This window comes from Phoenix dactylifera, unplaced genomic scaffold, assembly GCF_009389715.1.
Source record: "Phoenix dactylifera cultivar Barhee BC4 unplaced genomic scaffold, palm_55x_up_171113_PBpolish2nd_filt_p 000696F, whole genome shotgun sequence".
Taxonomy (NCBI): Eukaryota; Viridiplantae; Streptophyta; class Magnoliopsida; order Arecales; family Arecaceae; genus Phoenix; species Phoenix dactylifera.
The window spans coordinates 637-144,815 of record NW_024068079.1 but is presented as its reverse complement, the minus strand read 5'-3'; the positions used below and the strand labels follow the sequence as shown (position 1 = coordinate 144,815).

At 40.3% G+C, this 144,179-nt stretch overlaps 1 protein-coding gene, 1 non-coding gene and 1 pseudogene across 8 annotated transcripts; all 3 read left to right on the top strand.

Annotated features, from left to right (window-relative positions):
- Positions 1-24,032: 24,032 nt before the first annotated feature.
- LOC120106938 lies at positions 24,033-24,138 on the top strand. Its single transcript, XR_005508910.1, has one exon. It is a non-coding gene; the product is annotated as a small nucleolar RNA R71 (small nucleolar RNA).
- Positions 24,139-64,230: 40,092 nt separating this feature from the next.
- On the top strand, positions 64,231-131,668 carry LOC113461511. Of its 7 annotated transcripts, none has more exons than XM_039120051.1 (9): positions 64,233-64,408; positions 64,682-64,776; positions 75,455-75,560; positions 76,227-76,341; positions 76,438-76,517; positions 79,357-79,473; positions 85,092-85,166; positions 109,938-110,040; positions 126,516-129,156. In XM_039120051.1, exons 1-9 carry the CDS (start codon positions 64,346-64,348, stop codon positions 126,599-126,601), a joined length of 840 nt encoding a protein of 279 aa, XP_038975979.1. In that variant the 5' UTR covers positions 64,233-64,345; the 3' UTR covers positions 126,602-129,156. The 7 variants fall into 7 exon arrangements, with proteins under 7 accessions (XP_038975981.1, XP_038975982.1, XP_038975984.1 ...); XM_039120052.1 differs by having other exon boundaries at positions 64,235-64,408; positions 76,227-76,325; positions 76,452-76,517; XM_039120053.1 differs by lacking the exon at positions 85,092-85,166 and having other exon boundaries at positions 64,231-64,408; positions 126,516-131,668.
- Positions 131,669-141,677: 10,009 nt separating this feature from the next.
- LOC120106937 lies at positions 141,678-141,775 on the top strand (annotated as a pseudogene).
- The last annotated feature ends 2,404 nt before the right edge of the window (positions 141,776-144,179 follow it).

Below are 144,179 nucleotides of genomic sequence, written 5' to 3'. Positions count from 1 at the left end.
ATCCACTAAGAACAAATCACATTTTGCTTAAATGTTTTCTTGTTTGGTGATTTCCTTTACATACAATATATCATATTTTCTCTCCCTTTTTGTCATCGTAACAAAAAGTGAAGTATCAGAGAGTCAAAACATACAAGAAGGATAGTAAGTGAGATAAAAGGATATGCTTTTTCATTCACTGTAAATTTGAATACATAAGAGATGTTCAGAAAGTACATCTACAGTAAAGAGATACATAGCACTAAAAACACAAAAAGCATACAAACAACAAAAGATACACAATGTAGTAAATACAAAATCATCCTCTAGAGGAGGGTGGACGAGGGCGAGCACTCCTCTGCGCAGAACATCGTGCCTGAGTAGAAGACGATGGTCGAGATGATGATGGTCATGCCTGAGTGGCAAATGAAGGCAGTGAAGAAGTCGAGCTCGGCCTCGATGATGAAGGCTGTGACGGATCATGTGCGGAGGCTTTGGCCGGAGGAGCAGAAGGCCTGGGAGGAGAAGGCTGAGGCGCTGTCGCGCCAGCACCAAAACGGACCTCAAAACCAAGTAAGAGCCTGTCCATTGCATCGGTCAAAGTACTGAATTTTGACCGCTGCAGTTCATAAAAGGTTGCCAGCTGAGAGCAAATCTCAGCTGTGGAAGCTTCCACCCTCCCCTTCAGGATTGCGGCCTCCTTTGCAAACTCGGAGATGTCGAGTTGCTCAGGCTGCGTCAGTCCTGACACACGGGCAAGGATGCTTTCGAACCACTCAGTGATGCTCTCCTGATGACTGCGCTGGCTCCTCTCAACTGACTTGACTCTCTCCTCAAGAGCGTCAATCCGGTGGTGCAGCCTCTCAAAAGCAGACTCACACTGGGCAGTCACCTCACTAGCAATCCTCCCTACCAAAGAATCAACCAACTCTGTACTCAGCTGTAGTACGGAAGGACCAGAGGTGAAGGAGGGATGATCAGAGGGAGCAGACGGTGGCACAGTGGATGAAGGGCCAGTAGTGGGTGGGAAGGTGGCAGGACCAGCGGAGGTATCCAGATCACGGTCAGAAGTGGGAGAGTGAGGAGCAACGGGGTCAGATGGTATGTCAGAAGAATTCTTTCTAATCCATGTACCCTCAACTTTGTGGAATCCCATTCGGTGGAGAGTCCCCTCGTCCATATAGTCAGTGTAACGAAGTGAACGGAAGGGTTCACCCTCAGGGATAGGGGCCTCAAACTCCAAGATCAGAGTGAAGAGCATACCATATGGAAGACTCAATCTTGGTTTTTCTAAGGGATCACAAATATGACTGTACATGAGTTTAGAAAAATTGAGAGGGACGTCATGTAGGATGTGGAACATAATAGCAAAGTCTCTCTCAGAAATAAAATCAAACCTTCTCGTTTTTGGGAAGAGGGTGCGAGAAATAATGCTAAGTAGAAGGCGTATCTCAACGGAGAGCTGATTTGCGAAGACCTCTTCAATAGGGGACTGGGGTACTCTCTCTAGAATGGCCGTAAGGGCCTCGGATCTATCAGAGGGGTGAGTGGGAGCGATACCCTCACGATAGAGGTGGAGGACTCGGGCAATGAGGTCCTCCGAGATGCAAATGGAGACATTGGCTACCCTCACTTGAAGACCGCCGCCACCCCGTGTGACGGTGCCATAAAATTTCTGAACTAACCCAGGGTATGTAGGAAGATCAAGAGAACAAAAGAAATCTAGACCTTGACCCCTAAGATGATGCCCTACGGTACTTCTCGGGAGAGGAAGTCAAATCGACTTTCCTCCTGTTGCCCAGTAGATACAACCCAAGAGGGGGGGGGGGGTGAATTGGGTCTTTTAAAACTTTTAACCTACTTCTGAAAGTTTTTGATTAATTATGCTAAGTTGTATGGATGCACAGTGAAAGTCAACAGTTTGATGTATAGAATGTGACTTGATTGAATATGTTTGCAACTAAAGGATGCGCGGATAACAGTAAAGCAAGCAATTTATCTAAGTAAGTAAGTGTGTTAGTTAGACAATGACAAGAGGCATTACAAACACAACAAACATATAGTGGTTCGGTGCACCCCAGCACCTACATCCACTCCCCAAGACCTCTTGGGAATTTCACTATAATCCTACAGATTACAGCCGGTTGTTTTACAAGCTCACAACCCAACTTGTTGTTTTACGAGCGCACAACGAACTCGGTCGGTTTTCCCAGGCTCACCGACTAGAACCACCCCGATTGTTTTCCCGGGATCACAATCAAACCCTTTCACCGTTGGTTTCGACCTAGGCTCACCAACAAACCTCTCACCGTTGGTTTTCCTTTTGGCTCACCAACAAACCTTAACCCCTTGATTCAATCCCTTGATTGAATCAAGTTACAAGATATTAAAAACAAAGTTTAAAACAAATCAAAGCTTCTTAAACAAGCAAATATAACAATATAAACAAATAGAGTAAAAAGAAGCCCTCAAACGAGTTTTGAAGATGAAGGAGCTCGGCTTCTTCTTTACTTGACCCTCTTCTGATTTGGCACGAAGTAGAGGATCACCGAGGCAGCACACAGATGGAGAGGAAGCTTTGGGATGCACTTGGATGCTCTTCTTCTCTCTATTTCACTTTGAGTGGCCCTTTTGTGCTTATGGGAGATTTCCCTTGTAATCTCTTTGAAATCTCTTTCCTAAATGTTCTCTCCCACTTCCCTCTATTCTTCCCTAGCTCTCTTCTTGTTTTTATAGCTTTAGATGGCGTGGAAACAAGAATATAGCCGTTAGAGACAAAAATAGAGCCGTTGGACACAGTCTGCACTTCCTGACAATATTACCGTTGGGATCGGAGTCGACTCGCGTGATCAGGAGTCGACTCGCCTGTTGCAGGAGTCGACTCGTGTTTTACTGGAGACGACTCGGCCACTGTTCCAAATTTGAATTAATGTGCTTGCTTTGTCCTAGAGTCGACTCGGACCAAACTGGAGTCGACTCGGCTCTCAGAGCCCGAAAACTGATCCTCTGTATTTTTAGCTTGTCTGGTCTTGGAGTCGACTCAAATTATTCCGGAGTCGACTCGGCTCTCAGTTTTCGAAACACAGCCTTCTGCCATCTTGGTGTAGCGCTGCCTTGGAGTCGACTCGAGATGTCTGGGAGTCGACTCGAATCTCAGAGTCCGAAAACTACCCTCTGACTTTTTCTTTGTGTTCCACTGAGAGTTGACTCTCGCTTTTTTGGAGTCGACCTGCCAACCATTGGAGTCAACTCGCGTTCCACAGGAGTCGACTCGAATCTCAGGGTCGAAAATCGCTCTCTGACTTTTGCCTTGTTTTCCTTAGGAGTTGACTTGCCAGCTATTGGAGTCGACTCGAGTTCTTTAGGAGTCGACTCGCCTCTCAGGATCCAAAATATCTTTTCTGTCTTTCTGTCTGTTACTCCCTGGAGTCGACTCGGAATTGTAGGAGTCGACTCGAGTGCCTTTCCTTTGAATTTTTCTTAAAACTTGCTCTTCTAAATTGAATCCTTTGAACTTGAGACTTGGGCCAATAAATTGTAGCTTTCTTCCAACTTTTCTTGAGAGCTTTGGAGGCCTTCTTGTGTTCTTCCAACTTGTTATGTTTCTAGCAAAATAAATATCTTTCTTCTTGCAACACAAACATTAGTAATTATACTTCAAGGTTTTGTGATCATCAAAATCAATCTTTAAATCAATCCTTGGGTCATCAGTCTCCCCCTTTTTGATGATGACAAAACTTGGAGTATATGCAATATAAGATATATTGTGTTCTAGAAGTAATGCATAGTTAAGTTGCTATTTCTCCTCCTTTTTGACAACATCAAAAAGGTAGTAAAACATTAAGCACAAAGATAAGAATACTCAAATATTTCTTTTCCTTATTGTACTCTGATTTGCATGTCAAATTATTGCAAGGGTATGAATCATAAAACTCAAGGCAATAATATTAGAATCAGATTAATGAGCATAGATCAGAGCCAATTAAGATAATTTCAGAGCAGAACACATCGAATGTGATTTCAAGAAGTTTTCTAATTTGATACCACAGATAGTTTTCTAATCAAGTATAGGTGGAATCTTCCTTAGGTTAATACAAGAAGTACCACAAATTATATTCAAGGAAACACATGAGTGGAAATCTAACCTCTCTTTAATAAGTATGAAAGCTTGTTCATTTAAGATCTTTTGCCCAATCTATTAAGTATTTTATCAACATGAGAGCAATTTAATTGATTTTCAGAGTAAAAGATCAAAACTTATATATTTGAAAGACATATCATCATGTTGGATCATTAATTCTTAATGACTTCAAGGTTCTTTTATGATAATAAGAGTATTGGGGAACAAATGCCAAAATATGAATTCATGCAATTTATGATATATCTTAGAGCATACATAAAATGCAAAGCTTTGAAAGATCATTTAGAGTTCTTTTAAAGATTTTCTTTTATTCTCCAAAAAAAATAAGCACAATTTGATACATAAAAATATGAATTGGCATAAAATTTGAAGTTCTAAAGAGCAAGCCAATTAGATCTCATTAGTGAATTCCAAAATAGATTTTCTGAGAGATACTCAAGAAAATTCAACACGTTATTCTCCCCCTTTTTCATTAAATTAGAGGCTCTTAAGATCAACTATTTGAATTGCAATTTGGTTCATGATTGATGCATAAGATATACTAACCAAATAACAAGCCTCAAGGTGTATCGTAAAAATTTTCAGATTTAAATTTCAGATGATAAATATTGGAGAGCATTAGGATCACTTTTCATTTAGTATTCTTTCTCTCTCCTTTAGTTATGGATTTATGCGATTTAGCTTCATATGATCTTTCCTTCTGAAATTTTCTTTCTCCCCCTTAATTGATCATTCCATTTAAGAGTTTAGAATTTGAAGATAATGTTCAATAAAATTATCAATCTCAAAACAAATATATTTTCTATAAGTATCAGCTTATTTTCATAAGACTCAATGTTTGAGATAAGACAACCTTTATAGACAACTTTTAAAGCAAGTCTTGCAATATAAGGAGGTTCATCAAAATCAATCCATAAAAATCAAGGTATGAGATACTGAATATCTAAAGCTCCCCCTCAAAAGATGCATTCCTCTTTAATCATTCTTTTCTTTTGTTGAATTTCAGATTTTAATGACAAGCGTGAATAAAACTGAAATTCTATGATATCGAGAATGTAGAGTGATCAAGAATTATTCAAAATTTATAGCAATCACCCTTTTTAATCTTTCAAGAACAAGTTATGCTTTCTCTTAATCTTAGAGAAAATGTATAGAAATATTAATCAGAAAATGATTCATTTGAAGCTCAGTTTCTTTCAAAAGCATTTACATTTTCTTTCTTTTAGAGTCATTTGAGTGAGCTAAAATATTTCTAGCTTTAAGATGATTCACTCTATATATATTCTGATGGAAATCTTTAAGAATGTAGGAGAGAAAAACATATAGATGATCATTGAGGTATATATATTTATAGAACTCAATTTCTTAATCATAGTTTTTCACCAATGTATTCATAAAACACAATAAATCTTTTTAATATCAAAATAAGATCATATATTTAAAAATATTTGTTTGCAATTAAGATCATTGAATGATACATCATTTAGACCAATATTAGTATACTTTAAGGATAAGAAAAGATATGTTTCGGATGCATATCGAGACAATCAACCAAGGCGTCAAAATTAATTCTGTTTTTCTTATATTAAAATTTTCATTTAGAAATCATATTGAGTTATTCTCCTGAATGACATGATCATAGAAGCATATAACTAAGGTTACAAAGATGTAATGATATAAGCATTTTTAAGTTAAGTTTAAGCTTTTATAAAAAATCAGATTCTGAATTTTCATAAGAATTTCCAAGAAGGCTTTCACAATTATAATTTGAGATATGTATCTTCTACATTGTAGCTCATCTTAAATCACTAAGATTGAAAACACATATTTCAATAACATTCGAGCACTTTCAGAATCTTTGTATTTAATATTGAGTTTCGATACAAAATAAAGGATATTTTAACAAGTATTAGGACATTATGTATCAAAGTTAGGCAAGTAGAAAGATAGATCAAGATCAATTCATTTTGCCTAAATAGAAATATCCTTCTCTTCTTCTTTTTGTAAATCTATTTAACTTTCAAAGATAATCGTGAATGATAAAACTAAAATTTTTTTTAATATTACTTAAAAAAAACTTTATGTAGTATTTTAAACATTCAAGCATTGGAACACAAGTTAGTTTGAGGCAAGGGTGAAGCAAAGACTTGTGAGCAAAGTTAAGACATATTCCAAGTTAAAACCATAATTCAATCAACTTATCCAAGCATGGAGCATTACAAAATATTGAGAACCCATAATTCAAAACATCATGCCACATGCAAAATATATTATGTGTTAAGTCATGCATTAAAATATTAAGAACAAGCATGTCAAGGATCAAAATCAATTCTTTTCAAATAAACTCCCCCTATTTAAACATTATCTTGCAATGATTTCATCCTTAAAGTGTGTTTTCAAGTGATTAAAAATTTGACTTGATTCTTCTTATATACTTTCATTAACTTTGTCTTTCATTTTTACTTTCTTATGCTCTATACTCTATTTGCTCCCTATCCAGTGGAGTTGGGAAGGGGCACGAGGTACTACCACTAGCCTCCCTCTTGTGCCGTCCCTAATATGCCCTTACACCGAATAGTTGGGTCAAATAGTGCCGGGTACTACCACTAGCCTCCCCATTGGCACCATCCCTTATGATGAGCAATATAGAAATGTTAAAAAGTTTTTACTTCAAACTCTCCCTATTTAAGTGTAATTAATTGCGGATTTTATCCCTTTCGCGAGTCTCATAAATGTCCCAAATATATTATGCTTGTTTTGCTTTTCCTTAAGATTGAAGTATTTGCCTTTACTTAGATTTTACTTTCTCTTGAATAATATCCATTTTCTTTTCTTTATCTCTCTCTCTTTTTGTTATTCTCAAGTAATTTACATGAAAGAGCAGAATAAAGAAGTAATCTTATGTATCATATATATGTATATCATGCAAATAACATTTCATTGTGCTCAAGGATTCATGCATTATTAACAAAACTCCTTTTCTTTCTTGAAAGAAAGTCTTTAGTTTCTTTAAGATACAAAACCATTCATCCAACATATTCTTAACTAGATGACTCAATATAAGATATAACAATAGGTTGAATATTGAGTCACTTTACTTCAAGAGATTGCCTTAATATAAGCAAGCACATATCACTTGAACTAAAGAGATAGTTTCATTAACCAAGATAGTTCAAGGACAAGCATATGAGGCAATAGGAAGATTTATCAAGATCAAATCAATTTCTTATTTCAAAATCAATTTTAGCTTAGATTCTTTTTGCTTAAGATAATTATCAATAAAGGCATGCTAGCTAAGTTTTGATCAAATTGCCTTAAACAATTATTTCTATCAAAATTCAGATTATGATTCATTTGTTACTCAATAAAATATGATTCATTAGAGTTAGATAGAAGTCTTGTACAAGGGCACATAATGAGCATACAATCTGGTCTACTAGCTGTATGATAATACAGTTATTCTATTCATGCTTCAATACAGCTTTAAAACAATAGATCTACATTGCTCATCCTTTTCAAGTTCTACAAGATGGGTCATAGACATACCTTCTTCATGCCAATCTTCTATAAGAGTTTTCTTGTGGACTAACTTTGGTCAATGAAGATCCCTTCCTTGTTTATCTTAATTTGGAGTTCGAGAAAAAATGTTAATTCATTCATTACACATATTTCAAACTCACTTTGCATGAGCTTAGTAAAATCTCCATATAATCTTCACTAGTAGAACCAAAGATGATGCATCAATGTATGCTTTGAGCAAGCAAGAATCTCAAATTCTTCCTTTTAATGTATAGATTTATCATTATTACTTTTTATCAAAAGGTTACTCAAGCTTTTATATCTTGCTTTTGATGCTTGTTCAAATCACATATTGCTTTATCATATTTGTAATGAGTGTTTTCAAATATGGTGGTTATTTAACATATATCTTCTTTAATAAAATAAGCACCTAGGAGTGCATTCTACACATTCATTTGATAGAATATAAGCTCATAAAGCAAGCATGATAAGGTGATCTTTACTTCTATCATGCAGATCAAGATCTATTCATCTTTCTTGATTTAGTCTTTTGTAGTCATCAATTTTCTTCATTAAGTGCATTTCTGAAACACTCAATTTTGTTATAATTATTAACAAGTTTTCAGATTGTTATGTAAAAGATAACCATATATATTAATTTTTAGTATTCATAATAATCATTAGTCTCATAAGGAATAAATGAATGATATTTCACACCTCGAAACTTTTCATTGAATGTTTATATGCATTGCTTGATGAATGATATCAAGGATAGAAATATCTTTATCAGATTTGGCATTATTTTCATAAGAACATATCAGCATGTATGTACGACGAAAAATATGAGAGATAGCAATAGTTCATTTCTATTTTTCAGAAGATCAAAAGAAGTTTTTATCAAAATAGATCTAATAGAAGTCATATGTATGACAAGCATGATGATAGCCCTTTCTTTAAAAAAAAATCATTTAAGTAGATGACTATCATACACATTGTTTTTTCATTTCTAAGAATTCTCTATTAACCCTATTTTACTTAAGTGTCCTGGTGCTGAATAATTAATTTTGATAATTATTCAGGATTTGGTTTCAACACTGTGCCATGATACTCTTTATCTTCACAGTTTGGAAACCTTTTTATTTGAAAACTTTTACAAGATTTAGCAAATACAGAAAATACTTCAATTTTATTGTCAAGAACAAATCCAATGTAGCTTTTGAAACTAGTGATGGAAACAACTTCCTTAGATTTAGAAATTGATTCTTGTTGTTTCTTAGTTACATGCATAACAAACTTTACCTACAGAAGATAATCTAAGTAAACCGATGACAAGGTCTTTTGAAATTTAGGTCCACACTGCATAAGGTAAGTTTACATGCAAAAAGGATTCTTTGATTTAGTATTTAAATACATATATTCAAAGTATTCCAGTACACATTCTCATGTTTATGAAATAAATAATGCCATGGATAGAAATTCTAATCAAGCATATGAGAATTCATAGAGTTATTTTAATAAATTAATTAATCATTTAGCAACTATCTAAGTGAGTGGAGCATACTATAAAATGAAGTGACTTGAATATATTTTCTTTTCATACCAAAAAAATCACTTAATACAAAAATGATTAATACTTGCAAGTTATTTTAATCAACTAATAAGTAATTTCAATACGAAGATGCAAGAATTACTTATTTCTTGTTTCTTTCATTTAATCATTCTTCTTAATTACATTTTAAAATCAATTCTTTAACACATGTCTAGAGCACCCATTGTTTAGATAACTTTTCATTAGAAATTGATAGCTAGACATGCTTGCTGAAAAATAATCATATTTTCAACTTAGGAACCAAGCTCTTTTGGGTCCTTGAGGTAGTATACTTGTTCCTTTGGAACCATATTTCTTAATAGTAATATTTACCATTTGATTTAATTGTGTTAGAACGATAGGTAAAGTTTAGCCCATTCTTTTCATTTTGAGATAATTATTTATTTAATGATTTGCTTGGTGAATTGATAACCTTTTTCCCTAGAGTTTATGACTAAGTGAAGGAGTCAAGCTAAATTTTGATTTATCAAAATCAGCATGTTGGCTTTCAACATCATTTTTAATCTTTCTGAACTTACAGTAAATTTGTTAAAAAGACTTCAATTGGTTAATTTCTTTACTTAAGTTTTGATTTCTTTAATTAAATTCTGATTTTTCTGAATTAATTGTTCTGAATTTAACCTTAAAATTTCATTTTCAGAATTTAGTTTACTTGTATTTCATCATTAAAATTTCTTTTTTGAAATTTTCAGATTAGTTTTAAATTTTATTCTCACAGCTAATTTCTACATTCACCATACAATCATGAAAAGATTTAATAATATATAAGAGAATTCTTCTTGAAAATCATTTGAGGTAGAGTAGATTCAGATTTACTTGTCTTCTTGTGATAAAGCAAGTTAGTTACCTCTTGTAGTTCTTGAGCTAATATCATCATTGTTGCTCCTAACTTTATTTCTTGCTTGACTCTTCTTGGTCAAGGCTTTCTTCCTTTTATCTCTTTCTTCTTTCTTCTGCTTCCTCTCTTCTTTGTCTTTAGGAAGCTGATTTGCTCGGAGTCGACTCGGACCTTATGGAGGACTCGTTGACTTGAGGTCGACTCTGAATACTTGGAGTCGATCGACGAGGTGGGAGTTCAACACCTTCTGCAGTCATAGTTAGTAGGTAATTGAGCACATGTGAGCTAATCTGAGATTTATCATAAATTTTCTAAGTATCCCAGATCTCCTTAGCCAGATAAGCATGCAAAATTTCATTAAACTTCGTTTCTTGAATAAGCACAATATATATGTCATAGCATTAGCATTCAATTGTGCTAAGTCCTTTTCATTAATAGTTTGAGAGAGTGTGTGAAGGTCATTATTATAATTTTCCATAAATAATGTTTGATTGAAAAAAAATGCGCATGCGTATTTTCCAATGAGTATAGTTTATGCCATTAAATTAGGGAGGTATCAATGATTGTCCTTCTCCTAGAAAACTATCTATTTGAGTTGTCATATCTTTGGCTCTGATCGTCGCAAATCAATATTAAACTTAGAGCACCTGCTCTGATACACTTGTTGCCAGTAGATAACCAAGGGGGGGTGAATTGGGTCTTTTAAAACTTTTAACTACTTTGAAAGTTTTGATTAATTAGCTAAATTGTAATGCACAGTGAAAGTCAACAGTTGATGTAAGAATGTGACTTGATTGAATAGCTTGCAACTAAAGATGCGCGATAACAATAAGCAAGCAATTTTATCTAAGTAAGTAAGTTGTAGTTAGACAATGACAGAGGCATTACAAAACAACAAATATAGTGGTCGGTGCACCCACACCTACATCCACTCCCAAGACCTCTTGGAATTTCACTATAATCCTAAGATTACAGCGGTGTTTTACAAGCTCACAACCCAACTTGTTGTTTTACGACGCACAACGAACTCGGTCGGTTTTTCCAGTCACCGACTAGAACCACCCCGATTGTTTTTCCGGATCACAATCAAACCCTTTCACCGTTGGTTTCGACTAGGCTCACCAACAAACCTCTCACCGTTGTTTTCCTTTTGCTCACCAACAAACCTAACCCCTTGATTCAATCCCTTGATTGAATCAAGTTACAAAGATATTAAAAACAAAGTTTAAAACAAACAAAGCTCTTAAACAGCAAAATATAAATAAAACAATAGAGTAAGAGAAGCCTCAAACGAGTTTGAAGATGAAGGAGCTCGGCTTCTTCTTTACTTCCCTCTTCTGATTTGGCACGAAGTAGAGGATCACCGAGGCAGCACACGGATGGAGAGGAAGCTTGGATGCACTTGGATGCTCTTCTTCTCTTATTTCACTTGAGTGGCTTTGTGCTTATGGAGATTTCCTTGTAATCTTTGAAATCTCTTTCAAAGTCTCCCACTTCCCTCTATTCTTCCCTAGCTCTCTTCTTTTTATACTTTAGATGGTGGAAACAAGAATATAGCCGTTAGAGCAAAAATAGAGCCGTTGGACCAGTCTGCACTTCCTGACAAGTTGGGATCGAGTCGACTCGCGCGATCAGGAGCGACTCGCCTGTTGCAGGTCGACTCGTGTTTTACTGGAGACGCTCGCCACTGTTCCAAATTTGAATAATGTGCTTGCTTTGTCCTAGATCGACTCGACCAAACTGGAGTCGACTCGGCTCTCAGAGCCCGAAAACTGATCCTCTGTATTTTGGCTTGTCTGGTCTTGGAGTCGACTCAAATTGTTCCGGAGTCGACTCGGCTTCAGTTTTCGAAACACAGCCTGCCATCTGTGTAGCGGCCTTGGAGTCGACTCGAGATGTCTGGAGTCGACTCGAATATCAGAGTTCGAAAATGCCCTCTGATTTTTTCTTTGTGTTCCACTGAGAGTCGACTCTCGCTTTTTTAGAGTCGACCTGCCAACCATTGGAGTCGACTCGCGTTCCACAGGAGTCGACTCGAATTCAGGTCGAAAAATCGGTCCTGACTTTCCTTATATTCCTAGGGTTGACTTGCCACTATTGGAGTCGACTCGAGTCTTAGAGTCGACTCGCCTCTCAGGTCCAAAATATCTTTTCTGTCTTTCTGCTGTTACTCCCTGGAGACTCGGAATGTAGGATCGACTCGAGTGCCTTTCCTTTGAATTTTTCTTAAAACTGCTCTTCTAAATTGAATCCTTTGAACTTGAACTTGGGCAATAAATGTAGCTTTCTCCACTTCTTTGAGAGCTTGAGGCCTTCTTGTTCTTCCAACTGTTATGTTCTAGCAAAAAAAATAATATTTTCTTTGCAACACAAACATTAGTATATACTTCAAGGTTTTGTGATCAAAATCAATCTTAAATCACCTTGGGTCATCACCTCCGTTGGACGACTCTCCCGGCAACGAGCGCGAGGAACCGACCGAGACGGAGAGAAACCGGAGAGATGATCTTACCGTTCGTCCTCACCTGGTGTCTCTCGGCCGCTCGCAATGAGGTCTCTTCCGCAGAACGGTGGCTTTCCTAGGACACATTCCGAGCTACCCAAGGAGGGAAGACGTGAAACGGAAGAAAATAGAAAGAACGAAGAAGAGCCGAGACGACAGTGGGGGAGCTCGAGGAGTTTTGGACAGTGACGGCCAAAGAGAGCATTTGAGGAAATGTCGATTGGTTAGGGTTAAAAGATTGATTTCGACCTCGAGTCGACTCTTGAAAATCGCGAGTCGACTCACGAACGAGTCGACTCTAGAAATCCGAGTCGACTCGAACACTGTAAAACCAAAGTCAGTCAGAATCATCCCAAAAGAAAGAGAGAAGGTAATCTTTAGAGCTTAAGGAATGATTTGATGATCATTGTGTGGGATACTAATAAATATAAATTAATGATCAAAATCAATGAATGAGAGAAAAGAATCAAAGAAATAGATCAATCACTCCTAAGCCTCTTCTTAGAAACAAAATCGATCTTCACTCAAGGATTTTGTGAAGATATCAGCAAGTTGATCATAAGTACAAACAAACTTAAGCATCACATCACCATTTAACACATGATCTCTTATGAAGTGATGTCTTATCTCAATGTGTTTGGTTCTTGAGTGCTGAATTGGATTTTTAGTTAGATTTAGGGCACTTGTATTATCACAGTTTATGGGAATATTAGTTTGCTTAATACCATAATCTTCCAATTATTGTTTGATACATAGAATTTGTGCACAACACAGTCCTGGCAGCAGCATATTCGGCTTCCGCCGTAGATAATGCAACCGAGTTTTTGTTTCTTGCTAAACCATGAAATTATGTTTTCTCCTAAGAATTGACATGACCCGCTGGTGCTTTTTCTATTAAGTTTACAACCAGCGAAGTCAGAATCAGTGTACCCTATTAAGTCTTTGCTTGATTCTTTAGAGTACCATAATTCTATATCTTTTGTTCCTTTAGATACTTAAAAATTCTTTTAACTGCAATTAGGTGTGATTCCTTAGGATTAGATTGATACCTAGCACACATGCATACACTAAACATGATATCAAGTCTACTTGCTGTAAGATATATAATGAACCGATCATACCTCTATACAGCTTTTGATCTACTGACTTACCTGATTCATCTTTGTCTAGTTTGCATGATGAGCTCATCAGGGTGCCGATTGACTTGTTTCCATCCATATCAAATTTCTTTAGCATCTCGTTGATGTACTTAGCTTGATTGATGAAAATTCCTTCCTTAGATTGTTTGATTTGAAGTCCGAGGAAGTAGTTCAGCTCTCCCATCATGCTCATCTCAAATTTACTTTGCATTAAATCAGCAAACTTTTTGTAAAGGCGATTGTTAGCAGCACCGAAAATAATATCATCTACATAAATCTGCACTATTAACATATCTTTGCTTTTCTTTTTCAAAAACAAGGTTGTATCAACATTCCCTCTAGAGAATTCATGATCTAATAGAAATTTGCTAAGTCTTTCATACCATGCTCTAGGGGCTTATTTTAGACCATAAAATGCTTTATTTAATTTGTAAACATGGTTGGGGTATTGATGATTTTCAAAACCAGGAGGTTGTTCTACATAAACCTCCTCATTAATATACCCATTTAAGAAAGCACTTTTTACATCCATTTGAAATAATTTGAAATCTTTATAACATGCAAAAGCTAGTAGTAATCTGATTGCCTCAAGTCTAGCCACAGGAACAAAGGTCTCATCAAAGTATATACCTTCTTCTTGATTATATCCCTTTGCTACTAATCTAGCCTTATTCCTAATCATAACTCCATCTTCATCAAGCTTATTTTTGTACACCCACTTAGTTCCAATTATTGAGTATTCAGAGGGTCTTTCAACTAAGTTTCCTACATTGTTTCTTGTAAATTGGTTAAGTTCCTCTTGCATAGCATTTATCCAATTTACATCATCTTCAGCTTCTTCGATGTTTTTGGGTTCTAAATGTGACATAAATACAAGATGATTATTTAAGTTTCTAAGAGAAGCTTTAGTTTTAACAGGTTGAGATGTATCATCTAAGATTAACTCTTTAGGATGACCGTAATCATACCTCCAAGCTCTTGTAAGCTCATGATTAGCAATTATCTCTTTGCTTGTTGAAGTCTCTTCAATTTGCTTCGGTTCTTCTCTTGTAAGGTCTGTCATCCAGCTATTCTTCAAGTATCCCTGCATCATCATCAAAGCTACTCTCTTGCTAGAAGAAGCATCATTAGTCTCATCAAAATAACATGAATAGATTCTTCAACACAAGCGTTCTTTTGTTGAAGACTCTATATGCCCTACTTGATGTAGAGTATCCCAAAAAGATACCTTCATCAGATTTGGAATCAAATTTGCCAAGTTATCTTTACCATTATTATGATGAAACACCTACAACCAAAAACATGAAAGTAGTTTACTTTGGATTTTCTATCTCTCCAAAGTTCATAAGGTGTTTTCTTTATAATTGGTCTCAACAAAACTCTATTTAGAATATAACATGATGTGTTAATAGCTTCAGCCAAAGTACTTTGGGAGATCACTTTCACACAACATGGTCCTAGCCATTTCTTCTAGGGTTCTATTCTTTCTTTCTACCACTCCATTTTGTTGTGGAGTCCTAGGTGCAGAAAATTATGAGTTATCCCTTTTTTACTGATCGGTTCTTTCAATTTTGAAAATAAAACACGCAATAGCACGTATCCTGTAGGATAGTGATTACGGGTGTCGGTCCACAGGGATTGGAGACTAGTTATTTTTCTTTAATAATGAATCAAAAAGAAGGATTTGCTAACTTGATTCAACTAAATTAATCTATGAGTACGAATTGAAATTTTATCAAAGTAAATAGATCTAGGGTTTGGAATCCACCACATAGCATTGCATCAATGATTGTGTTCTTAATTTTATCTTTTGGAGAGGCATGCAATTTTGGCTACAAGCCTTTTAAAATAAAAGCATAAAAGATGTTAGGAAGATCCATCTTCGGTGTAGCATGAAGTGTTACCTAAGTATACTAATCTAGGATGCAGCACACTTCATCTTCCTAGGCATGGATCATCTTAGACTACTTTAGCAAACATGATTAGTAACTAGCATGCTCAAATTTAAATATCATGAAGAAATATTTCATTGAAAATAAGAATTTAAATAGCTCCAAAATAATAATAAAAAAAGAACTACAATTGCCCTGATACATTGCTAGGGCTTCATCCAGCCCTAGACTAGATGTTTAGCCGAGCATGGCTTCCGGATGAACTCCCATCTTCAAATGAATTGATCACCTCCCATAATTCCCAAAATATCCAAAACTCTTCTCTTCCCCCCCCCCTCCTTTCTCTCTTTTTTATTTTTTATCTCTCCCGCTCGGTTTCTTCTTCTTCTTTCTTCACCGAAACAGGGGATCTCCCCTGTTTTTTTTCTTTTTCTCCCCGCCGAGCTCCTCCACCGCGCTCCCGAGCTCCCCCCCTTTTGCCACCGGACGATGGCCTCCTTTTATAGGTCCCCAGCAAGCGTGGAGAGGGCGGAAGGCGTCAATCCATGGCTGGATTTCGGGCGGAAGATTGGCATGCGGACGCGGTTGCTGAAAGATCGCTGGGACGACGGGAGAGGGGCTGAAGATCATGGTGCGGATGCTGTGATTCCGGGACGAGATTCGCAGATGCTGGTGGCTGGTGTGGTCGTTGGATGCTGCTGGAACGGGCTGATGTGGAAAATGGCTGGCTGCGGGATCGACGGAGGAATGGTCACAGGCGGAACACCCGGGGACGACGACGATGCCACAGGTGCTTGAATGCGGAAAATGCCTGGCTGGATGCATCGCGGGAGAAAGGGGAACGTGCGGAGAATCTGGCTATGGCTGCTGGGATTGGATCCGGATGAAAACGGAGGCGCTGGATGAGGTTGGGACGTGGGATCACGCTTGCAGTCGGACGGAAAGGACTGGATCACGGGCGGAAGGGGAGGGCGGACGCCTGGATGGGTGAATCACGAAGGCTGAGATCATGGAAGATGTTGAAAACGTGGATCCGTCGCGTGGAACTCGTGGCTGGAACGGGAGGGAGGAGCAAATTTCGGCCGTGATGCTCAATTTGGGGCACCTGAATTTCTGAAGTAACCTGTGTGACTTGTGTTCGAACCCAACCAAGCAGCAGCCAAGGATTGGATCCTATTCAGCAGGCGAAGACTGACTAATCCAAATCAGAACCAAGTAGAGGAGGATTAGGCGCCTGAAGTTCAGCCTCTTAGTGCTGAACCTTGGGTCAACCCAGCAGGCTAATTCAGCCACACTTAAGCTCGCCCACTTCAAGTCAATTGCAGGTAAGGTTGGACCACATTCAGCCAAAGGTCGAGCCACTTATCAGCACCTGAGCCAAAGGAGATTGAGCCCAAGTGCAGCGGCGTGTCCCTTCAGCAAGCTCATCTTCCTGCCGCAGCAAGAACGAGAACCTTTCCATCAGCAGGAGGTGGAGAAGGAGTTGAGGCCGGGTCGGATCATCCATTGGGTGACGACCACAGTGAAAACACTGTTCATATGAACAGTGAATCGTGGATATTTAATTTTTATTATATATATATATATATTTTTTTTTTTTAAATTAAAAATTTTATATGAAGGCAGATAAGGAATTGGTTGGGAATTGGCTTTGGATTTGAGGTGGGTCATGATCGTTGATTTGCTTAAACTTGTTCTCGAGCCCAAATGTCATTTAAATTTAATTCTTGCTGAACCGCTTCAGATTGAACTCAACCAGATCAGACCGTGACTTAATAAAAGGGTTAATCAAATATTATAACTTTCAATCTAACCAGGACCAAAGCCCATTTAATTATACCCTTAGCTTGATTACAACTCCATCAGGTTAATAAATCGGGTCAACACAATCTCCTCCTTATATATTTTTATGAAGATCTCAACCGAAGAGAGACAATTCAGAGTCTGTTTAAGAAAAGTATTATTTACTTCTTACCATAATTTAAATTTATTTCAATGTTTATTCAATTTCATGGTAAAACAAGTAGTTATCCGTTTAAGAACATTGATAAGTGCTGGAAAAAGAATATTAAATATATAGATTAATCAGCACTTATCACACCCCCAAACCTATGTTTTGCTAGTCCTCGAGCAAAATAAAATTAGAAAAGAAAAACTCTAACTCACTTTCGCAGGCATCGCGATTGCATTTACCATATGCAACAAGGCTTTAAACCCCTAGGTTACCCTAGTGGACGAGTTATAGTCTCGTGAGAGGTTTTCAGTGAAGATACCCACAAACTTCAATAAATCATTTTTTTATATTATTTATTATTATTATATTTTTTTATTTTTTATTTTTTTTTATTTTTTTTTAGATCGATTGATCTATGAAGTGAAAATCGAATTCCAAATGCATACTAGTAAAGAATTTCAAAAACTCTCTTTTTTTTTTATTATTATTATTAAGATACATAAATGATAAGAATTTCAAAGCACACACGGTTTTATTTACTAAGTCAGCCCAAATCTAAGTTCAAAAGTCATTAAGTTTCCGTTAGGGAGTTGTAAGACTTATTTATACTGGAGTGCTCGGTGAAATCTGGACCGTACCCAAGCTAAGAGTTCGGATCTCCAAAATATTGCTAATACCAGTAGTTTCCAAGGATTGGTCGAAGGAACCTACTCACTGATTCAAAATCATCTTATCTGCAGGATTTCGAGAGTTGTGGATGTTTACTTTAGTACCTCACGGGCTTTATCTGTAATATTCCAGTTTACTCGAATTTTTACAACGACGGCTTTCACACTATTGTCTTTTCGGTCAATACAGCATTTTTTTTTTTTTTTTCTTTTTTTTTTTAAGAAAGATATATAAATTGTGCACTTTTACTCTTGTGGTGATTTCTCCGTGTAACGAGCAATCAGTCGACAACTCTCACACCAGTTGGCATAAGGTGTCGGGCATCAAGACTCCCCTACGGACTTATGCTCGGAGTCCTCATCACAAGCCCACTTGACCTTTGACAATAGGTAGCCCTTTTCGATGTTCCTGACTAAATCCATTTTTATTGATTTTTTTTTTTTTGGATTAGATAAGTATGATTCATCAGGGTCCAAGGTTGCTACTATACTATCAACATAATGTCGAGCCTAGACCTTAGAAGGGTCGGCCAGTGTGTAGTGAAATTCCAAAGTATTAATTAGCTTACAACTCCCTAAGAGAGACTTAATAAAAAGAACTTAAATTTGTATTACTTCCCACTAGTCATTGGGCTTTTAGATTTTATATACCTTGTGTGTTTATCATTCTCGCATAAATGTATATAAATTAGGTTTTTTTTTTTAACAAAACTTTTTTTTAATTATTTTTTATATATAAATAAACACATTTTTTTTAAAAAAAATATTTTTTTAATTTTTTTTTTAAAGATGATTTTTTTTATTATTATTTATTTTTTTTTATTTTTTTTTTTGATGAAAATCAAGATGAATACCCCCAAACCTAAACCTAACATTGTCCTCAATGTTAAGAAATAATCTAAGAGAATTGGGTTGCCTCCCAACAAGCGCTAAGTTTATTGTCTTCAGCCAGACACAGTGGGTCCTTAATTATTTTGATAAACAGGGTTCGTTAAATTAAGGGATTCGATCAATTGCCCGTCGGCAACACAGTCTACATAAGGTTTTAACCTTTGACCATTGACTTTTAAAACATGTCCACCATTGAGGTGTTGGATCTCTACTGCACCATAAGGAGAAACCTTTTTCACTACGAATGGTCCATCCCACCTAGAGCGAAGTTTACCCGGGAAGAGTCGCAACTTGGAATTGAACAGCCAAACCTTTTGACCAGGTTCGAAGGACTTACGGTTAATATTTTTATCATGAAAAGCCTTAGTCCTTGCTTTATAAATTTTAGCATTTTCATAAGCCTCATTGCGCAATTCTTCAAGTTCACTTAGTTGGAGTTTTCGGTGAGGACCAGCTACTGCCATGTCTAAGTTAAATTTTTTTATAGCCCAGAAAGCTCTATGTTCAAGTTCTACCGGTAAGTGACAAGCTTTACCAAAAACTAATCGGTAGGGGACATGCCAATAGGAGTTTTGTAGGCGGTACGGTAAGCCCAGAGTGCATCATTTATCCTTTGAGACCAATCTTTCTATCGACGTACGTTTTCCTAAGATGTGTTTTAACTCTCTATTGGACACCTCGACTTGTCCACTCGTTTGGGATGGTATGGGTAGCAACTTGTGGGTGATGTTATATTTGCGAACCAAAGCTCGAAAGATCGGTTGCAAAATGAGATCCCCATCACTGATAATGGCTCGGGGTGACCAAAACGACAAAAGATGTTTTCATGTAAAAATTAATCACAACCTTGTGGTCATTAGTTTTAGTGGCGACAGCTTCTACCCATTTTGAACATAATCACCCCTACCAGAATATATTTGAAACCAAAGATGGTGGGAAAGGCCATGAAGTCAATACCAGACATCAAAGATTTCTACAATTAAAATAGGATTGAGAGGCATCATATCTCTACGAGAGATGTACCCATCGTTGGCACCGTTCACAAGTTTGGCAAAAGTTATGGGCATCTTTGAAAAGTGTGGGCCAATAAAATCCCACTTGTAAAACTTTTGCTGCAGTTTTTCTACCCCAAAATGTCCCCCCACAAGCTTGTGAATGGCAGAATGAAAGAATACTTTGAAATTCACATTCAGGGACACATCGACGGATGACTTGATCGGGACAATACTTGAATAAATCAGGATCATCCCAATAATAGAACTTTACTTGTGAAAAGAATCGGTTCTTATTTTGAGTTGACCAATCATCAGGAATTCGTCCTATGGCAAGGTAATTCACTATGTTTGGCAAACCATGGCATTTTATTCTTTGTACCTCAAATAATTGTTCATCTAGAAAAGAATCGTGTAAGGATGAGGTATGTTTACAAGAGGGCTCAAGAAGAATCCTAGATAATTGGTCCGCTACGACATTTGCAGTTCCTTTTCTTGTCACGAATTTCTAGGTCAAATTCTTGTAGTAAAGAATCCATCGAATCAGACGGGGTTTGGTATCCTTCTTTGCAAGAAGGTGTCGAAGGGCAGCATGATCAGTGAATACGGTAACCTTGGATCCCTAATAGATAAGATCGAAACTTGTCTAGCGCGAAACTACAGCTAGCAATTCTTTCTCAGTGGTGGTGTAGTTCAAATTGTGCATCTGAGAGTGCTTTACTAGCGTAGTAGATGGACATGAGGTACCTTATCTAGCCGTTGCCCTAAAACTGCCCCAATGGCATAGTCGGATGCGTCACACATTAGTTCAAATGGAAGGGTCCAATTAGGGGGCCGTATGATAGGTGCAGTAGTCAATTTCGAGCGAAGATTTTCAAATACCTCCTCGCATGTTTTATCAAAGACAAAGGGAGTGGTCCTTGGCAAGAAGATTGCACAAGGATTTGGAAATCTTACTGAAATCCTGAAATGAAGCGACGATAGAAACCAGCATGCCAAGGAATGATCGGATTTGTTTCACAGTTTTTGGTGGAGGAAGATTGGAAATATGATCGACTTTGGCTTTATCTACTTCAATGCCCCTCTTGGACACGACGTGTCCTAAAAACTATGCCTTCTTGAACCATAAAATGGCTCTTTTCCCAGCTTAGTACTAGGTTGGTCTCCTTACATCTTTTCAAAACTAAGGTCAAATTGTCTAGACAATCATCAAAAGATAGGCCAAAAACTAAGAAATCATCAATGAACACTTCTAGAAAGTTTTCCACCATATCTGAAAAAATGGCCATCATGCATCGTTGAAAAGTTGCGGGTGCATTGCATAGTCCAAAAGGCATTCTCCTATATGCAAATGTCCCAAATGGGCAAGTAAAGGTGGTTTTCTCTTGATCATCCGGGTAGACAGGTACTTGGTTATATCCAGAATAACCATCTAAGAAGCAGTAAAAACCTTGACCAGCCAACCGTTCCAAAATTTGATCTATGAAAGGTAGAGAAAAATGGTCCTTCCTAGTCATTGAGTTAAGTTTTCTATAGTCAATGCACACGCGCCAACCCGTGGTTGTGCGTGTTTGTATTAATTCTCCTTCCGTATTCTCAACCACAGTGATACCTGATTTCTTGGGTACCACTTGTGTCGGACTCACCCACTTACTATCAGAAATTGGATAATGATTCCGGCATCTAATAACTTCACCACTTCTTTCTTGACTACCTCCTTCATGTTAGGATTGAGTCTTCTTTGCATTTCTCGGGTGGGCTTTGCATCATCTTCGAGATGAATTCGATGCATGCAAACAGAGGGGTCAACCCCTTTCAATTGGCTACAGACCATCCTATGGCATGTTTATTCTCTTCTAGCACCCTCAAAAGTTTACCCTCCTGTTCAATAGATAAGTTGGCTGCGATGATTACAGGGAGGCTATCTTCTGGTCCTAGAAAGGCATACTTAAGATTTGTTGGAAGTGGCTTTAACTCAAGTTTAGGTGGTGAATCAATGGAAGGACAAAGTGGCACGCTAGCAATGGAGGAAGAGGTTCAGGTCGGCTCTTCCAAGGAAGGGAACTCACAGGAGATTGATTGTCAAGTAAGATGTTAACTTCTTCTATGGCCTTATCTATATCAAAGTTGTCAATGTCAAAATGGGCCAGACATGCCTCTAAGGGTCATCTGCTAAGATATAGGGAAGGGCTTCCTCTACAAGATCATCCATTTCATCAATTAGGCAACACTCGTCTTTCCTCACATGTTGGTCAGCGGCATGAAACACATTCAACTTAATTTTCATGTTCCCAAATGATATATCCATTGCCCCGGTTCTACAGTTGATACATGCATTGGCTGTCGCTAAAAAGGAACGACCAAGAATCACAGGGATTTGTTTTTTTAGGTTGGGCACATGTTCTATGTCAAGGACGATAAAATCTACTGAAAAATAGAATTTGTCTACCTTGACAAGAACATCTTCAATCATCCCCCGTGGTATCTTCACAGATTGATCAGCCAATTGTAAGGACACCGAGGTAGGTTTTAATTCACCTAACCCAAATTTCTCATAGACTGAATAGGATAGAAGATTCACACTTGCCCCTAGATCTAAGAGCGCTCGGTCAATGGAGTTATCTCCTATGACACAGGAAATAGTGGGAGCGCCAGGATCTTTGAATTTTGGAGGAGTGTTGTATTGGAGAATGGAACTTACCTGTTCAGTAAGTAAGACCTTTTTAGGCACATGTGTCCTAGATTTTCGCTTTTGGGTGCAAAGGTCTTTGAGAAATTTGGCATAGGAGGGAACTTGTTTGATGGCATCAAGAAGTGGAAGGTTGATTTTAACTTGTTTGAACACCTCCATCATCTCTTCTAGTGAAGTTCCCTTCTTGCCAAAGGGAGTGGGTGCATTAAGTGCTTCAGGAAATGGAGCCTTTGGAGTATGGGTTGTGACAGATGGTGGACTAGCTGAAGAAGGTTTTGGGTTTTCATGTGAAACATTCCTCTCCTCTTCTTCATCTTCCTTATTGTTACTCCCCCAACCTTATTATCTATTATACGATCACTCCTTAGGGTAGTCAAAGCATTGGCTTGCTCATGATTTAGTCGGGTTTCTTGAGCCACGTATTGTCCCCTTGGATTACTCATTGGTTGACTTGGAAGCTTACCTTCCTCTCGTTTATTTAATGCATTGGCTAGTTGACCCATTTGGGATTCTAGCTTAGCAATTGATTGTGTGTGAGAGTGCAATAGTTGTGTATTTGCCTCCAAACCTTGAAGGGCAGTCAACACCTTCTCCTCAAAGGCTGTATTTCTTTGGGTTGGAGGAGGAGGATGCTGAAATTGGGTTGAGGGACGGTAGGGATGAAAATTCTGAGGGTTTTGAAAATTTTGGGAGAAGGGTTGGGAGGTATTAGAAGCTTGCTGCCTCCAAGAAAAATTTGGATGATTCCGCCATCCCGGATTATATGTATTGGAAAATGGATCATTACCCGGTCTGGGCTGTGTTTGGGCAGCATTGATGTGTTCTTGCACGAGTTCGGGATATTGGGGTGCTGAGGAGCACTCATGAATTGGATGCGATGGGCTAGAACAGATAGCACACACTTGTGCTTGGGAAGAGCTAACGACATGTCCTCCTATCATTAGTTGGTCAATCTTATGGGACAATGCATCTACCTTGCTAGACAGGTCCATAGAATGACTTATTTCACAAATGGCCCCTTTTGTTTGAAAATTCGGGGGTGCTTGACGAGAACATGAAGCATGGTGGAGGGAGTTTTCATTAAGATTTTCAAATAATTGCCATGCTTCATGCTCATTTCGAAGCATGAAAGTCCCCCCGCATGCAGCATCGATCATCTGACGGTTTCGTTCCGTCAAACCGTCATAGAAACATTGCACTAGCTGCCACTTAGGTATTTGATGATGAGGGCATTTACGGATTAGGTCCCGAAATCTCTCCCAAGTTTCATGAAATTCTTCTCCCTCGGTTTGGGAGAAGCTTGTAATGGCACGTCTAAACTGGTTCGTTCTTCCTATAGGAAAGTATTTTTTAAGGAATTCTTGTTGCATTTGATCCCAAGAACGAATTGAGTTAGCTTCTAAAGAATTCAGCCATTGTTTGGCTCTATCTTTAAGGGAGAAGGGGAATAACCTAAGTTTTAAAGCATCATCAGTGAAATTTTGAATCTTGACAGTGGTGCAAATCTCAAGGAATTCATCTAGGTGTTTTTTTTGGGTCTTCATTGGTGAGCCCATAAAAAGATGGAAGCATTTGGATCACACTAGACTTTATTTCATATTGTACCGCTGCTACTTCAGGTAATCGAATGCAAGATGGGGAAGTGTAAATGGTGGGAGTAAAGTACTCCCTCAGGAGTTTGGGTTGTTCTTCAGCCATCTCAGGAGGTAGGGATGATTCTAATGTTTTGATCTTAGCTCGAATATTCCTAAGGGTTCGTTCTATTTCAGGGTCAAAAGGTAATAGGTCACGTACTCTAGAACGACTCCCTTGCATACATTAGTACTCGATCAGTCAAGCATGCAATAAAAGAAAAACACATCAGTCCTTGATTTGTCCTAAAATCACTAGACAGCTCCTAACTGGTTTGAAGAGGGCACCTAAGCCTCCAATCCGGTCTAATGAACCGAGTTGACCAGGTAAGCTCCCAGGTAAGTGGAGGGGTCACGATGCGTTCGCAAAGGTCCCACTTAAAACCCACTTGCCTCGAACAGATGAACTGTCTCCCTTATAGGGACAAAGCTTATCTAGACATCAACTAAGCCACAGAGCGAAATTGGTGCAACCTTCGGTGATCTTCGTCCTATTGAGCTCGAATGTCCCTAGGGGCCAACGTCTAATTGATTTAAATTAAAGATGACACTATGTGAGATTGAGTTCACCTAAGTTGGGCAAGAGTCCGGTGATGAAATCCGGCTCTTATCTTGTTGGGGTGATTGCCCTTACTATGTGCAAATTGATTTGTGTATGCGTATCAAGCATGCATTCACAATTTTGCTATAATTAAAATCAATCAATCACCACAAAATTTCAAACCAATAATTAATTTAAATAAGAAAAGTTTAGAGGTTACCAAAGGAAATTTCCCCAGCAATTTTTTTTTTTTAAACCTCTACAGCATTTCTTTTCCAGCAGTTCTCCTTTTGATCATCCCATATTTTTTTCCTCGATTCCTGATCAAATAAAAAAAAAATAGTAAGGGAGAAAAAGAAGATAAGAAAAGTAACAATAATAGAAATTTTTTTTTTTAAAAGAAAGTTTTTTTTTTAATTTTTAAATAATTTTTTTTTTAATAAGAAAAATAACTATGCTAGCAATCCCCGGCAACGGCGCCAAAAATTGATCGGTTCTTTCAATTTTGAAAATAAAACCATGCAATAGCACGTATCCTGTAGGATAGTGATTACGGGTGTCGGTCCACAGAGATTGGAGGCTAGTTATTTTTCTTTAATAATAAATCAAAAAGAAGGATTTGCTAACTTGATTCAACTAAATTAATCTATGAGTACGAATTGAAATTTTATCAAAGTAAATAGATCTAGGGTTTGGAATCCACCACATAGCATTGCATCAATGATTGTATTCTTAATTTTTATCTTTTGGAGAGGCATGCAATTTTGGCTACAAGCCTTTTAAAATAAAAGCATAAAGAGTGTTAGGAAGATCCATCTTCGGTGTAGCATGAAGTGTCTACCTAAGTATACTAATCTAGGATGCAGCACACTTCATCTTCCTAGGCATGGATCATCTTAGACTACTTTAGCAAACATGATTAGTAACTAGCATGCTCAAAATTTAAATATCATGAAGAAATATTTCATTGAAAATAAGAATTTAAACAAGCTCCAAAATAATAATAAAAAAAAAAGAACTACAATTGCCCTGATACATTGCTAGGGCTTCATCCAGCCCTAGACTAGATGTTTAGCCGAGCATGGCTTCCGGACGAACTCCCATCTTCAAATGAAATTGATCACCTCCCATAATTCCCAAAATATCCAAAACTCTTCTCTTCCCCCCCCCCTCCTTTCTCTCTTTTTTTATTTTTTTATCTCTCCCACTCGGTTTCTTCTTCTTCTTTCTTCACCGAAACAGGGGATCTCCCCTATTTTTTTTCTTTTTCTCCCCGCCGAGCTCCTCCACCGCGCTCCCGAGCTCCCCCCCTTTTGCCACCGGACGATGGCCTCCTTTTATAGGTCCCCAGCAAGCGTGGAGAGGGCGGAGGGCGTCAATCCGTGGCTGGATTTCGAGCGGAAGATTGGCACGCGGACGCGGTTGCTGAAAGATCGCTGGGACGATGGGAGAGGGGCTGAAGATCATGGTGCGGATGCTGTGATTCCGGGACGAGATTTGCAGATGCTGGTGGCTGGTGTGGTCATTGGATGCTGCTGGAACGGGCTGATGTGGAAAATGGCTGGCTGCGGGATCGACGGAGGAATGGTCGCAGGCGGAACACCCGAGGACGACGACGATGCCACAGGTGCTTGAATGCGGAAAATGCCTGGCTGGATGCATCGCGGGAGAAAGGGGAACGTGCGGAGAATCTGGCTATGGCTGCTGGGATTGGATCCGGATGAAAACGGAGGCGCTGGATGCGGTTGGGACGTCGGGATCACGCTTGCAGTCGGACGGAAAGGACTGGATCACGGGCGGAAGGGGAGGGCGGACGCCTGGATGGGTGAATCACGAAGGCTGAGATCATGGAAGATGTTGAAAATGTGGATCCGTCGCGTGGAACTCGTGGCTGGAACGGGAGGGAGGAGCAAATTTCGGCCGTGATGCTCAATTTGGGGCGCCTGAATTTCTGAAGTAACCTGTGTGACTTGTGTTCGAACCCAACCAAGCAGCAGCCAAGGATTGGATCCTATTCAGCAGGCGAAGACTGACTAATCCAAATCAGAACCAAGTAGAGGAGGATTAGGCGCCTGAAGTTCAGCCTCTTAGTGCTGAACCTTGGGTCAACCCAGCAGGCTAATTCAGCCACACTTAAGCTCGCCCACTTCAAGTCAATTGCAGGTAAGGTTGGACCACATTCAGCCAAAGGTCGAGCCACTTATCAGCACCTGAGCCAAAGGAGATTGAGCCCAAGTGCAGCGGCGTGTCCCTTCAGCAAGCTCATCTTCCTGCCGCAGCAAGAACGAGAACCTTTCCATCAGCAGGAGGTGGAGAAGGAGTTGAGGCCGGGTCGGATCATCCATTGGGTGACGACCACAGTGAAAACACTGTTCATATGAACAGTGAATCGTGGATATTTAATTTTTATTATATTATATATATATATTTTTATTATTTTTTTTTAAATTAAAAATTTTATATGAAGGCAGATAAGGAATTGGTTGGGAATTGGCTTTGGATTTGAGGTGGGTCATGATCGTTGATTTGCTTAAACTTGTTCTCGAGCCCAAATGTCATTTAAATTTAATTCTTGCTGAACCGCTTCAGATTGAACTCAACCAGATCAGACCGTGACTTAATAAAAGGGTTAATCAAATATTATAACTTTCAATCTAACCAGGACCAAAGCCCATTTAATTATACCCTTAGCTTGATTACAACTCCATCAGGTTAATAAATCGGGTCACACAATCTCTTCCTTATATATTTTTATGGAAGATCTCAACCAGAAGAGAGACAAATTCAGAGTCTGTTTTAAGAAAAGTATTATTTACTTCTTACCGTAATTTGAATTTATTTCAATGATTATTCGATTTCATGGTAAAACAAGTAGTTATCCATTTAAGAACATTGATAAGTGCTGGAAAAAGAATATTAAATTATAGATTAATCAGCACTTATCATTTACTACAAAATTTTTCAAAGAGATGATTTTCAAATTCTGTTCCATGATCACTCCTAATAGCTATAACTGAAGTATTTTTTACATTAATTACTTCCTTATGGAATTTCTTAAATACTGAAAATGCTTCATCTTTATGAGCTAAAAACATGACCCATGTGTATCTAGAAAAATCATCTACTATGACAAGACCATCCTTCTTTTCGCCAAGGCTTGTAGTCCTAGTTGGTCCAAAGAGGTCCATGTGAAGTAGCTCAAGAGGTCTAGTAGTAGAAACACTGTTTATAGACTTAAAAGAACTTCTAGATTGTTTGCCAAATTGACACGCTCTACAAATTTTATTTTTTTCAAATTTCAGCTTTGGCAAACCAATCACAGAATCTCTTTTGATTAATTTAGACAGTGTATTCATGCTTGCGTGACCAAATTTACAATGCCATAACCAACTTGCCTCATTGAGCTTAGTATCATTAGCTACTAAGCAGTTGCTGTTTTTAGCAAGATCATCAAGATCTACTACATAAATATTGCCACGTCTTAGTCCTTTGAAAACTAAGCTATTGTCAATTGAATTGGTTATGATGCATAAAGATGACTTAAACAAAACATCAAAACCTCTATCACATAATTGACTAACGCTAAGTAAATTATGCTTGAGACCATCTACAAACCGAACATTATCAACAAGGGTTGAAGGTGTGATTTGTATTTTACCGATACCAATGATGTGACCTTGGTTATTGTCTCCAAAAGTCACCACACCTCCTTTCTTAGATTCTAGGGTGAAGAATTGCTCCTTGTCATCCGTCATGTATCTTGAGCAGCCACTATCCAAGTACCAACATTGTTTATTGAGCTTGGCCGCAAGATACTCCTATTCACAAGGAAATCAATCAACCTTAGGCACCCAAGTTCTCTTGGGTCCTTCATGATTATTTAATGTGGTTCCTTTTCAAACCCAAACTCTTGTTAATTTCATTTTAGTTTCTATTTTTCTGTAGTTACATACATTAGCTTTATGTCTTACTCTACCACAACAAAAACAAGTTATATTTTTGGGTTTGCTTTCTCCGGCTTTCATAAAGAAGTTTTTGAGTAATTTTTGCTTATTCTTTGGTTTGTACCCTAAACCGGCTTTGTTAAACACAGCTCTTTGATTATTTAGCATCATTTGTAGTTTTTCTGAACTATAGGTAAATTTTTCAACCATAGGTTTGTATTTTTCAACTTCTTTAGTTAATTTTTCTTTATCTTTAATTAAGGTTTCAGTTTTTTGAGTTAGTAGTTGGTTGCTTATTTTAAGTTCTAAATTTTCTTTGATAATAGTGTCCTTATCCTTAATCAATTTATCAGTTTTATGAATGTAAGATTGATTAGATAGTTACAGTTCTTTGTTTTTAAAAGTTATTGTCCTATATTCATCCATCAGCTCATTAAAAGTATCATACAATTCTTCAAACGTGAAATCCAAATGAGTTTCAGACATTACCTCATTTTCATTGGCCATAAAGCAGAAATTGGCCTTCTCCTCTTATTCCTCTTCCGATGATGATGATGACTTATCGGAGTCAGTCTAGGTGGTGAGAAGAGCTTTCTTCTTCTTGTGCTTGTTGACCTTCTTCAGTAAGGGGCAGTCGGCTCTGAAATGACGCCGCTTCTTGCATTCGTAGCATCCGATTCCCTCACTTTCTTTTTTCTTACCTTTATCCTTATTGAAGAAACTCGAAGGAAATCTCTTCTTATGGAAGGGCTTCTTCCTATTGATGAATCTTCTGAATTTTCGCACAAGGAAAGCCTCTTCTTCATCTTCCTCATTGTCTTCTTCTTCACTACTGCTACTGCAAGAAAGATCTTTGTTAGAAGAAGTAGACTTGAGGGCAATTACCTTTTTTTTATGGGAGGATTCTTCTTCGCTATGTTGTTTCATCGCGAGCTCATGCGTCATTAGAGATCCAAGAAGCTCCTCGAGTGGCAGCGTGTTCAAGTCTTTTGCTTCTTGGATTGCCGTGACCTTGGCTTCCCATGACCTTGGTAAAGAGCAAAGAATCTTCCTGACAAGATCACTGTTAGTGTAGCTTTTGCCAAGACTTTTTAAACCGTTGACAATATCAGTAAATCTGGTGAACATGCAAGAGATGGTTTCATTAGATTTCATTTAAATAGTTCATATTTGTGAACTAGCATGTTGATTTTAGATTCTTTGACTTGATTTGTGCCCTCGTGGGTCACTTCAAGTCTATCCCATATCTCTTTTGCAGAAATACAAGTAGAGATTCTATTGAATTCATTTGGCTCTAAGGCACAATATAGTACGTTCATTGCCTTAGCATTAAGTTGTGCTTTTTTTCTATCAAATTCATCCCAATCTTTCTCAAGCTTGGGAATGGACACATTATCTACCGTGTGTGTTGGAATGTGTGGTCCATTTACTATGATGCTCCATACATCATAGTCTTGGGCTTGGATGAAGATTCTCATCCTAGCCTTCCAATAGGTATAATTTGTACCCTTGAATAATGGTGGCCTATTGGTGGATTGTCTTTCACTAAGGGAAGATCCAAATGGGGTTGTCATCTTAATCTTTTACTCTGTTTAAAGATTGGAACACCAATCGATATGAGAGCACCCGCTCTGATACTACTTGTTGCCCAAGGAGACAACCCAAGAGGAGGGGCTGAATTGGGTTTTGATTAAATATTGACCAATTAAAGATTAGGTGAGTGATTAACTAAATCTATTGCAAGTGGATTAGTTAGATCACTAGATGCAATGAGTGAGGGGAGAGAAAGAGACAAAGACCAATACAAACACAGAGAGATTTATAATAGTTCGGAGCCAACACTTGCTCCTACGTCCACTCCCCAAGCCGCACTTGGGAGTTCACTATAATTCCTCGGATTACAGCCGGTTGTTTTGCAAGCTCACAACCGAATTTGTTGTTTTCACGAGATCACAACGAACTCGGTCGGTTTTGACAGGCTCACCGACTAGAACCAAACGATTGTTTTTCCGGAGTGACAAACAAACCCAGTTGGTTTTCTCCGGTTCACCAATCACAACCTTACACCGTTGGTTTTATCTTTGGCTTACCAACAAACCTTACAATCCTTGATTCATTCCCCTGATTGAGTCAAGTACAAAAAGCAAGAGTTTAAAGTTCACAAGTAGAGCTTCTGAAAAGCAAATATGAAACAATATAAACAAGATTGAGTTAGAAGCCCTCAAACAGATTTGGGATGAGGAAGAGGGACTTCTCGATTTTTGAGTCTCCTCTTGAATGAACCGGAGGATGGGGAACAGTCGGTAGAGCTTTTAATGCGAAGGAAGTCTTTTTGGTTTTAGTTGAATGCACTTCTCCCTTCTTTTGCTTGGATTCACTCTTGAGATGCTTTTGGTGGTTGAAAAACTTTAATGCTCAAGTGGAATAACTCTCTTGTTGTCTATAACTGTTCACTCTGGTTATTTAAGTGATTCCCTTTGAAAAATAGCCGTTAGAGACTGATTTGGAGCCGTTCTGACCCATCTGCACAATCTGACAATATATCCGTTGGGATCGGAGTCGACTCGCATGATCTGGAGTCGACTCGGCTATTACTGGAGTCGACTTGCGCTATACTTGAGACGACTCGGCCACTGTTTCAAATTTGAATTAAAGTGCATGCCTTGTCCTGGAGTCGACTCGGACCAAACTAGAGTCGACTCGCCAACAACTAGAGACGACTAGGGCACTTAGGGGTCGGCTCGTTCTCAGGAATCCAGAGAACCCATTTTCTGTTTTTCTTCCTCGAGTCGACTCGGGTTAACTTGGAGTCGACTCGGCTAACTTGAGAGGCGACTCGAGATCTTCAGAAGATGTCTCGCTCTCAGAGACCGAAAAATTGATTCACTGTCTTTTTGAACTAATCTGCCTCAGAGTCGACTCGGGCTTTGTTGGAGTCGACTTGGGCTTTGTTGGAGTCGACTCGGCTAATTTGGGAGTCGACTCTGGATCCATTGGAGACGACTCGATATCAGGTCTTCAAAAATCAATTCTCTGCCGTTTTCACTGTCTTCTTCTGGAAGTCGACTCGGGACCATCTGAAGTCGACTCTCCAAGCACCGGAGTCAACTCGCAACCTTTTGGAGTTGACTCGATCTCTGGGTCGAAAATCCATCGTTCTGTCTTTCTATCTGTTCTCAATCGGAGTCGACTCGGAGAGTTCCAGAGTCGACTCGAGCTTGTGCCAGAAACTTCAAGTGTCCCGGAGTCGACTCGCAGAGTCCAGGGGTCGACTCGTGATGCAGAAATTGGTTCAGACAGATTTCGGTTCAGACAGATTTCAATACTTAACAAAAAGACTCTAAACCAAAGCTCAAGGCACTTAGACAGAAATTAATAAAGATTCACAAAAAGACTCTAAACCAAAGCTAAAGGCACTTAGACAGAAATTAATAAAGATTCACCTAAAACACTAGATTGAATTCATTAGAACAACATAAAACATACTCAAGTGCTTTGAACTCATCAAAATCAACTAGGAGAATATTCAATCACTCCACAATATCCATATCCATATAGGTCATAGGCTGCCTGTAGCTACAGATAATAGGATCTAGTATAAGACTCGGAACCTGATATGTCTATGGATCCTACTCCACGTGAAGATCATCTGCAGCTGCATCATATCCTCCTGAATGATCCTGAGAAGCTCATCTCCTATATGCAATCGTATCCTCGCGGGTTCTACCAAATCGTGCAATGCGGTCTTTATCCTGTGTAACATGCGTAATTTAAGACTCATCGGTGAATCAAAGACCGACCTGCAACATCTTATAAACGATGGTCTTCTATCATCCACTCCCTCTCTGGCTAGCAGATCCATGACTCCCAGAACTACTGCTTCCGTCTCTGAATCTAAGTGAACTGACTCCTCGACACTCTTCATTGGTGCTATAGGTGCCTTTTGTTTTTCTTTTTTGGTATGCTAGGCAGGTGCCTTCTTACCCTTCGTGCCCCTCTCTGTCTGACTATTCCAGAAGGATGTATGTCACCCTCCTGAGCAAGTCGACCGGATAGCATAGTAGCTGCGTCTAAGTATCTCTCGATTATATCTTTGAGAGGATGTCTCAGACAAAAAGTCATGTAGTGACCGATTTTCCTATGAATCATTCGCAAGGTGGCATTTAATTCACTGTTTATGAGACAGCCGCAAGAAGGGAGTGGAGGACAAAAGACCACCGTTTATGAGACAGGCGTAGGATGGTCTTCGATTCACTGGTGAGTTCCAGTTTAGGCATGCTATATAGGACAGAGACCACAGTGCATGATCTGATGGAGCCCATGAGGATCCGATTATATATAGGATACAAGCTCCTTGAGGTCATTCAGAAGGACACGATGCAGCTGCAGATAACCTCGCACATGAAGTAGAATTCATAAACATATTAGATTCCAAATCGTATACCGAAGTCTATTATCCGCAGCCACAGACAACCTATGATCCATACGGATATAGATATGGATATAGTGCGTCTAAGGCATCTTTCAGTGGATACTACCCTACGTAGCCCGGAGCATCTTACGAGTCAGATTTTATTGGTTTATTTGGATGAGCCCCTTCACAGTCATTTTATTAGCCAGTGGATACTTCTCAGAGCCAGAGTTTCGGCGAGAGATTCGAGAGTGCTTGTAACCCGGAACGCATTCCTTATGGGTGAACATACAAGATTACAATGCCGCTTGGTTAAAAAAATGGGTTAATGTACCTCCTGACTACGCTAATGATCTGGATATCTACGAGAGGCATCGTCTCTCAACGAGATTTTAAATATCGATATGTATGTTATACTTTAGATATATGTAATTGATTATATTATTTTATATTTTTTATCTCACTACTTGATTTGAGGATATTTCATGTTGCTTCTTATAGAATGCAACATCTCACTAATCATTTTATATTTTGTATCATTTTAAAATAACAAGATGCATCATTTAGGTTAAACCAGAATCATAGAAACATCAAAAAACATCAAAAAAATATCAAATTATCAATTAGACTTAAAATTATTGGAAAAGTTCAAAAAGATTGATTACCAATTAATTGAACTTGAAAAACTCACAAAAATGATTGGGTGTGCCGGTACTAGAGCTGATCAAAACCGGGCCGGGCCGGGCTCTACAGCAGAAATTAGGCCCGATGGCTATGCCCAGACTCGGCCCGGCCCGACTGTCGGGCTTAAATTTTTGTCCAGGCCCGACCCAACCTTATAAATCTGGTCCCAGGCCCGACCCGAAACCTGACCCGACAGGCCCGACCCGACAGGGCCAATTTTTTTTTTTTTTTGGGAATCTAGAAATGGCCAAAAATGGCCACGGCGGCGATGGTCTCGCGGAGGGGGTCCACGCAGTCGACGAAGTCGCGAAGACGGGGTAAGGAGGAGGTCCTGGATGAGAGGCGGAGGAGGCGGCGCTGGAGGGACTCCACGAGAGCGAAGCTGCGGAGGAGGGAGAGGGCCGGGGGTACGGCGCGGTTGATGCGGGCGTGGAGGGCCTTGGTGGCCATGGCCTGCGACTGTAGCGGTGCCACCGCCTCGGTGACCGCATCCAGGGAGTCGAGGCCGAGGGAGAGGCGGGCGTCCACGGCGGCGAGGCCTTTGTCCATGCGGGCGGAGGCACGGAGAATGGAGACGATGTTGGAGCGGGAGGCGCGGAGCGCGGCGATCACCGCCTCGTCGTTGTCGTCGACCGCCATCGTCGCTCGCTGCTCCTCCTGGTGCGGCAGCTCTCAGCGAGGGAGTGGGGGGGGTGTGCGGCGGCTCTCAGCGAGAGGAGGGGGGGGACTTTAGTCTTTAGTCTTTAGGGTTTCTCAAAAAAATTTTAATATATTATATCAATGTTTTATGGTCGGGCCGGGCCGAACCGGGCCATTTTTAAAAGTTTCCAGGCCCGGCCCGATTTTTTTGGTCGGGCCGCTTTTCCTGCCCAGGCCCGACCAATGGGCGCTTTTTCAATGCCCAAGCCCGAAAATTTTCGGGCCGAGCTGGGCGGGCTGGGCGGGCCAGAAGGCCCGTGATCACCTCTAGCCGGTACCGACCCGTCCGCCGACCGGTACGGGTCTCGGTACTGGTTCGGCGGATCTTGGCTGTTCCGCTATTTTTTATCAAGCACTTAAGCTCAATTGATATATGAACATATATTGATTCGTAAAACTTGGATTAGATCTTGTATTTCCAAAGATAGAACACCATGCAAGTAGATATTCATCCTTGTAGATGTTTAATATTATCTTAAAAAGTATTCCCTAGACGGCCCTGATTCCCATTGAATCCCAAGTACACAACTTCTTTTGCATTTTTTTCTTTTAGGTCATCTTTCAGAGTTTACCCGACATTAGTGAGTTGAAGAAGGTGTTAACTGTAAAGAATGAATTTTGATGATTACAAAATAATTGAGATAAAAGTGTAATCTAATGAGTTTGACTTGAGTGTGAAGGTTTAGATCACAAAGGAAAAAGATCATTTACGACCTCCAAAGAATCAAGAAAAACCAAGTCAAGATCTCTGTAAAAGGCTATCAAATTACTGAACAAATTACTGAAGGAGTCGACCTCAGTAAGAGCCGAGTCGACCCCAAGTGGCTAGAGTTAAAGAAAAGAAGAGCCAAGAACAGCGGGCAAGTCGACCCAAGATTCTCATGAGTCGACCCCAGCAGAGCAGGAGTCGACCTCAGCAAAAGATGAGTCGACCCCGGACAACCCGCAAAGAAGGAGACAGAGGAGATGCTTTCTATCCGACTGAGAGAGCCGACTCGAGGTATTCACGAGCTGTCTTGTAAAGAACTGGAGTCGACCCTAGTGCAAGGCAAGTCGAGCCCCTAAGTGGCACAGAGCAAAGACAGAGAACAGTCGAAATCAGCCAAGTCTAAGTGTCGACCTCACGCAGATTCGAGTCGACCTCTGGACAATTCGATTCGACCCTAACATTGCAGGAGTCGACCCCTTAAGTGGTACAGAGAAATCCAGAGAGCAGCTAAAATCGCAAGCAAGCAAGAGACGACTCTGGGACTTATCGAGTCGACTTGTGAGGAACACGAGTCGACCCCTGAAGTTAGGAGTCGACCCCAGGCGATGGGGTGAAGCTGCAACGGCTATTTTTCCACGGCAACGGCTAGTTCATTTTCCTCTCTAACAGCTATATTTCGTCTCCAACGACTCTAAAATAGTTTCTAAGAGTCTCCAAGCTATAAATACAAGAGAACCAAGTGGATTAAAAGTAAGCTCAACTACCAAACTCCAAATATCATTAGTGAGCCCCAAAAACCAGAGCATTGAAGTGAGCAAACCATTGAAGGTGCTAAAGTTAATCTTTCTCCATCAATCCTCAGCTCTGGAAGTTGGTAAAGCATTCAAGACATCCTTCTACACCAACGACCTCACTATTGCCTCTCACTATTTGTATTTATACTTTTATTGTTGAGCAATAGTCTGTGCTTTAAACTTCAAATATCTTTTGTACAAGTTTTAGTAGGGTCTGAAACTTGGGGAAGGTCTTGTCCAAACCTTAATTGGACGGTGTATAAGTTTTGGTTGGTAAGCTCGTAAAACCAACTGGATTGATTATGAGCTCGGAAAACAAACGGTTAGGTTGTAGTTGGTCAGCCCGTAAAACCAACTGGGTTCGTTGTGATCCAATGAAAACAACAAGTTGGTTGTGAGCTTGAAAAACAACCGGACTGTAATCGGGGTAATTATGGTAAAATTCTCAAGAGGTCTTGGAAAGTGGACGAAGGTGCAAGGTTGGTACCGAACCACTATAAAATTCTTCTTATTTGTGATTGCTTTACTTTTCCTCGCTGCAATTGTTGTTTCTCTGCTTTACCTTATTGTAATTGCTTTAGCGTTTCTCATATGCAATCACATCCCATCTTGCTTAGTGATTTGGGTCTTTGCTTAATCACTTAGAGATAATCCCAACGGAAAGGCTACTGGTAGTACCTGGGATTAGCCTCAAATAAACTCACAGTAGTTATCTAAGGCACCGCACCAAGGGAGGCTATTGGTAGTACCTAGTGCGCTCGCTGCCTACAGAAGATTAGGAAACAAGCATTGTATTCAAAGAACCTAAGCAAGAAACCATTTCGCTGCATCTTAAGTTTGAATTGTAAAGTTCATTTGGTTAAAATTTTTTTTACCCAATTCACCCCCCTCCCTCTTGGGCTGCATCTCTGAGCAACAATTGGTATTAGAGCAGGTGCTCTAATATTTTTTGTTGATCTAACCATCAAAGCTAAAGATCATGGCAGCCCCTGTTGGGACATCTTTGGTAGAAGGCCAATCCACAAGCAGACCCCCACTATTTGCTAGAACAAATTATACTTAATGGAAAGCGTAAATGCACAGTTTCATACAGGCCTTAGATTATGATTCGTGGAGTGTTATATTAAATGGACCTCACACACCCACAAAATTGATTGATGGCATCTCTTTTCCTAAATCTGAAACGGAATGGGATGTGCGTGATAAAAGATTGGCTCAATTAAATGCTAGAGCCATAAATATTTTATATCGCTCCTTAGATGCAAATGAATTTAATGGAATATCTACTTGCATCTCTGCTTAAGAAATTTGGGAGTGCTTAGAAGTGACTCATGAAGGAACAAGCCAAGTTAAAGGGTCAAAAATTAATATTCTTGTGCATAACTATGAACTCTTTAAAAGTTAATGTTCTTCATCCCATTCCGAAAACAAGGAGGAAGAAGGAAAAGAAGGAAGAGAGGGAGGAGCGGACAGGGAAGGTCTAGCGGCTGCTGGGCCTTGGTGGTTGTTGTTGTCCGATTCCTATTTACCTGAAAATACTGTTAGAACCGACAAACAAAGTTTAAATTAATTATACTCTTACCTTTTCTACTCGAAGAATAGTGGTCGTAAGAGGTCGATCCACAGGGAGGCGATTGGAGTTGCATAAAAATCAAAACATTCACTCGGATTCAAAGCCGATTTTTGAATAATAAGAAAAAAATATTACTTCGGGAATATTGAATGACTCTCTAGTCTACCAGAGAATATTTTCTATTTGAAAATAACGAAAAGACATATATTTGGAATCGAAGTCTAATGCAGCGTAGCGGTCAAACAGCAAGAAAAAATATTTAAATAAGATTTCCAGTGCACATAAAATAAATTACAGAAACTGAAACTTAGAATATAGATTGCATAAAAAGAGATTTATGGATTGCATAAAAGGACAAGTACAAAAATAAAGTGAAGATTGGAAGCCTAATGCTTCCTCCTTCTACAAAATAAAACATGAAAACAAAGGAAGAAAGAAAAAAAAAATCAGAAAACTCCTCCTGTGGCACGCTCAGTGGGCTTATTTTTTTATTTCTCTTTCTTTCAAAAATAGAGCATGGCTCTGTTTTCCTTTTTCTTTCCGATCTCCTCCCCTCTTTGGACCAGCCGAGCACTCCCCTCTTCCCCCCTTCAACAGAGCTCTTCCTCCCTTTATATATAGATCACCCCCATCCTTTGAAGCCGGCGATGAATCCATGGGGAACGGACACATGATCGTTGGGGCGGACTACACGCAAATGGCTGGAGCAAGGGAGCTGGTTCGATGGGAGCTGGCCGCGAGATCAACTGGGACAGCTGGTGAATGGCTCGAATCCGGAAGAGAGGGACGGCTAGATGCTTGGGCTCACGCATGATCTCACTGGATGCTGGAGACGTTGATCCGGAAAGGAGGAAGCTGCGGGATCACTAGGAAGCATCACGGGATGCTGAGAGGCTGACTCGGAATGGACGCGAAGGAGGCTGGGAGAAGGACGTGATCCGTGGAGGGGGTGATTCACGGATGGCTGAATCACGGGTGATTGCTGGGACTCCGGGAGCTTCGTGGAATTCCTTCTTTGGACCATGGAAGCGTGGGAGTGCTGGGTCGGAGGCTAATCCGGACAGTAGGGAAGATGCTGGATACTTGCCCGGAATGCTCAAATGGAGAAGGAAACAGACATGGATTTTCTTCTTTGGGCCACGGTTGAGAGGCGGGAGTGCATCATGGGATGGACGTGGGAGGCTGAAGAGCGCTGCGGGATACTTGGATGCGAGATCTGGGAAGCTTGGACGCGGCTGGAACACTGCGGGAGGAAGAAGAAGAACAGTGAACATAGTATATTTTTCATAACACTGTTCATATGAACAGTGTTTTCAGCCATGAACAGGGATAAATATCATTATTAAGAATTAATTTCATAGCTGTTGGGAATAGGCGAAATGAACATGAAAACAATTTGATTGGGTCATCGCAATTGGTTGAGATGAACTTCTGTCCATAACAATAGGGATGAATCGTGATGATGTAGTGGAAAGATAGGGAGTAACCCAGGTTTTAGGTGGGTTTGGCCCGAAAGGACCTTCAATTACAACAAGGAACCAAAATAAGAAAATACATCTTTTTAAGAGTTATATGCAGGAGAACTTCAGAAAATTAGGTACAAAAGAGTGCTAAAAATGTGCACATATGTGCACTTAACACACCCCCAAACCTGAATTTTGCTGGTCCTCAAGCAATATCCTAACTCACTTTCGCAGGCATCATGGTTGCATTTAGCAGATGCAACAAGCCGTTAAACACCTAGGTTACCCTAGTGGACGAGTGTTGTCTCGTGAGGGTTTGCAGTGAAGTTATCCACAAACTTCATCAAATAGGGATTTCCAATGTTTAACTCAAAATTTGAGCAAGTATTATTGTATGAACCTAGAATTGCAAGGACAATAGAGACTTATTGCTATTATATTTAAGCAGACTCTAACTCAAGTTTCATTACACACCATCTATCTGCTAAGAAGTTAAGAATGTAGTGAGGTGCAAGATAGTATCATATAAATGAGTGGCTTTCACTTACTTCCAACATGATCACTCTAATTTCTAAGACTTTCTAGAGTTAAATGGTAATGAACACCCAAAATTTATCTTTTATTCAGACTGAATGCTAAGAAAAATGACTTGTGCAATATCTAGCCTTATTAAGCTTTCTAGCTAACCCATGTAGCGAGTGTTAGGCCAGTAACTCCCGATCCAGATGGCTCAGGGCATTAGGTGTAAAGACACCCTAACAGGCTTAATAACTCAAGTCAACTAGGGTCCAAGGCCGAATTAGTCACTCAGAGTTTAATCTAAGTTATCTTCACCTTTTTACGCGAACACTCGCTGCTTGCCAGGCAAGAGGCCCAGTTACTTAGTGAGAAGACTTAAAATAAACCCTTTTTTTTTAGGGTGTTCATCACACATCTAACTTTAAATTATCCAGAAGATTAAAAATATTCATATTAGTTGCAAGTTTACATACCCCACTATTCATGTGCTTACGTGTAGGTGCTAAATCGTCTTCTATCATGTTAGCAGAAGATAGGTGGGACGAAAACTCAAGCTAGAACTGCTATCATATTCCTTAACTCAAAGCTATTGTCAAAGCAATTCCTAGTTTATACAGCCAAAAAGATTATATTTTGAGTTAAAAATTTGAAATCCCTTTTTTTTTCTTAAAATCTTTTTAGGCAGAAAAATCAAAAACCTAAATCTAACATTGTCCTCAATGTTAAAAAAAATTTAAAGCAGTAACAGGACAGAGGAGAAGTTACCTGATATGGGTAGGTAAATTGACAATTGGGGCAAAAACCTCCAAACCTGCATGTTAGTAATTTATTGAATTTTTTTTTTATTTTTTTATTTTTTTATAATATTTACATATTGGGTTGCCTCCCAAGAGCGCTAAGTTTTATGTCTTCAGCCAGACAAAATGTAGATTCATTTTTTTTTAATCATTATCTAAGAATGGTTTTGGAAGAGTCCGAGGAAGAACAGTCGGCCGATGACGATCTATGCTCATAAGGGGAACAGAATTAGGGAGCGCATGCTCGACCCCTTCCTCGAAATGGGCAAGGTAAGCCTCTAAAGGGTCCTTACTACAAGTTTGTAAGAAAGTCTCCTGAACCAGACTTTCAATCATGTCAACTTCATTGATTTCTTCATCGTCTGGTGGTTGTTTATTTATGTTAAAGGCATTAAGCTCGACTTTCATGTTGCCAAAAGATAACTTCAGCATGCCATTTCGACAATTTATCACAGCATTTGCTGTGGCTAAGAAGGGTCTACCTAAAATTATAGGTGTGTGACTATCTGGATGTATTACAGGTTTGGTCTCAAGGATAACGAAGTCCACAAAATAGTAAAACTCGTTTACCTTCACTATTACATCCTCTACAATCCCCTTGGGGTACTTCTCCGTCCTATCTGCTAAGAAAAGGGTAATATTTGTGGGCTTTAATTCCCCCAAACCTAACTTTTGGTACACATAGTAGGGAAGTAGGTTCATACTGGCTCCTAAATCTAATAGGGCTCTCTGGATGATCGTCTCTCCTATTTTTATTTCAATGGTGGGGCAACCAGGGTCTTTGAATTTTAGGGCAATCTGTTGTTGAATGAGAGATGAGACTTGTGCAGCCATAACAGCTTGCCTAGGAATGCTGGTTTTTCTTTTGACCGTGGTGAGGTCTTTCAAGAATTTTGTATAGGAAAAAATTTGTCGTATGGCATCGAGAAAAGGTATATTTATTTGAACAGTTTTAAAGACTTCCATTATTTCATCAAAGTTAGATTGTTTCTTGGAGTCCTGAAGTCTACTGGAAAAGGGAACCTTAGGTTTGTATGTTTCTATGGGTTCTTCCTTTTTGTCCTATTCTTGACCCCTCTTTTGAATAGGGCCCTTATTGGATTCATTCTTATTTTCTTTTACGTGTTCAGGAAGTTGGACTTTATTGTCCACTTGCTTGCCAGACCTTAAAGTGGTATTGCCTGAACTTCATAGGTCGGATTTCTATTAGAATCGATTTGATACTGACCTCTCTGACCCTGATTTTGTTGTCTACTAGGGTTAGGCACTGGTTGACTAGGTAGTTCACCTTTCTTCCTATCCCCTAGAGAGTTTGCTATTTGGCTAAGACTAACCTCAAGTTTTGCAATTGCTTGCGTATGGAATTGGTTAGTCTGGGCTTGGGCTGTATTGGTCTGTTGTTGTTGCTTGATAAAATCTTGTTGTTGTTTCATCATATTAGCCATCATGGTTTCTAATGGTGAAGGTTGTTGTGGGATAGGGGTATTATAAGGAGGTACAGATGGAACCAAAGGTTGGTTTATTTGTGACGGACCTATCCTGGGGAAGTTGTTCTGAAAATCTAGTAGACCACCTTGATGCTGAATAGGTTCATTTTGCTTGTATGAGAAATTTGGGTGGAACCTATTATCAAGGTGGTAAACTGGGCTGAACGAGTTGAGAGTGTGCTTCTTAAAGGCACTATATGAATTTAGAGCATTTGCTTGCTCGGCCTTTATGGTGGGCAGATTAGGGCAGTGAGGATGATAGTGGTATTTTGATGATTAATACAATGATTAAGGGTATATCTAATTAAATATTATAAGGTAATATGATATATCATTACTAAGTTCATCATTCTCGATACATTAGTAGAATGAGATCAAGATGTATTTCAATGATTAATAATAAGATAAAATTTGCGATAGAAAAGGGATAGTGAATTCTAAATTCTAATTCAGCAAAGTTTCAAGTGAAATGTACTCTTAAGGGGACGATAGTAATTTTTATTGTTTAGAGTATGTAGCACCACCATAACATATATTCAAAATTGCTTGAGGCATATTTCATTGATTGTATAGATGAATCTAACCTTAAGTTGCAGCAAAGTGTGAAATGAGTCAACCCCAAGATAGATGGAGTTCACCTTGCACATCATGGAACCATCCGGCACACTTTTGCAAAAATGGCACGGATGAATAGTACTTGAGTCGACCCAAGTGAAAGTTGAGTCGACCCAATCCTCAAGCCTCAAGAAAACAAGTCTCTGAAATCCCTGAGAGGGCCGACCCAAATGGAACCTGAGTCGATCCAACCTTGAGTCGACCCCAACTGAACATGAGTCGACCCAAAGGTAATATCATTCAGAAATCTGTTCTCTGGAATTCCTGAGAGGGTCGACCCAAATGAAACTTGAGTCGACCCCAAGTGAACATGAGTCGATCCAAAGGCAATGTCATTCAAAAATAGGTTCTCTGAAAACCCTGAGAGGGTCGACCCAAGTGGAATTTGAGTCGACCCAACTGAACCTTGAGTCGACCCAAAAAGAGTTGAGTCGACCCAAGTGAAGAACGGCTGAAATATAAGGTTCTGTGTTTTCCTGAGAGGGTCGACCCCAATATAGCATGAGTCGACCCAAGTGAAAGTTGGGTCGACCCTAGTAAAAGTTGAGTCGACCCAAGCACGGGCAGAAGCATAACGGCTAGTTCTGCAGAAGTACTTTTTGTCCTTCCAACAGCAAACAACGGCTAGTTTTTGAATTCTAACCATTGGGGGTTGTCCAATGGATGAGGAAAACTATTTAAAGTGACACTATTCATCAGAGAAAGCATCCTTTTGCAAAATATCAAAGCTCACACAAGAAAGACAAGTGCCCTAATCTTCTTCATCCAAGTGCTTCATTCAAGAGTCAAAAGGAAGTGGTTGAGCAAATTCCAAGAGATATTAAGAGCTCCATCCACCCTTGAAGAGTGAAGCATTCTTGACAAAGAAGAGAGAAGTCTCATCAAGCGATAACTATTTTCTAAACTCTTCTTTGTAGTTTATAATTGTTATATTTGCTCATCTAGGAGTTTCAACTTTCTTCTTTCTTTTTAATCACCTTATAAAGGTTCGTTGGTGAGCCCGTAAAACCAACGGTGTAGGTTTATTGGTGAACCCGTAAAACCAATTGTGAAGTTTCGTTGGTGAGCCCGTAAAACCAACATAGGTTATTGGTGATCCTGGAAAACTAAAGTGTAAAGGTTTTTGGATTGTAAGCCCGAAAAACAATCCAACTGTAATCCGCGGGATTATAGTGAATTCCCAATGGGTCGCTTGGAGAGTGGACGTAGGTGCTTAGAAGAGCACCGAACCACTATACTTCTTGTGTGTTTGTATTGTGCATTGTTCTAATTTCACTCACTCATCAATTGACTAAAGTAAGATAGTAAAAAAAATTAAGAGAAATCAATTCACCCACCCTCTTGGCTTGTCACCTTGGGCAACAGGCAGCACTCCACTAGATGCTCAGGAATGTTACACAAAATACACAAACTATGTGGCTCGTGTTCCACTTTCATGATGGGATTTGACTCTTTGTATGAACTCGAACTAGTGGAAACAGTGAAAGCATCATACTTTTTACTTAAGTTGTTCACTCCAGTCACCAGATTGGACATGACATTTTTGAGATTTGGGTCTGCTTTTATTTCATAATTACCTGATTTTCTAGACCCGAACTCATCTCTATTTACTTCCTCACCATAGCTACTCCAATTTTGGGCGTTCTCGGCTAAGTCAACAAGAAATTCATAGGCTTGATCCGTGGTTTAGTTCATGAACCTACCCTTGTGCATGGACTCGATCATGTTTCTATGTGCCAGAAGTAGTCCTTTATAAAAGAAGTGGACCAGATCAGCCTTATCAAGCCCATGGTGTGGGCATTTGACTAACAAGTCATGGAATCATTCCCAAGTTTGGAAAAATTCCTCTTCAGATTTTTCTCTGAAAGTTTTTATGGCATCCTTAATTTTTTCTGTGTTAATCATGGGGTAAAATTTTGCCATGAACTTCCTAGATAGTTGTCCCCATGTTGTGATGGAATTTGGGGCCAGAGAATATAGCCATGCCGCAGCTCGATCCTCTAAGGTCATTGGGAACAATCTCAATTTTACACTTTCTTCATCTAAATTTTGATTTTTGAAAGTTTGACAAATTGTCATGAATTTATTTAGATGAATGTAGGATTGTTCACTTTCAAACCCATGGAATTTGGGTAGCATATTTATTGTCGCGGTCTGAATTTCAAATTGGGCTGCGTTATTTATTGGCAACACTATACATGTAGGTGGACTAGCGGATGCAGGAGCGAATAGTTCATTCAGGGTTCTAATATGATCACCCATTGTAGAGATTGGTGGTTGATCAATAATTCGTTGGATGTGACGATAATTTTTTCCAACCTCTGGATTAAATGGTGTTAACTTACCCCTTAATGATCTTCTACCATGCATACATTATCCACAACTAATTAGACTCGACTCCTAAACGAAATCCTAAAAGAGAAGAAGAAGAAGGGCTAGACCAAGATGACAACAATTAACACCACACAACGGATTGGCTCTGTAATCTTGAGATTAAAGAAGGTTTAGTGGCTTTTAATCTAGTTGCACAGAGATTTATCAGGTTAAAAAGTTTCTGAAATTCTTTCTAGATTAGACAGCTCCTAATCTCCCTTTCAGATTAAGCTTGAGCTTACCAGTTAAGCGATCCAGTAACCAGTGACCAGAAAAGTCCCGGGGTGTGTGGTGGTGCCAGAAGGGATACACCAGTACCATAATACTGGTAACAGTTCTCACTGTTATAAAACTTTTCTAGACATTACCAATTACTAAATTCTCACTAGAGTGGCTTTCAGCTGCTTCTTTTCAAGAGCCTAATTGAGCTCGAAAACCCTAAGGCCAACGTCTAATTGATTTTAATTTAATTTGGCTTAGGATATGTATGCAAGGTGGTGATTTTTGGGCTAAGGACAGGTAATGACTTTTTGACCTTATCTTTTTAATAGGTTTTGCCCTTAAATTATTTTATACAAATGCTTAATACTAAATGCAGCAAATATTCAATGATTTTTTTTTTAAAAGTTTATGGAATGTCATTAGGTTGTGCTGATTAAATGAGGAAGAAATTTTTTTAAAAAAATTTCAAATTTCGAATTACAGAATTCAAATTTTGAACTTAAATTTTTAAATTTTAGAATTTTAGAATTTTTATTTTTTTTAATTTTTTAAATTTTTTTTCAAAATTTTAAATTTTGAATTTCAAATTTCAAAATTTAATAACTAAGAAATTATTAATTAAAAATAATTGAAACAAGAAAAATAATAAAAAAAAACTTACTACCAGAGTGCGTTCACTCCGGGCATCCAAAATTCGATTTGATCTTCGTGATCGTACATGCTTCTCGATTTGCCTTTCCGGCAACGGCGCCAAAATTTTGTTGTCCGATTCCTGTTTACCTGAAAATACGCTAAACATATCGTTATTAGAACCGACAAACAAAGTTTAAATTAATTATACTCTTACCTTTTCTACTCGAAGAATAGTGGTCGTAAGAGGTCGATCCACAGGGAGGCGATTGGAGTTGCATAAAAATCAAAATATTCACTCGGATTCAAAGCCGATTTTTGAATAATAAGAAAAAAATATTACTTCGGGGATGTTGAATGACTCTCTAGTCTATCAGAGAATATTTTCTTTTTGAAAATAACGAAAAGACAGATATTTGGAATCGAAGTCTAATGCAGCGTAGCGGTCAAACAGCAAGAAAAAATATTTAAATAAGATTTTCAGTACCCAAAATAAATTGCAGAAACTGAAACTTAGAATATAGATTGCATAAAAAGAGATTTATGGATTACATAAAAGGACAAGTACAAAAATAAAGTAAAGATTGCAAGCCTAATGCTTCCTCCTTCTACAAAATAAAACATGAAAACAAAGGAACAAAGAAAAAAAATCAAAAAACTCCGCCTGTGGCACGCCTAGTGGGCTTATTTTTTTATTTCTCTTTCTTTCAAAAATAGAGCATGGCTCTGTTTTCCTTTTTCTTTCGGATCTCCTCCCCTCTTTGGACCAACCGAGCACTCCCCTCTTCCCCCCTTCAACAGAGCTCTTCCTCCCTTTATATATAGATCACCCCCATCCTTTGAAGCCGGCGATGAATCCATGGGGAACGGACGCATGATCCTTGGGGCGGACTGCACGCAAATGGCTGGATCAAGGGAGCTAGTTCGATGGGAGCTGGCCGCGAGATCAACTGGGACGGCTGGCGAATGGCTCAAATCCGGAAGAGAGGGACAGCTAGATGCTTGGGCTCACGCGTGATCTCACGAGATGCTGGAGACGTTGATCCGGAAAGGAGGAAGCTGCGGGATCACTGGGAAGCATAACGGGATGCTGAGAGGCTGACTCGGAATGGACGCGAAGGAGGCTGGGAGAAGGACGTGATCCATGGAGGGGGTGATTCACGGATGGCTGAATCATGGGTGATTGCTGGGACTTCGGGAGCTTCATGGAATTCCTTCTTTGGACCACGGAAGCGTGGGAGTGCTGGGTCGGAGGCTAATCTGGATGGTAGGGAAGATGTTGGATACTTACCCAGAATGCTCAAATGGAGAAGGAAACAGATGGGGATTTCCTTCTTTGGGCCACGGTTGAGAGGTGGGAGTGCATCACGGGATGGATGTGGGAGGCTGAAGAGCGCTGCGGGATACTTGGATGCGGGATCCGGGAAGCGTGGACGCGGTTGGAACACCGCGGGAGGAAGAAGAAGAACCATGAATATAGTATATTTTTCGTAACACTGTTCATTGAACAGTATTTTCACGTAACACTGTTCATATGAACAGTGTCATCTCAAACACTGTTCATATGAACAGTGTTTTCAGCCATGAACAGGGATAAATATCATTATTAAGAATTAATTTCATAGCTGTTGGGAATAGGCGAAATGAACATAAAAACAATTTGATTGGGTCATCGCAATTGGTTGAGATGAACTTCTGTCAACAATAGGGATGAATCGTGATGATGTAGTGGAAAGATAGGGAGTAACCCAGATTTTAGGTGGGTTTGGCCCAAAAAGACCTTCAATTACAACAAGGAACCAAAATAAGAAAATACATCTTTTTAAGAGTTATATGCAGGAGAACTTCAGAAAATTAGGTACAAAAGAGTGCTAAAAATGTGCACAGATGTGCACTTAACAGTCGTCGGCCAGCAAGCGGCGGCTGCGACGGTTGGCGAGGAGGAAGACCAAGAGCATTCTCGGTTTAGCCCAAAACTGAGGGGGCAAATGACTTGATTCGGCTAAGAATTGAAGAGCGGAGGAAAGGGTGCTTACCGACAGTTGACAGAGCCGACGGATCTCAGCCAAGGGCAACTCAGTCCAACAACTAGCGGCGGCGGAGCTTGAAACTGGGTCAAGGAAAAAAAAGAGGGCCGTCGGTGGTCTTAGAGGGAAAAGGAAGGGACTTTGATGGTGGCGCTTAGCTGAGGCAGCACCCCGGTCACCGAAGAAGGAGAAGAAAGAGGAAGGAGAGGGAAGATCAAAGATGGTGGCTTGGTGGAGGATCAATCGCAGAGGAGGAGGGGTTTTTATACAAGGTTTTTGAATGGCTCAAGGTTCGTTTACTGCCGTGATTCTCACGGCGGTTGAGCGTAATCGACGGCCGTTCAAATGGCCGCAGGGCTTCCGTGGAGCAGCCATGGTGCCTCCACCCCTATCACACCCGAGGAAGCCGGAGCAGAGAATTGTGATTGCGATCCTCTAATTTGGCTCTTCAATGGGCCATGGGTTGAAGTCGGCTTGGACTATTGGCTTCAGCCCATTATTCTCACATTCTTCCCCCTTAAGAAAATTTTGCCCTCAAAATTTAGAAAATTTAGACCTTCCAAATTTAGGGATGTTCGGCTCATTAAGTAATATAAATCTAAGATCTCGTTCTCCTCAATCAAAAATTAGTGTGATAGATAAATTTGGATCAATTATCAAAACATTCATAAAAACTAGCAAGATTAGCACTAGATAAGTGTCTAACTAAAATCTAAGATTGATGTAGGTTCACTCCAGATCAGATTGGGATCATTTCACAACAAGATCGACTAAAATTAATTATATTTGGGATAGAGCTTGAAATACAATAGGTCCAATACAATTATTATGTTAGAGTGTCGATCCATAAAAGATAATGACCAACCTTATTAGAATCAAATCTTTATATGGCCAGGAATGCGACTCACAAAATGAACATGTAATGATGGTCATTAGACAACAATGGTCTATTTCAAAAGTGATTGGCATCAATTCACAAGAGCAAGTCTGAGAAGGCAAAGTATTGATACCATGATTCAATATGTCATAAGGCTTAAAATTTAACTTAAATTTATATATAAAGAGGGAACAAATAACACATGATTCATTTGGATACATAAAAAATTTAGATCATATTTAATCAATAATCAATTCACCCTAGTCATGAAATGTTCAAAATTTTCCTTAGCAAACAAACAGTAGAAGAATCTATTAGAGAGATAACATAGTTATATTATGATTAACCTGAGAATCAACAGTATTCACATTTCCTTATTAACAAAAGCCTTCTTTATTGAAAAACTAGTTTTTCATCATAACATATTACAAAACACAGTCAATATTTTTGATCAGTTTAAAATAACTCTGTCCACCATACTTTCATTGTGCAACTCTAATCAATATTCTCCAAACCAAAATTTCTTAATGATCCTAGATCATCATCATTTTTTTTATGATTACCAAGCAAAAATTTTATCCTTACTTCCCAAGCATACTAGATCAAGATTAACCCTCCAGATAATTGCCATATTTGCACCATTGTATGATCAAGTAATCATATTCTAGATCCAATTTGAGCTAAGCCAACTCTAGATTCCCTTGACAATTTCATTATACAAGTTGATATTAATTCTATGCTCCGATGAATTAAAAGATTTCAGATTAACTTACTCGTGAGCATATTCAACCATCTCGAATTTTTTCTTTTAGGTTAAACTTATTTAGGCCTTTATGAAATTCAACCAGCATTTCACTTATGGTGATACAAAATCTATGATCAACTCATAGCCTTGATTTATAATATTGTTTTTTAAACTTCACACAAATCTAATAATCTGGTACAAAAGATTTACTAAATATTCCACCAAGATATATGCTTTATGATTTTACATTGAGATGAATTTCTCCAACAAAAAAAAAATTATTTGCAATATTGCAAACATTCATAATCTTGTAAATCCACCAGACTATCTGAAATAAAGAGACCGGTCTACCTTAAAATAGAGGATCTACTCAAGACAACATAGATTTATTAACTATTTTATCTTTTTAGTAATAGTCCCTTTTTTTTAGCTATCTTTTTTTTTCCGTTTTTAAGACAACTAAACTGTTCCAATTCCTCCAATTCTGAATCACATCCATAATTTGCAACATGATTTGTTTTTTTATCAGAACATCAACTAATGTTGATCTATCATAAGATCATAAACTACTCCATTTTATCCATAATAGAACATTTTTGAACACAAAATATTCTTCAAGATTGATAATTATTCTTGAATTCTTACAAAAGCATAAACTATAAATCTCAAAGAAAAGAGATCTATACTAAAACATTCCAAATCTAAAATCAGCTAATGCATGAACCAATCATTCTATTAATCTTAGACTTGAGATGCTAGATATATTTTTTTTGCACGGTAGATTGAAGAACCTACTATTAACACAATGATATCCATATCAGTCAAAATTAAAAATACTATTTTTTTCTTTGAAAACGAATTTCTTCTTAACAAAAAAACCATCATAAAATATTTCCAAATTACAGAGTTAATATTGTTGACCAGTTATAAATTAATTCAAATCACCATACTTTCTCATAATTTATGAAATAACTTCCAAACAAAATACCTATCTGCACTGTAATTTGAAAAGATCTAAATTTTCAAATTCTAGGTAATGCCGAAGAAAAATTCTAGAGTCCCATGCCAAATATATTTTTCTTCCACATAAGTGTTTCATGTATGATCCACATACATATTTCAATTCTCAAATAATATTTCAATAAATATCATCAAATATTTTCTAGCCCAAACGTTAAACAACATTTTATAAATGAATATTAGCTTGCCACCAAAATAATTAACTTCAAGCTAGAAGTAACATCACAATACCCTATATTAAGTTGAACTTTCAAAATCACTAAATTTCAATGTATGATAATATTCCATGACTAGTACTGTATTTAATTTTAGTTAAAATCTAATTTAATCATAATCTGAAATACAAATTGCTCCATTAAGAAAACTCTCAAAATAGTTTATTCATACTTTAGCTGTGAGCATAGTTAGCAAGCATTCTAATTTTAATAAGCATCTCAAACAAAATTTGGATAAGATAATACAAATTTATCAATAACATAAGCAAATAAAGATACTTATCTCATTGCCTAATCTCTATCCTTCTCTCAAACTTTCTAACGAACCTAAGAATCTTAACAGTTAAGCTCCATACGACTATTTCAATCACGATCCCTAGTAATCTTAACTTAAACTTTGATACCACCAAATCTATCACGCCACGATCCCGAAGGGCTATAGATGTTGCATACCTATATGGTGGGCCATCCAGGCATGCAAGGCTATAGATCATATCAAAGTAAATTCTAAAAATTTATTTAATCAATAATTTATTCAAATTATTTTGACAATAGTTTCAATATAATATGTGCTAACATAAATCAAATATTCTAACTAGTCTAACTAAAATGCTAATAATTGAAAGAATTTTCAGAAAATCTAGAGCACTCTTCAGTCCTATGCGATCATGTATCTTGATCTAAAAATAGAGAAAATATGATGATGAGCTACACTAGCCTACTAAGCAACATAATACCCCAAAGTGGGGTTATTTTCCTTTTTCGGCCACCGATATTACCGCTTCTGATGCTGGACCCTTGATCTGCTCCTCTAGCTCTCACCTATCCTTCTCAGCAAAGCAATGGCCACCAATGAGCGGCCAACAACCAAAAATAATGAAGAACCTCCAATTTTCTATTTTTGTTGATATTGGCACTACCGACCGCCAGGCACCGCCGACCGCCTGTTGGTTAGCCATGAGTCCCTCAACTCGAGGCACCACCACAACCACCCTTTCTCTCTCCCTTCTTCTTTCCTTGGCTAGGAAAAGACCTTATTCTTTCTTTTCTCTCTCTTCCCCACTCTCTCTCTTCTTTCTCTCTCTATAAAATTTTTCTCTCTTGATTCATGGCCAGACATGATTAATCTAGAATGGACCATGCTACTATGACAGACCAAACCAAGATGCCTGACTGAACCCGAGATTAGTTTCTCTCTCCTCTCTTTACGGGACTTTCTATCTCTAGAGTACTTTCTCTCCCTATGGAAGTTTCTCTCTCTACAGGATTTTCTCTCTCTTCACGACTTTCTCTCTCTTCACGACTTTCTCTTTATATGAGACTTTCTCTCCCTATGGGATTTTTTCTTTCTATGAGACTTTCTGTCTTTACATAGGCTTAGAGATCCTAGTGCAAGTTTTGCTCCCCTTATTGCTCAGATCCAAGTTGACCCAGTGTAGAGATCCTAAACTGCCCCAATACACGGGCGGTAAACCAGCCCATTACTTCAGCCCCAGTTTGATCATTTGAATTTTGGCCACTATTAATCTTTACTTGATTAGTTTGTTTACCTTGTTTAGGCCAACCCAAGTAGTCATGCACTGCCACCTGATCGATCTAATTTGGGCATGAGGCGGTATCCCCAATAGTATTTTAATTTTGACTTTGCTTGGCTTTTAAAATATTGATAAAAAATAATTATATTTTAATGATACCAAAGCAGGAGAACCTGATCCGTCTAACTAGAGTGAAATTTTTTAGTGATAAGAGGTAAGTAACCTTGTTGTGGTTCAAATCTAGCCCAAGGGTGACCACGCCGGAGAAGTCGGGAGAGCTGCCGGAGCGCGGAGGAAGACAAAAGGGAACCACCTCCCGCGGACAACGGAGTACCTGCATAAAGCCTCACCGGTGTTTTCGGTGAGGGCCCTCCGTCGGTCAAGTTAGAGTGGAGCTTAGTAGGTCCAACCAAAAGTCCTCTCAACATTACCTGTCAGAGGTTTTTATAGTCCCGGTAGGGGTACTCAAGTAGCGGAGGTATGGCCCGTTCCCATCAGGAGGAGGAGTGGCAAGCTTGTTTGTGGTGTGCGGTGGAGTCCGTTCTTGGAAACGGTAAGGCGTTGACAGTCGTAGCAGAGTATGGCCGGAGTAGCATGGCGCTGTCCTTGGACTGCCGTAGGCCAGCAAACAAAGCGTGGCATTGCAGCATCGCGATGTACGACAACGTGGGCATGCACATGGGTGTAGTTGTCGGCAAGGCCGAACTCGTTGAGATATCGCATCATGCATTTGGCGAGGTCGGCTTGACGGGTGCTGAGGTGTGCCCAGCGAAGTGCCCCGAGCTCAAGGGGTCGGGGCGTGTAATTGGAGAGGGCGCCTCGAATTTGGCAGGGGCGCATCGACGAATAAGGAGGGCTTCCCGAACTTGGCCGGGGCGCGTCGGCAGATAAGGAGGGCACCCCGAACTTGGCCCAGGCGCGTCGGCGAACAAGAAGGGCGCCCCGAACTTGGCCCGGGCGCGTCGGCGAATAAGAAGGATGCCCTGAACTTGGCCGGGGCGCGTCAGCGAACATCCGAGGTTGGAGGAGCTTTCGGCTAAGTCCGAGGTCGGGCTGATTCTAAGCCGGACCGAGAACACATCTTATCGGCGTTGGTGTCTATTGGGCTGAAATTGGGTGGCCCTTTTGTTATGGGTTGGACGATCCATTTTGCCCACAATCATTTGCCTCCCGACTTCCGAGGTCGAGTAGCTCTTCAGCTCGGGTGAAGGAAGTGGTCGGACCACTAATCGTCCTGCACATCAGCTGGGCACTTACGAAGATACGTGTGCCGAGCTGAGTATACATGCCTTATTGGGGACTGATTGCTTCTGGTCGCTCTTTGTAAGGCGAGCTTGAATGACTTGGGTTGCCGCATCAGTCGAAGGGGAGCCAACTGTGGAGGCTCTTTTAAAGCGTTGCATGTGCGATTCTTTTTGAAGCGTCACTGGGCAGAACACGAGGGGCCTCATCAATGCCGCATTTTTGAAAGCGCTCGCCATAATGATCGGCCTTTAGTGTTGCGATCTGAGGAGATTTGCTGGGATGGCTCCGGGGCTTGCCGCGTGGTGAAATCTGGTTGCCCCACCATTTCGGGAAGTCGATTGGAGTCGCTGAAGCGGGCTATATAAAGTCCTGGGAGAGACCTCCGGGGTCCCTATTTTCCTTCTTCTTTCTGATAGCCTCCATTGTCTTCAAGCTATCTGTGAAGCCTTTGGAGCATTCCGGAGCTTCTCGACAAATCTCTTGGTGATCTTTCTCCCTTTACTCTCTCTGGTGAGGCCATGAGGTAGGTGTTTTCACCCTTTTCGGTTGCACAAAGTGAAAAAATAGATGCCCTACAAGCCAATCGCAATATGTATTGCGAAGGATTTTTTCTTTTGATTTTCCAAATCATGTATGTGACATTTAATTATGAATAAAGGCATTATGTTTCATCATATGCTGTTTCTTATATTTGTGATGAACCCCTTAGATTAGGGCAATGGTTTTAAGGATATGATGAGATCATACTAGTGAGACCTAAAATCCTAAAACTCTAATCTTAAGTATTCCCAGTCGTTAGTACATTGAGTCGGGGATCAATGCTACCGGTAAGACTGGTACATCTTATGTATGCTCGATGCAGAGGGTGATTGATCTCACAATCACTTGTGTGGAGACACTAATACAAAGATGTGGGTGCTCATTAGAAGAATGAGTTCACTGAATTGATCTGCTAAGAGAATATCTTATGAAGTCTTACTTACATGTCAAAAGATGATTCTCTTAGTGGAAGTTGTGCAACTGATCCTTTGACCTGAGATCACCATGGTATCTTGTGCACATAAATCTATATTTTGGTTTACACTCATTCATGACAATAAGTTGTGTACGAGGTTTTCTGGATATGGTAGATTGTGTACGAAGATTATGAGTAGGACAACAAGGAATCAATCACTTCTAGTAAGAGAAGATCGCATCCCATTTATTCTAATCATATGATAATTCAGGGAGCCTTTAATCAAAGCAGAATGAAAATTAGAAAGAGTTTCTAATGTTTCATGATTCGAATTATCATTAGAAGATTAAGAGAAATATGAATATGAAATTGAGTGTAACATCCATTCATACTCATATACATATTCGGGATGCAGTTTTGATTGAAGGATTGAATTGCACGATAACTTGCCACTGAAGGGTATTTTTGGTATTTCTACCAAATTTCATATTTTTTTGGTAGACATGACACGTTGCTAGACGTCAATCTTGTCTTATAGGTTTGATCGAATTAAAGAGTTTAATTCGATCACCAATTAGAAAGGATTCTAATTGTTAAGTTCGGGTTCGCGCAGTTTGGACCTAAATTGATTAGAAGAGTTCTAATCAAGTTGGGTTAACTCGCACTCACACCTATTGCTGGCTAAGTATGGAACCCAATGGGTCACACACAAGAAAACTTATCAAGGGTCTAATTGGATTAGATCATGTTTGCAAGATAAACATCCTAGCAGGTGTTGCAGACCTTAGCTCCTGATTCGAATTGGATTCGAATCTGATTTGAATTCGATTCGAATCTGATTCTAAATTGATCTAATTTGATTAGATCATATCCTAATATGGGATATCCAAGAGTTGGCACCTTATTGGCTTGGTTTGAGTCTAATTGGATTAGATTTGATAAATCATTCATTTTATATCGTTGGATCATCATTGGATGATAGCGCATGCAATTCTAGCCATTAGATCATGATGTCCACCATTGGATGGGGATTTAATTACTTGATCTTATGATGGCACGTGATGGAAGGCTTGAGGCGTAATCAAGGGTGATGGCGTGTGGGCAAATGGCGTGAAGATCATGGAACCATGAATGGATAAGGATGAAATATTCTTTTGATCTTATCCATTCCACCTCTCATCCTCACGCCTAAGGGAAGAGTGGCGCCATCTTTTCTAGCCATTGGATCATTGTTGGACTTTGATCAATGGACAAGGATTGCTCCTACTTTTCATGCGTGAGAAGAAATGAAAGGAAGAAAGAGTACGGCGCAAATAAGGAAGTTAGCGTATATTGAAAGGAGGCGTCTCTTGGATGGATAAGGATGAATCCTTATCTTTTTAATACGCCTCCCTCTCTCTTGCTTGCGCCCCATTCCAGATACGCCTCCCCTCTTGTTGACACCCTCTTATCACACCCTTTGATGCATGAAGGGATGGCTAGGATGCATCCCTTCACATCTATAAATAAGGAGCCATTCCACCGTATTCTTCATTCCATTCCACCGCATTCTCTCTCCCTTATCCCTTCTTTCTTACAAGCCTTTGTCTCTTCTAGTATTGCTTCTAGAGTGTCCTAAGCCAAAACAAGGAGGTCTTCTTTAGGACAAAAAGATTAGAAGTGATTTAGAAAGGTGAAAGAAAAATAAGAAAAGAGAGAAAGCAAGCCAATTTAAATTCTTTGGACGCCTCGTGGAGATTCTACAAACTTGGATTTAGCGTTACAGGTATTCTTCTATTTCAGCATTTATATTTATATTGTTTGATTGCTACCATTAAGGTGATCTAGGCTTATAAGGGTTTTATGCATAGGGACTTTATTAAGAATTTTTAAAATTCCTAGCTTCCGCTGCGCATTATGACATGCTAGAACCCTACAGCGTATACACTTCAAATGTGGCTGAGGTTCCCCGTGCATGGGTTCATGAACGAGCTCCTGGCGACTTATTGCCTAGTTCCAGCGCAGCTCGCCCCGAACTCATGGTGGATGATAGTGGGCTTCCTTGTCCTGTGCCTTGCGCACAATCTACCCTCCTCGGTCAATGTCTTTCGAAGGTGCTTTATGCTGAAAGCCAACTCCGCAGGCAAAGGATGGTGGTACTTCTCCCCTCGGGGAGGTCGCTCGCTCTTCCAAAGCGCGCGTTCCTCCATTCACGGGTGGAAGCGCAAGTTTTTCTTTGTTTTCTCTGAGCGGCCGTAGGGGTTTGACCCAACCTGGGGTTCGCCACGGGTTGCCGTTAATAACAGCCTGCCCAAGTTGTCGCAGCTCGAGCAGGTGACCTTTGACACGTTGCTCATCCAAGAAGAAACTCCAGGGCTCCCCAACTTGCTTACTGAGGAAGTCCTGGTGAATGTTGGCCTGAGCTCGGCTCATCCCGAGGGTAAGGGCGATACGGCTGCTTTATTTTCCTTCTTTTTTGCATTGAATTCTGACTAAGCCTTGCTACCAGAAATTGCAAGAATGCATCTCGACCTCGGGGCTTTAATGGCCCAGTACTGCAAGAGGGCGGCCGCCTTTGATGGAGCTCGGCCCGAGTAGAGAAAGAAAGCCCGCATGACTTCGGGCTCCGACGTTGGGCGGCGCCAGCCTAGAATTGTTATTGCTGAGTCTGCTCGGCCTAAGCCTGAGCAGGTTACTCTGATTGAAGTCCGGCCACCTCCACAGGCAGCAGAGAGGCGCACGGGGAAGCGGGTAGCCACAGCTCCCGCTGAAGCACGTGGCGCCCGGAGGGTCATCCGGTCACCTTCACCGAGTTCTGAGCTAGGGGATAGGCTTGGGGCTTGGTCCTCTTCTATGGTCGCGACCTCGCCCGAAGTTCGGCTTGCTCTTTCAGAGTCAAGGAGGAAGCCATTTCGCCCTAAATGTGAGTTATTCGAGGACGATGAGGCATTGAAGTCGGGCGAGGTCACCTGCGAGCTCGTCTGCTGGGCTTCACTCCCGTGTGACCGAGCTCATCTGGTGGAGCTAGGGCTGCCCGGGGTCATCGACGAAGCATACACCGCCAGCTTTTTGGTAAGTGGTGTCACTTCTGTGCAGATGCTTGGCCTTGGCTAACTTTTGTTTTCTTGTGCCAGCTGCTTCATCTGGTCGACATACTGGGGATCGCCACGACCAACCCGAGAGAAAATTCGAGAGCTGCGGTCGAACGTGGCAACGACGAAGCGGTGCAGAAAGGAGGCCAAGGCCTGAACCACCGATGTCGAGCAGCAGTTGGGGAGAGTGGAGCGAGAGTTAGGGGCTGCCGAACAGGAGCGGCAGCAGGTCGGAGCTCTTGTTGAGGTTGGGCTCGTTCGGATCCGGGAGGTGGAAGCCGAGCTCCTCCAGGTCCATTCGACCACTGAGGGTCGTATCTCGGAGCTCAATACTGCGCTGGACGATCAGAGGCGCAGGGCTGAAGCTTTAGAGCTAAAGGCCATGGAGCTCGACCGGCTTGCGAAAGAGCAAGTCTCTCTGGCCATCCAAAACTTTTGTGAGTCGGTGCAGTATCAAGACGACCTGGCAGAGGGGGCGATTGATGCCATGATCCAGGGCTTCGAGAACTACCGGGATCAAGCCCAGAGGCTTTGCCTTGGAGTCAACTTCAGCGGCCTGCGCCCATGTCTGGATGAGGGCGACGAGGAGGTCGAGGTCGAAGCCGAAGCAGGCGAGCTTGCGGAAGCGCACGAGCCCACCACTGAGGTTGAAATGGAGATCGCCACAGAAACCGAGGTGAAGAAGGCTACCGATGCCGAGGTGGGAGCTGTCCTCGGGGTCGAGCCCGAAGCGGTCCAGGCAGGCTGAGCTTTTTGCTCATTTTTTCTTTTTGTAGAGTCGACCATTCGGGCCTTTTATATTTTTCCCGACCTTAAGGTCGGTTTTTCTTGTACTCGGCCTCAAGACTTTTTGACATCAATAAAATATACCTTTTTCCTTTCATCACTTCGTACTTTTTGTCAAGTACTTGAGCTCATTCTGCCTTGCCTTCAAGAATCCGGCTGGGTACTTGAGCTCGTCTTGCTTTGTGTCCGGTTGCCAGAATCCGAACTGCACAGCTTAGGTCTGAGCCCAGCTTGCATAGCAGGAATTATGTCGGGTGTTTGCCGAGGCCTTTGTGCTCGGCATTCACTCTTAACTTGATCTTGGAGAGATGGAGTTCGCTACTCCTGAGCTCGTCTGTTCGCGAATTTTTGGCGCCCGGCTCGGGCTTCGGCCCTATTCCAGCTCTCGCATTGTAGCTTAGGGCGTCTTGAGGATAGGAAGCCGTTGCGAGCATTGATGCTTCTTGGCCTCCGAAATTTCTTTAAGTCCTGCTGGGGCACTCAAACCGAAGTTGGGTCATATTCAGACTTTTCTTGAGGTCAAGAGAGTTTGATTGACTCAGTTGACACTTTGTTGTGCCTCAGGCTCGGCCGTGGCAACATTCCTCGCGAACGGTCGATGGGGCCTCTTCAGCTCTTAGTCGACTCTGTGAGATGTCCCTCCGCTCAGATCAAGGGCGCGCTTTATCGATCGCTGTGGACGGGAGAGCTCTTCAACGGCTCCCCGTTGATGCCGCAGGGCGCCCCCCACTCAGATCAGGCGCATGATTTGTCGATCGCTGCGGACGAGGGAGCTCTTCAACGGCTCTCCGTTGATGCCGCCGGGCGCCCCCTACTCAGATCAGGGGCATGCTTTGTCGATCGTTGCGGACGGAGGAGCACTTCAACAACTCCCCGTTGATGCCGCAGGGCGCCCCCCACTCAAATTAGGGGCGTGCTTTGTCGATCGCTGTGGATGGAGGAGCTCTTCAACGGCCCCCCGTTGATGCTGTAGGGTGCCCTCCTCTCAGATCAGGGGCGTGCTTTGTCGATCGCTGCGGACGGAGGAGCTCTTCAACGGCTCCCCGTTGATGCCCCAGGGCCGCCTCCCACTCAGATCAGGGGCGTACTTTGTTTTCGTGGTCGACGGAGCCTCTTCGGCTCTTAGTCGATCCTGCAGGGCACCCCGAGGTCAGACCTGGGACGTCCTTATATTGTAGTCACGAACCTACCATAAAGATGGCTAAGACATGCCGAACTAGTTAGGGGATTTCAAAAACATTCAGTTGCCTTTGAAGGCTATTTTCATTGATAATATATTCAGAGATTTTCAGAATGCCAAGTTCGGGGGATTAAGTTACCGTCCAGAGATTCCAGCTTGTAAGCTCCTGGCCGCTGGATCCGGATGACTCAGTATGGACCTTCCCAATTTGGGGTGAGCTTCCCCTGCTCCAGAGGTCGGGAGGCTTCAGCCTTCCTTAAGACGAGGTCGCCGACCTTGAATGACTTTGTTTTGACTCTGGAGTTGTAGTATTGTACCGCCTTTCGCTGATATCTTGCCATGCGATTCTAGGCAGCTTCTCTTGTTTCTTCTAGTAGGTCCAGGTTGCCTCGGAGCCACGCTGAGTTAGTGGTAGCATCAAAGCTCTCGACTCGGGGCGAGGGCAACCCGACCTGAAGGAGAATGACCGCCTCCGTGCCATAAGATCGGTTGAAGGGGGCCTCTCCAGTGGAAACTAAGAAAGTTGTCCAGTAGGCCCAGAGGACGTTGTAAAGATCCTCCGCCCATTGCGTCTTTGCCCGGTCCAACCTAGCTTTAAGCCCTTGTAGGATGGTCCGGTTGGTGACTTCTGCTTCCCCGTTAGCTTGTGGATGGGCCACCGATGTGTAGCGGTGATTGATGCCGAGTTCAGAACAGAATTTATTGAACTGAGCATTGTCGAACTGGCGGCCGTTGTCAGATATGATGACTCGGGGAGGTCCGAACCGGCAGATTATCATCTTCCAAACGAAGTCCTGCACTTTTGGTTCGGTGATCTGGGCTACAGGTTCTGCCTTGATTCACTTGGTAAAGTAGTCGACGGTGACAATAAGAAACTTCCGCTGTTCCATAGCCGGAGGGAAAGGCCCCAAAATATCAATTCCCTATTGGGCAAAAGGCCAGGGGGCACTGATCGACATTAAGGATGCCGAAGGTCTGCATTGGATACTGGCGTAGCGTTGGCATCGGTCGCATTTTCGGACGAACTCCACCGTGTCTTTCCGCATTGTGGGCCAGTAGTATCCCTGTCGCAGAATCTTGTATGATAAGGCTCGGCCGCCCTGGTGACTTCCGCAAATTCCCTCATGCACCTCCCGCATCGCATAATCCGCCTCTGAGGGGCGGAGACATCTAGGAAGTGGCGATGTAAAAGATCGACGGTACAGCTTGCCCTCGTACATGATATAATGAACGGCCGAGTGCTCGAGTTGTCGAGCTGCAAGTTTGTCCGCGAGGAGGACTCCATCCCGTAGAAAATTTATCAAGGGATCCATCCAGCTCGGCTCGATTGCTGCGCGTAGCACTAGCTCAGGGTCTTCCGTGCTCGGCACTTTCAAGCACTCAAGGAAGGTGCTCTTTGGGAGCTCGGCCGAGTTGGATGTAGCCAGCTTCGACAGCAGGTCGGCTCTTGCATTCTCCGACCTGGAGATCTGCTGGATGTCGAAGTTGCTTAAAGTTGAGGTGATGCCCCATACCTTTTGAAGGTATTTCACCATAGATGGCTCCCGAGTCTCGAAATCTCCCAGGACTTGGCTCACCACGAGTTGGGAGTCGTTGAAGACCTTTAGGCTGGGTGCGTTGAGCTTTTTGGCCAATTTGAGCCCGGTGGCTCACCACGAGCTGGGAGTTGCTGAAGACCTTTAGGCTGGGGGTGTTGAGCTCTTTGGCCAATTTGAGTCCGGTGATCATAGCTTCATATTCTGCCTCGTTGTTAGAGGCGGAAAATTCGAAGCGCAAGGCTTGCTTTGCCACCACTTCTTCCGGGCTGGTGAGGATGAGGCCTGCACCGCTGCCCCCCGATATCGAGGAGCCGTCGACGTGTAGAATCTATGGCCGTCTGGGGGCATCTTCTTTTGTCTGGTTGAGCTCGGCTGGAGAGTCGTCTGGTAGGGTGGACTCCACCAGGAAATCAGCAAGCACTTGGGCTTTAATCACTGGTCTGGGGCGATACTCAAGGTCAAATTCTCCGAGCTCGACTGCCCACTTCGTAATTCTTCCGGCACGATCAGACCGCTGTAAGATTTGCTTTATGGGTTGATCGGTCAGCACAGCTATGGTGTACGCCTGAGAGTATGGTCGAAGTCTATGGGCCGAGGTAACGAGTGCGTAGACAATTTTCTCTAACTTGGAATATTTAGTCTCCGCATCTCGTAGAACCCGGCTAGTGTAGAATATGGTCTTCTGGCTTCTACCTTCTTTCCGGACCAGTACCGAGCTGACTGCTGCTAGGGAGATCGCAAGATACTGGTAGAGAGTCTCCCCGCAGAGGGGCTTTGTAAGTAAAGGGGGAGTGGCGAGGTAGTGTCGAAGCTCTTCAAAAGCTTGCTGGCACTCCTCAGACCACACGAAGTCTTTGGGCTCCTTGAGGATTTTGAAGAAGGGAAGGCACCGCTCCGTTGACCGGGCGACAAATCTTCCAAGAGCTGTCATCCGACCAGTGAGCTGCCGCACTTCGTGGATTGTCCTTGGCGGTGCCATTTCTTGCAATGCCTGGATCTTCTCGGGGTTAGCTTCGATTCCCCGCTGTGTCACCACGAAGCTAAGAAATTTTCCTGAGGTGACTCCGAAGGCGCACTTTGCGGGGTTGAGCTTCATTTGATATCTTCAGAGAGTGGCGAATGCTTCATCCAAGTCGGCTATATGGCTATATAGCTAATCGGCGGGGCGCGTCCGCGAACAAGGAGGGCGCCCCGAACTTGACCGGGGTGCGTCGGCGAACATCCGAGGTTGGAGGAGCTTTCGGAGAAGTCCGAGGTGGGGCTGATTCTGGGCCGGACCGAGGACACGTCTGGTCGGTGTTGGTGTCTGTTGGGCCGAAATTGGGTGGCCCTTTTGTTATGGGTCGGACGATCCATTTCGCCCCCATCAAACCTAATACTTCAAAGAGTGTTTTCCAAATTTTTGATAAAATTATAATTTGTTGATTAAATTTAATTATGATATCTATTTTATACTTAGTTAAACGGGTCAGACATATTAATGTTATGATTATTTTAAAATATGTTATGTGCTATATTATGAAATCTGGAAAATGTGACTGGGCAAATGATGAAAAATCTATTTTATAAGTATGCATTCTTAGCACAACTATGATTTGATCTGGCTTCACTAATGGAGATTATTCATTGACCCTGTCGACTTGTAATTTGTGAAAAATTGGTTTTGATATTGCACCACTGGTGATTAGAATAGTGGTATTTGGACATCATGCCACCGGTGATTAATAATAATAGTTTTTGGCATTTTGTCCATTCTGACCCATGCTACTGGATTACATTGCCATAGTCTATTATTAGATTTCTGGTATTAGTTTATAAAAATAATAGTATATTTCAAAAAAAAATATGTATTATTCGAGAAATAATTTATTTTTTAGTCAATATTTTATGCTTTTAACTAATTATTTGGCATGTTTTAACCCCACTTTGGGATGTTATGTTGCTTACTGGGCTAATGTAGCTCATTACTATATTTTCTCGATTTTTTAGATTCAGATGCATGATTGTTTGAGACTTGGGAAGTGCGCTAGCTCTTTTAAAGATACTTTTAACTACTAGAGTTTTAGTGAGACTAGTTAGAATATTTTATTTGATTTATGTTAATAGTTAGCAAATGTTGACTTATGTCATTATAGAATTATTGTAAAAATTATTTGGATAAGTTTTTAATTAAATAATTTTTTAAGAATTATTAGTACTTGGATATTATCTGCTGTTATGTTATGTGTTTGGGGCGTGATAAATTTATTGGCTATACAGGTAATGCGTCCTAAAAAATGGGGGACCTCATGCTCACCCCTCTCTAAAGCAGAGAAGGCCTCGTGGGCCCGGCGGTGGCTGTGGCCAGCGATGATGCTCGCCATGGCAGCGTAGCTGAAGGTCCTACAACCGACGACCAATGGTGACAATCGGCGCATAAGAGGAAAATCAAAGGAAACGACTGAAAAATAGGAGATTTCGACCTCGGCTAAGATCCAAGCTTCGGTCTGCTCTCTGGTAGCTAGAGATCAGACATCTTGTCACAAAAGACCGATACAGAGGTCCCAGCGGCGCCAGTTTCCAAAACAGGGGAGGGGGCTTCGACTCAATTTTTTGGCAGTTTCCGACAAAATCCGGCCGATGACGACTCAATGAAGAATGCAGAAGACTAAGAGAGACAGAGGGGATTGGGGTTTCATACCTCGTCCTAACGAAGTTTCAAGACTCACACAGTGACGATCTTTTGAAAGAAGAAGAGAAGAGAAATGGACTCCGACAATTTCCGACCTTGTGGACTTAGGGTAGGTCATTAAAATCTAAGAGAAGTCGGAGGATGGAATTTATAGGGGCGGAGGTGAGGGAGTCGTGCGCTCTCGGTGCCGGACTCCTGCATGGAGTCGAAGAAGAGGATGACTCCCATTGGGAGGTTGCCACTTCTTTTTTTCCAATTGTCTGGCTTGGGCCAAGTTGGGCGTTGGGCTGATTTTGGCTGATCCAATCGTCTGGGCTGGTCAGGATTAGATCCCAGTTCAGTATCGGACCTCCAAAAGGCCTGGGTATTACAATTTTAATATTAAAGATTTGAACAATTAATATTTTAGACAAATTATTATAACGGGGCTTAATTTGTTATTGGAAACTTGGAAGGAGCGGCGCGTGTGGCGCGCATTTGCCCCGGAGACACCCTATCTCACCCTGTGGCGCCCGTAGAAAAGCCAATCTGAAAAGAGTGAGAGAACGAACTGCTAAGTTACCATTCCCAGATGGCGACGTTACCCGCTGCGGCTCCGATTGCCGCCCGTTTCCGCTCACCTTCCCATCTTTCGGTATTTTCCGCTCTCCTTCTCTACCACCTCGGGTTCCAGCTGGAGAAGTTAATTTTCGTAATCTTTCATAAATCCTCTAAACCAACTCTGGTCACCCTTTAAAGTGATGTTTCCCTCACTGCTTCCCTTCCGATTTCCATTTTTTTCTTTTGATTGGATTCCGGTTTTTATCTGTATTTAGAAATGGTCTTCATTTGTTTCTTTTGACTTTTCAACGAGTATTTTATTGTTGTTGTTGTTATTTGTATTTTAGTTCCCTGTGCTATGATGCAGAGCTCACGGAGCAGGAGGTGGGGAAGTTTTCGGGATTCAGAATTGGAGATTTGGAAATCATGTTCCCTTATCTTTCCTCAGAATTATGAGAGGAGGTTTGGAATGATCCTAAAGAGCTTCTTCTAAATATGAATTTTCTTCATTTATCTCGTCTTTGATGTTGCATTTCATGATTGAGCATATATCAAGTTATCAACTGATTTCCAATGCATGTTTTGAAGTCGTAGGGCTCTAACTGTAATTTCTCAGTTAAGATATGTCACTCAAGCAGCTACGAATTTATTGATTTATATAAAATTAAGAGATGCTGTAATAAAATTTTTTTGTAATAGACACTGTGGTTTTTATTGGAAAGTTTCTTGATTTAAAAGTGTAACAACCCAGGATCCGTACGGGTGTGTGTTTAGTCCCACATTGGTTATTCGCTTGGTAGATCTTGGGTACTTATACAGGATCAAGGAACCCAACATAATTCATTCTCCTCCCTTTTAACAACGAAACTAGGAGATTTTCCCACATAATCTCTCACAACTTTTTACATCTATTTGGTACACTAAATAATTCAAGCTAACTACTATCACGCCCCCGACCCCAAAATTACAATTTGAGGATGTGAACATCCGCCGCAGACTCATAGGGAATTACCGTATAAGCATGCAAGGCATTCTACCTGTCAATCAATCCAATATAATTTGGAAAATAATATATTCCATACTCATATTGTAGTGTTTATCAGAAATAACTAACTATTATACTTGCATCTCAAAACTTTAGTATTTAACCCATTGATACATAATCCACATACAACATATTAATATACAAACTGATCCAAGGAACTATATGTACTAGCTACAAGTCGGCCTTGCCTCCATATACATGCCCTAAAATGCCGATTCTCGCCACCCTAAAATTTCATCCCTAGATCTAAAAAATGTATGTGAAGATTATGAGCTTCACGGCCTAGTAAGAAAAAAATCCACTTTATAAAATTAAATCAAGCTAAATCATACAATGCAACTTAATTAAATCATGTAAACATGATACATCTATACAGGTAACTTTCTGACCATCAGTTTTGATAATATTTACATACTAACATGATACATTTCATCTTTTCAATATTATACATAGAATGAATGGATCACTAAAATTAGAGTAAAATTATTCAAGTCTCAAGATTATACTATGCGCGTATTCATATACTGATAATCAATCTATACACATGTTTATGCCTGGGTACCCAATTTACATTTTCTACAATACAGTCAATGACTATGGCTGCATTTAGCCCCCACAGCATAGGTCATGTCATGTTTACCCCATGGCGGGGTCATTATATTTAACCCCTGTGGTCTGGGTTCTCAATCAGAAGAGTGATCACGATGTTGCACTTAGCCCCTACGGCTAAGGTTCAAGCCTCGCTTACCCTTGTGGCAGGGTCACCACATATATCCTTTGTGGTAGGGTCACACCATGTTTACCCCCATGGTGGGGTCCCCATATTTATCCCCATGGCGGGGCACATATTCAAGTCCGATTCCACATGTAGTCATGCTCAGAATCAAGTGATGCATAGATATCTATACATAATTTTAAACATTTCTTTTCTTTTATGAAACTAGCTTTAAGTGTACCATCATAGGGTCTAATAAAACCTTGTCTAATAAAACCTTCAACTTTGCAGGAGCCTTTCGGTACGGTGCTTTAAAGATTAGCCCTGTACTTGGTACTAAGTTAATGGAGAATGCAATCTCCCTATCTGGTGGTAATCCTAACAAGTCCCTTGGAAAAAAAACATTAGGGAACTCACGTACAATAGGGGCTCGTTTGGTTCGCGGGAAGCATTTTTCCTCCTAGGAATATGATTCCTGGGAAGCAGATTCCTAGGAAGAGGATGCCTAGGAAAGTACTTTTGGCATGTTTGGTTGACCATGGGAAAGTGACAAATTTCCAAAGTGTTTATGTTTGGTTGACCATCCACTTTCTTGGGAAAGTTATGTATAATTTCTATTTTATCCTTAATAAAAATTAGGTCTTTAATGCCTCTTTAATGCTTCTTTAATGCTGAAGGGTCTTTTTGGGAAAAAATAAAAATGGAGTGATTTCTGCCTCATGGGAAAGTAACTTTTCCATGTTTCTCATGTGGGAATCATATTCCTATGGGAATACAACTTTTCTATCTCTCGCCTTTGAAAACTCCAACCAAACAAGAGGTATCTCATTACTTTCTCGTTGACCACACTTTTCCCCCCTCTTTTCCCGCGAACCAAACGAGCCTTAGGGATATTTTCTGATTTTTGTGCATCCTGTTGCATATCCCTCACATTAGCTGGATACCCTTTACAATCCTTCTTTAACATTCTTCTGGCTTGTAAGGCTGATACTATTAGTGGAAGGGCAGTTCCTGTACTTCTCACAAAACTAACTCCAGCTGGTCCGGAATGTGGAAGTTAACAATCTTCTTATGGTAGTCAACTGAGGCATGGTAGGCAACTAGCTAATCCATTCCCATATAATATCAAAGTCCCTCATTTCTAACACTATCATATCTGCCACTAGCTCTTTATCTCCTACTCTAACAACACAGAACTTGCAAACATAATTAGTGACTAATACATCTTCAACTGGGATTTTAACATATAATGCAGTTTCTAAAGGATCACACAACATATCATGTTTTCAACAAATGTAGTGGATACGAAAGAATGAGTGACACCAGGATCAAACAAAGCATATGCATAAGTATTGAGTACTGGTATGGTACCTGCCACCACTGTATTAGAGGCTTGAGCATCTTGTTGGGTAAATGGCATACACTCGTCCCTGAGTCCAAGGTCTTTGGCTTTCTACTCTACTCTGTCCAGTAGAAGGGGTTTTGCTCACTTGTACTTGCGCTGATCGGAATATAGAAGGTGCCGAAGCAGTCTAGCTCTCAACTGTTATTGGACAAGCTGCTACTTTATAACCCTTTTGTCCACATCTAAAGTAAGCCCCGGTGATCAAGGTCTATTGTGCCGGTACCCAGACCGTACCGGTTGTCCGGCGGCACGAGTCGGTACAGGCCATGCTGGGCCCATATCGAGAGAGAAAACCAGTCAGAGTCAGAGACGAAGAGAAGAAAGAGAGAGCGAGCGGGGCAGGGAGGGAGAAGGAGAGGCCGCGGACGCCTGCAGAGGGTCGCGGGGGGCCGGCGGAGGCCGCAGGAGGGCACGGAGGCCATGAGGGCGCGGCGAAGGCCGAGGGTGCGGCCGCATCCCCTATTTCTTTTGAAACAGAAGACGCAGGTGCGGAAAAAAATTTGAAGATTTTTAAGTGAAGTCCGCAAATCGCTTGCCGACTTCACTTAAAACTCTCGAAATTTTTTAATTTCGAAAGAAACGAGGACGCGGCCGCGGCCTCGGCCTCCGCTAGCTCCCTGCGGCCCTCTGCAGACGTCCGTAGCCTCTCCTCCCTCCCTCTCCGCTCGCTCTCTCTTTCTCTTCTTCTCTAGTTCTGGCAGCGAACTATTTTCAAAGCTGGAACTGTACTAGTAAGCCACCGGTACGGCTCGGAACGGGCGGAACCGTCCGATTCGGGATGGTTCCGCATTCCTTGCCGGTGATCAATGGACAATTCCTATGTAAATGATTCGTTCCACACTTGGAACAACGACCTAAACTCCCCTGCGGTTATCTAACGATCTCCTACTTGATTGATTTCTTTGAATGCCAGGTTGAACTTTGCCTTCTCTATCTCATTGCTGGCCTAAACCTCCTTCTCTGACCTTCCCTTTCTCTGTTTTTACTCATTTTCTCTTTCTATTATCAAAGCTGTATTTACAACTTCTCCATAGGTAGTCAATTGGAGAGGTGCCACGCCTTTCCTAACTTCACTCTTAAGCCCATTTGGAACTTGCATGCTCCAGTCTGCTCATCCTCTACCAGCATAGAGGCAAACTTAGCAAGTTCATTAAATTTAGCTTCATATTGAGCTACAGTCATATTCTTCTATTTCAGAGCGATGAATTCTTATTCAATCTGATCTCTAACACTAGCAAGAAAATATCTTTCGTAAAATTTTTTACAAAATTTCTCCCAAGTGAAGAGCTCCATCTTAGAGGCATGTTTAGTTTTTACCATCCTTCACCAATAAGAGGCTTCTTCTTGCAAGGCATAGGCTATTTTATCTTCTTTCGAGCATTTTATTATCGCCAAGGCTTTCTCCATCTCTAAGGGTTCAATAGTACCTCGACCAGCTGGTGGAGCCTCCTTCTTAAAGTCCGAAATACCTCCCCACCTCACAAGATGGGCCTCAACACAAGCAAATTGTGAATCCTTTTGTTGGAACAGTTGCTGTTGCTGCTGCAAAAATTGTTGTTGCATCTGCTGTTGAAATTGCAACTACTGTTGCATTATTCCAACTATGATATCCATAAACTGGAGCATTGTAGGTTGTTGTTTTTGATCAGTTTGGATATTTTCGGTAGAGGTCACAGCACCATCTTGCTGACCTATGCTGTCAGCCCGTTGATTTGAAGTTCCTCCATATGAGAGTCATCAACAATGTGGGTAACCTTCTTAACACGACTGGGTGCCATCTGTAATCAACACTGAACCAACAACTAAAAGTTCTTTATAATGATTCTAATAAGCTAATATTTAAAGTTATTAACCACTTATAATATAATAGATAGGACTTATATTCTAGCATCTAGGGACTACCCCTCCTACACTCTACGTAGGTCATCTCCTAGGACCTAAATAAATTTCTATAAATTAAACCTAACTACTCTGATACCACTCTGTCACGCCTCCGACCCCATAATTACAATTCGAGGGCGTGAACAACCGCCGCATACTCACAGGGAATAACCCGATAAGCATGTAAGGCATTCTACCTGTCAATCAATCCAATATAATTAGGAAAATAATATATTCCATACTATATATTGGTGTTTATTAGAAATAACTAACTATTATACTTATATCTCAAACTTTTAGTATTATCCCATTGATACATAATCTACATACAACACATTAATATACAGACTGATTCAAGGAACTATATCTACTAGCTACAAGTCGGCCTTGTCTCTATATACATGCCCCAAAATGCTGATACTTGCTACCCCAAAATTTGATCCTAGGATCTGAAAAATGTATGTGAAGACTATGAGCTTCACGGCTCAGTAAGTAACAAATCTATTTTAAAGGATTAAATCAAACTAATTTATACAATTCAACTTAATTAAATCATATAAACATGATACATCTGTATAGATCACTTGATGACAATCAATTTTGACAATATTCACATACTAACATGGTATATTTCATCTTTTCAATATTATACATGGAATGAATGGATCGCTGAAATCGGAGTAAAATTATCCAAGTCTCAAGATTGTACTATGCGCGTATTCATATATTGATACATCAATCTATAGACATGCTTATACCTAGGTACCCAATTTACAATTTCTGCTCTATAGTCAATGACTACAGCCATATTTAGCACCTGCAACATAGGTCATGCCACGCTTACTCCCGTGGTGGGGTCGCCACATTTAACCTCGATGGTCTGGGTTCTCAATTAGATTAATGATCACGTAGCTGCACTTAACCCTTGCAACTTAGGTCACGACATGCTTACCCCCATGGCGGGGTCACAACATATATCTCCTGTGGCAGAGTCACGCATATTTACCCCCATGGTGGGGTCGCCACGCTTACCCCCATGGTAGGGCAGATAATCAAGTCCAATTCCACACGTTATCATGCTCAGAGTCAAGGATACATAAGTTAATTTTTTTTTTCTTTTTATGAAATTGGCTTGAAGCGTACCATCAAATATGCAACGTTCATGATTTTACATGCCTGATCCAATCATAATAGGTATCATCATACAATTTAATAGCAGATTTGCAATCACTAATTAATTAACCATATTTATTGAGATTTCATACACAATTAAATTTGAATTTACCATAAGAATTTGTACCTTTTAAAGACAAGGTAATTTTTAATTATTAATGATTAATTAATATAAAGTGGAGATGTTTCTTATCTAGAAGATGTCAACCACCCGACAATCTAAGCACCTCTTTGAGGTTCGTCTGGACCTAGTAATCTAAAATCACATTCATGTATCAAATTAGTGGCATGATAATATTTTAGAATTAGTTTCTAAAAATCTCAAAAAATTTCAGAATTTTTTCAAAAATTTTCAAAAATTCTAAAATCTTAGTTTCTACACTAATTATCTTCATAATAGAGGATTTGGGCTACTAACCTTTTCCTGTATCCTGTTATAGGGTGGCAGGTGAGAGTTGGCACAATAAGACTCCTCTAGGGCTAGCTCAAAGAGAGAGAAAGAGAGGGACCAAGAGAGAAAATCCCTTTTACCCTCTAACACACCCACACACACCCCAACATCTCGGTGGAAAGAGAGAGAGAGATAGAGAAAGAGAGGGAGAGGGAGATGAGGAATCCTTTCCTTCTCGTTTCTCTTTCTTCTTTCTTTTCTTTTCTTTTTGGCTTTGATAAAAGAGGGAGAATCCGGAAGGGAGAGGAAGAGAAGAAGAAGAAGAGGAAGAAGAAGAGGAAGAAGAGAGGGAGAGCATGGAAGAGAGAGAGTGTAGGCATGTGAGGGATGGGGAAGGGTGAGAGAAAGGTGTGTGTGTGAGAGAGAGCGCGAGAGGGAGATGGCGAAGGAGGAGGTGGCGGTGGATCGGTAAGGGGGTGCCAGAAGGTGTCCGAGCCGGTGGTGCAGCGAAAACGGAGGGTGGAGGGTTGAAAGAAGAAGAGAAGAAGGGAGGGTGAGCGGTAGTGGAAGCTCGACATGGAAGGAGGAGAATAGGGGATTTTCTCCACCCCTCTCCCCTCTCCCACCCTGTTCTCTGTCTGAGTTATCAATAGGGCACTGCCTTAGGGTGGGCCCTGTGGACTTGGGCTCGGGCCACAACTCAGGTTTCACAACAACAATTGAATCACCTAGAGGAAAATAAGCCTTTACTTGACTATTAGTTCTTATATACTCTACTACATTTTTTTCATGTTCTCTAACAAATGCTGCATACCACTAAATTGATGCATGAAAATTTATATCTGTCTGCACCAAAGTCGGCTGTGTTGGTACTGGTTGCCCGACGGTACAGTATGGTACCAGTACTGTGCTGTTCAAGTCTGTTTTGGACAACATAGAAAGAGCCGAAGAGGGAGGGGGAGATGGAGAGGGCGAAAAGGAGAGGGGGGGAGAGAGAGGAAGGGAGAGAGGGGAGAGCGAGGGAAACCTTAACTCTAACCCAACCACGAGAGAGAGAGAGAGGGAAGGAGGGAGGGAGAGGGAGAGGGAGAGCGAGGAGGGACTTACCGGTGGGGGGATGCACTCCGACCATCAAAGTGAATGGGGGTAGGGGGGGTGGTGTTGGTGACCAGTGAGGTGGGACTTGGGAGCCTCTTGAACATCACTCGAGCAAGGGGCATGGGAATCAAACAAGCAGGGGTTGAGGGTCGGGGGCGAACCATCGAGAGAATACGATATTTAAGCAAGCCAGGGTGGGGGATTTAAGTGAAACTAGGCCCCATCTCGAATCAAATGGATGAACCGTGCCAGTCCCTAGCTCGTCCAATTTGGTATACCTCAAACCCACTGGTTCGGCATGGTTTAACCTTTCTTGGTTTGCACTCTATAACATGCTTTTTTCTTCAAGGGCATATTTACTTTCTCATGTGTCATTTTGTTGAAAAGCTTTTGAGCTTTCTAGCATAGCTTTCCACTAGCCATTATAGGGAAAGCTTCGTTGATAACACTAACAATATCAAAAAGTAATTTAATGATATGTAGAAGATAAACATGATGCAAGTGTAAGTGAATTTACTTTCACTTGTTTTTTCCAACATTCGCATTCTCGATATTGGACCCCGTAATGGTACAATGTTGGTATGCACAATAAAGGCATAGGTTTAGCATACCGACACTCGATATGCCCCTCATACCAAGCATCTATTCGATATCATAGCGTACGGCATGCTCGGTACGTGATGATACGTGCCAATATTGCGAACGTTGGTTTCTTGAAAAATATTCATTTAAATTGAATAATAGGAATGTTTGGTGAATGAGGATTCATGAACCAAACCCTAGATAGTTGGGGCTAGTCTCATGGTTATGTTACTCACCATTTAAAAAATAGGAATGTTAAGATCTTTAGGATTTTCTTGCTTAAATTTGGTTGAGAAGTGGGTTGATGAAAGAGCTATTATTTCAAGATTTCAATATGACCTTGATGTACCCATAAAACTCTTTCACTTGCTATAGGAATATGACGGGAAGAAATAATAGGAAATGGTAGCAGGACATGTTTGGCTTGCTCATGAATAACTTAGTATTTCCTTATACTTGTCTGCCTAGATAACAGTACATTAGAGCAATTCAGATAATCTTACATGAACATTCAAAAGTTTTGGGAGCTGAAGATTGTAGCACTTGAACCCTCGAGGATGCGAGATGAAGCATATTAGGAGTTTTGAGTATTGTAAGACTCATACCCTTTGTCACTATGAGAGTACCCAAGTTATGTATACTGCAGTTGCCACATTCCAAGACTAGATGTTTAACAAAATGCTCATAGTCAAACACTTCAGGAGGGAGATAAAAGGAGGTAGTCTAGTGGAACATGGAATTGTAGGGTGTGATCTACTTAAGACACTATAGAACTCTCAATTTACATGGTAATAACTGATAGATATGTATCATTAGATACAATATGTGCGAGTTTTGGCAGCTCTACTCAGTTATTTTTGTTATGGCCAGTGTTTACCTTGAAAGTAGATTAGGGCCACAAGTCTTATGATGGGGCAAAATGATATCAGTTAAGGATTACTTGATCCTAATCATTATTGATCAAGGGAAATATATGCCGAACCAGGCCGAATCGTCCGGTTCACCCCGTATCAAACTGTACCGGTGTGGAATTGGGTCGGTTCGGCTCTGTTTTTCGGAACACATTATGAACCGCTTTGAACCGAGCGGTTCGGAGGGGAACCGGTGCGAACCGGTTCGGTCCCCTCCTCTTTAAAGGCTTGAAATTGGTTTGTTGAACTGGGGGTGAACCGCCCAGTTCACCCCATATCGAAATGGTATCGTACTGAATCGGCAGCCGACTGACACGAGTCCCAATACTAGTTTGGCTAACCTTGATTAAGGGAGTTATTGCAACCAAGAAGTTAGAGGATGATACGACATTACGCGGTTCCAAGCAACTTGAATGATTCTCTAGTAGTTCCAAAAGTGGGCAAAAAAGGGTGGAAAAAGAACAATATCTCCCTTTCGGACTTCTAACTCACTATGACTACCATACTGCAATAATGAGCATCCCCTGGATTCTTCATCCATGACCCTTATCCATTTATCCAATGTGGATGTAGAAGATTGACGATGATGAGCATCCCTTGGATTCTTTGTCCATGACCCTTATCCATTTATCCAATGTGGATGGAGAAAATTGACAATAGCGCTGCCCCGAGGGCGGGTACTGGTGCGAACCGGTCTGGTTCGCACCGGTACCGGGCTTGTACTGCTCGGTTCTGGCCCACGCTTGAACCGGACCGGTCAGGGACCGGGTTGGTCCGGTACGGGCTGAACCAGCCGGTACGGGCTGGTTCAGCATACCATTATTGGTACCCAAAAGAGTATTTTCTTTATATTCAATTCCTCTGTTTATCTCATTGTCTAAGAGTTATTACATTTTTTCTGTCTTTTCTTTTTTCATTAACTTCACTGGAAGTTTTAAGTCCTTTCCCCAAATGCACAGAACATATCTCAATTGATTGATGATATACCTTTGATTGACCTGATTGATATGGCATGCCTACAATCCTTTAATCATTAGATTTTGGCTTTCAGGAAACAGTCAGCTATATACATGTTATGCTGAAATATTAGACACAAGGTTTGGTGAACATTGCATGACTAACAAGTCTAAGCAAGTTCTGAAATTCACGTGATGTGTTCAATAGCATAGAAGGTCTAAGAAACTAGAAGGGTTTTGTATATTGGTACCAAGACCCATATTGGTTTTCTCCCGGAACTTCTATGGTACCAATAAGGATGGGATGGACTAAGATTGTGAAAATCATTAAGAATAAAGGCAACCTTTACGCAACTGGTATAGTTGGTACAGATTGTAGGTACCTACTGGTACGGTGCCGACTGGGATTGACTAGTCAGTACGGGCAAGTATAGCTGGCACCTTGCTTAGAAGTATTAAAAATTTAGCGTGATTTTTAATATGAATTGATAAATCCATGTTAATATAGAGAAATGACCAGGGAAGATCTGTTCTTGAGTTCGTGTTTGTTTTTGAATGTCATGTAGCTTCCTTTCGTTTCTCTCCAATATGGGCAGCTGATTGATGAATCTCTCTAGCATGTACTTTGCTTGCTTTTTTTGCTTCTTGCTAAGTTTGATTGGCAAAATTAACTTGGCCAGTTCCTTGATCATAATTTCAGAAAAAAAATTTCTACAAAATGAAAAGGCATATGATGGTATGATCATAAATTTAAAACTTAGCTGGACTACAGTTCTATTTTAAATCTGGAATATGTCACTGTTACAGAACGTAAGCTAATAACTTCTTATTGTCTTGGAAATTATGAAAACGTAAATGACTCAATGCATATGTGATAATGATTCGAACCATTTCTGCCATGTTTCAGTCAGAATTTATCTAGCTTGATTTGAGATGGTTGGAGCTATTGACAGTAACATGATATTTTTGGATTTATTGAACAGGAGGACTTTAATCTATGCAGTTGATCAAGATGCTGAGAAATCTTTCAAGACGACTGTGGAAGTAGACCGGCTAATTGATATGCTGAGAGATTCGAGTTCTGGAGAAGTAAGATAAATAATTTTTATAAAGTTTTAGTCTTCAGGTTAGCAAACTTGAGAATCAGTTTTAGTTGGATGCTACTATTTACTTGCTAACCTGACAACACTAGTCAAATTTGTCCTCAATGATAGGCTATAACCAAAAACTCCTTTCCTGGGAAGATTCCATGATGTTCCTTAAATGCCTATTTTTTCTTAAAGTAGAAGATAAGAATTGCTGGATCATAACAGCAGTTTGATCTATTCTTTTCTTTGAGTTGTTGAATATGGGATGCCAGACTGAATAGGCCACTCCTAATCTTTCTGGTTAACAGATCCCTTGGAATTTGCATTATCTGAGTGGATTGTGTTATCATTTCTCTTGTTAGCACTTACAACATTTCTAATTAGTTCAATATTCTCTTATTTTGGTATCACAAGATTTAAATTATTTTGACAAACTATTTGGTGAACCATGCTTTATATCTTCTATGCACACACATGAAGGAGTCCTTGACAGCATAATATATGAGCTCTTGGGTCTATTTAATTGCTTTTATCTTCTTTTGTTTCCTTCATTGGTTAAATATAAGCTAGAACAGAAGTTTCACTCTTATGTACCATAGAGAAATACTAGTGCCAACTTTATCAAGTCTAGACTACTAATTGATTCTTTTGGTTTTTCTTTAAACAGCTTGAAAAGCTTGTTGTTGAAAATGTTTTGGCATTCAATGAGAATTTCTGGATCCGGCTTGCTGCTAGAACTGACACATGCAAATCAGATGATGATAAAGCATGGTTTTTACTTGGTTAATTTGTTTTTTCTAAGATTTATGAACTTATAACTTTATTATCATTTTCTTTACCTTGTTTAACCTTAGTTGTTTTCTAACATAGAATTTCAGTTTCTGCTGTACAGAAGGACTATGAAGAATTGGCCGTTACTCTAATGAGCATAGTTGACCGCCTGGTTCATAAAACCAATGTAAGGAAATTCAATTGAAAATTCTAGGGATATCTTTATCAATAAGTTGTATTATCACTTCACAATGGTAGGTTGCGTGATAACTTGAAGTTCAGATGGGAGCTTGATACCTTGTCTCAAGGAATGTTGAACCGGTCCGTATCGGCCGGTTCAGCCCGTACCGAACCGGTCTGGTCTCTGACCGGTCCATTTTGACATTAAAAAATGGTTCTAGGCCCCATAAGGACTGGAACCCAGCGGTACCGAGCCATAACCGGCTGGTATTAGATGCGTACTAGATGGAACCTCCGGTATAGCTAGGAACCGGTGTGTTTTCGGTGCTTTTTTTCCAGTTTGCGGCACGCTGTGGGAAGCGCGCCCGCGCGCGCTGTGTTATGCAAACCGGTCGGTACCAGTCCGAACCGGTCTAGTAGGCGACCGGTATGCCTACCGGTACCGGTTCAACATACGTTGCCCTGTCTATAAAGATAAGCCATTATGGTTTCACGGTAGTGATTTTTTTTTTCATAATCATCTTTATTAACTTTATTGTTGTATGAATTCTAAGTCTCATGTTTATCTGTAGAAAAGAAAGCAGTTAGCAAAAATTACATGCAAACTAGACTCGTTGTGGAGCTGAGAGTGAATTCACTGAAGCATGTAGATCAACAAAGACTGAAATAGGTGCATGATCAGTAAATATATTTACCAGAACAAACTTAAAATCAGATGACAATATATTATAATTAATGATCAGAAACTGGTATAGGAGCAAGAAGCCTGCATAAAGTGACACTATAGAGGTCTAAGAACATTGATAGTTGTGGAACAGGATGAACAGAACAATATTGTTAGGAATTGTACTGTAGCAGATAACTCAAAACCAAGAGGTCATTGATTTCCAAGCTGCCGTAGACCAAACTAAAATACAAAATAGGTCAGAAAACAACTTAAGGCTTAAAGGGAAGATTGTCTTAGATGATTATTTAAGCAGCTGGAAAATCTAAATTGAAACTGCCAGCCAGCTAGGAAAATCAGAATATTTAATTGTTTAGAAAACTGTGCCAGCTTTTGTGGGTTGTTAAATGAGGCTAGACCTATCTCAGCAGAAATATCAGCCTAATTTCTAAGAAATCTAGTTTGTCTGCAACCAACATTGCAATTATTGGAAGATTTATTTATTACCTTCTGTTTCAACAATCTTCCAATTATAGTTAATAGCAAGTTCGCCGTTCTGGTACTAGACCTCGTACCGGTGCCATACTAGCATAGTGTCGGTAAGGTACAGTATGCGGTACGCCTAACGTACCGAGTGTCGGTATGCCATCGGTATCGGTACCGGTACCAAACCAGTATAGTACGGTACGCTCGGTATCGTCCGGTTCGGTATGGTACAGCATACCATGACTTAATAGGGAACAACTATTCCCATACTTGATTAATAGCCCTATGTTCTAGTTGAAATTTTTGAAATTATGGGCAGCGGCTAACAGGAAGTGGCTGAATTCAATTAATGCTTTGGCAGATTTGATGATTTAGTTCTGCAGTAGAAAGGGGAGCCATTTTCTTGCAAATGCTCCTAAAGCTCTCACAGAGGCTCGTGAAGGATTTGATGCTGTGTCGGTTGAAGAAAAAGTGTTTGAATTTGACATGCATGTATCGAGCTATTGCCATCCATAGAAAAATGGCGTATTAAAGTGAATATTTTGTACACTTTATATGGTCATGCAAACAGTTATCCACTATTTCCTATAAAGGATGCACTGGCCACTTCCTAGCTTCTTGGACATATGCTTATTTATCAATATGAATGTCCGTTGTTTGACTTAATTCTTTTGCTTTCTCTATTTTTTAAAGAAACAAGGACTTAATTTAAGCTTCTCTTTGTATGTATACTCCAATCAAGGTTAGCCGAACCGGTACCAGAACCCATGCTGGTCGGCTACTGGTTCGGTATGGTACTGGTTCGGTATGGGGTGAGCTGGGCGGTTCACCTTGGTTCAGTAGACCATTTTCATTTTCAAGCCTTTTGAGATACGGAACTGGTTCGGACCGGTGTGAACCATGGAACGGTTCAAGCTATTTCCAAAAAAAAGCGCCAAACTGTGCCGGTTCGGTTCAGTATAGGGTTAACTAGGTGGTTTGGCCCAATTCAGCAGACCATGCTCCAATCTATTTGCTTTTCTGTTTCTTCAACCTGTTACTTTTATTTCTACATGACTTATATGGCTTTTTCAATAATATCATAGTGCACCAACTTGCATTTTTTAAATATTTGTGTCCACCTGTGAGAAATATTCTTTACTGCCTCTAGGAAAGTAGTAATAAAATAAAGAGAAGCCCTTGCTATATAGCTTTTATCACTTTTGAAACTGACAGTTTCTCCAAGTCTTCTTGAAAACTCTCCGACAACCATACTTAAGAGGCCTTGTCCCATGGATGACATCAGATTTGTAGACCAGTAACAATGTAGTTTGAAAACATGACATAATTGCCTCCTAACTTGTTGTCAATCATTTAATTGGTGCCGCAACCAAGCCAAGATGACGTGCGACAAGAAGGGGCCTGCCATGAACCTAGAAAGCTTGTTGATGGTTTTACTATGTTATTAATTATGTTTTTAAGCACATTTAAGTACTGAGCTCTGAAAAGTCTCCTATGTATGCTAAAACATATTCTCATAATGGTTGATTTTGTAGCTTATTTTGTCTCAACTGGAAACTAACAGATTAATAATACTTGTAAAAGCTAGAGAACTATTTGCTGTTATTACAATTCTTAGATGCTTTCAATTTTTAAATAATCATTTCTTCTCCTTTGAAGAAAATTAATGGTCACTTTTTTATTTCTTTTAATGCAGGAGAAGATAGAATCTGCAACCGATGTTCTTAAGGGAATCTTAAATCCTGTGATGGATGAAGTTGAAGAGATTTCATGGCCTCCAAAAGATCCTAAGTCTCTTATTTTGATGGAGAATGTAAATCACAAACTGGAATCTAGTTGGTCAATAGACAGATACTTAAAGGAAGACTTTCTTCTAGTTCAAACCTCAATGTTTGAACTTCTGGAGTCTCACTTGACATTATTTATGTTTCATGAATTGAACAGAGGACTTTTCCTCATTAGTTCATTTAATGCATCTATGCATCATCTATTTACTCATGGAAAAACCATAGGCATTACACATTCATCAGAGCAATATCTATAGTATTGCGTTCACCATATTGCACTTGGACTAATAATGTTTCTAGTTTATTTTTCTTTCATAAAATATGAAATAATTGGGACCTCATACTTATAGGCTTACCATTATGTTACTTCTCTGTTAGAATCATTATTTATGTTTTAAGTAATTTTTAGATTTACAGATATACACTCATATGAAGAGTACACGGCTATATGCAATAGGAAGGGCTCTTATTTCACTTTGGAAGACTGATGTAGCCCTAAGGTTAGGACTGCATGGTATATGGTCCAGAGACCCTTTAGAGTTTAGAAGGTTTTACTTAAAGTAGGGTTTCAAGAGAATTTTTAGTGCTATCTAGAAAGCAAGCTAATGAACGAACCAGCAGTCAATCAGAGAAAAATAAATAAGTAAAAAGTGAAGAAAATAGAGAATATGGAGGAGAAATATGAAGGAGTGAGGGGAAAGAAGAAAAAGATTAACAAATCTCTCGAGAGAAGAAAATCCTTTTCTTTTTTTTAGAACTCCAAAAATTGCGAAAATACATTTCATAAACCCCTCTATAGAAACCATAAAATATATTTTTCCAGTTTCCTAAATAACTGTCCAACCAAAGTCATTGTCTTGGTACCGGGCCCTGTACCGGTGCCATACTAGCACAGTATCGATATGGTACGGTACGAAATTTTTTTGGTATACCGAGTGTTGGTATACTACCCATACCAGATACCGGTACCGAACCGGTATGGTACGGTACATTCCATATCACTCGATTCGGGCTGGTACGGCATACTATGCCTCCAACAAATCCACTTACTATTCATGGTACATTTCGTGCTGCAGTAACTGTAACATCAATACTCAATGGGGAGCTGATGTGGCATGTTAACTTTAGCTCATCTACCATTCAAACAGCTCTATGATGTTCTAAATCTCAGCTTTAGACTCATTGAGACCCAGTAAGAAGGGCTGCCTAGTGCATGAGGCGCCCACCATTATAGGGTTTGGAGAGAATCAGATGTACACAACCTTACCCTTCCATGTGGAGTGCTTGTTTCCGTGTTTCGAACCAAGGTCACAATGGAGCAACCTTTTCGTTGCACTAAGGCTCATCCTCTAGTCATTATGACCTATTAAAACTAAAAAAAGTAAGCAGAAATGAAAGAGAAAATGCAACAAATTAATAGACTAAACTAAATCGGGGCTTGATGTTGAGAACTTGCGGCCCATTGGTGCATCAAATATATTCCATCAATTGGGGAAGGAATTGGAATATTGTTATTAGGAGAACGGGGTTATTTAAAAGCATGAAATGCATCAATCATCTAGCATGTATTGCGGCTCAATATGTGTACAGTGGTCCTACATAATACTTTTAGGGGTTTTTTTGTTGTTTATCAATTTTTTATAAAATAGGTAACTACAAAATACGATTTCTGTAAAACATATTTTACGAAAAATAGAGGGGAAACTGTTTTTCATAAAACACATTTTAAAGTTTTATGACTTACCAGTTATGGCAAAACGGATTTTGTGAGAAAAAACACACAATCATTTTTGTAAAACATTCGTTTTGAATGTTATATAAACTTGTTTCAGTAAAACTTGCCAACCAAACGACCCCTTTTTATCCTTGGAAGTGTATTATATAGTCAATGGTGGCCACCAATGTAATGATGTGGTTGACCTATTGAGTCAATAGTTTCCTAGGTGGTTTTGCAACCACATAGTTACTAGCAAGGTTTTATGTCCTAGCAATACAAGGGGCATCCCAGCAATCCTGTCCCATTCCTGTGAAAAAAGGGGACCGAAATATGTCGGGACTTCGAAACCCATCCATGAGGGGAGAAAAGAAGAAAGAGGAAAGAAAGAAATGAAGAAAAGATGAAGAATAGGAAAAAGTGGAAGGAACGAAGAAGAAGAAAAGAAAATAAATAAAGGAAGGGAGAAAAAAAAGAAATGAAGGAAAGAAGGAAGCAGAAAAAAGAAGAAAAAGGAAAAAAAAATAAAGGAAAGGATAAGAAAAGAAAGAAAAAGGAAAGGAAAGGAAGGTAGAAAAAAAGAAAGGAGGAAAGAAAGAAGAAAAAGAAAGAAAGAAAGAAAAGAAGAAGGAGAGAGAGATGGAGGATATCTACTGGGATGCATGACCAGGATCGCCGCCAGGATGGGGTGGGATAGTGGGGCGTCCCGTTCTATGGAGAAACTGGGACACTCCCATCCCATAGGTTTTAAAACCATGGTTACTAGTTTTCCTAGATAGGCAGCATCCATAACATGGTTGTTTGCCATAAAAATACTATCCGTGGTTTGGATATTGCTATATATGATACATTAATATGCAAAATCTGTATTTTCCTAGAATGGATCATATTAAAATAAAATTAACTGCATGTTGAAAAGCATATATTTTATGTTTGGCATGCATAGTCTACTTGAGACTAGATGGATATCCTTGAAAAGTTCTAATTGAATTTTGACCGAAGATCTTGCAACATCAAAATTTATCACTAACCAAGGTAGGTTGTACCGGTACCGGTCGCCTATCAGATCGGTACGATTTTGGTTTAGATCGGTTTGAACCGGTATTGAACCGATAGTGCGCTCGGAGAAAAAATTCCGCGAAGTGCGTAGCGCGCACCCGCCGCATTAAATGCCAGAGAGTGCGCGGGCGGTAGGCTGCCCCGCGCACGGGTACCGGTGCGAATCGGTCTGGTTCGCACCGGACCGAGCTCGTACTGTTGCGAATAGGTCCGGTTCGCACTGGTACCGGGCTTGTACCGCTCGATTCCGGGTTCTTTGGGGCCAGAACCATTTTGCACGCTGGAACCGGACCGGTCAGTGTCCGGACCGGTTCGATACCGGCTGAACCGGCTGGTACGGGCCGGTTCAGCATACCATGTCACTAACACATTCATTTACCTCAATCAAGTGAGCAGTACTTATTAATCTAAGAGGCTTAAGAATGTTGAACATGCACAATAAATTTGCAATGTATATTTTGTTTAATTCCACCTATTTGTGTAACCTAGTTATCCTGTGTAACCTAGTTATCCTCTACGCATCTTCCTTTGGTGTGTTAGTCTTAATCAAGGCTCGCCGAACCTTGTCGAACTGGTTGGTTCGTCCTATATTGAATCAGACCTATTGGTTATCAGCATGGATTGGCTGATAGAATTGAGATGCTATAAATCCCTCTTTTAAAGTCCTCTCTGTCTCTCCTCATGCCCTCGAAGCCCTTACCTCCCCTCTCTCTCCCTCTCTTGTCTCCTCCTTCGACCTTTATCCTCCGGCAATGCCTTCCGAAAGCATCCCGTCCATGTTCGATGACAACGACAATGTCCTGGCTAGGTGATTCCTCTTTATCGTTCGTGGTCCCCACCCGAATGTGTAGCCGTCGGATGGCTCGAAGCGCTTGCAAAGCCCCCGCTTCCCCTTTGTTCCCCTCTCTCGCCACCTCCTCTGGCCTTTGTCCTCCGATGCTGCGATGCTGCCACTCGACAGCATCTCGTCCACATCCGATGATGACGACAACGTCTCGACTAGGTGAGTCATCTCTTTCTCGATCCTTGCTGCCGGATTCGGAGGTCTCAATCTCTCTCTCCCCCTCTCTCTCCATCTCCTTCTCCCTCTCCCCCTCTCCTCTCCCTCCCCTTCTTTTGTTATGCCTCGATTTGGTAGGGTATGTATTGGTACGGTATCAAACCGATTACTGGTCAACATGATCCTCAGTACCTTTTGCGAACCTTGATTATGAATACCTTACATATCAGCTTCGGCATTATTTTCTCTTTTATGCGCATGTTATGCTCATGGAAACTTCTAAACATGGTCTACCGTACCGGTCGGTACGGGCCGGTACCAGCCGGTACATACCGGTACCGGACCCTACCGGTACGGTACAGCTACATATTTCGGTACCGAACCGTACCGGCCCGTATCGACCGGTACCGACGCGTACCGCCCCGTACCGACCGGTACCGACCCATACCGAACCGGTACCGGCCCGTACCGAACCGGTACCGATCCAAACCAACCAGTCCGTACCGGCTCCAATTTTTTTTGGTTTTTAGCCCCATCGGTACAGTACCGGTTCGGCTCGGTTTGCTTCGGCACCGTACCGGTACCGATGCCCACCGGTACGTCGGTATTGTCGGTACCGCGTACCTTGCTTCTAAATATGTTTATGTACCTATGCATGGTCTACAGTGCTGGTACTAGGCACTAGACCGATTGTCCGGTGGCACGGGTCGATACGGGGCCGTGTCATGCTGTGCTGGGCCTGTACCGACACAGTAGAGGAGGCGGGGGAGAGGGCGAACGAGAGAGAAAAAGAGAGAGAGAGAAGGAGGAGAGTGGGAAGGAGGCCGGCGGAGGGTGGAGGAGGCCGGTAGAGGCAAGCTTGCCGACTTCACTTAAAAATCATAAAATTTTTTGGTGGCTGGACTCCTATTTTGAAGAAATAGGGGAATAGCCGCGACCTCCGCCTGTTGCCCATGCGCTGGCCTGCGACACCCTCTGCCGGTCTCTCCCCCTCCCTCCCCCACTCGCTCTCTCTTTTCCTCTCGTTTCTTCTCCTCTTCTGGCAATGGGTTCCATTTCCGTTGTCGGAACCGTCCAGGTCCGCCACCAGGACAGCTCAGTACGGTCGGAACCCGGTTCGGGGCGGTTCCGCCGACTCTGTACCTATGTATAGATGCATAACATAAAAAAATACATTCATGCATGCACATTTATGCGATATATCCATATTTTTTCTATGTGGATGCATGTACATTCAACCCCAAATTAATAAGGATCTTTTTTATGTTTATGTTAAAACATCTATAACTCAGTTTCAAAGGCATGTTGGATCTAATAACACTGGTGTTTTTGGCCATTTGGCTAACCAGCTAAATTATCTTTTTCAGAAAATCATATTCAATTGATGCTATATGGATATCTAATTAACGAAATTTGATAAGATTGGGAATTGTATTACAATCAATTGGTCGCTAGTTGCAAGAACTTTGGGAAATATGCTTGAGAAACTCACTCTTGCACTCTTTAACTCTGGATATCATTTCTTATGTACCACTAATTAGTCATATGATGAATTTTGCCTAATCAGCTTTTAATTGGAGAAGCATGTACTCCTTCGTACAAGTGCACTTTTTGAACCCACATAAGATAATCTTGTTAGCAAGGAACCTCTAAGAAATCTTCTATATTGAATTCTCAAGTTTATGGTAATTTATATGGACTTCTTAAGATAGTCAATAATCAATACCCTTAATTTGGATATTATCACCTAAAAAGAAATTGACATTCTAGTTTTTTCTTCTTCTCGTGGCTTTTCTGTTGAGTAGTTTATTTGTGTCCTGAAGTCATTTCAGCCTTCAATGTTCTCTTTTTGTAATATTTGTTATCTACAGGAATTAGTTAAAAGGGAACAAGAAGGACAACTAGATGAAGGATTTCTTTCGGAGGTCAACGCCCAATTGCGGCAAGTAAGTCTCATTCCTCTGAATTTTGTCACCTTTATCTTTTCTTTTCCTTTGATTCACGTTGTCAATCATAAACTTTCCTCATATTATGTGAATCACATAGTTTCATGCGATTGATATTTAGTTTGAAAGGATTAACATCCATTATCCTTATTTTCCTAATAGCCAGCAAAGTGAGAATTCAAAATCATTGTACTTCTTTTCTTAATTTTTGTTATTGATTTTCAAAACGTGTTGGATCCAGCTATCTCTTAGATAACTTAATGTGAATGCAATGATTTGAAGTCCTTATCTTATACAATGAATGTTAATTGATCTCATACCGTGGAAATTTTTGAAGTAACAGTAATGTACAAAGTAACCTCCTGTTGTACAAGAGTTTGGGATGAGCACCTTTCTAGAAATTATAAGAAGAGAATCAGGTCACATAGATAAAGGAGACACGTAGAATTAAGTGGTGAGACAAAATTTGAGGGGCCAAACATAAATTAATAAGGCATCAATTATTCAATATAATGATGTGTTTCTTACCTAATATTGATGAGGTCATAGTTGTTAAAGATACTAAGTCCCTCAAATTGCCAAATACCAAGCTAGGTGGAGAGAGACTTGGGAGGGGAAATAGGGCAAGAAACACAGAACTATTGGAAGAAAAACTTGAAATAGTGGGCTGAGCTATATCTTAGTGTGATCCGCTTACAACAAACAATATAAGAGTAGTTGACAAACTCCCAATCCATATATCAAAACCCAAAAGTAGAGTCTTTGTTCTATACGAACCATATTCAGAACAAATTTTAATATTACAATTGGTCTAATAAATCTTCCGTTACTCCAATATCTTGCAAGGTTCCTCTTCTAGTTACACTTCTTGAAAATTTAAACACCAAATCTCCAAATTTCAATTAAGTTTTAGCTCTACTATAAATTTTCTTTACAGAATTCAACAATGGGATATCCTAGTCAAGTTTAAGCTCTCCTTAGTCTTTTTTTTTTTTCAGCTAAAAAGTGGCAACACACCTTGTATTCAATTGATGAATGAAATGGGACAAGAGCAACATAAAAGAGCAGAAGCAGTAGAAAACTCAAAAGAGAAGAGAAAAAAAAAGGAGAAGAGGAGGAACTAGCAAGAGAACAAAACTAGCCCAAATATTTAGGCTCGGTCCAGGAAAGCTAGATATTAGGATTGATCCATAGCTGGATGGCTCATCTTCCTGGCCCTCCAAGCTAGGCCCTCCATATCATCTTGAATAGGCTTGCACTTAGCGTCGCGGTGATGCAAGGGCATTGGAGAAATCCTCTACCTAGGAAAGGTGGAAGAAAGGGGCAAGAAGGAAAAGAGGAGAGGAGATAAGGGGAGAGAAAGGAAGAGGTAGAGGAAAAGGGAAAAAATAAAGAGGTGGGGTTCCTTGGCTCCCAATAAAGCTTCTCTCCAGAAAGGGCTAGCAATAGAAGCTTCCTCTCCTTAAACAAATTGCTCACCCGAGTTGACATTCTTGCTTTTCTTATCAGGGGCCTGACTAAATTGTTAAGTTGCTATACATCCAAGTCATATCTACATTCGCCATAAGCTTCCTATTAAGGCATTTTATTTTATTTTAGTTTTGAAATATTTTTCAACATGATGGATACTTAAGATAATGTTTCTCAGAAATGCATGTTATTATTCATCAAACTTGGGTACCGCTCTATCCATGGTATGCCGAACCAGCCCGTACCGGTCGGGACGGGTCGGTACGAACCGGTTCGTCCAGCTACCGGTATGCCGGAGCCGTGAAAACTGGTACGGGTTGGTTCTGTGCCGGAGACGAAGAAGACGAAGAGAAGAAGAGAGAGCACGGGGAAGAGAGGGAGGGAGGAGACCTATGGCCGCCATCGGAGAGTCGCGGAGGGGCGGCGGAGGCCGGGGGGGCGGTGGAGCCCGGCGGCGGAGAATCGTACCGGTCCGGTTGGCGACCCGTACGCATACCAGATCTGGTACGGCGGACCTTGGCTTTAACAATAAAACACATTAACATGCTTATTATTCTTTTTTTAATTTCAAAATTGACTGTGCTGTTCTAGCTCTGTCTAGCTACCTTTTTTCCAAGAAGAAATCATTTCAATGATCTTGAGATTGTTTAACATTTTTCCATGTGACTTTAATATCAAAAAAAAGAAAAAGTTAGCAGGATCATCTATCAAATATTACTTTGACTTAGATATCATTATCCTTTATCTGTCTATCACTTATCAGTTAATCCCCAAAAGGCCGGCCTAATTCCTGAAACAAATTTTTCTGCTTTTAGTTTTACACACTAATTACCGAAACCTTTTAATTTACAAGGTCAATCAGTCATGGCTGCAATAAAGATCTTTTTGTAGTAAAGATGTTAGGCCAAGGTAAAGCCTTAATTGGAAAAAAATGAAAATAAAGCTGTAGATCCTCCAATTATTAAGGTCAACATCATAAGAGAAAATTACCTCATCTTCATACTCCAATGAGTTACCATGCTCCTGCATATTCCTTTTTCAGATAAATGTATTAGGTAGTACTTACACGTCCAAGGTTGTTTGGACATATCTGAACACAAAGATAGCAAGAACACATTGGAGAAGGAAAGAAATGAACCTTTCTAAGTTCAGCTAAACCTTACTGACAGTTCGGAGATAATATTGCTAACTTGAACCTCATGGAGAAGGCTTCCTACCAACATTCAGAGCTGGGGCACTTTCTGGGCCTAATCTTGGGTCTTGAAGATTATTGTTGGAGACATTACTGCTGAATTGAACCTAATGGAGAAGGCTTCACCAACATATAGACCTCAGGAAGCATTCTAGACCATACGTAGTGGCTTTGGAGCTGGCTGATGGTCTTCTTTAGAGATTCTTATATCATTTTCTAGTTTAGGCCTCTTCTCCATGCATTTTTCTTTTCTTTCTAATAGTTTTAAAACTTATTCTCTAGATGGCTTTTCACATACTAAAAAACTTTTCTGCACACATGTTGACGATTTTTTTTGTGTAAAAAGAGGACCATATTTAGATATTCCCAATTTATGTTTATTTGTTAATTTTTGAGAATAAATGGGTTCCTCATTGATCATTTCATTAACTGAAATTATTCAGAAGCTTAAGTTAGTGCTTAATTGATAATTGAAATAAAATGCTTATGAAGCTTCACATCTTTAGATTAAGGTTATCAAACACTTGATTATGAAGACTTTGGTTTGGCAATCTTAATTTCGTTCCCATGTGCCTTCTCTATTGGATTGAGTGATAATGGATCATATACGTCTTGTACTGGATGAAACTTGTATAGTACTATTTGGATAGAAATGTGTTTGGATCAAGATCTGCCGAACCGGGCCGAACCGATCCAGTGCGAAACTGGGTCGGTTTGTCTAATACATTTGGTTTCGGCCCCGTACTGGCCGGAATCTCTATCGAGCCGGCCGGAATCTCTATCGAGCCGGCCGGAAGCTCTATCGAGCTGGCCGGAACTGGTCCTTTACCGACTGGAGCTGGCCGGTAAGGTTCTGAACCGGTCGGAATAGGCAGGAACCAGTCGGTTCGGTGCAGACTTAGTGCGAACTGGCCGGTTCGCACCGAGTCAACCTAGTTTCGAATCTGGTTGACATTGTGGACTGCACCTGATGCTTTAAAGATGTCTGTTGGAAAGGTTGAAGGCCTTCCTAACAGCATTTTGAAAGTGACTACTCTCTCCACCGCTTCCGCTTTCCAAATATTCCAAAAACAACACCGATTCAAGCTATTAGAAGGAAGATCAAAGGCTAAATAGGCAGTGGCCAAATTGCATTTATGTTGGAGGCTTTTGGTAGCAAAAAGAAGTCATCTAGAGAGATTTCACTGGCAGTAACAATCCATGATGTAGATCCACATGCCTTCTTCAGCATAGATTTGAAGTAGTAGAGGGTTGACTTAATGCTGAAGAAGGATAAGAAGGATATGTGGCGAGCTATTGGATTCTGATTCCACTTGAGCCACATTCTAGCGAATATGGCAGACAATACGTACTATAGGTGTCATGCCCCCGGCCCGAGATTCGCGAGCCGAGGGTCCGCGCCAACCGCCGCACACCCGTAGGAAACTCTCCCCACGAGCATGCAAGGCATCTTAACCAAATCTCAAAAATGTAACTAAAATAATTCAGCTGAAATAAATGCAATCTTATTCCATTGACTGACACAAATTATAAAGTCACACAGTTCTAAATACGCAGCGGAACAATAAATTACTAGCATGTAAAACTTGGTTCTTTAAATGACAAAACCTTACAATGTCTAACAATAGTCTAAGATAAAATATCAATGTAAATAAATTCTAGTCTAAGATAACTTGTGCTTCAGTTCTTCTAGTCGCTCTTCCATTTTAAAACTCCGATAGGTTAGTTCTCGGAATCTGTAAAACAACAAGAAATTGTATAATGAGCTAGACAGCCCAGTAAGTAATAAACACCTTAACTAGTCAATTCATATAATAACATAAAATATAAATACAAATTACGATGAATCAACATAATAACATAGTCAATTCCTTTTTCAAACCCAAATTCATTGAATTCCGGATCTTTCAAATATCCATATACATAATTATAAATCTGTTTCGAAACAAATTACATTCATCTCAACAGCCTTTAACTACGACCACACTTATACCCTGTGGCTAGGCTAAAAACATAACCGCACTTATACCCTGCGGAGTGGGTCAGAATACCGCACTTATACTGTGAGACCCTGGAACTGGGCCCGGTCCACTTGACCGGCCCAGTCCCAATACTTGACCTCACGTGCAACGCACGTGAGGCAACGGGATGGATCCTCCATCCCGAAGAAGAAGGAGGAGCCCTGTTTTAGGGCTTCCTTCTCCTTCTTCTTCTCCTTTGAGCCCACCGAAGGAGAGCCGCCGCACGCAAAGGGGGGAGGGTCTTCTTCGTGTGGCCACCGAGAGAGAGGGAGAGAGGGAGAGAGAGAGAGAGGAGCCATGGCACCGGGTGGTCTCCTTCTTCCTTGCCGCCGGAGAAGAGAGGCGCCGGATCTTCGTCGGGGCTAAGGTAAACTTCTCCTTCTCCTTGCTTGATGCTTGGTCATGATGTGTTGGGGGTTGGGGCCGGCCGATCGCCGGATTTGGGTCCAAAACGGCTTGCCCTAGCCGTCGGCGTGTTCGCCGCCGCCAATCGCCGGGGGTGGCCGGGCTTGCTTCGCCACCTCCTGCCGCTGCCAAGGCCGGCCACCGCGGCCGCCTTGGGTTCGATCGAGAGGAGAGAAGAGGGGGCGGCGACAGGGGGTCATGGGGTCCCCTGTTTCACCGAAGGAGAAGAAGGGAGTCGGGAGAGGGAAGAAGAAAGAAGAAAAAGAAAGAAGAAAAAGAAAAGAAGGAAAAAAGAAAGAAGAAAAGAAAAAGAAAAGAAAAGAAAAAAAAAAAGAAGGGTGGTTTACGGGTATGAATCCGAATCCGAACCCGAACTCGGGGTGCTAGACACTTCGGCAGGGTCGGCCTTGGGAGAATGTTAAAATTTAGGTTTTTATATATATATATTGTGATAAATTTTAAAAGAAAATATGGTTTTGAATATTAGGTTCTGCGAGGGATTTGCGGAATTAATTGGATTTGTTGTGGATCGCGTTCGCAAGGTAAGTGATGTAACCTCTTTACTAGATTTATCGGCAAACTATGTATATGTTTTACGAATTGAATTGTTCGTGATTTCGAATTTGATGCATGGATTATATGTGTATTTTAGAATATTGTATGATTCTGATTGGACGTATTTGCTTCTGGTTCGAATTGTGTTTAATTACTCTGACATTGTACCCTTTGGTTTGGAACATTAAACATAATGTAAGAAAGGATTATGACTTGAAATAGATTCAGGCTTGTAGTCGGGCTATGTTGAGGACCCTGCCAATGGGGGCTAATACATTGGTACCGCAAGAAGAATAGTCGGTGATATGACCCTACCATAGGGAACATGTGGTCATAGTTCCTGGCTGTTGAGTTAGATCTCATAAATTGAAAGAAATTAAGATATGAACAATATTCGGTTTGACACTGTACGTTTTCTTTTATATAACTGGAATATGAAATAGAGGACAAAATGAACTTCGACCTGGCTATGTTGAGGACCCTGCCAATGGGGGCAGATACGTTGGCAATTGACTGTCCTGAAGGACTCACCGCAAGAAGAATAGTTGGTGTTGATGACCCTGCCACAGGAAACATGTGGTCATAGTCTAGGATCGACAAGATGAATTGAATATGTGAAAGAATCTTGAAACCGCGAAAAGAATCTTTTGAATTTAAGAAATATATGACTTATACTTTGGAACTGCATATTTATTTATTTTTTACATATTATTGCTTGATTTATCTAGCTAGAGTGTTCATTACTTACTGGGCTGTCTAGCTCATTATACCATCTCTTGTTGTGTTACAGATTTCGAGAACTAGTTTATTGGAGATTCAAAATGGGAGAGCGATTAGAAGGATTTGTGGCACAAGTTATCTTAGATTTAGGGTTATTTAAGTTGATTTGTTATTATGGACATTTATTATGATTGGTGGACTTTTGTTATTTTAAGAACTAGGTTTCTTCATGTTGGTAAATGATTATTCCGCTGCGTATTTAGACTTGTGAGTCATTATGTCTTGAGTTAGTCAATGGAATAAGATTGCATTTATTCTATTAAATTATTCTAGAATTTCATAATTGAGGTGTTTGGTTTAGATGCCTTGCATGCTCGTGGGGAGAGTTTGCTACGGGTGTGCGGCGGTTGGCGCGACCCCCGGCTCGCGATCTCGGGACGGGGGCGTGACAACTTAAGTGGTATCAGAGCGGACTTGGATAGAATCTAAGACAAAGGATCATACCCGATATGAGTATAGGTGGGTAGACACTAGGGATATTGGGACGTTAGATGTAAAGAATGTGATGATTATTCTTATAAAAAATATATATTTTAATTTGGTGAGCTTTCTTTTTATGAATTTGCTGTGATTTGATGCATATAGGTCAGGATGCCTCAACGTCGGGCGAAAAAGACTACTATTGGTGCTACGAATGAGACACCGAACCGGCATGCTGACAGCACACCCCAACGGGCTACGAGTATCCCTCAGCAGGAGGGAGTCATGAGCCCTCAAACGGGACAGGAACCGGGCTTAAGCCAGGTTATGTAGACCATGGTGGGCCTCATGCAAATGCAACAGCAGGTGCAACAGCAGTTGCTCCAACAACAAGCACAGTTGCTCCAGACACAGCCTCAACAAGGACGAGGGGAACAGTGTGAACATCGTAGCAGCATAGCTGAATTTAAGAGGTTGGCTCCTCCAGCTTTTCAGGGGACTACAGAACCTTTGGAAGCAGACAATTGGCTTACAGAAATGGAAAAAGCATTTGCTGTCTTAAGATGCCGGGACGATGAAAAACTTTTGTTTGCATCATACATGTTGCAGGGAGAAGCATTTAATTGGTGGCAGATGTTGGAGCATAAATTTGAGCATGATGGGGAACCTCTCACTTGGGATAAATTTCGAAAAGCATTCTATGATAAATATTTTCCTCGGAGTGTAAGGACACAGAAGGAACAAGAATTTATCCATTTGAAGCAAAGGGGCATGACAGTGGCCGAATATGAAGCCAAATTCACAGAACTAGCCAAATTTGTTTCGAAATTGGTAGAGGATGAGCAAGACCGAGTGACAAGTTTGAGATGGGATTGAAGACTGAAATTAGGAAGCAAGTGGTACCCTATGAGTTGACTACTATGCAGCTGTGGTGAATAAAGCTTTAATCATTGAAAGGGAAGTCAACGAAGCTTTTGCTGAAAGAGAAAGAAACCAAAAGAAAAGAAACAGACCTGCTGAATTTAAAGGGGGAAACAAGAATTTCAAGAATCCAGCTCAGAAGCCAAATAAAGATAGAAATCCCAAAAATGAGAATGGAAAGTGTTCAAGATGTGGCGGTAATCATGAATTTGCAAATTGTCCCTGGGTTACAGGTTCTTGTTTTTATTGCGGACAGAAAGGTCATAAAATTGCAGATTGCCCACAAAGAAACGAGATTAAATCTACGCAGGCAATGGAAGGAAGCCAGAGGCCAAAGACTCAAGGAAGGGTGTTCGCACTTACACAGCAGGATGCACAAGCTTCTAATGCAGTGGTGATAGGTACTATTCCCGTATTCGATATTTATGCTTATGTCTTATTTGATCCGGGTGCCACACATTCATTCATATCCTCAAGCTTTATCAAAACACATAATATATTGTGTGAATCTATGACCACTAAGTTCTATGTGGAGACGCCAGTAGGTGGTATGTTGAGCACTGATGTTATATGCAAGGCATGCAAAATTGAAATAATAGATAGGGAGTTACCTGTGGATCTAATTGTACTTGATATGCGGAATTTTGATGTCATTCTGGGGATGAATTGGCTTGCTACCTATCATGCCTCAGTGGACTGTCATGGCAAGAGGGTAAATTTCCAAATTCTGGGGGAACCGGCATTCAGTTTCTGTGGGAACTAGGGAACTGCTTTTCCTCATATTATCTCGGCTTTGCAAGCTGGACGAATGTTAAGGAAAGGATGCACATGTTATCTGGCCTCAGTAATTGATATACAACAAGATGAACTAAAGATAGAGGATATTCCTATAGTGAATGAATTTTCGGACGTCTTTTCCGAGGAGTTATCAGGATTGCCATCGGACAGAGAAATCGAATTCACTATTGATCTTGTACCCGGTTCAGGTCCGATTTCTAAAGCTCCTTATCGAATGGCTCCAGCTGAATTAAAAGAATTGAAAGATCAGTTGCAAGATTTACTGGACAAGGGTTTTATACGACCTAGTGCGTCACCTTGGGGAGCTCCAGTGCTCTTTGTGAAAAAGAAAGATGGAAGCATAAGACTCTGCATTGACTATAGAGAATTGAATAAAGTCACTATAAAGAACAAGTACCCTTTGCCTCGAATAGATGATTTATTTGACCAGTTGCAAGGTGCACATGTTTTCTCTAAGATTGATCTCCGCACAGGATATCATCAGCTAAAGATCAAAGCGGAAGATGTACCCAAGACTGCATTCAGAACTCGTTATGGACATTATGAATTCTTGGTGATGCCTTTTGGATTGACGAATGCCCCAGCAGCTTTTATGGACTTAATGAACAGAATATTTAAATCTTTTCTAGATCGATTTGTGGTGGTGTTCATTGATGATATTTTAATTTATTCAAAAGGAAAAGAAGAACATGAGGAACATTTATGAAGCGCACTTCAACTCTTAAGGAGGGAGAAGCTCTATGCTAAATTAAAGAAGTGTGAGTTTTGGTTGAATGAGATATCGTTTTTGGGGCATATCATATCCGGAGATGGGATTTCTGTGGATCCAGCAAAAGTGGAAGCTGTAGTACAATGGAATAGGCCTACTAATGTTTCTGAGATTCGCAGCTTTCTAGGAATGGCAGGCTATTACAGACGATTTATGGAAGGATTTTCCTCTATAGCTATACCTTTGACTCGCTTAACTCAAAAAGGAGTTAAGTTTGAATGGACTGAAGAATGTGATTGAGGCTTTCAGGAATTAAAGAGGCGATTGGTTACAGCACCTATTCTTACTATACCTACAGGTGATGATGGATTCACAATTTATAGTGATGCTTCAAGGAAGAGACTCGGCTGTGTTTTGATGCAGCATGGTAAGGTAGTAGCCTATGCCTCTAGACAATTAAAACCTTATGAGCAAAATTATCCTACTCATGATTTGGAGTTAGCAGCTGTGATTTTTGCTCTCAAGATTTGGAGACATCATCTATACGGCGTGCAATGCGAGGTGTTTACAGATCACAAAAGTTTGAAATATATATTTACCCAGAAGGAATTGAATTTGAGACAAAGAAGATGGCTGGAATTGTTGAAGGACTATGATCTAACGATAAATTAACACCCTGGAAAAGCTAACGTTGTTGCAGATGCCTTGAGCAGAAAGTCAATAGGAAATATGGCTACTTTGATTACTAGCCAACTACATATTTTGGAAGATGTGAGGAAACTTGAACTAGAAATCCGAGTACCTGGCACAAGGACTCAACTGGCTTATATGCAGGTTCAGCCGACCCTCATAGAGAGGATCAAGACAGCTCAGGGTAATGACCAGCAGTTATTGAAGATTCGGAAGTCGATAGAAGCAGGAGATATATCTGAATTCAGGATTCATGAGGACGGATCTTTGAGGTATCGGAATAGAATTTGTGTACCTATGGATTTAGAAATCAAATAGGAAATTCTTAAAGAAGCCCATCAGTCTGGATATACAGTGCACCCAGGAGGAACTAAGATGTATAGAGATTTAAAGGAATTGTATTGGTGGAACAACATGAAAAGAGAAATTGCTCAATTCGTGGCACAATGTCTTGTCAGCAGGTTAAAGCTGAACACCAAAGACCTGCAGGGCCGCTTCAGCCTCTTGACATTCCAATATGGAAGTGGGAACAAATTTCTATGGACTTTGTAACAGGACTGCCAAAGACTCCCAATTCTAATGATGCAGTATGGGTGATAGTGAATAGGCTAACCAAATCGGCACACTTTTTACCTATCAAAGTTGGGTTCGGCCTGGAAAGGCTAGCTAAATTATATATTAAAGAAATTGTGAGACTGCACGGTATTCCAGTATCCATTGTGTCTGATCGAGATACTAGATTTGTATCACAATTTTGGAAAAGCTTGCATAAGGCTTTGGGGACAAAATTATGTTTTAGTACTGCCTTTCACCCTCAGACCGATGGTCAGTCTGAGAGGACCATTCAGATTCTCGAGGATATGTTGAGAGCTTGCGTCATAGATATGAAGGGTTATTGGGATGAGCATCTACCTCTGATAGAATTTGCATATAACAATAGTTATCAGAGTAGTATACAGATGGCGCTTTATGAAGCTTTATACGGAAGAAAATGTCGTTCGCCAATTTGTTGGGATGATATTGGTGAACGAAAATTGTTGGGCCCTGAACTTGTACAACAGACAGTTGAGAAAATTCAGCTAATCAGAGATCGCCTTCGGACTGCACAAAGTAGACAGAAGAGTTATGCGGATAATAGAAGACGAGAATTAGAATTTCAAGTTGGTGACCATGTATTTCTTAAAATATCACCTACAAAGGGAGTTACAAGATTCGACATTCGAGGAAAATTGAATCCCATATTTGTTGGTCCGTTCGAGATCTTAGAAAGAATTGGTAAGGTGGCTTACAGACTTGCCCTGCCGCCTTCTTTGGCTGGTGTACACGATGTTTTCCATGTCTCCATGTTGAAGAAATATATACCAGACCCAAGTAATGTCACGGAGCTTGAGCCTATACAAGTTAGAGAAGATCTATCATATAAGGAGCATCCAGTGCGGATAGTGGACAGAAAAGATCAAGTTTTGAGACACCATGTTATACCTTATGTCAAGGTGCAGTGGAGCCATCATTCAGAAAGAGAAGCTAGCTGGGAACTGGAAGATGAGATGAAACAGAAATACCCTCAACTTTTTGAAACTGCAGGTACGCAAATTTCGGAGACGAAATTTTTTTTAGGACGGGGGAATGTGAGACCCTGGAACTGGGCCCGGTCCACTTGACCGGCCCAGTCCCAATACTTGACCTCACGTGCAACGCACGTGAGGCAACGGGATGGATCCTCCATCCCGAAGAAGAAGGAGGAGCCTTGTTTTAGGGCTTCCTTCTCCTTCTTCTCCTTTGAGCCCACCGAAGGAGAGCCACCGCACGCAAAGGGGGGAGGGTCTTCTTCGTGTGGCCACCGAGAGAGAGGGAGAGAGGGAGAGAGAGAGAGAGGAGCCACAGCACCGGGTGGTCTCCTTCTTCCTTGCCGCCGGAGAAGAGAGGCGCCGGATCTTCGTCAGGGCTAAGGTAAACTTCTCCTTCTCCTTGCTTGATGCTTGGTCATGATGTGTTGGGGGTTGGGGCCGGACGATCGCCGAATTTGGGTCTAAAACGGCTTGCCCTAGCCGTCGGCGTGTTCGCCGCCGCCAATCGCCGGGGGTGGCCGGGCTTGCTCCGCCACCTCCTGCCGCTGCCAAGGCCAGCCACCGCGGCCGCCTTGGGTTCAATCGAGAGGAGAGAAGAGGGGGCGGCGACAGGGGGTCATGGGGTCCCCTGTTTCACCAAAGGAGAAGAAGGGAGTCGGGAGAGGGAAGAAGAAAGAAGAAAAAGAAAGAAGAAAAAGAAAAGAAGGAAAAAAGAAAGAAGAAAAGAAAAAGAAAAGAAGAGAAAAAAAAAGAGGAAAGGTGGTTTACGGGTATGAACCCGGATCCGAACCCGAACCCGGGGTGCTAGACACTTCGGCAGGGTCGGCCCTGGGAGAATGTTAAAATTTAGGTTTTTATATATATATTGTGATGAATTTTAAAAGAAAATATGGTTTTGAATATTAGGTTCTGCGAGGGATTGCAGAATTAATTGGATTTGTTGTGGATCGCGTTTGCAAGGTAAGTGATGTAACCTCTTTACTAGATTTATCGGCAAACTATGTATATGTTTTACGAATTGAATTGTTCGTGATTTCGAATTTGATGCATGGATTATATGTGTATTTTAGAATATTGTATGATTCTGATTGGACGTATTTGCTTCTGGTTCGAATTGTGTTTAATTACTCTGACATTGTACCCTTTGGTTTGGAACATTAAACATAATATAAGAAAAGATTATGACTTGAAATAGATTCAGGCTTGCAGTCGGGCTATGTTGAGGACCCTGCCAATGGGGGCTAATACATTGGTACCGCAAGAAGAATAGTCGGTGATATGACCCTACCACAGAGAACATGTGGTCATAGTTCCTGGCTGTTGAGTTAGATCTCATAAATTGAAAGAAATTAAGATATGAACAATATTCGGTTTGACACTGTACGTTTTCTTTTATATAATTGGAATATGAAATAGAGGACAAAATGAACTTCGACCTGGCTATGTTGAGGACCCTGCCAATGGGGGCAGATACGTTGGCAATTGACTGTCCTGAAGGACTCACCGCAAGAAGAATAGTCGGTGTTGATGACCCTGCCACAGGGAACATGTGGTCATAGTCCAGGATCGACAAGATGAATTGAATATGTGAAAGAATCTTGAAACCGCGAAAAGAATCTTTTGAATTTAAGAAATATGACTTATACTTTGGAACTGCATATTTATTTATTTTCCACATATTATTGCTTGATTTATCTAGCTAGAGTGTTCATTACTTACTGGGCTGTCTAGCTCATTATACCATCTCTTGTTGTGTTACAGATTTCGAGAACTAGTTTATTGGAGATTCAAAATGGGAGAGCGATTAGAAGGATTTGTGGCACAAGTTATCTTAGATTTAGGGTTATTTAAGTTGATTTGTTATTATGGACATTTATTATGATTGGTGGACTTTTGTTATTTTAAGAACTAGGTTTCTGCATGTTGGTAAATGATTATTCCGCTGCGTATTTAGACTTGTGAGTCATTATGTCTTGAGTTAGTCAATGGAATAAGATTGCATTTATTCTATTAAATTATTCTAGAATTTCATAATTGAGGTGTTTGGTTTAGATGCCTTGCATGCTCGTGGGGAGAGTTTCCTACGGGTGTGCGGCGGTTGGCGCGACCCCCGGCTCGCGATCTCGGGACGGGGGCGTAACATATACCCTGCGGAGTGGGCCAGAATACCACACTTATACTCTGTGGTGGGGCCAGAATTGTCAATGCATAACCCCTAATTGGCAGGGTCCAGAACATAGTCAGGCTGAGAGTTCTAAATCTGATGCACATCAAAATTCTTTTTGTAACATATTAGATATATCATAATCCGATCTAAATATGCATATACGATACAAGAACAGTAAATATAGCAATAGTCCGAAAAATATAATTTCAATTCACATATCTATTTGTCATTCAAATCATCATCTCGTAAAAATTCAATAATCACATATAAATTCATTAACAATCTATTCGATGCAAAAATAATATTATATAAATGAAGAGTCTAGAGAAGGCAGTTCATTACTTACTTGAACGCGATCCACAATAAATCCAATTAATCTCACAAATTCCTTGCAGAACCTAATATCCAAAAATCATATTTTTCTTTTAAAATTCATCATAATATATATATAAAACTTAAATCTTAGCATCCCAGGGCTGACCCTGCAGAAGTGCCTAGCACCCCGGGTTGGGGTTCGGATTCGGGTTCATACCCGTAAACCACCCTCTCCATTTATTTATTTTTTTTTCTTTTTTTTCTTTATTTTTTTTCTTTTTCTTTCTTTTCTTTTCTTTTCTTTTTCTTTTCTTTTCTTTCCCTTCCCTTCCCTTTTCTTTCTTTTCTTTTCTCTTCTTCTCTTCTTCTCTAGAATCTTCTCCCGACTTCTTTCTTCCTCCCTTCCCTTTCTTTCTTCTTTCTTTTTCTTTCTCCTCCTCCTCTTCTCCCAACTTCTTCTCCCGACTTCTTCTCCTTCCCTTCCCTTTTCTTTCTTCTTCTTTCTTCTCCCGCGAAGGGAGGTTGGCGAGCTCGGAAGAGGCCAAGTCGAGGCCGGCGCCGCCCGTGACGGCCGGCCCTCTCCTTCTTCCCGCGGAGGAGGCATGCGGACAGGAGAAGAAGAAGAGCCCGCGATGGTCGGCCTTCTCCTTCTTCCCTCTCTTCTTCTTTCTTTCTTTCTTTTTTTCAAATTGTTTAACAAAGAGATGAAGCTAGGAACCTTACCTCAGCCCCGGCGAAGATCCGGCGGCTTTCTTCTTCTCCGGCGGCAAAGGAAGTAGCGGAAGACCACCCGAACCGAAGAGGAGCGGGCTTCAGCGGCTCTCTCCCTCTCTCTCGGCTGGTAGCCCAAGGAAGAAGAACCCAAACCAGGAGGGGGGGTCTGGCGGCTCTTCTCGGTTGGCCTCACAAGAGGAGGAAGACGCCCTAGAAAAACTAGGGAATCCTTCTTCTACGGGATGGCTCTCTTCATCCCGTGCCCTCACGTGCGATGCACGTGAGGCCGAATCTGGTGGCTGGGCCGGTCAAGTGGACCGGGCCCAGTTCCAGGTTCTTACATCCTCTCCCCCTTAGAAGAAATTTCGTCCATGAAATTTTCATACATGTAGTTCAAAAGTAGAGAATACTTCTTCCAAATCATGAAATAACACTCATCAAATCAAAGTCATCTTGTCTGACCAACGTCAAATAATTCCATTCACCACACTTCCTCTGCACACACTGATTTAAACCTCAACATACTCGTGTCAAGTCTAGAATTTTTTTTTTTAGAATTACTTACTTATTGGTACATTCATTATTATCTTAATCCGCGTGAACACTTTCGAAATTTAAAAGTTCATATTCTTCTTTTGACAATTAATCAAAAAAAAAAATTGTTGCGTAACTATTTTATCTTTTCTAGCAACATAATGAGTTGTCTAACAAAGAGCAGTGGACATGGCTAGACAATAATTAGAAATAAATATTGGGACTAGATTAATACCTGTCGTCAACACCTCAGAAGCCTGTGCATCTTGCTGTGTAAGTGCAAATACTTTTCCTTGAGTCTTTGGCCCCTGGCTTCCTTCCATTGCCTGAGTAGGTCTATTCTCGTTTCTTTGTGGGCAGTTTGCAATTTTATGACCTATCTTGCCACATCTAAAACAGGCACCGGTGTTCCAATGGCAATCCTTGTCAGCATGAGCCTTACCACATCTAGAACATTTATTGATATTCATTTGCTTAGGGTTGTCACTCGTTGATTTCTTGTTTGAACTCTCGGTGTTTTCATTGCTCTGCCCCTGAAATTCATTTGACCTGTTCCTCTTCTTTTGATTTCTTTCCAAGCCAACCGTTCATCATTTACTTCCCTTTCAATTATTAAAGCTTTATTTACCATAGCTGCATAGGTAGTCAATTCATAAGGTACCACCTGTTTTCTAATTTCAGTCTTTAGTCCCATCTCAAATTTATGCACTCGATCTAGCTCATCCTCGACTAACTTTGGAACAAATTTGGCTAGCTCGGTAAATTTAGCTTCATATTCTGCAACGGTCATATTCCTTTGCTTTAGATGAATAAACTCCTGCTCTTTCTGCGTCCTTACACTCCGAGGAAAATACTTATCATAAAATGCTTCTCGAAATCTTTTTCAAGTGAGTGGCTCCCTATCTTGCTCATATTTATGTTCCAACATCCGCCACCAGTTGAATGCCTCACCTTGCAACATGTATGATGCATAAAGAATCTTTTCGTTGTCCCGGCATCTCTGAACGGCGAACGCTTTCTCCATCTCTGTAAGCCAATTGTCAGCTTCCAAAGGCTCCGTAGTCCTCTTGAAGGCTGGAGGAGCCAGCTTCTTGAACTCAGCTATATTACTATGCTGCTCGCACTGCTCTTCTCGTCCTGCATGGTGCAACGATGTTTGTTGTTGTTGAACCTGTTGCTGTTGCACCTGTTGTTGCATCTGGATCATACCAACTAAAGTCTGCATAACCTGGCCTAAGCCCGGTTCTTGTTGTCTTGTTTGAGTATTACTAGCAGGATTGACGACTCTCTCCTGCTGAGGGGTGTTACCAACTTGTTGGGGTGTGCTGTTATTTTGCGGGTTTGGTGCCTTATCAGTAGCTCCGCGAGCAGTCTTTCTCATCCGACGTGGAGGCATCCTGACCTATATCTATCAGATAGCAGCATGCCAATAATAAGCTTACCAATTAATTACAAGTATATAGGATGGTTGTTACAATCGTCATAAACTAACATCCCAATATCCCTAGTGTCTACCCACCTACACTCATGTCATGTCAGATTTTCTTATCTTAGAATTTATCCATTCATGCTCTGATACTACTTAAGTTGTCACGCCCTCGGCCCGAGATTCGCGAGCCGGGGGTCTGCACCAACCGCCGCACACCAATAGGAAACTCTTCCCACGAGCATGCAAGGCATCTTAACCAAATCTCAAAAATGTAACTAAAATAATTCAGCTGAAATAAATGCAATCTTATTCCATTGACTGACATAAATTATAAAGTCTCACAGTTCTAAATACGCAGCGGAACAATAAATTACTAGCATGTAAAACTTGGTTCTTTAAATGACAAAACCTTACAATGTCTAACAATAATTTAAGATAAAATATCAATGTAAATAAATTCTAGTCTAAGATAACTTGTGCTTCAGTTCTTCTAGTCGCTCTCCCATTTTAAAATCCCGATAGGTTAGTTCTCGAAATCTGTAAAACAACAAGAAATTATATAATGAGCTAGACAGCCCAGTAAGAAATAAACACCTTAACTAGTCAATTCATATAATAACATAAAACATAAATACAAATTACGATGAATCAACATAATAACATAATCAATTCCTTTTTCAAACCCAAATTCATTGAATTCCGTATCTTTCAACTATCCATATACATAATCATGAATCTGTTTCAAAATAAATCACATTCATCTCAACAGCCTTTAACTACGACCACACTTATACCCTGTGGCTAGGCCAGAAACAGAACCGCACTTATACCCTGCGGAGTGGGCCAGAATACCGCACTATATCCTGCGGAGTGGGCCAGAATACCACACTTATACCCTATGGTGGGGCCAAAATTGTCAATGCATAACCCCTAATTGGCAGGGTCCAGAACATAGTCAGGCTGAGAGTTCTAAATCTGATGCACATCAAAATTCTTTTTTAAATATATTAGATATATCATATTCCGATCTAAATATGCATATACGATACAAGAACAGTAAATATAGCAATAGTCCGAAAAATATAATTTCAATTCACATATCTATTTTTCATTCAAATCATCATCTCGTAAAAATTCATAAATCACATATAAATTCATTAACAATCTATTCGATGCAAAAATAATATTATATAAATGAAGAGTCTAGAGAAGGCAGTTCATTACTTACTTGAACACGATCCACAATAAATCCAATTAATCTCACAAATTCCTCGCAGAACCTAATATCCAAAAATCATATTTTTCTTTTAAAATTCATCATAATATATATAAAACTTAAATCTTAGCATCCCAGGGCCGACCCTGTAGAAGTGTCTAGCACCCCGGGTTGGGGTTCGGATTCGGGTTCATACCTGTAAACCATCCTCTCCCTTTATTTATTTATTTTTTCTTTTTTTTCTTTATTTCTTTTCTTTTTCTTTCTTTTCCTTTCTTTTTCTTTTCTTTTCTTTTCTTTCCTTCCCTTCCCTTCCCTTCCCTTCCCTTTTCTTTCTTTTCTTTTCTCTTCTTCTCTTCTTCTCTAGAATCTTCTCCCGACTTCTTTCTTCCTCCCTTCCCTTTCTTTCTTCTTTCTTTTTCTTTCTCCTCCTCTTCTCCCGACTTCTTCTCCTTCCCTTCCCTTTTCTTTCTTCTTCTTTCTTCTCCCGCGAAGGGAGGTCGGCGAGCTCGGGAGAGGCCAAGTCGAGGCCGGCGACGCCTGTGACATTCGGCCCTCTCCTTCTTCCCGCGGAGGAGGCATGCGGACGGGAGAAGAAGAAGAGCCCACGACGGTTGGCCTTCTCCTTCTTCCCCTCTTCTTTCTTTCTTTCTTTCTTTCTTTTTTTTCAAATGGTTTAACAAAGAGATGAAGCTAGGAACCTTACCTCAGCCTCGGCGAAGATCCGGCGGCTTTCTTCTTCTCCGGCGGCAAAGGAAGTAGCGGAAGACCACCCGAACCGAAGAGGAGCGGGCTTCAGCGGCTCTCTCCCTCTCTCCTGGCTGGTAGCCCAAGGAAGAAGAACCCAAACTAGGAGGGGGGGTTTGGCGGCTCTTCTCGGTTGGCCTCACAAGAGGAGGAAGACGCCCTAGAAAAACTAGGGAATCCTTCTTCTACGGGATGGCTCCCTTCATCCCGTGCCCTCACGTGCGATGCACGTGAGGCCGAATCTGGTGGCTAGGCCGGTCAAGTGGACCGGGTCCAGTTCCAGGTTCTCACAATAGGTCTGCCATTTTCGCCATACAGGCTGCCGGTCCCGATGTAGATCTTTCATGTCCGAAGAACATCTATGATGAGCTTCTTGACAGTAATAAGGAGTTAGAGAAATGGATTGCCTCCTACAAGAGCAAGTGGCCCACATATGAACTGACTGTGATGTGTGATGGTTGAACCGATCCTACCAGGCGGAGCATCAACAACTTTCTAATATACTGTGATATGAAGACGTTCTTCCACAAGTAGGTTGATGCTTCTGATCAGATGCATGTCGTCTCATACATCCTCAAACTGATGGAGGAGGTGATTGATAAGGTTGGAGAGGAGAATGCCGTGTAGGTCATCACTGATAATGGGCCGTAATATAATGCCGCTGGAAAGATCTTGATGGAGCGGCACATTGTATCGACTTCATGTTGATGGACATTGCGAAGATTCGTAGGATGCATCAAATAGTGGAGACAGCCCAAACCATCATCAGGTATATTTATAACCATACCTCGGTTCTTTCACTGATGTGAAGGTATGCAGGGAGATAGATCTTGAAATTAGGCGTCACACTGTTTGCTACCAACTACGTTGCACTTGATAGCCTTCTTGAGAAAAAGGCAGCCTTACGTTAGATGTTTGTCAGTTCTGAGTGGCAGAAAAGTAGATATGCGAGGGCCGACATTGAATAGAGCAGTGTCGAGGACTTTGTGATGAGACAGACATTCTGCCAGCAGGCGACTGCAATAATGAAGGCTATCAGACCATTGTATGAAGTGCTTCAGGCCGTGGATAGCGAGAGGTAACCCCAGATGGACTTTTTGTATCACATGATGGAAAGGGCAAAGACTTATAATATTGAGACAGATCCGACGCATGCCCAAGAGTATATCGACATTATTGAACGACGGTGGGACTATCAGATGGATAGGGACTTGCATCTAGCAGGTAAGCAAGAATATTGAAAACTAGATTGCTCCTGTACTTATATTATTTTACTAAAATCATAGCGAACTCTATGCGCAACATACTATCTAAACCCTCGATTCAAATACAGTGTACTTAGAATCAATATGGATGATGAATTTTTAGCTGCTCTCCGTAAAGTGATTTACAAGATGGAGCCAGTATCTTCTATTACTAATGTAGTACAAAATGCTTCTTTTTTACAGACTAAAATATTTTGAGAGGACAGCGACAGCTTTGGAGTCTCGGTAGCTATTGTAAATAAAAAAAGTATGAATCCATGTATGTTACACATCAAAAGGACATTTATCTAGCATTAGATGGTTACTAATATGGTACTATCTTATATGCATTTTTTTTAATATTTTTGTAGTTGAATGGTGGATTCATTTTGGACTGTTCGCGAAAAATTTAGCTGCTAGCTATCCAAATCCTCTTCCAGATGATCTCCTCAAGTGGCTATAAGCATAACTAGTCCACCTTCGACTTCATCCACAGTAAGCAGAAAAACCGTTTGATACAAAAGCGCCTCAATGATCTTGTATATGTTCACTACAATCTGAGATTGTGGCTAAAGTGCATTTAGGAGGAAGTGGAGCTCAAGTATACAGATCCGATCTATTGTGCTTTCGTTGTTGATGAGGATGATCTTATAATTGGATGGTTTGTGGACTAGCAACAGGAGTTGGAGCTTGATGTGCAAAGATCGCTTCTACGACCGACCAGTTTTGTAACCAGCGAAGCTAGGGTTGATACAGGACAATGGGCTGAGCGCTATATTCTACGCATTCTCCATTTGATCAGCCACAGCTACATGGTAGCCAGTCACCACATGACTTCTTGTTCGAGACATTCTCTCAGAGATATGATCGAGAATTGCTTAGACGAGGCCACTACGTTACTTTGCCGACTCGGTCAGGAGCGCGACATACATCCTTCCAATATACCTAGGCCGAGACGGGCACGAAGGATAAGAAGACAGTGGCCTAGCCTACCAAAAAAGCAAAATAAAAGGCACCTGCAGCCCCAATGGAGAGTGTTTGAAAATGAGTCAGTACACTCAGATTCAATGACCAGAACCAGTAGCGATGACAGCTCTGGTGGTCATAGATCTGCCGGCCAGGAAGAGAGTGGACAGGAGACCACTGTTTGTGAGGCAGTCATAGGATGGTTTTTGATTCATCGGTGAGTCTCTGTTTACACATGCTACACAAGATAGGAACCACGGTGCACGATTTGGTAGAGCCCACGAGGATACAATTGTATATAGGAGACGGGCTCCTCGAGGTCATTCAGGAGAACACGATGCAGCTGTAGATGACCTCGCACGTGCAGTAGGATGCATAGATGTATCAGGTTTCGAGTTGTATACTGAATCCTATTATCCGTAGCAATATGCAGCCTATGACTCATATGAATATGAAAATGGATATGGTACGTCTTAGACATTTTCCAGTGGCTACTATCCTACGTAGCTCGGAGCATCTTACTGGTCGAATTTTGCTGCCGGCATATTCGGATAGGCTACTCCATAGCCGTATTATCAGCTAGAGGACACTTCTTAGAGCTAGAGCTTCAACGAGAGATCTGAGAGTACTTATAACCCGGTGTGCATTCCTTATAGAATGAACGTACAAGACTACGCTGCCACTTGATTAGAGGGGTGGGTTGATGTGCCTCTTGACTATGCTGATGATCCGGATATTTATGAGAGGCATCGCCACTCAATTCGATTTCAGATATCGGTATGTATATTGGACTTTAAATGTATGTAATTAATTGTATTATTTTTTAATTTTTACGTCACTACTTGATTTGAGGATATTTTATGTTGTTCATTGTAGCAGGCAACATCTTACTAATCATTTTATGATTTGCATCATTTTAAAGCAATAAAATGCATAATTTAGGTTAAATCGGGATCATAGAAACATCAAAAAAGCATAAAAAAAATCCAAAAAAAATCAAATTAGTCTTAAAATCATTGAAAAAGTTTTAAAAAGTTATTATCAATTAAATATTCTTGAAAATTCAAAAAAAAATTGGGCGTTCTAGTTCGTGAACCGACATGCCCTATCCGTACCGGTTCGGTACGCTACCAAACTGGTACCGAATTGTGCCGGGTGCCGACCGGTATGGCTCCTGGTACCGGTTCGGTGGATTTTGGTTTGTACCCTTATTTATTAAAAGCATCAAAGATATCCTTATTAAGGTTTTTGATCTCTTTACACTTTTGATTTTTGATGGACTAGTATGGCAGTGTTATATTTAGGTTTACATGCTGAACTTCCCCGAGGTTACTAGTTTCTTTCAATGAAAGTATGACTGCTGATCTTATACCAGTCTCGTGGTTGTGAAAATGTGTAGGTGATGCATGTCAGGACTGCAAATTAACAGAGAGCCTGTAGATTTGATGTTACAAATTAATTTTCTTTCTTTTTCCTTTTAATTATTAGTGTTATTTGTTTGAGTCCACTGTGAGATTGGAGGATCTTGGGCCTAAATTAAAGGAGTGATGAAGTGACGATATGGCATTACTTAAAATAATAGCGTTATCAGCTTTACATTGGTCTTGCGAACTGTGAAAGTTGGCTTGCCCAAAAGGCTGTGCAGAAAGGAGAGAGATGGCTGTCTTCCCTCTCCCTCAGGCTTCCAAATTTAGTTCCAGGTTTCTTTGTTTAAATGAGCCTTTGAATCATGTCAATCTTTTTAGAATATTGGGAACTCAAGAGAGCTTCATCGTCTTCTCCAATGGACATCTGGTTCCCTTTTTGTCTTCTCTTCTCTATTACTATTCGTCGTCTTCTTCTATCCATTACTTGTTGTTTAGTCATTGTTATTGCTGAAATTTTCATCAAAATCTGCTGTTATCCATGTTGGAGTGTTTTTTACGTATATCAACATGATAGGCCATAGTTTTATTACTCATAGGCCATAGATTGATTACTCTATCAATTTTGAATGCTATTTCTGTCTTTTTTCCATGAAATTTCTGAAATTCTCCATGTTGGAATTTAATGACACCAAATAATGTGCTCCTTTTTATTGCAATTATGAATGGGACTTTAGGAAACTTAAGTCTAAGGATCAGATACTTCGGAGGCCTTTGTTGCTTGCTGAAATTTCTGGACAGTTCCTGGAATTTTGTATGAAGTCAAAGTATTACTCATACAGGCTGTTGGTTCCCCTTAGAGCAGAGCAACTGATTCTTTGGTTTTTCCCTGATTTTGAACTGCTTTTGTTGTTCTTCCATTTTTTTGATATTTATTCCTTCCAAACTCATGTATATTTTTTGGCACTTAGAAGCAAGAGAATTGTAGCACCATGGGTATTGATAGATCACAGTTTGATGAACATAAATAATAGCTCACAAATTTTAGAGCTGTGCAGATATACCGAAGGAACTTCTTATGAGGCAAGTAGGTTTTTCAACAGCGTTGAAGTTGATCCTGCTGGAATGGGAGATTCTGCAGTGAAAACATGGCAATTAGAGAAGCCTGTAGTTGAAGAATATATGCTTCCAAAGCAATAATGTAAGATCACTTTATTGATGATCGACAGCTGGAGCAAAAAACACAGGATACGGCAATAAATGAGCCATTGGGGGAGTAACCAGAGGATATAGCTGTTGATGAAAAGACCAACAAAGATCCAACACTTCGAGGATCCCTTCATTGTTGATTCTTCTGTTTCATTGTTGTATGTCATCCATATCATCCAATAGATGATTGGAAGTCTCAATATTGTTTATAGACATGCTTCAAAACCACCATCAGATGGTTTAAATGCTAGGATGACTTTTGTTGGTCTGCATCATCAAGTTCTGTAGATCCAACTGAGGAATAGAACATGTAACACTACCAATTATATTGCAAGGACAAGATTTGTAAAGAGGAAGCAATTGATGCATTTGAGGACTGTTAATCAACAGATTGCCTTTATATTTCCTTATATCCATTAATTTTGTTTATTTTTCCTTTATTGGTTCTTGATTTGCAGTTTTCATAGGTCTTGGTCTTCCTTTGATTCTATCACAGCCACTGAGATTGAAGAAACTATGAAACCCAAATTAAAGGATTGATTGGGTAATGACATGGCATCTCTTAAAACAACAGCCAGATAAATTTGATATGCAAATTTGTAGTTTGATTTGTAATTAGTTATCATTTTTTTTTGCGCAACATTTAAGTACTTACATTTAAAGGTTATAGTTGTAATGTCTCGCCAATACATCTGTATTGTATTTTTGTACAGAGTATTATTGTATATCTCCTATTTTGAATGTCTCACTTACTCTCACCTGTCCATAGTCATTAAAATTATCAGGTTTATGTTATTTGATCTGACACCTTCTACATGGTTGCTTAGCTTATTGCTTGTGCCTCCACTAATAGCATGAATCTCCCTTCTTTGTATGGAAAACGGGAAATGATTGTTGGTTGTGGTTTCTTGAGTTTACTTTTGTTTTTTTTCCAAATCTTCACAACTTCTGGAGCTAGACTAAAATATTTTTGTAACCTCACTAACTTTTATAGACCATATGAACCTCAGGCCAAATATTTTATGAAATTATGTGTGGATAATGAACTTAGTACTTGGGGTAAATCTAATAGTTTTCCACTCTGTATTAAGAAGATGTCTTTGAATAGGATAATTGTGAGAATTTTCATCAACTAAATAGCCAACCTGAAATATTAAGCTCTTCACATTTTTATATATGTGTATTTTCTTGCATATTTTTTGGTTATGAATTAACCTTTTTAGGCATTACCTTCTGCACTCAATATTGAATAATATTAGCAAATTGTCATCATTATTCCTAGGAATGCATTAGGTTCCATCTCCAACTATTGATCCATTTTTTTTGGATATTTGTAGGCAAAAGAAGATGGGGATAAGCCAGGGCTGGAGGCTATGTTGCAAAAAGTCTTGCAAGTATATGCCTCCAAAATTCTTCGAAAACGTAGTTATGCATACAAAGGTGAAGATATTTAGTTTGTTTTGTTCTGTTTGTTAATTCTAGATTATTTTCTTTTCCTATTCACCTCACTATATATGGGATGATCCCAAGGTCCGCCGTACCGGTACCGGTCCGGTACGTACCGGCCGGTATCGCGAGCCAAAAACCACAGCGCCTCGTGCTGTGGCTGGTTCGCACAAGAAAACCGGTTCCGGTACCGGTCCAGGACCGGACCGGTACGTACCGGCCCGTACCGGCCGGTACGGGCCGGTACGGCATTCCATGGATGATCCCCTTATTTTTTCTATAATATCATAATGGTAGTTACTCCAATGATACGTATGAAAACCACCAAAAAGTTCAAATGCATGGCTAGATAATGTTGTATGAAAAATTTAGAGTAGAGAGTAAGTTGCTGTTAGTGCATTGATTTTGTGCGCTAGCTTGATTGACATTGCTGGCATTGTAATAAAACAAGGTTCGCCGGACCGACCGTACCGACGTACCGGTGAGCACCGGTACCGGTTGGAACCGGTACCGAACCGGAGACGTTCTCGCGCGCGGACGTGAAAAAAAACAAACAAAAAAAAAAAAACAACGCATCCGCGCGTGTCCGCGGATGCGTTAAGTGCCACAAAAATGCCACTTTGTGGCACTAAATGGCCCACGCGGGCTGGCAGCCCGCGTGGGGCTGCCCGCGTGGGCACGCTGCCCCACGTTGCCCCACACGGACGCGCGCGGACGCGTTAAATGCCACAGAGTAGCATTAAAAATGCCACTCTGTGGCATTAAGTGGCCCACGTGGTCTATGCCCCGCGCGCGGGGCGCGCTGCCCCGCGTGCGGGTGCGCGGGGAACAAGTAATTGGGCCGGTGCGAACCGGCCCGGTTGGCACTGGTACAAGTACGGAACCAATCGGGTCGGAACCGTTTTTATACGCTGTACCGTACCGGTGCACGTCTGCACCGGTTCGGTACAGGCTGAACCGACCAGTTTCAGTCGGTTCAGCATACCTTGAATAAACATGTCATGTCAAGCTTTAAATTGGACCTTTTGCATGCTAGAATTAATTGTTAGAATTCCTTCATCTTTGAAAAGTGGAAATTGATGAAGAAAAAAGGAAGATTGGATGAGGCCAGCAGGAGATAGAAAATTCTTTAAGCACCCTCGTTCGATTCCACATGCTCCAGTGTTTGAGGTCATTTCTTTCCGACAATCAAACCTTATTGCTTCCTCTTGCATGGTAGTTTTCTTCTGTATATAGAGAGAATAATTCTTAGAGAGAGTGTGCATTAGTCTAAGACTTACTTTTTTGATTGTTGGTTTGATTGAAGGTTCCCATGTTGCCTGGTACCAAGCATACTGCATCAACCTGATAAGGTATGATAAGGGGTGTGGAACTATACCAGCATATGGTACAGTTTTGTCGTGCCTCCAGCAGTTTACCATGTTTGTATGAGGGTGTTCTGCACCATTGCTCATACTAGTAGCTATTGGTACAGGTTCCAGTGTCAAGACTGAAAACCTTGCTCTAATCATCACTTCCTTAGTGTCATAGATAGCCTATTCTAACCTCATTGGGACTTTCCCAATCATAAACTTCAAGTCATTTGAGTACCTAGTCCTTGGGATAAAACATGTAGATTAGATCTTGATGGAATAGAATACATGCGGCTCCATATGATATCTGATAGTTCCCTCCACTACACGATATCCCTTATAGTCCATGGATGATTGTATAACCAGATTTTGTTTTTTCTAGGTAGAGGTCTATAGGAAATTCTGGGCTATAGAATAGGAGGTAGCCCTCCCCTAGTAGCCCTAATTCTCCAACCTTTGATGAAGGCAAGACATAATATCATCTCTACTCTATATTACAATTACCAAGAGATTTTATCAGTAATCTTGCTGGCACCTTCATTTAACTAGATTTTATTCATTTGGTTGTAAATATTTTCACAGGAAGCAACATTGATAAAAAATGTTGTCAACTAGAGTTACCGATAAATTTGGGCTAATTTAATATCAAGAATATTTACTAAGATAATTTAGACACCAAATTTCAACTTTATATTTGCTAAAACCAAGGTTCGCCGTTTCGGTACCGGATCCCATACCAGTGCCACACTAGCACAGTGTCGGTATATAGTACGGATTTTTTTTGGCGTACCAAGTGTTGATATTCCACCTATACCGGGTACCGGTACCGAATCGGTATGGTATGGCACGCCTCGTACCGCCCGATTCGGGCCAGTACGCCGTACCTTGGATAAAACTTTGAATCTTATCATTATATCTACAATTAACTTATAAATTTCTTCTAGGTATTACCATTTGAGAATTACCTTAGATGTGTAATCTGCTACGTTGGCATATAAAGTGACCAAAAGATGTTCTGTAAGATAAGACTCATTTCAAAAGGCCGCTTGGCCTCATAAAAATACCAAATTAAACTCATGAATTGAGGTCATTGTTACCAGAACAAAAGTTGGAAAGAAGCATGAAATGGGTAAATCCATTACTAAAGGTCATCACCAATTCATGTTGCAGTTGTACTATATTTTTTGGGTCATCATAATTTACATATGCAGCAATACAAGGATAAACGAGAAGTCTTGTACAAATGTACAGTTTATCAAGGTATATACACATCAAAAACTCTTCTTAAACTCATGGTAGATAAGATAAAAAGATCTTGCCAAAGAGGAAGACTCCATGACATACTACACATGCCAGCAAGCTGGAGAGTGAAGAAAACATGGAGTGATGAAGCACTGTAAGGAGATAATGATGTCCAATGAACTCGCAATTAATCTCCACATGCTTGGTAAAATTATAGAACAACGAACTGCAAACTCTCAATACCGAATAATACATGCAAGGAGAAATATCAACAATTAGCTCCAATGCTCCATATTATTATATAGATGCTACAGCCAAACTATCAGAAAAGAGGCATTAGCTAGTTTGATGCTTGCTCAACACTTATGGAAGAGAGAACACTTTCTTTTTGGTCTTCTAAGAGATGGGAGGAACTTGCAAGGAAAATATGGTAGGTATTCATGGAATGCAAGATAAAATCAAGTTATAGCATTCTTGAATGGTGAAAAGATGAATGAGAGTGATTGTGGTGGTGACTCAAAATAGCATCATGATTATAAACATATATAAGTAGTTTGTGTGGTGGTAACCGGTAAACATGGTCTAAACTTTGAACTATCGCAACCTGAAATACAAACTTATTCAAATCTTGAGCTATGACCATCATAGATCAAATGGGTGCAAATATAGCAATAATATTAAACATTTCTTAAACAAATGAAATGATCATATGGAGCATAACTAAGTTGTATAAACATTACTACATATTATCATCACCTTCAAGGTCAAAAACAAACAATGCATGCTAATTTGCTGTATAGTTGCTGCCAAGGTATGCCATATCATCCTAAACTAGGTGATACAGGGTGTACCATACCGTACTGGTATCGAATGGGTATGCGGTATGGGAGCCGTATTGACACTCGGTACACCGAATTAGCCCCTATCTCGGGCGTACCAATACAACAATAGGGTGACACCAGTATGTGGCCCAGTACCAAGACGACATACCTCGATTAATGTTGTCCTAATCAAGGTCTGGCGAACCGGGCAATATCAAACGGACCCGGTGTGAAATTGGGTCGGTTCGCCATTTAAATTCACTTCCGGTTCTTATGGGCTGGAATCACAAAGGGACCGGCCAGAACGGTCCTTTTTGGGCCGGAATCGGCCGGTTTGATTTCAACTCAGTGCGAACCGGTCGGTTCGCAAACCGGGTTGACTGTGAGCATTGTGGCATTATTGCCATAGTGCACTGTGGCATGATTGTGGCCACAATCCACCTGATGCCTTTAAAAGGCACTGAAGGCGTTGAAAAGGCTCGAGAAGGCCTTTCCAACGAAATTTGACATAGGCTCCGCCGCTTTTCCTTTTAAAAAACCAACAAACAATACCGATTCAGGCTATCAGAAGGAAGAGCAAAGGCTAAATAAGGTGTATTTCCTCTTTCCTATCTTCTTTTTTCTTGGAGGGTTTGAAAAAATAGCTTAAAAATTACAAAATAAGAGATCATGCCAATTTTTTTGATTTGGAATTAAATTTTTTATGTGTTGTAGATCTATGAACGATGTACATGCTGACTTAAAAATTTTTAATTTTTGGATTATATATAATTTTTAAAAATTAAAAATATATATTTGGATTATAAAAAGATAATTTTTTAAAAATAAATAAAAAAATGTAAAAATAGAAACATATTTAGGGGCATGCAAGCTACTCTCTATAAAAATTTGGTGTCCATTCATTTAAGTTTTGATATAATCATGGGCATAGTAATTTAGGCCTAAATTTGAAAAAAAATGAGAAATAAGTAACATTTTCTGCATGCCTGAGGGCCTAGAAAAATATATGTAGCATCCATTATTGGATTCTACATGGATCTGAGCTGAAATTAATTTTTTAAATATTAATATTTAAAAATTAATTTTAAATATAAAAAATAATTTAAAATATATAATTAATACTAAAAATTATAAAAAAATAGTAGTATGTATTACATAATTCAGAAGTAATTTTTGATTTCAAAACCATATTTTTCTAAATTTATGATATATAAATATTTCTTTAAAATTAAAAATTATAAAAAAATATATAAATAAATAAATAATATGAAAAATTAGGGTTATGTATTAGATAAATCAGATATATTTTTTGAGATAAAAAAGTTATGGTCGTCATATTAATATTTTGTTGATTTTAAATAATTGATAAACTGGCGTATTTGATAAATTTGCAGGAATGAAGCTATCAAGAAAAAAGGACTCAGAGCGTGTGATATTGGCTGGGAGCTTGGGCAAATGCTCTCGGGTCGGCATCATTGGCAGTGCAACTAGTGCAACACAGTGTTCAAAAGAGGAGCGGCAATCAGGTTTAAACAACACTTAACTGGTGGTTACTCCAACGTATCTATGTGCCGAAAATACCCACAGGAGGTTCGGTAGCTGATGAAGAAGTATTTCGTTGATTTCAAAGCAGCAAAAAAGAGGGTTGCCAAAAAGACGGTAGAGATGGACCACCGAGCGGTAGAGCCACCTTTCTATTATTCAAGAGAGTTAGAAGAGATGTCTGCTCTAGATAATGAGGCACAAATCTAGGTTGCCATGCAGACGAGCTGGATGATTAGTGATAGCTGGATGAGGTGGCCAGGCATAGGGCTTGATTTGGGTCTTCGTACGAGTCGGACTCCAGTTCTGCGAGCAGCATGGCATATCCAGAGTTCAGGAGGAGCTCTCCAGTCAGGAAGGTCGTCAGCAAAGGCAGTGGCCAGATTGCATCTATGCTAAAGTCTTTTGGTAGCAAAAAAAAGTCATCTAGAGAGATTCTACCAAGAGCAGCAATCGATGATTTAGATCCAAAGGCCTTTTCTAGCAGAGATTCGATGCAGCAGAGGGTTGACTCAATGCTGAAGAAGGATAAGAAGAAGGATATGTGACGAGCTATTGGATTCTGATTTTAATGTGGCAGACAATACGTAATATAGGTCTGCCATTTTCGCCATACAGGCTGCCAGTCCCGGTGTAGATCCTCCATGCCTGAAGGACATCTACGATGAGCTTATTGACAGTAATAAGGAGCTAGAGAAATGGATTGCCTCCTAAAGAGCAAGTGGCCTACATATGAACTGACTGTGATGTGTGATGGTTGAACCGGTCCTACCAGGCGGAGCATCAACAATTTTTGACATACTGTGACACGAAGACGTTCTTCCACAAGTCGGTTGATGCTTCTAATCAAGTGCACGATGCCGCATACATCCTCAAACTTATGAAGAAGGTGATTGATGAGGTAGGAGAGGAGAATATCATCCAAGTCATCAATAATAATGGGCTACAATATAGGGCTGCCAGAGAGATCTTGATGGAGAGGCGGCTATATATTTTCTGGACCCCATATGTGGCACATTGTATTGATCTCATGTTGATGGACATTGTGAAGATTCGTGGGGTGAAATAGACAGTGGAGACAGCCCAAACCATGACTAGGTATATTATGACTATATCTGGGTCCTTTCAATGATGAGGAGGTATGCAGGGAAAGAAATTTTGAGATTAGGAGTCACACGATTTGCTACCAACTACGTTGTACTTGTTAATCTTTTTGAAAAGAAAGCAGCCCTACATCAGATATTTGTTAGTCCCAGGTGGCAGAAAAGTAGATATGCCCAGTATGGCACTGAAGAGAGCAGCGTTGAAGACTTGGATGAGGCAGAATTCTGGCAGCGGGCCACTGCAATAGTGAAGGCTATCAGACCATTGTATGAAGTGCTTAGGGCCGTGGATAGCAAGAAATACCCACAAATAGTCTTCCTGTATCACATGATGGAGAGGACAAAGGCTCAAATCATTGAGGCAGATCCAGCCCATGCCTAGAAGTACACAGCATCATTGAGTGGCGGTGGGACTACCAAATGGGTAGGAACTTGCATCTAACAGGTAAGCAAGAACATTGCAAATTAGACTACTCCTGTATTTGTATAATTTTACTAAGACGGTCTCCTCTATGTGTAACATACTACCGAACCCTCGGTTCCAGTACAACATAACTGCAATTGGTATGGATGACAAACTTCTGGCCGTTCTGCATAATGTCATTTACAAGATGGAGCATGTTTCAGTAACTTAACTTAAGTAACATGTGTAAGTTAACTGGTATTTTCTATTATTAACATAGTACAACATGGTTCTTTTTCACAGACCAAATTATTTAGAGAGGGCAATGACAGCTTTGGGCAATGACAGCTTTGGACAGCGAGCAGCTGTCGTAAGTAAGAAAAGTATGAATCCAGATATGTTATACATCAGGAGAATATTTACCTGGCATTAGATGATTACTAATATGGTACTATCTTATATTTATTTTTTTTCAATATTTTTGTAGTTGAATGATGGATTCATTTTGGATTGTCTGCGAAAAATCTTAAGCGAGTAGCTATCCGGATTCTCTCCAAGACGATCTCTTCGAGTGGCTGTGAGCGCAACTGGTCTACCTTCGCCCTCATCCACAGCAAACAGAGGAACCATTTGACACAGAAGTGCCTCAATGACCTTGTATATGTTTACTACAATCTGAGATTGAGGCTAAAGGGCATTCAGAAGGAAGTAGAGCTCAAGTATACAGATTCGAACTATAGTGCTTTTGTTGATGATGAGGATGATCCTATGATCGAATGGCTTATGGGCTAACAGTAGGAGCAGGAGCCGAAGCTTGATGAGCCAGAAACGCCTCCACAACCGGCCAGCTTCGTAGCCAGCGAGGCTAGAGTCGAAGGTAGGGCAATAGGCTGAGCGCATTATTCCATGCATTTCTACAGCTGATCAGCCATAGCCATAAGAGAGCCAGTCACTACATGACTCTTTATCTGAGACATGCTCTTAGTGATATGATCAAGAGATGTTTAGATAAGGCCACTATGCTATCCGATCGACTCGATCAGGAGGACGACATAGCCAGGCAGAAAGGGGGCACGAAGGATAAGAGGACAACTGCCCAGCACACAAAAAAAAATAAAAGGCACTTGCACCCCAAATGAGAGTGTTGAGGAGTTCTGGAGTAGTAGTGATGACAGTTTTGGTGGTCATGGATCTATTGGCAATGGAGGGAGTGAAAGACAACAGACACTATTTATGAGATAGCCGTAGGGTAGTATTCGATACACCGATGAGTTCTAGTTGACGCATGCTAAACAGAATAGGGACTATAGTGTACGATCTGGTAGAGCCCGCGAGGATACGGTTACATATAGAAGACGGGCTCATCGAGGTCATTGAGGAGGACACGATGCAGCTGCAGATAACCTCACATATAGAGTAGAATCCATAGACGTATCAGGTTTCGAATCGTATACTGAATCCTATTATTCACAGCCACAAGCAGCCTATGACCTATATAGATACGGATATGGATTTGGTGCGTCTGAGACATCTTCCGGTGGTTACTACCCTACGCAGTTAGAAGCATCTCACGGGTCGAATTTTGCTGCCAGCATATTCGGATGGTTCGCTCCACAGTCGTATTATCAGTCAGAGGACACCTCTTACAGCCAGAGCTTCAGCGAAAGATCCGAGTGTGCTTATAATCTGGCCCGCGTTTCTTATGGAATGAACGTATAAGACTGCAACGCCGCTTGGTTAGAGAGGTGGGTTGATGTGCCTCCTGACTATACTTATGATCTGGATATCTATGAGAGTCATCGCTACTTGATCCGATTTTAGATATCAATATATATGTTGTACATTAAATGTATATAAGTGATTGTATTATTTTATGTTATTCACGTCACTACTTAAATTGAGAATATTTTATGTCGTTTCTTATAGCATGCAACATCTTACTAATCATTTTATGGTTTGTATAATTTTAAAACAATAAAATGCATCGTTGGTTAAATCGGGATCTTAAGAACATCAAAAAATATCAAAAAATATCAAGAAAACACCAAAAAAACATCAAATTATACTTAAAATCATTGAAAAACTTCAAAAAGAGTGATTACTAATTAAATATTTTTGAAAAGTAAAAAAAATTAGGCGTGCCGATACAGTACCAGCATGCCCTAGCCGTATTAGTTTCGGTTCTGTATCGAACCGGTACCGAACCGTACCGATCGCCGACCGATCGCCGATCGGTACAAGTTTCGGTACCAGTCCTAATGGTGACTAGATCCCACAATGCATCTTCATAACTGATTCTTTATCAATTCCTCTTTACTTTACAATTCAGTCCGACTTTCATCCTTTGCTTTGATAGGTTTAGTAATAATTGAGAGTGAGCAACCCAGCTCAATAAACAACTTCCCCATAGTCTAAGGAATTTATGTTTTAACTGAATAAATAGTATGTAGTATATATCTTATGAATAAGATTTAGAGAAATGTTCAAGCAAAGGTTCCATAAGACTATATTAAGCAAATTATTGAAATTAAAACTTTAGAACTTAACTTAACTAAGCCTTAATTCCAAACTAGTTAGGGTTGGCTACATGAATCCTTTTCTTTATTCTACTCGATTTAGGGCCATACTTTTTGAAAGATGTTGATATATCAACTCCTTCTTTACTACTATATCTAAGGTTCGCCATCTGGGTACTGGACCTTATATCGGTGCCACACTAGCACAGTGTCGGTACGGTATGATATGAAATTTTTTTGGCATACCGAGTATCGGTATGCCACTTGTACCGGGTACCAGTACCAAACTTGTATGATACGGAATGCCCCATACTGCCCGGTTCAGGCCGATACGGCATACCTTGACTACATCATATATAATTTTCGGTCTCCCTTAACCCTCTTCATTCCTTCTACATATATCAAATCACTCCTTGATGCTGGTGCATCCTTCGATCTACGTTGTACATGTCCAAACCATCTAAGTCATATGAAAAGAGCAAAAAATTTTGGGAGAATATCTTAGCTAATTAACATAAATCATATTTTCTTATTAGAAAATTCATAGTTTGTTCTTTCTACCCTCCAGGACACAAATTCTCCTTGCTATTGTAGATGAGGCTGATAAAATTCTCACTTGGTAAATCGGTTGAGGCCACACAAATCCTTAATAGTAATTTTATTGCCCAGGTAAGGCCAGATAATCCTCAATGTGCCCATTTACCACTGTGTTAAGGGTCCATTTAAATCTTCATCCATAATTTGAATGCAGCCGCATATACCATGGGTCCGAAGAAATTTTCATCAATAATAGAAAATGAGGCCGAAGATGCCACCTGGCTAGAGGTCAGCATAGATATCTTTCATGTATGATACTAGTTTTTAGTTTTGAAAGGATTGCAAATGAATACAAAATGGAATACTTATCAGAAAACTCCAAATGGAAGCAATTGTATCTAAGAGATTCTCACAAAAATATATTCTGAAGTTGATATAGACACACATACATATATAAACACGCACACATACATACATACCCACAAATATATGTATAGATGTGTTAAAAATAGTTATGGGAAACTTATTTGATTTCAACATTTATGCATAGACACCAAAGAATAATTCAGGTTAACAGGGTGTCAAATTTCCCCAGGACAATAAGTCAAGATCTTTGTAACTAATTATAAATTTTAAAATGTAGAGTAACTTTAGAATACAAAATGAATTATCGGGTCAAAATTCCAAAGAAAGCCCTAAATGTTGAGGACTAAGTACTATTTTAGCCTATCAAAATAAACTTAATTCAGAAATTTAAAATACAAATTTTCTCGCAACATGCATAGGCAAAAAAGAACTTGGGTTCTAGGGTTTCAAAGGACCTTTCGGAACTTGCTGAGTTTTAGGGTTTCAGAGGGGTACTTTGGATTAAGAATTGTAATAAGAGTTACAAAGAATATACTCTAACTTGAAATTCAATAGGTGATATATTAATTCGCATAGAGGAAACCCTAGAATGTGAAATTTGGCTTGAGATGGAAGACATCTAAGCTTGAAAAGAACTTTAAGGCTCAGGAGACCACTTAAATTCTCATGGAAAAGTTACTTATAAAATAATGCTAAAAGAATGTCCAAGTTCCTCTTCTTCTTCCTCTTTGTCCACCTTCCTTTTCTTCCTCTTCCTTGTCTGGTCCTACTTGCCTGTATTTATAGGTTGGTAGGCTGGCTAAGCAAGTGGGGCCGACCATGTGAATTGACCTACTTAGGTTGGTTGCCTAATTAAGTCAGTTCCTTAAGTAAGTAGATTAGTTGGTGTAAAGGGGTCAAATAGTGGGCATAAAGGGGTCAACATATTCCATGTAAATAAAGAAGTATCTCTTATTGGAGTTAATAAAAATTCTTAAAAAAAATCAAATGACTTTAGATTAAAAAGTTGGTTTCTTATTTTTAGTTCAAATTCCAGATTTTCATCATCGGGTCAAAATTTCAACTTTCAAATATGAAGCTGTTTAAATCTTAAAATCTCATAAATATCATTATACCCAAACCTCGACGAAACCCAAAAGTCCAGCTAGAATAGTCTTGTAAACTAGTCTTTAAAGCACACAATCTATTTTAGTATTTTTCAACACTTAGAATACTGATAGAAGGTTTATCTTTCAATCTTCCATGCATCTAGACATGCTTGTCTAAGTACATTATGGCTATTATATGAAGCTTCATGCGAAACTCGAAACAGAATCCATGCTTTTCTATTTTGCTTAGAATCAATTCAAAACAATCAATTCAAATTGGAATATGTTCAATTTATGGAGCTAGATTTATTATATATGGGCTGTTCATGTTTTCACCTTTCTTATCATTTTTTTCATTTCATTAATGTTGGGAAGCATTTTTTTTCTAGATTAAATTAGATATTTCAAGCATTTGATGGGTAAAATGCATTATGAATTTGTATTTTAAAAATATTTAAAAGGATATTTGAGTCATTTTCTACCTACTAATATCGCATTGCCATCAAACATTAAATGATATATTAAACTGTCAACATGATTTACTTTTCGTACATTGTACATTTTTAGAATATAACATTTTGTTTAATCCAGTGCAAAAAACACAAAAGGGACATTTCAAATATAGTAGGGTAGACAATATAATTAAAATACCTAATTCTTTTCTTAAATTATTTTGCTTTTCTTTATTTTTTTATTTTTGTACTTATAATTGATGTCTTCTAGGTTTCTTTAGAATTTTTATCTGAAGTTGCAAAAACTGCAATTGAAACCACTGAAATTGTCGAAAAACAAATTCATCTTTTATGCGCAAATCACAATCAAAACTGAGATTTTGATCCTTGTAGGCAAACGTGACCATATATACTCATGACAAAGTAATTTTCAAAGATGGATGGACTAACCAAACTCCTAGAAAGCTAATGGTAGTTGATAGGATTTGAAAAAGCTTTACCATCTCATGTTTCTTTAAACAAAGCTTAGCGACTGGTAAAAATGGTTTTGGCATCAAGCCAGTGGGCTCTTCATAACACATCAGCAATGTACTTTTACAAAAGAAAGATGTAGGCAACTGAACAATAGGCAACCTCAAGATCCTAACACAGTAAAGGGCAGTGGATTCTTATGCCAAATCAGTGATACAGGTGGACCTTGATTAACTTTATTTTATTGGGCAAATGGAAAATTTTAATCATGTTAAGTGTACATATTTTAGAAGTTGTGCAAACCAACATGGTATGATTGTTAAATTTACCTAACATAAAATTTGTTGTTAAAACCTTTCGTAATTTCTCTAACTAGCATGAGGAGCATATTGAGTGTGCCAGCAAAATATAAACCTAAAGAAAATCACCGTGTCACATACATCTTTATGTCTAGGTTGTAAAAGGGGCAGTTATGACTTGTGGAAGCGACACTGATCAGCTGAAAGCTGGCCTTCATGGTAAATGGAGGAATGATCTTACAATTTGCACTATGCTTTTGAGTAAAAGCCAAGAGACACCATTAGAAATGCTTGATCATTCTGTTGGAGTGAGTCTTTTACACAGTAAAGTCACTTTACTATAGAGGATCTTGTTGAACTGGGACTCTTCATGTCTGCAAGTACAGAAGAGCCATAATAGTTGAGTACACCATCGTCTGTATTTCGAACTCTTAAACAAATACAGAATAGCCATATTGATGGGGATACAACTTATTATAGTAGCTTTTAATGGAAAAGGATCACTGCAGTGAAGCACTAATGACCGTATGAGTTGGTCATGGTGGTAGTCAGGAAAGTCAGAACAATGCTAATGCTGATAATACCACAGCAGGTAGGGTAGGAACATAGAGGAAGAGCCAAGTAGGTAGGTCCATCTTTCTGAGAACCGCTGATTTGGAACAACGTGTGGCACCATTGTGGATGCATTAACACACTAATACTCGGCCTAGAGTTTGAGCAATGGAAGATCGGGCAAGAGATGAATGGTCTAAATAAGGGTATCAGGATAAGGGGAAAGCATGAGCTCAAGGTGAAACAGAATTCAACCAAAGAATAAAGAGGTCACAGAAGGTGAGATGATTGTAGAAACTGCTAGAGGATATGGAAGAGAGGAAGCTCAAATAAAGGAAGGTGCTTAAAAATGTTATTTCATAGTCATCTAAATGTATATAAATAGGATGATGTCACCATGTCATTTTGCTTAACATTATTGGCTAAACAGACACACAAGTAAGGAGCCATAAGCTAGTTTTCTCATAGGATTGAAGAATGATAGTTGAACAAGCAAAATACCTAATTCTTTTCTTAAATTATTTTGCTTTTCTTTATTTTTTTATTTTTGTACTTATAATTGATGTCTTCTAGGTTTCTTTAGAATTTTTATCTGAAGTTGCAAAAACTGCAATTGAAACCACTGAAATTGTCGAAAAACAAATTCATCTTTTATGCGCAAATCACAATCAAAGCTGAGATTTTGATCCTTGTAGGCAAACGTGACCATTTATACTCATGACAAAGTAATTTTCAAAGATGGATGGACTAACCAAACTCCTAGAAAGCTAATGGTAGTTGATAGGATTTGAAAAAGCTTTACCATCTCATGTTTCTTTAAACAAAGCTTAGCGACTGGTAAAAATGGTTTTGGCATCAAGCCAGTGGGCTCTTCATAACACATCAGCAATGTACTTTTACAAAAGAAAGATGTAGGCAACTGAACAATAGGCAACCTCAAGATCCTAACACAGTAAAGGGCAGTGGATTCTTATGCCAAATCAGTGATACAGGTGGACCTTGATTAACTTTATTTTATTGGGCAAATGGAAAATTTTAATCATGTTAAGTGTACATATTTTAGAAGTTGTGCAAACCAACATGGTATGATTGTTAAATTTACCTAACATAAAATTTGTTGTTAAAACCTTTCGTAATTTCTCTAACTAGCATGAGGAGCATATTGAGTGTGCCAGCAAAATATAAACCTAAAGAAAATCACCGTGTCACATACATCTTTATGTCTAGGTTGTAAAAGGGGCAGTTATGACTTGTGGAAGCGACACTGATCAGCTGAAAGCTGGCCTTCATGGTAAATGGAGGAATGATCTTACAATTTGCACTATGCTTTTGAGTAAAAGCCAAGAGACACCATTAGAAATGCTTGATCATTCTGTTGGAGTGAGTCTTTTACACAGTAAAGTCACTTTACTAGAGAGGATCTTGTTGAACTGGGACTCTTCATGTCTGCAAGTACAGAAGAGCCATAATAGTTGAGTACACCATCGTCTGTATTTCGAACTCTTAAACAAATACAGAATAGCCATATTGATGGAGATACAACTTATTATAGTAGCTTTTAATGGAAAAGGATCACTGCAGTGAAGCACTAATGACCGTATGAGTTGGTCATGGTGGTAGTCAGGAAAGTCAGAACAATGCTAATGCTGATAATACCACAGCAGGTAGGGTAGGAACATAGAGGAAAAGCCAAGTAGGTAGGTCCATCTTTCTGAGAACCTCTGATTTGGAACAACGTGTGGCACCATTGTGGATGCATTAACACACTAATACTCGGCCTAGAGTTTGAGCAATGGAAGATCGGGCAAGAGATGAATGGTCTAAATAAGGGTATCAGGATAAGGGGAAAGCATGAGCTCAAGGTGAAGCACAGAATTCAACCAAAGAATAAAGAGGTCACAGAAGGTGAGATGATTGTAGAAATTGCTAGAGGATATGGAAGAGAGGAAGCTCAAATAAAGGAAGGTGCTTAAAAATGTTATTTCATAGTCATCTAAATGTATATAAATAGGATGATGTCACCATGTCATTTTGCTTAACATTATTGGCTAAACAGACACACAAGTAAGGAGCCATAAGCTAGTTTTCTCATAGGATTGAAGAATGATAGTTGAACAAGCATAAAACATGAAGATCATAGTATGGAGACCAGGGGAGATGGGATGCTGCTGCTGACCTTAGAAGGTTTAATAGATAATCCACGTTCAGTATAGCTATCACTTGAAACTAGATATGAACACTGTAGGTCATTCATGAAGGATTTCAGCAGCACTGAGCAGTGTGATTGTATCAATTTTTGGCAGGTTCTTAGCTGCAGATGATCAGGTCTTTGGATTGGAGATAGATAGTGTTTTAATGTTAGATGGCAAGTGTACTGCTATGATGAAGACATGTAGATGGTCAAATCTAAGGTATAAATCAATGTTGGAAGAGCCAATAGTTCACAGAGGCTTTACAACATGTGTAAAGAAAAGAAGCTAAATTGTGGAGCTTAAACAGAACTTAAAGACAGGCATGAAAGATTCCAAATCTGCAATGCTTTACTAGAAGGTGTCAGTAGCCTAATATATAGCAGGCATATAGGTTATCTAAAACAACTGTTGCATGTAGATGCATGATATTACAAATAGACTAAAATATGTAATACTATACCGAGTATTATCTCTAATAGTATGAGAAGAAAGGGAAAATCGAGAGGGTAGGGATAAATTTACCAAAATTAAATGAGAAGAGTTAAAAAAGGAACAAGAAAAGGGTATTGGAAGAGAAAAATGCAACCGTACCAATTTCTAGAAAGAGAATGGTTCCCTGCTTTCTGTTCAGTTTTGTGAGAGAATTTGGTGAAAAATGGAGAGGACAAGAAAGATAATGAATTCTGAATATTAAAGAAAATATCGAAGCCCCTTCATCAGATATGCAAAAATGGATATATTCACACCTTCTTAACCAAGCCCTAAAGCTAACTGTTAATTTGGAACAAAAACATCCTAAGAAGCAGTTCCAGAAAAGAGAAACAGAATCAAGAAAGCATGTGAAAGAGAATCAATAGTAGGCCTGGCATCATTCTCTTCAGTTGGGAAAGGACCTTAGTGGGTAAAGTAGTGGCACTACTCTTCCTTTATGAATCTTGCATCTCATTAAGCTTCATGGCCAATCTGTTGATATCATTGGCCATATCATTTATCATTACTATATTTTCTAAGTGTACTATTCATTATTTGCCTTTGAAAGTACTCCTTGAGTTCAGTCTGGAGAGAGTGGACTTTCAGGTTCATTAAAAGATAAGTTGTAATTTGAGTGCGATCAGATGAGCATACTCCATTATTTCTGCTGTTGCATTAACTTTAGTAAAAAGTTTATGATAAGATGGATCTTGTTCAGTCATTTTGCATTTACGGAAACTCTCATGAGCAGCAAACAAGCTACAAACCCACAAAATTATTTCAAATTATGCTTCATAATTTGCCTTGGCAAGTCTTTAATCACATTCATGACACTCTTCTTCATTCATATATATTTATACTAGAGGGAATTTTTGGTTCATGCTGGCTTATGTTAAAGCTCAGGCAGGTCTTCTAGTTATTGCTGCAGAACTTGTTTCTTATTAATTATTGGTTTGATTTCTTTCAGTCTTACGATAACTTGTAAATTATTTAAATGGTGAGATACATCTAGTTAAATTGACTTTTCTGAAGCAGAGTATTCAAATTGTTTTTCTTATGCAGGTGGAGAAGTTTTGGCAGCAGAGAAGTTTCTTGAATCTATAATCGAAGGTAACCTATCTGAAAGACAATTTATTCGCATACTTTAGACAAATTAACAATATATAGATCCTGGGTTAACAAAATCAGATTGCACAGCTCTACCATTTTGCTTTACATGCTTGGAAATATATATTATCAACAAATATCATCATAATTATCTTCCCTTGACATCTATTCGACGGTGGCTTCATGTATATTAGTTCTCCAGTGGTTCTTGTTCAGAACTGTTCCCTCCATTGAAGTTTGCTCGTAAATCCCTTCAGAATTTGGTCTCAATTCTCTGTTAGTCCTCATTTATATACTACTCAATATGGCCAATCTGGCCCTATAAAGCCAGAAACTATAAGAGTGTGCATGAGGAAGTGAAAGTGAACTCGGGAATTAATATCTTCATATGCAAGGTGATGCAAGATTGTCTATGCATGGGCATATATAAGGGTTTAGGATAGGTTTTGAGACCTATAGATTGCTGGAAATTTAGATTAAGATTTGAGTACTTGATGTAATTGTACTAGAAAGGTAACGAGTTTAAAGGAAAAAGGAATGCATGGTTATTATCTAACCTAGGGTTTAGGTATATGGATATGGATCTATAAGGGTTTAGGATGGGTTTTGAGACCTATGAATTTCTGGAAATTTAGATTAAGACTTGAGTACATGATAAAATCAAACCAGAAAGGCAATGATTTTAAAGAAAAACAAGCAATATGTGGCTATTATCTAACCTAGGGTTTAGAATTCTATGGTTTAAATTGAATTTTTTAAGAATTTATGCAATTGAATAATTGAAATCAAATTCCTAGAAATCAAATGCTTGATGGGAGTAAATTTGATATGTATATGAGATCAAAGATCTCTGGAAATAAAATACATTTTTGATTACAATGATTATGAGAAAGGTAAACTAGGAAAGGAATGAAATAAGAAAAAGGGGAAAGGGAAGAGGAAGAATAATTCCAGACTCACTCCAAGACTTATGAATCACACTTAGCATTTGAAATCTGGGTCTTACACCTCCATTGTGGAATCATATCACAAGAAAAAAAAACTAGAGATATCCTTTCTTCATTAATCAATCATCAAAATTTATTACCTCAAACCTAAGAAGATTGAGATACAAAATGTAGTAGGCTTGGCTGGAGGGAAAATGAAATTACTAGCTCATCATTGACAAGGCTTTTTGAAATTGCATATGTTAGTTTTGTATATAGTCTAATCAACAGCTAATGGTGAAGTTCTTAGAGGGTGATGTGTAGATGATAATAGTGGTGGTCTTAGGTCCACCTTTTCAAAATCTGAAGCATGCCTCTTTGTGGTGATCTTTTCTGTTCCTAGTGAAAAGACCATTAAGAACCAAGTGAGGGACCTAGAACAGGTCCGTAATCTTGGTACTAGGTACTGTACTAGTACGTTACTGGTTCAGAGTAGTAGGTCAGTATATTATGATATGCAAACATACTGAGACAGATTCCAACCCCTTTTTCTCACTTTTTATTATGGCATTTTCTGAAACCGAACGGTATGGGTTGGTACGAGTCAGTATGGTATCGTACGCATTCCGATTTTGGGTGGTATTCGGCGATACGCTATGGTTCAACTTGATTTAGGATAGTATGGGTCGGTATGGTTTGTTTCGAGGCCTCTACCTACCCAAATGGTGTTTTCATGTTGTTTCTGCCCCTGCATGGTTGGTACGCCTTGAACTAGGCGATTATGGATGGTACATCAAACATTAAGAAGTCTAGATGTACTGGCTAGCACAAATAGCAACCAAAGATGGGTGAACCTGATAGGTCCTTTGCTACTAGCCAGAAATAATTGACTCAAGATGTTATCATGAATTATGATGGAGTGGCTGTCCATGAAGAGTCTGAAGCTCAAAGTTGAGTTACATTAGAAACTGGAAAAGCTGCTAACAATCATGAAATCGTTGGTTCTTGACCTGGCTAGGAGGAGAGATGATTCTATTTCCATGTTGCTCACTCCAAATATCAGGACATCAATGGATAGAACTTTCAGATCAACTGTTGACCTTAAGATGCAGGTAAGCAATTAAGAGTAGTTGCTACTCATGAGACATAGTGAATGTAGACCTCGTAAGCAACTCCATATTTCCTGAGTTCTCCAAATACTGGAAATTTGCAATTAAATGGATGCCTCTATTAATGTCATCGGATATGAGCAAATCCTTTAATCTTGTGTCTGTCACTTGAAGTGGATTGTTTAGTAGATCCAAATACCACTTAAAGTAGTAGTTGAGGAAGGCTTTGGATTAGAGGCGTTGAACATGTTCCTATGGGTAACATCCAATAAGATGGCCATGAAAGATCACAAATCCAAACCACCTTGTTGCTCCGGCAAATGAGCTAAACTTTCATAGCAGATATGTAACTGTGAGCACTACGCTTGAAAATGAATATCCATCTAGCCCTTGGTTTGCCAAACTGGTACTGAGGTTCGTACTAGCTGGCAACTAGTCCAATACGATACTCGTACAGAACACCTGGCCAAGGTGATAGACAAGGCATGGAGGAGAGGGACAGGAGAAAAGAGAGAGAGAGGATTCACTTGGCCATGAAGATCCTGACATTGTCCTGAGAAAGATAAGCTCAAAAAGGCCGAAGCAACAGATGAGGCCCTTGCTATGGATAGTGGTGTCGTCAGAGGGGTTGCTATGGTTTTCCTCCAGAGAACAGAAGACTATAACCTAGAATAGAGGCCAGAGGAGGAGCTGGGAGAGGAAGATCGGGAGAGAAGAGAGGGGAGAGTGAGGAGTGGAAGAGAGGGAGAGAGAGATAGAGGATGCACCTGGTCACAAAGATCTGGACACCGATCTAAGGAGGATGCACTCGAATAGGCCGAGGAGATGGTCGAGGCCCTCGTTGTGGATGGCGGCATCATTGGAGGGGACATTAGGGTTTTCCTTGGAGAGCGGACCAAAACTCAGAGCAAAGGCTGGAGGAGGAGGTCGGAGAGGAAGATTGGTAGAGAGGAAGAGAGGAGAGTGAGGAGCGGGAGAGGAGGATACAGAGTGAGAGGCGAGAGGGGAGGGAGAGGCGAGAGGGATTTGGGAGAGATCGGGGGATATACTGTTTTATTGGCCAAACATCCATAAGAGTAGCAACTTGGATAGGCCGTATTGGATGGACAGATAACCAAGCCTAACCCAACCAACAATAACCCCAATTGGACCTGACCCAGCCCAACAAAAAGTTTGAACCAGCTAAACTCTGAAAATCCAACTAACAGTTTGAACTATGTTGTGTTAACACTAGTTAATTCAGGTTGGTGTAAGTCTAGATTGAGAGCCTAATTGTAAAAATTCAGATTGGGTTCTCATAGTTCTAAGTCAAAACTTAGAATCGTTTACAAAATTTTGTTGGCTTCTTCCAATCCAAACCCAGCCCACATTAGGCATACATATGTGAGCCTAACCTGACACAAACTATGATTTTGGTTGTGACAGATTCAGGTTAATCCTGCCCAAGTTGCACCCCTATAGGGCATCAAATTAACTCTTCTAATATATTCTCAGAGGGGTTTAAGCAATGATTATTCACAATCAAGGCAAGAATTCTTGTCAAGAGAGCTTCAGGCTTGACTATGCTCAAACCAGCTAATGGTTGGCCATGAGTCTTTAGAATGCTGCACTAGGAGCTCCATAAGCTTCAGTTTAAATTTTAATGGCAGATCGGGCTGGATGAGGGGGGTCCAATACAAATACTGCCACAGAATATTGCAGCAATCAGTACATGAAAGATTTTGGGCAGATTCTTGCAACTTATTTTGAGCTCCTTTTGACAATCAACCACCCAGGATGGGGTGGAGGATGAAAAACAAACGCCCTTAACAATTCCAGAAGCCAGCAGCCTTCTGGTGGTTGTATAATTGCTGATATTAGCAATCCAGCAACTGACATCAGCTGGAAGGTATTGATTAAAAATAAAAAAGAAGACATCGTCAGGAAGGCTGGAACATGGGTTGCATAAAGTGGTTTTATCCCTATGCTTTTTTGGGGAATAAATGCCTGTATAGAAAATTATGATAGCACAAGTCCTCATTAATAGTATGTGTGGATGATATAAGTATAGATTGTATGAAGATTACATAATATTTGTGTTTAGTGTTTACACTACATCTCAACAACCAAGAAAGTACTATGAGCAAGCGCCACGTAGACCAATTTCGGCAAAGTCAAAAATAGGTGCGAATCACGTGACGCTTACCGAGTTTAATGGAGCGCTTTTAATAAGTTCTACTAAGTGTGAAGGCTTAGACCGAAGGAGGGAACTTCGGCTATGATGTAGATAAGTGGGCCAAAGGATTGAGACTTGACTGTGATTGACTATAAAGCATGTGAAGATGGCCAGTTACGGACCAAGGTGACTGAGTCGGTTTCGGAGATTCCCAAGTGCAGGAGATTGTATTGTAGGCCGAAGTGAGAGAAACGGGCAGCATAAGCCATGACTGATAAGGTGTGACTAATGGCTTGACAGTTAATGGAAGACAACTATGCGATCAAATGTGCGTAGTGGAAGATAACTGTCATTAGTTATGGTGAGTTGCAGTTGACTGAACTACTGGAAGATGTTTCGATCAACACCTGGCCGAAGTTCGAGATTGTTGGTCATGATGAGTTACCGTTCACCGGTGAGTCGGCAAATCCATGTTGACAATAAATTTTGATCGTTTGCCTGAGTGAAGGGCAAAATTTTAACGGCCTCATAATACTGGCCGTGAGCGTCACAAAGGCTGAGAGGCAACTTATCAAAGGGAGCTTCCAGAGGTTTTGTATGTGATGCACGTTTCATATGCCTAGGGCAATATGACAATGTGAGTGTTGACTCGGCCTAGTACTTGGCATTATGGATTGTTGGGGGAGCGTAGCTTCCCCCCCCAAGTGCATGAGGACCTTGGCGGATGACGGCCGACCTCGGGCGGCCGAGCTCGGTGCCCGACTCTGGAACATCCGACCCAAAGAACCCCCGACCTCGGAAGTCCGATCTCGCCGCCCACCTACCACGGTTGCGTCCCGCCGAAGTCCAATCAGGGGCCATACTCTGCCACCGCCTCCGGCATTTAATGCGCATGCCCTCTGCAAACCCCCGACTCACTCAACAATTAATGTATGTCTCCGGCTTACTCAACAATTAAAGCGTGTGGCTCCTATTGTCTACGGATCCTCAGTCCTCACACGGCAAATCGGCTCGGCAGTGTCCAGTCAGCCGTGACAACTCTCTGATCCCGACCTCATCTCCGACATCAAGGCATTAATTCGCCTGATCGTGCACTAACTCGAGCGACGTGCTAAGTCGTACGGCGACCTCGCCTCATCACATCATGATGCGTCACAGAAATGCTCTCCCAAGTGCAGGAGAATCGCACAAGTAGTAAAATCTCGGGAGTCCGAGGTCGAATCCTCAGGGAACGAAATATATATTAGATTATTTAATATAATTTTAGATTAATTAATTCAATAAATTTGTGGATAAAGATGATGTTTTGCAAATAGAAAATAAATCAGTAAACAGAGAATTAAAATTTGGATAGATTAAGATAGTGTAGGGATCTGGGATCCCCCTCGATGATATTTGATGAGAGCACAAAAGTGCGACCTACATGTTACTAAAATTAGTGTTATTGTTAACCGATAATGATAAATTCACTGGATTAATATTATATTTGGGTTTAACATAGATTAGTATAAATTAGAGATAAAATGCACATTGAGTACAAATTTGACTTCAAATCGGGTCCGAGTCGGGTTCGGATCCGAGTCGGGTTTGGGTCCGAATCGGGTCCATTTCTTTTGTGCTTTTGGAAGATAATTTTGGGCAAATCTAAATTGGCTATATCATAACTATAAGGTGCTGGGTGACCCATGACTTGAAAGAATTGCACTTGACCTCTAGCCAGAATAGATGACCCGTCTACAAGCCAAATTTCATATCACACTATTTTTTTCTATATGACTATTGGATGGAACTTGGTGTCTCCCAGCTCCTTCCAACGTAGCTATCCTCCTTCCCTATTCAAGCCGTGATCCAAGCTCCCAGCGATCGCGTCCGGCTCCTCGCACCAGCCCGCCTCTCAACCAAGGTCCAAAGAAGGAATCCCGAGCCGGAATCCCAGCCTCCGACGCCGCATCCGAGCTCCAACGATCATCGACGCCTTCCTTCCGTGATCTCGAAATCCCAGCACCATTTTCGCTCCTGCCGTCCGCGTTTCTCCCACCGCGTGCTAGCAGCCCACCTTCCGCTTCAGCTCCCAACAGCACCCGAAGAAGGAAGCCCCAGCGTCCACGGCGTCCTCCCATCGATCTAGGATCGCCTTCCATTCCATGTGCGATCTCGGATGATCGCTTCCATTTCAGCGCGTCCCCAGCCGTGATCCACTCCTCCGCATTCTTCTCCCAGCAGCCGTCCACGAAGCTTCCGCCCGTGATCAGCGATCCAGCCTGCTCCCAGCGCCCGGATCTCGTCCGTGATCGACTCCTCCCCGCGTCCTCACCGCGTCTGCCATCTCCCTTCCGCATCAGGCATCCGTCCGCGGCTATAAGAGGAGAAGGAAGAAGAGGAAGGGGGGTGTGCTCGGTTTTGGGGTTGAGGCCAAGAACCAGGGAAGGAGGGAAGAGCTCGGCTGGTTTTTGTCCAAGGAGAGGGGAACGTTCTATTTGTGAGAGAAGAAAGAGGGGAAGAGTAATGCTCTGTTTTCAGATTTGAAAACAGAGCATCACGCTTCCTTAGTTTTTTTTTTATTGTTTTTGTTGTTTATTTTTTTAGAAGTTATGTTTTTAATTTGTGTATTAGTGATTTTGAGCATTATGTTGTTCCTATTTCTTTAGTTTAATTGAGAGCAATGTTTTAATTTTTTAGTAAGAGTTTTATTTTGAAACATGTTATTTTGGGATTTTTAGATTTAGTTTAAATAAGAGTTTTATTTATGCTAAAGTTTTTAATTTATGTTGTTTTTAATTTCCGTTCCTCAGATTCTGTAATCTTTCTTTAATACATTAAAATTTCTTTCATGAAATTGATGTTCTAGTCTTCAATATTCCTAGCACTGTTTTCATCCATTTTAGTTCAGAGCTTTCTTTTTTATTAAATATATAAATGCTTTTTAAATCTAAGTATATGTCCTCTAGTTGATTTTAATAAAAAATAATTCTCTGGTAGACCAGGAAATCAGTCAATATCCCCGACATAATGTTTTTTCTTCCATCATTCAAAAGTCGATTTTGAATCCGAGTGAATGTTCTAATTTTTATGCAACTCCAAACGCCTCCCTGTGGATCGACCTCTTACAACCGCTATTCTTTGAGTAGAACAGGTAAGAGTAAAAATTTAAATTTAACTTTTGTTCGTCGGTTCTAACAACGATCTGTTTAGCATATTTTTAGTTAGACACGAAAGGATGAACAATATTATTTTCAATAATTAAATTCTGCGATTCTTGATTAAGGATCAATCAGATAGAATAGTTCTAATCATGGAGTATACAATTTGAAAACATGAATTCAAGATCTAAGCATTTATCGTGCCGATTACGTCTACGACAAATCAAACATCGAAATAATCCATGAATCAAGAAATATAAACCATAAAAGATCTATCTCATAAATAAACATGCAAGAATCAAAAACATATGAATAGATGTAAATCAAAGAGATCAATTGTTCAGAATTTACTTGAAAGAAAATAAGACATCAAAGGTTCCTCCATCACCCTTCACAAGATATCAGCCCTCCATTAAAATATTAGCCTCTCCCTCTTTTTTTTTTTTATTTCTTTTCGGAAGAACAGGGCATGCCCTGTTTCTTCCTTTTTTTTTTTTTTCACAACAGCTGATGCTTTATTTTTCGAATGAGGGATCCCCCAGCTCTTTCCCAGCCGAGCAAGATATATCCAGCTCCCTCCCTTCCCTTCTCGCACCAGATGAAGATAAGCGGACCAGATGGACTTTTGAGGCGTTGATCGCGGGATGAGGCGATCATCCGGGATGCGGATGCTGGCTGGCCGCGAGATACCCGGACGCAGGATCCTGCTTTGATGCTGGAATGGAGATCTGATCGCGAACGGAAGGAGGATTGGAGCTGGGATCTGTTGGAATGCAAGGAAGATGAACCGTGGACGGTTGCGGGATGATCACACGCGCTGGGAGAAGCTGTGAATGCGGAAGAGGTGGACGACTGCAGGATGTTGGGAGGTTGGGTAGCGAACGGATGGAGCTTGAGATGGAATTGGGACGCGGAGATGCTCGGGAGATTGTGGACGCTTGGCATGCATCGTGGGCTCCGCAAGCATCGTGTGTAGGATCTGAAGAGGCTGGGACTCGGATGGATGAAATCTGGAGATACTTGCAGATGGCTGCAATGCTTTACGGGTCCTGGGATCACGGTTGGATGCTTGAAGGAAGCTGGGACGCGAACAGATGCTGAGATACGGGATGCTGGGAACTCGGCTGAACACGTGTACTCGGAAGCTTGGATGCGGAAGCTGAGATCTGGGGGGTTGCACGCTGGGATGATGGGCTGCACGCGGACGCTTGGGATGAAGTGGGAGAATCACAAACGGGTGCACAGGCTGCTTTGAATTGGCTGCAGTGAACCTGAAAGGCTGAACTTAACCTCTTTCTAGTATGCAACTGGGGTTGACCCATACGGTTGGCTGGTCACATATGGTGATGCATCTTTTTTTGGACCCAATGCATATTTTAACTTTAATTTACGATCACCTGCACCCCACAAAAATATAATATTAATACAGCACTTCTATCATTATTTGTTAGCAATAATACTAATTTGAGTGATGTGTAGATTGCACTTTTGTGCTCTCATCACACCCCCCAACTAGCTTATTGCTAGTCTCTAGCAATTAACGAGCAGATAATAAAATGAGAGTGCAAAAGGTGTTGGTTGATCCTTTGATGTTTTATTAGAACTAATTGCATAAAATTAAGATAAGTACTCACTTTCGTAGGAATCACGATTGCACTTAGCATGTGCAACAAGCCGTTAAACCCCTAGGTTACCCTAGTGGACGAGTGTTGTCTCGTGAGGGTTTTCAGGGATGTTATCCACAAACATCATGAATTATATGACATGAGATTCTAATAAAAAAAAAATATGAGATAAATCTTAAGCTAATACACATGTAATTAATTGATATTTATTTTCAAGCATGGCTACTGTCAAAGCAAGGAAATATAAAAGTGTAGTGTGCATCAAATCGCATGACTTTCTCAGAGTACTAATACCTCCACCACAACAGGGCACCGCCTGAGTTTTAGGTGCACTACTCAAGTTCAAAAGTGTTTTCTACAATTTATTAGAACCTGATCCATCAAATTTTCAGAATATCACATGTTGTCTAAATTTGTCAAGAATGGTTCGCATGTAAAGAAAGAGCTATCAATCCCAACTAAACAATCCGGGTACACAGAGGTCCAATACAATGGAGTCAAACCAGCTATTACCACATGTCACTGGGTTCAGCCTGACCAACTCATACATGCTTATTATTATTTCATTCTTTTTTTTTTTTAATACCCATAACCTCATTAGGCTCTAGTAAGGTCTATGTAGCGAGCTTTCAGCCAATGAACCCCGATCCAGTTGGCTTAAGACATTAGGTGAAACACCACTCGGGCTTAATTACTCGAACCAGACTACGCCACGAGGCTAGATTTGTCATCAGAAGGATTTTTTTTTATAATTATGCAAGAAAAGAGAAGATAGACTGAACCATATAGGTATTTTTTATTATATATGTGACTGCATTGTGACTATAGGTCAACCAAGGTCGGATCATAAGGCACCTAAGTAATCTAACTGGGATATTCAACCTCTATCTTTATGTGAAAACCAAATCATGAACCTTATGGTACGAACAAGGATACTCGTACTTCTTTTACGGATAAAGGTAACAAAAATGTAGTTAACAAATGTGAACTCCTGAGGCTTTCCTATTGTCATTAAGTACACGTGTGGGGATCTAATAATAGGTCTCTGATCAGTCATAGTATGCATGTGTTCCTTGCCTTAATTGTTGCACAAACTCAATATGAAAATACATGTGCATTTGCTCAGAAAAGAAAGTAACAGAATAAATCAAATGCAAAAACAAGTTTTTTTTTTTTTGATCAAAATATTTCCCTCCCCCCAACTTAAACATTGCATTGTCCTCAATGTAAAAAAAATGCAAGAAAACTATATATGAGAGACAATAGAGAAAATAATAGAGAGAAGAAGAATACCTTGAGCTGTTGATTTCCAGAAAAGAAGACCTACAAAATAAGAAGAAAACTAGAAATAAAAGAAAAAAATAATTCTAACTAATATACACATACCTTGGCCTTCATGTTCAGTCATAAGAAGGCTCCCCCAAGGAAAAGGAGTCCTTTTCATCTGCAAAATTCTCAAGAAAAGATTTTAATCTGTGTCCATTTACCTTAAAAATTGTGCCACCCTGTGGATTCTCAATTTCAATTGCCCCGTGTGGAAAAACCGTTTTTACAATGAAAGGACCTGTCCATCTTGATCGTAACTTTCCAGAAAACAGATGTAAGCGAGAGTCATACAAAAGAACTTTTTGTGCAGGTTCAAAAGATTTTCTTAGAATTGAGTTATCATGCCTAATTTTCATTCGTTCTTTACAAAGTCTAGCATTGTCATACGCATCCCGACGAATTTCATTCAACTCACTTAGTTGTATTTTTCTGGCTAAACCAGCATCTGACAGTTCAAAGTTTAATTTTCTAATGGCCCAATACGATTTATGCTCTATTTCAACAGGTAGATGACATGCTTTTCCATAGACTAGCCGATACGGGGACATACCAAGAATAGTTTTATAAGCTGTACGGTAAGCCCACAATGCGTCAGAAAGTTTTAAAGACCAGTCTTTGCATGATGGATTCACTGTTTTCTCTAAAATTCGTTTAATCTCCCGATTGGCTAACTCTACTTGGCCACTAGTCTGCGGGTGATAAGGAGTTGCAATTCTATGAGTGATACCGTACTTTCGTAACAGGATCTCAAAAGGTTTGTTACAGAAATATTTTCCCCCATCACTAATTATAACTTTGGGCATCCCAAATCTAGAAAATATGTTTTCTTTAAGAAATTTTAAAACTGGTTTGTGGTCATTTGTTCGACAAGGCACAGCTTCTACCCATTTGGACACATACTCAACACCAACTAAAATGTACTCATCCAAAAGATGGTGGGAATGGGCCCATGAAATCGATGCCCCACATGTCAAAAATTTCAATAGCAGTAATGGGCTGAAGAGGCATCATTTGCCTACGAGTTAGACTTCCAACACGTTGACATGGGTCACATGTCCTACAGAACTCGTGGGCATCTTTAAATAGTGTAGGCCAATAAAAACCACATTGCAACACCTTAGCTGCCGTTTTCTTAGATGCAAAGTGTCCTCCGCAAGCACTGGCATGACAAAAAGAGAGTACACTTTGTATCTCATGATCCGGAATGCATCATCTAAAGATTTGATCATTGCAATACTTGAACAAATAGGGGGCATCATAATAATAACTCCTTACTTCACGCAAGAAATTGTTCTTATCATTCGATCCCCAATGCTCCGGCATCCGGTTCGTGACAAGAAAGTTTACAATATCAGCATACCATGGCATAGTAGAAAGTGCAAACAATTGCTCTTCAGGGAACGAGTCCTTGATGGGCAATTGTAGCACCGAATCATTACAAACTAGCCGTGATAAATGGTCAGCAACTACATTTTCTACTCCCTTTTTATCTTTGATAGTGATGTCAAATTCTTGGAGTAGAAGTATCCATCGTATTAAGCGTGGTTTGGCCTCTTTCTTATCTAGCAAATATTTTAGCGCTACATGATCCGTGAAGATAACAATAGGAGCACCAAGGATATAAGAGCGAAATTTGTCTAATGCAAATACTACTGCAAGCAATTCCTTCTCGGTGGTGGTGTAATTCATTTGAGCATCGTTTAAGGTTTTGCTTGCATAGTAAATGACATATGGCTTATTATCCTTGCGTTGTCCTAGGACAGCTCCTATCGCATAGTCGCTAGCATCGCACATGATCTCAAAAGGTAATGACCAATCGGGTGGTCGCACAATGGGTGCAGTGCTAAGCATAGACTTCAATTTTTCGAATGCCTCTTGACAGGTTTCAGTCCAATTGAACGGTGTATCAAGGGATAGGAGGTTACATAATGGTCGAGCTATGACACTAAAGTCCTTGATGAACCTCCTATAAAATCCTGCGTGACCCAAAAATGATCTAACATCTCTAACCGTCTTGGGTGCAGGTAGCTTGACGATTAAGTCAATCTTAGCTCTATCAACTTCCATGCCCTTCGATGAAACAATATGTCCTAGGACAATTCCCTTTGGCACCATGAAGTGGCATTTCTCCCAATTCAGTATCAGTTTCTTTTCTATACACCGAGCTAAGACAGCTTGTAAATATAATAAACAATCATCAAAAGAATCACCAAAAACAGAGAAATCATCCATAAACACTTCTAAAAATTTCTCGTTCATATCTTCAAAAATGCTGAGCATGCATCTTTGGAATGTCGCAGGTGCATTACACAACCCGAATGGCATCCGACGGAAAGCGAATGTGCCAAAAGGACAAGTGAAGGTAGTCTTCTTTTGATCCTCAGGTGAAATTTCGATTTGGTAGTACCCGGAATAGCCATCGAGAAAACAATAGAATTTGTGTCCTGCAACTCTTTCCAGAACTTGGTCTAGGAAGGGTAGGGGAAAGTGATCCTTCCTAGTGACCAAATTCAATTTTCGGTAGTCAACACACATGCGCCAACTCGTCGGAACACGAGTTGGGACCCTAGTTCACCCTGCTCATTTTTGACTATCGCAGACCCGACTTCTTAGGAACGACTTGAGTAGACTTACCCATTTACTGTCGAAAATTGGGTAAATAATACCCACGTTAAGCAACTTGAGGACTTCTGCTTTAACCACATCTCTCATCGTAAGGATTCAACCTGCGTTGCATTTGCCTTGTGGTTTTGGCATTGTCCTCCAAATATATCCAGTGCGTGCAAATTAAAGGGCTAATCCCCTTCAAGTCAGCAATAGACCATCCTAAAGCTCCCTTATAACTCTTTAGAACACCAAGTAATTTCTTTCTTGGGCATGATCAAGATCAGATGAGATGATTATAGGGAAAGTGTCCTCCGGATCCAAGAAAGGCATACTTGAGTTCCTTCGGTAAAGGTTTCAACTCGAGCTTAGGTGTTTGTTCATGGGATGGTACTATCTTTGCTTTTCGAGGTGGCAACTGTTTCAAATTTCTCTACTCCGGTCTCCATCCATTGACCATCATGACATCCGAATTATCTAAAACAGGTGGGACCACATCATCAGCAGTTGCTTCAGAACACCAATCTATTAACCATTGTCGGCCGATTCAGTAATGTTTCTTTTAACAATATTCTTCCGTAATGGTTTTCAACCCATTCAACTTCTTTACTTTCTTCATGATCACTGGGTTGTTTGCCTATACTAAAGACGTTCAGTTTCAAGGTCATATTGCCAAAAGAAAGCTTCATGACACCATTCCTACAATTGATCAATGCATTAGAAGTTGCAAGGAATGAACGTCCTAAGATGACCGGAATCTGAGATGGTGAATTGGAAGCCGGATGTGTATCCAGTACGATAAAGTCGACAGGAAAAATAGAACTTGTCTACTTGGACCAACACATCTTCGATAATTCCTCTAGGAACCTTCACTGATCTGTCAGCAAATTGTAAGGTCACAGCTGTTGGCTTCAACTCACCCAAACCGAGTTGCTCATATACCGTATATGGCAACAAGTTCACACTCGCTCCTAAATCTAGCAATGCTCGCTCAATCCTAAAATTGCCAATGATGCACGAGATAGTTGGGCAACCTAGATCCTTATATTTAGGAAGAATGTTATGCTGTAAAATTGCACTCACATTTTCAGCCAGAAATGCCTTCTTCTTGACATTTAAACGACGCTTGACAGTGCACAAATCTTTTTAAAAATTTTGCATAGGAAGGCACTTGTTTGATTGCATCAAGAAGAGGTACATTGATTTTTACTTGCTTAAAAAGCTCAAGAATTTCAGAGTTTGGTTCAAGCTTTTGCAAGGGCTTTAATCTTTGTGGAAAAGGTGCAGAAAAAGGACATTCAATTTTTCAGTAGATGTTGGTGCTTCAGTTTCTTCATTATCCTTTTCTTTTGTCTTTAAAGGGTCAGAATCAGGTATGACTTGTGTTTGTTCTGGGACCGGTTGGTCAATAACCTTTCCACTTCGCAAAGTTATTATACTCTTCGCTTGTTCTTTATGCGAAGTTGAAGATGATGCATTGCTACCGCCGTAGACTTGAGGATTAGGTTGTGGTTGAGCTGGTAGCTTACCTTTCTCTTGAGCACTTAAAGCAGTGGTCAGCGTTGTCAGTTGATTTCTTAATTCATCATTGATTTTAGCTTGACCTTGCATAAAAGATTGCAAAGTTTCTTCGAGACTGGATTTTTGAGGGGGTGCATGTGCATAATGAGGTTGCAGAGGTGGAGGAGTTGGGTTATATACTTGTTGAGGTTGGTCATTCCTCCACCTAAAATTTGGATGGTTCTTCCATCCAGGGTTGTAAGTACCCGAAAAAGGATTATTGAAAATTTTTGATAGGTATTCATAACATTGGCCTGATCTTGCAAGACTTCCTTGAATGCAGGTATTGTGGGGCAATCAGTGGTGAGATGGCCAGGCATCTCACAAATCCTACAACACTCACTGTTATGTTCTACGGTCTTGACGGGTTCAATCCTTCTAAGTTCAATTTCCTCTACCTTCCTAGTAAGGGCTGCCATTTTAGCCTGAATATCATCCTGAGTACTAAGGTTGTAAAGGCCCCCGTGTCCAACGCTAGTAGGCTTAGGTAAGGGTTTATTCACTCTATCCCCTGTATCCCATAATTGTGCAGTCTCTGCGAGAGAATCTAAATAGTCCCATGCCTCATCGGGTTGCTTTTCCAAAAATAGACCATTGCACATAGTCTCTATAAATTGTTTTAACTGTGGAGACAACCCTTCGTAAAAGAAACTAATGGTTCTCCATGTTTCAAACCCATGATGAGGACAAGAGAGAAGCAAATCTTTAAATCTCTCCCAGCATTCATAAAATGTTTCATGGTCTTTTTGTTGGAAATTACTAATGTGCCTTTTCAAAAAGTTAGTCCTTTGTGCAGGAAAGAATTTTTTTAGGCATTCTCTTTGCATATCATGCCATGTTCCTAGCGATCTAGGTCTCAAGGAGTTCAGCCATGTTTTGGCTTTATCCTTTAAGGAAAAAGAAAACAAGGTCAATTTAAGGACGTCTTCCGATACATTTGGCACTCTAAATGTGATGCTAATTTCCTCAAAATCCTTAAGGTGAAGATAAGGGTTCTCGGATTCCATTCCATGGTACTTGGGCAGCAATTGAATTACTCCTGGTTTGATTTCAAAGTGTCCTACATTTTCAGGAATAATCATGCATGAAGGTTGACTAGTTCTAGTGGGATGTAAGTATTGTCGAAGTGTCATAACTGGGGGTCTACCTTCATCACCATGGTGACTTCCTACATCATCAGGAAAATTTGCCATCTTACAAGGTGTGAGATACTGCGAAGGAATTTCAAGGATGTGTCCTAAGGGATGATCTAAAGTTGTACGACTTAATCGACCGGTGTCATCCCTATTCCAACCTAGCATACAAAATTTAATTAAATTTTTTTTTGTTTTTGTTTTTTTTTTTAAAAAAATAAATATATTAAATAAAACCGACTAAAGATACCCTAAAACTACACCCTAAACAAAAATCTATTCACAATCAAACATGCAACTAAACATTACACCTCAATTTCTAATGGTTTTTTCTTAAATTTCTGACAACTCCTAACTAGTTTGAAGAGGGCACCTAAGGCTCCAATCCGGTCTAATGAACCGAGTCTGACCAGTAAGCTCCCAGGTAAGTGGAGGGGTCACGATGCCGTTCGCAAAGGTCCCACTTAGAAGACCCACTTGCCTCTCGAACGATGAACTGTCTCCCTTATAGGGACAAAGCTTGCCTAGACATCAACTAAGCCAGAGGAAGGCGAATTTGGTGCAACTTTCGGTGGTCTGTCATCCTATTGAGCACTCGAATTGTCCTTAAGGGGGCCGCGGTCTAGTTGATTTTGGTTAAGCGTTAGGAGTAGTTATATGTAATGGGGTGATTTTGGGCTAAGGACGAGTGATGAAATCCGACCTTATCTTTTTAAATGAGTTCAGCCCTTAGAATTATTGTTGTATATGCTGATGCCTTATACTATATGCAACAATCAAGAGATTTTTTTTTTTAATGTTTTATGACATGACATTTAAATTTCAATTGAATAAGTGATCAAGCAAATTATTTATTTTTTTTAAATTTTATGAGTTGAGAGTTTGAAATTTGAATTCTGAAATTTGAAATTGTGAAATTTAGGTTTTTTTTTTTAAATTTTTTGAATAATCACCCTCGATCTTTTCTAAAGTTTTTTTCTTAAAATTTTCCAGATTAGCAACAAGGGTTAATGAGATATGATAACAATAAAATTCTGATTCTAAATAATTAAATACAGAAAATTTAAAACAGAAAGCAGCAAGGTTCGTATTAATCTAATGGTCCTGCAAATAATTAATCTCAGAATGTCAATCAGACCGTTTTGGCGGATGAAGAAACACAGGTCCTGCACCTGACGACCAAATTTGAGTTCAATCAGACGGTTAATTACTTTGATATCAGAGTTTGATGCAGACTGTGCCAGGATAAAAAAACAGCAGTTAAAGAATTTTTTTTTTTTTGTTTTCGAAAGGAAAAGACTAACTATTAAGTACTAATTTAAATCTAAAATATAACTAATAAAATCAGCCGTTCCCACGTCGCGAGGCAACGGCGCCAAAAAACTTGATGCGTCACAGAAATGTTCTCCCAAGTGCAGGAGAATGCAACAAGTAGTAAAATCTCGGAAGTCCGAGGTCGAATCCTCAGGGAACAAAATATATTATTAGATTATTTAATATAATTTTAGATTTGTTGCCCAGATAGACAACCAAGAGGGGGGGTGAATTGGGTTTAAAATAATTTAGATAATTAAAACGATGTGGGTTGGATTAATTAAAAAACTATTGCAAGTTATTTAATTAATGCTAAGTGCTGTGAGTGATGTGAGGGGAAGACGAAGAGAGACAATCCAATGCAAAACACAGAGTTTTATAGTGGTTCGGAGCTACCCCTTGCTCCTACGTCCACTCCCCAAGTCTCTCTTGGGAATTCACTATAACCCCCTTAGGATTACAGTCGGTTGTTTTGCAAGCTCACAACCAAACTTGTTGTTTTTATCGAGCTCACAACGAACTCGGTCGGTTTCTCCAGGCTCACCGACTAGAACCAACCCCGATTGTTTTCCCGGGCTCACAATCAAACCCTTACACGCGTTGGTTTTTAACTTGGCTCACCAACCAACCTTAGTCCCCTTTGATTCAATCCCCCGATTGAACCAAGTAAAATACAAGTTATAGAAGGAAGGGAAAATAAGCTTCTCAAAGAGCAGATGTAAAACAA

What these genes read in the sequence shown, in the direction of transcription:
- LOC113461511 (XM_039120051.1), top strand. Translation starts at nt 64,346, where the DNA reads ATGGCGACGTTACCCGCTGCGGCTCCGATTGCCGCCCGTTTCCGCTCA. An exon ending in GAGATTCGAGTTCTGGAGAA is followed by an intron (nt 75,561 to 76,226) that starts GTAAGATAAATA and finishes TTCTTTAAACAG; the next exon opens with CTTGAAAAGCTTGTTGTTGA. An exon ending in TCAACGCCCAATTGCGGCAA is followed by an intron (nt 85,167 to 109,937) that starts GTAAGTCTCATT and finishes GGATATTTGTAG; the next exon opens with GCAAAAGAAGATGGGGATAA.